This window comes from Scyliorhinus torazame, chromosome 23 (assembly GCF_047496885.1).
Source record: "Scyliorhinus torazame isolate Kashiwa2021f chromosome 23, sScyTor2.1, whole genome shotgun sequence".
In the NCBI taxonomy this organism is placed as follows: Eukaryota; Metazoa; Chordata; class Chondrichthyes; order Carcharhiniformes; family Scyliorhinidae; genus Scyliorhinus; species Scyliorhinus torazame.
The window spans coordinates 37,500,914-37,645,092 of NC_092729.1; positions in this window are offsets into that span (position 1 = coordinate 37,500,914).

Here is a 144,179-nt window from a genome sequence, read left to right on the forward strand (position 1 = left end):
CGATTACGGCAACAGGGGAAACAGATGGCCTTTGACAAACGTACGCGAAGGTGCAACGGCGGTGCTAGGGGGCGGGATGGGGGGACTTCCCCTCATGGAGAAACGGGCTGAGGAAGCGGCTGAAGTCACTGAGCCAATCTGACTCAGCTCCTTCTCATTGGGTCAGCCGGCTTTCCGCAGTAGTGGATGCCCCAAAAGTTGTTCCAGCAGACGGTCAGGATCGGCACCGCATTGTCACGGCGCAGCCCCCCTCCAAACGCCGCATCATCGCCACTTGGAGTGTGGAAACAAGTCTCGCATGCAGAGAGCCGCAACAGAAGGAGGTGTGCTTCTATGCTCTCGTTCACGGAAAAGAGGGCTTCCAGACAGAGTGAGAGAGAGAGAGAGAAAGAGAGAGAGAGAGCGCGAAAGCGACCGAGAAAGAGAGAGCGAGAGCGAGAGAACGAGAAATAGAGTGAGAGAAACAGTGGGACAGAGACAGAGAGACAGATAGTCAGAGAGACAGAGAGAAAGAGAGACAGAGAGGGGGGCAGACAGAGAGAGACAGAGGAAGAGAGGCAGAGGGAACATAGAACATAGAACAGTACAGCACAGAACAGGCTCTTCGGCCCTCGATGTTATGCCGAGCATTGTCCGAAACCAAGATCAATCTAAGCCACTCCCTGTCATTCTGGTGAACTCCATGTTCCTATCCAATAACCGCTTGAAAGTTCCTAAAGTATCCGACTCTACTATTACAGCAGGAAGTCCATTCCACGCCCTAACCACACTGAATAAAGAACATACCTCGGACATCCCCCTTATATCTCCCACCCTGAACCTTATAGCTATACCGCCTACATCCACCCGAGGAAATAGTCTCTGAACGTCCACTCTATCTATCCCCCTCATTATCTTATAAACCTCTATTAAGTCGCCTCTCATCCTCCTCCGCCGCAAAGAGAAAAGCCCTAGCTCCCTCAACCATGCCTCATAAGACATATCCTGAAAACCAGGCAGCATCCTGGTAAATCAAATTTGCACACATGCTTCCACATCCTTCCTATAATGAGGTGACCAGAACTGCACACAATACTCCAAATGTGGTCTCACCAGGGTCATGTATAGTTGCAGCATACCACCCCCCCCCCCCCCGGCTCTTAAACTCAAGCCCCCTGTTAATAAACGCTAGCACACTATAAGGTTTCTTCACGGCTCTATCCACTTGAGTGGCAACCTTCAGAGATCTGTGGACATGAACCCCAAGATCTCTCTGTTCCTCCACATTCCTCAGAACCCTGCCGTTGACCCAGTAATCCGCATTCACATTTTTTCTACCAAAATGAATCACCTCGCACTTATCAGTGTTAAACTCCATCTGCCATTTTTCTGCCAGCTCTGCATCCTATCAATGTCTCTTTGCAGCCTACAACAGCCCTCCATCTCATCCACTACTCCACAAATCTTGGTGTCATCAGCAAATTTACTGACCCACCCTTCAACCCTCTCCTCCAAGTCAATGATAAAAATCACAAATAGCAGAGGACCCAGCACTGATCCCTGTGGTACACCGCTGGTAACTGGTCTCCAGTCTGAAAATTTTCCATCCACCACCACCCTCTGTCTTTTGTGATAGCCAGTTACTTATCCAATTGGCCAAATTTCCCGCTGTCCCACACCTCCTTACTTTCTTCATGAGCCGACCATGGGGAACGTTATCAAACATCTTACTAAAATCCATGTATACGACATCAACTGCCCTACCTAAATTTCCTCACTTAGTTACCTCCTCAAAGAATTCAATCAAATTTGTGAGGGAAGACCTACCCTTCACTATCCGTGTTGACTGTCCAGGATTAATCTGCATCTTTCCAAATGGTCATAAATCCTCATCCTTCAGGACCTTTTCCATTATCTTCCCGACCACCGAAGTAGGACTACCTGGCCTATAATTACCAGGGTCATTCCTATTCCCTTTCTTGAACAGAGGAACAACATTCGCCACTCTCCAGTCCTCTGGCACTAACCCCGGGGACAGCGAGGACCCAAAGAAAGCCAAAGGCTCTGCAATCTCATCCCTTGCCTCCCAAAGGATCCTTGGGTATATCCCCTCTGGCCCAGAGGACTTGCCGACTCTCAGGTTTTTCAAAATTGCTGATACATTCTTCCTCAGAACATCTACTTCCTTCAGCCTACCCGCCTCAATCACACTCTCAACATCAAAAACATGGCCCCTCCCCTTTGTTAATACTGAAGAAAAGTATTCATTCAACGCCTCTCCTATTTCTTCTGACTCCATGCACAAGTTCCCACTACTGTCCTTGATCGGCCCTACCCTCAGCCTGGTCATTCTTTATTTCTCACATAAGAGTAAAAAGCCTTGGGGTTTTCTTTGATCCGACCCGCGAAGGACTTCTCATGCCCCCTCCTAGCTCTCCTACGCCCTTTTTCAGATCATTCCTTGCTACCTTGTAATCCTCAAGCGACCCTCCTGAATCTTGGTTTCTCATCCTTACAGACTCTTCCCTTTTCCTCTTGATATGACATTCAACCTCTTTTGTGAACCATGGTTCCCTCACACGGCCATTTCCTCCCTGCCTGACAGGGACATGCCTATCAAGGACATCCAGTATTTGTTCCTTGAACAAACTCCACTTTTCATTTATGCCTTTCCCTGACGGTTTCTGTTCCCATCTTATGCTCCTTAATTCTTGCCTAATCGCATCATCATTACCCCGCCCCTAATTATAAACTTTGCCCTGCTGTATGGCCCTCTCCCTCTCCATTGCAATAGTGAAAGACACCAAATTGTGGTCACTATCACCAAAGTGCTCTCCCACAAACAAGTCTAACACGTGGCCCGGTTCATTACCCAGTACCAAATCCAATGTGGCCCCCCTCTCTTGTCGGCCTATCCACATATTGTGTCAGGAAACCCTCCTGCACACACTTTACAAAAACTGCCGTTTCCGAACTGTTCGACCTATAGAGGTTCCAATCAATATTAGGAAAGTTAAAGTCACCCATGACAACTACCCTGAGACCTCCACACCTATCCATAATCTGTTTTGCAATTTCTTCCTCGACATCTCTATTATTATTTGGGGGCCTATAGAAAACTCCTAACAATGTGAATGCTCCTTTCCTATTTCTACCTTCGGCCCACATTACTTCAGGAGGCAGATCCCCTTCAAACTGCTTTCCTGCAGCCGTTAAACTATCCTTGATTAACAATGCTACTCCTCCACCTCTTTTACCACCTTCCCATCTCTTACTGAAACATCTATACCCCGGTAATTCCAACAACCATTCCTGTCCCTGTTCTAACCATGTCTCCGTAATGCTCACAACATCCAAGTTCACCTACCTCATTCCGGATGCTCCTTGCATTGAAGTAGACACACCTCAACCCACCTTTCTCTCTGCCGGTACACTCCTGCAATCTTGATACCCTCCTCAGTATCTCAGTACTCTCGAAACTGGCTTCTGGAACACAGCTCGTTTTCCCAGCCCCCTGTGAATTAGTTTAAACCCCCCCCCCCCTCCTCGAAGCGACGGAGCAAATTTCCCTCCCAGGATATTGGTGCCCCTCTTGTTCAGGTGTAAACCGTCCTGTCTGCCAAGGCCCCACCTTCCCCAGAAGGTGCTCCAAAGATCCACGTACCTGAAACCCTCCCTCCTACACCATCCCTGCAGCAACGTGTTTATCTGCACTCTCTCCCTGTTCCTCACCTCACGAGCACGTGGCACCGGCAACAAACCAGACATGACAACAAGGTTTGTCCTGGCTCTCAGCTTCCACAGTATCTCCCTAGATTCCTGTTTTAAATTCCTGCCCCTTCTCTTACCTATGTCGTTGGTACCGATGTGTACCACGACTTGTGACTGCTCCCCCTCCCCTTTAAGGATTCTGAAAACACGCTCCGAGACGTCACAGACCTGGCACCCGGGTGACAACATATCATCCGTGAATCTCTTTCGCTGCCACTGAACCGTCTATCTGTCCCTCTAACTATCGAGTCCCCAATAACTATTGTTCTCCTGCTCCCCCTCCTTCCCTTCTGAGCCACAGGGACAGACTCAGTGCTGGAGATCCGGTCACCGTGGCTTACCCCTGGTAGTTCGTCCCCTTCAACTGTATCCAATATGGCATACTTGTTACTGAGGGGAACGACCACAGAGAATCCCTGCACTGCTTCCTCCCAGCCCCTCTCACCGTCACGCATCTACCTTGATTCTTCGGAGTAACTACATCCCTGAAGCTACTATCTATGACCACCTCTGCCTCCCGGATGATCCGAAGTTCATCCAGCTCCAGCTCCAGTTCATAACGCGATTTCTGAGGAGCTGGAGATGGGTGCACTTCCCACAGGTGAAATCAGCAAGGACACTGACGACGTCCCTCACCTCAAACATTCTGCTGGAGGATCATTGCACTGCCTTCCCTGCCATCCCCTCTAGATAAGAAAGGAAAAAGATAGAAAGAGCTTACCTGTTATTCACTCTACCCCTTAGGTTAAAGCAGATGGAATGGTGGGGGACACTACAAGTGTAGTGTCCAGTGTTTAGAAACTGCCCAACTTAAATACAGGTAAAAAAATAAAACACATAACCATCAACCACTGCGCCCCACACGAGGACAGCAATCAGCTGTTATGGGCCAGCGCAAACAATTTCAATCTTTACTATTTACCCAGCAGTCACTCTGTACTCACTCCGACCATATTCAGCTGGAAACCCCCACAACATCCACCTACCCTCTCCATCCAAACTCTGCGACTGCATTCCACTATGGATGGGACTGTTTGTAAATTAGTTCGAGACCCATCTGGACAGCAGCAAGCTCCTGGGGTCGGGCCGCCCTCCGACCGCCCCCCCTCTCGGGTGCTCATACTTCCAACTGCTGTATGGGATCGGCTGTGTGGTGCACACCACATAGTGTCCCAGGAGGATGATTACTGAAGTGCCCAACCGAGGTGGGTGTCTCTGATACAGCGGATGTTGTTGGTGACAGCTGTGAAGGGAGATCTGTGTCATCCTTGAAATCGATCTCCATTATGTCTTGTGTCACAGGAATATGGCTCCCCTCCGTGCTGATATCCTCATGACTGCCCGGCACACTGGCGCGTCCGGCTGCTGCACTGCCGAGGGCTGGGAAACCAGATGGACTCACCTCATTACCAGTTGCTCCTGCAAGTTACAAGATAAGATGCATGATTAGAATGCAGGCCGGTGTGGGGTAGTGGGAGTGTTCGGCGTGAGGGTGAGGGTGGTGTAAGGGCGAGGGTGAGAGTGGTGTTGGGGTGTGGATGGGATGAATGTGAGTGTGGTGTGGCTATAAGGGTGGGGCTGAGGGTGAGTGTGGTGTTGGGATGATGTTCAGGGAAGGTGAACACACGTGACATGGAGAACGGCAACTCTGCAGGTTCTCACTTCTTCGTCCGCAGCCGATATCCAAGCCGGCGACCTGGGCCGCCGGCCACATCTTGGGCCATCTGCTCACTCACGGTGGGCGGTATGGGCGCTTGCATGCAGTGCAAGGACAGGGTCTGCCCATCCTCCGGGAATGTCGAGGAGGTTGGGTGACGGGTGTGTCGCACGGCGCTTGGTGCCAGGGACACTCTGCTGCACACTCACCCTGGTCACTGAGGAGGTTGTCCACTTTCTTCTGGCACTGCTGGCGTGTCCGGATAATTATAATTGGTGCCCTTACTGCTTCTGCGCCGACATCCAGGCACGGCGAACAGTGGCGACTGGCAACATCCTTTCTGGGCCGGGGTCCAGGGTGCCCCAACACTCCTCCACCGCTTCGAGCTGCTCGACGTCCATGAAACGGAGCGCCACTCTCCCCGCTGCCATCTTGTTGGCTGGGAAGGTGAGTGTGGTGAGTGTGGAGAATGAAGAATGTATCTGCGGCTGCAAGATGTCAGTCTCCCCAGTGTCGATCGAGAATCCGGCGAATCCGGCAGCGTTTCTCATTCGAATCGATTGTATTGGCCGGAGCTCGCCCCTGAACAGTCACTGAATCGGTCCGGGTGCAGCGCCAGTTTTGTTCTCGTGTAAGTCCATGAACCTTGCGCCAGCGTCAACACTTAGTCTCCCGAATGGAGAACTTGACCCATAGCCTTTGGTGTTATGGCAGTGCGCATAAACCGTGGGCTGGATTCTCCGATGCTGCGGCAATTTCCCAAGCATCCGCCTGATCTTACCACCAGAAAGTCGGAGCCACCCTCGCGCCGATACTCCACCCAGTGAGTGGGCGTGTGGGGGAGCGGGGGAGGGGGGGGGGCTAGCAGTGGCGCAGCGTAACCCACCGGCTTTTCCTGCTGATACGGGGTGAGAACGGGCGGGTCCGCAGCTGTGCATGCGGATGGCGATGGGCAGCGGCGTACAACACGGCACTGGCAGCGTGCAGACACGGCCTGCCAGATAGTGCCCCCCCCCCGCCCATTACCCGCGCCAGGGGCTGTTTAGCACAGGGCTAAATCGCTGGCTTTGAAAGCAGACCAACGCAGGCCAGCAGCACGGTTCAATTCTCGTCACAGCCTCCCCAAACAGGCGCCGGAATGTGGCGACTAGGAGCTTTTCACAGTAACGTCATTTGAAGCCTACTTGTGACAAGAAGCGATTTTCATTTTTTCATTTCAATCGCGGACCGCCCACCCGCCCACCATTCTCGCCAACCACCGCAGAAGCCTCCACTGCCCGTGGAGCGGCTCCCCCACCCCCACCGACTGTGCAGGCGGTGGACTTAGTCCGGCTCAGACCACACGTGAGTGACGCCATCCGGGACTCGGCCAATCGGGGGCAGAGAATCAGTAAAGGGCCTCAGGAGCAGTTTTTGATTGGGGAGAGCATCGCGAAATCTGCACCGCCCCGATCTCGGCGTCGGAACACATTCTCGGGCCCCGTATATCTTCAGCATACATGCAAATAGGAGTTGGACCTGCAGTATGCCTGGGGTAAACCACTGTTTACGTCGTTATGAAGTGAAGCAGCAAGCTTTCACCTGTGACCTCCGCTTTCTGTCAGTAAGCCAATTTCCAAGCGAGTGTAACATTCGTGCTTTAAACAGCTGTTCTTGTATTTTTGGGCCTTGACTGTAGCCCATTATTTATCGTCTGTTTAAATGTTAAGAATGCTGGATAAGTACAGAGAGCATCAAGGCATAGCATCCTGGAATTGACAGACGGTAGAAGACCGAATTGCGCCGCCAGCGACCTGTGCGCCGCCGAGGAACACGTGGCTGGCGGCTGGGGAACCTGAGAATCTAGAACCCGGTTGGCAAGCGGGGAAAGCAACTAAACCCGCCTCCGGGAAACCCGTAGCTTGTTTGTAGGTGTGTATGCGTAGTTTATTTGTGTCGGCAGAAAGTAGGAGCAGTGTTTAACTTTCCATCTCTCCTCTGTGACAATATAGACAGCACATGAGTGATACTTTCGATTTGTCTATCTGCTTAGAAGTGGGGTTCAGCTCGTGTCAAGCAGTCTCCTGGCACCAGCTTGTTACTCAAGGATCCTGCAATCATCACCCCCCCCCCCCCCACCACCCGTGGCACCGCGGATTGGCTCACATCAGACACATGTGGAACATGTTGGGAGGTCGGAGATGCACGCAGACATTCTGACCCCCCCTCCCCCTCCCGCCATGGCACCTCCTCTCCCCTCGCGCCCAACTCACCACCCGTGGCCTGGAATATTTATATGTGGAGAAGGGATATCTGACGCCTTTGTGTCAGGACAGTTTACGATACCGGATATATATTTTCTGGATATACAGTATACCGGACGTTTATTGAAACATTCCAGAACTGACAAATTATATAACCGTCGATGAAGATAATCGTGGTTTACACTTAGATAATATATTTTTATGTGTGTCAGTATGTATGGCGTATACGGATTTGTTGTTAGAATATTGACATAATTAGCTGTCTATCGTTTTTGTTGATTTATGAATGTGAAGAAAAGTCCAATTTCTCTCTGCTCTGCAGAGTTTTATCAGTGAAGGTTTTCCACTCTCCTTCCCAGAAATCCAGAGACTTGGATAGAGTAGAGAGGATGTGAAAAGACATCACCCGTCCATGAGAATATCATCTCCCCAAGAAACCGCTATTACCTTCGGATCCCCTGGTACACCTCCGTCCGCACATCAAATCGAACGTCCATCACTGACACTCCCTTACCAGCCCCGCTCCACCAGCAGGGCTGGATTCACCCATCCTATCCGCCAGAGCTCCCCCCCCCCCCCGCACTTTCTCACTGCGCCCCATCCACCACCTGTGGCCTTGCAGATCACTGTGCGTAAACCCACCCGCCTGTTCACATCCAGCCTTTTCTTGTTAATCATTCCTGCCGCTGCATTACAGATATTTCCGTCTGCTCTCTGACGTCCAAATATGTCAATGCATCAGTGGACGGACGAACCAATTTTGGAAACCTCAGTACGTATTCAATTAAACAGTTGACGCCCCCCCCCCCCCCCCCCCACCCCCAGCGAGATGTTTAACTGCATCATCTTATTTCCTTTCCTGACAGCTATTTTTCCCCGGCAAGGTGTTTAACTGCGTCACTTTATTTGCTTGCCCAACAGTTAACTTAGTGACGATTGTAGTACTGTCTCGAAAAAAAATGTGGTCTCTCCAAATGCGTCACTCGTTACCTGGTGGCCATGGCAGCGGCAGATTTACTCGTCATTATCTTGGATCTCATATGGAGACGCATTCCCATTGTTTGCGATGAACAGTTTGCTTCCCTGCTCTCCATCCCCGTGTGTAATATCCACGCCGTCCTGCTTTATGCAGCCACTGACTGTTCTGTCTGGTTCACCGTCACTTTCACCTTATTTAGATGTGTTGCTATTTGCTGCCAGAGGCTTAAAAGTAAATATTGCAGCGAGAAAACGGCGGCTGTGGTTCTGGGAACAGTGACTGTGCTGACCTATTTGAAGAACGTTTTCTGGTATTTTATGTTCCCGCGCTACTATTATCAGATGAAGGACCACTGGTTTTGTGATGTATCTCTCGATATTGTGTTCTCACCACCCTGGGTACAATCGGGTTCCTTCACAACATTCTAAATCCATCTGTTCCATTTGTCTTGAGTCTGATGTTTAACGTTTTCACCATTACGCACATTTTAGTGATGAGCAGAGCCCGCAGGAGACTCCGTGTTCAATGCAGTGGTGATAATTCGAGAGACCTGGAGATGGAGAGTAGAAGGAATTCAATTATTTTGTTATTTGTTATCTCTGCCAATTTTATCCTGCTTCGGTCATTGTCAATTGTTTATTCAATGTGGACCAAGATGTGGTATATGGGCGAGAGACATTTTTTCATCGCTTATTTTGTGGTAGAATTGGGCTTCATGCTGCAGGTACTGAGTTGCTGCACAAACACTGTTATTTTATGCCGTCACCCGGACGAGGTTCCGAGAACAGTTGAAGAATGTGCTGAAATATCCCATCACTCAAATTCTTCAATTAATTAAATTATTTGAGGAATTGAGGTTTTCCAGAGTTTTCTCACTTTACTTCATATTTCCAAAGGGTGGAGGAGACTGTCAATGCAGTATGATATCTGCGACGGGGTGTGTCGCTATAACAACGTCCTCTGTTGTCAGTATATCCCTTTTTATTTCCTTTATTTTCCTTATTTTGGCTTTTATAATATTTGTACGTGGATAAAAGATCGCCAATGCCTTTAGGATGGATCTCGCCGTTAAATTAACGGAATCCAGCCGAATGCGCTGACATCGGTGATGACTTATCTTGATGGGCTTGGCTGTCATTCAATCCGCTACCCACTTTGCCGCAACCCCAGCTTATTATCTATGCTGATTGTTTTGCTGATATGGAATGTTCCCTTTCTCTGTGAGACTGTTTCCAGATATGGGGCGAAATTCTCCGGAAATGGCGCGATGTCCACCGACTGGTGCCCAAAACGGCGCTAATCAGACGGGCATCGCGCCGCCCCAAAGGTGTGGAATGCTCCACATCTTTGGGGGCCGAGCCCCAACATTGAGGGGCTAGGGCGACGCCGGAGGAATTTCCGCACCGCCAGCTGGCGGAAATGGCCTTTGTTGCCCCGCCAGCTGGCGCGGAAATGACATCTCCGGACGGCGCATGTGCAGGAGCGTCAGCGGCCGCTGACAGTTTCCCACGCATGCGCAGTGGAGGGAGTCACATCCACCTCCGCCATGGTGGAGACCGTGGCGGAAGCGGATGGGAACGAGTGCCCCCAGGGCACAGGCCCGCCCACGGATCGGTGAGCCCCGATCACAGGCCAGGCCACCGTGAGGGCACCCCCGGGGCCAGATCGCTCCGCGCCCCCCCCTCCAGGACCCCGGAGCCCGCCCACGCCGCCTTGTCCCGCCGGTAAGGTAGGTGATTTAATTTACGCCGGCGGGACAGTCAGTTTATCGGTGGGATTTCGGCACATCCGGGCCGGAGAATAGAGCGGGGGGGGGGGGGGCGCCAACCTGCGCTGGACGATTCCCGCCCCCGCCGAATATCCGGTGCCGGAGACTTCGGCAACTGGTGGGGGTGGTATTCACAACAGCCCCCGGCGATTCTCCGATTCGCCGGGGGGTCGGAGAACGTCGCCCCAGTTGTGAAGATCTGATAATTAAGCAACAGGCGCCGGAATGTGGCGACTAGGGGCTTTTCACAGTAATTTCATTTGAAGCCTACTTGTGACAATAAGCGATTTTCATTTCAATAAAATGTACTTCACTTCTGAAACAATGCCAAACTTCTTTGCATACATTGCTCTTTTGAAAGATTGTCAACTGATGGCATTACATTACAGATGGCAGATGGAATTTAATCCGGACAAATGTGAGGTAATGCATTTTGGAAGTTCTAATGCAGGTAAGGAATATACAGTGAATGGTAGAACCCTCAAGAGTACTGACAGTCAGAACGATTCGCTGTACCGGCCCACAGGTCACTGAAAGGGGCAACACAGGTGGAGAAGGTAGTCAAGGAGGCAGACGGCATGCTTGCCTTCATTGGCCGGGGCATTGAGTATAAGAATTGGCAAGTCATGTTGCAGCTGTAGAGAACCTGAGTTCGGCCACATTTGGGGTATAGTGTTCAATTCTGGTCGCCACACTACCAGAAGGATGTGGAGGCTTTAGAGAGGGTGCAGAAGAGATTTACCAATATGTTGCCTGGTATGGAGGGCATTAGCTAAGAGGAGCGGTTGAATAAACTCGGGTTGTTCTCACTGGAACGACGGAGGTTGAGGGGCGACCTGATAGATGTCTACAAAATTATGAGGGGCATAGACAGAGTGGATAGTCAGAGGGTTTTTCCCCACAGAAAAAGGGTAGCCAGGCCAATTACTAGGCATGTTTAAGGTGCGAGGGGCAAGGTTTAGAGGAGGTGGACGAGGCAAGTTTTTTACACAGAGGGTAGTCGGTGCTGGAACTCGCTGCCGGAGGAGGTGCTGGAAGCAGGGACGATAGCGGCATTTAAGGGGTATCTTGACAAATACATGAATAGGGTGGGACTAGAGGGATATGGACCTAGGAAGTATAGAAGATTTTAGTTTAGACGGGCAGCATGGTCGGCACAGGCTTGGAGGGCCGAAGGGCCTGTTCCTGTGCTGTACTTTTCTTTGTTGTTTGTCCTTTATTATCGTCCATTATCTAATTGATACATCGCACCAGTTTAAGAGGAGGTATCGTCCAACAATACTCGTTCCCCTCACTCCTCTATACCCAGGGAAAGGCTCCCAATGCATATGGAATCAAAGCTTCAGTGCACTGCTCTCCTTATCATCTGCTGATATGCTCACACTCAGATTGTGATGACTGGAGCACGGTGTTTTTTAATTTAATTTGATATATAAATCGCATTATTCGGTAGTTGCTAATCACACAAACACATGGTGAGGATGGCTGTAACATGAAAATAATGAAGCAACAATTCATTAAATGAGACCATCAATGACTTGAATGAAAGACAGAATGTTTCGCCCAAGCTTATTTTGATTTTAATAACTAGCAGAGACAGAGCTGACTCTAAAATGGTCAAGAGTTAAATGAATTATTGTCTCTATGTATAGTGCGCATTATTGTGCAGAGAAAGGACCATCTGACCCTTTTTATATCTGCTGTCTCATTGAAAGATGTACCAATGCCTGCCTCCTCGGTCTGCTCTCTTTTCCCAATTCCTTGTTAAAATTCCTGGTTGAGTACGATTCCGCTGTCCTTTCAGGCAGTTTATTCAAGATCACACTAATTGTTGTATCTCCTGAATTATCCCGTCTTCCATTGATTTCATTTATTTTTAAAATCCTATTCAATTTGTTTCAAATGAGTTTCCAAACCCGCTCTTTCGAAGATATCCCACTGCCACGAGCTGAAGGAAAATGGGATGGGTGTACCTCGTGTTCCTGAACGATTATTCACTGAGACATGTACGAGCATGTTACAAGAGACTGTTAGAGCTTGTTGTGCACCAATTGGTATCCATTTTACCAAAATTGCAACAGTTTCAATAATTCGACTGTAATCGGTTGTCTGGACAAAATTCTGGGATGTTCTAGAACTTGTAACGCACTTTCGAAGCACCTTTCATTTGTTCAGGATACATTCCGTCATCTCCCGCTCTCTGTCTCACTGTCCCCGCTCTGTCTTTCTCTCTCTCTGCACATCTGTATCTCTCTTTCTAGCTCTCTCCCTCTCTCTTGCATTCTATGTCTCCTTGTACCTCATTTTCCCTCACTCGCAATCATGTTCTTTCCCCCCCCTCTCTATTTCTCTATCTCTGTATACCTATCCCCATTCAGCCACTTCTCCAATCGTGCCTCCATTTTCTTCTGATATGGAGCTGTTGGGTCACCAGTCGCCAATCTGTCTGCCATCTTTATAGGAATGGCGACCGATGAGTTTACCCTGAGTATAAACCTGAAGCTCGCTCGCTGTGAGTCTCCAGGGGCAATACTCAGAATCGTAACAATTGAGTACTTGAATAATCGGATTAATTACAAGCATATTTTTAAACAATGTGTGCATTTGTTTCTTGAGCAGAACATACAAATATCTGCAATATCTCTGTGATCATCCTAGATGTTTAATATTTTCTTTCTCATTGATCTTCAGAAGAATGTGGCGAGCCTTCATCTTGCATATCTACAGTCCGTGTTCTGGAGGCGTACCCACAACAACGCGACTGAGTGTATTCTAGGATTGTGACCAAGCAGTTCAGATTGACGATCGCTATGTATTAATTCCAATCAGGGTATTCTCTGATTTGTGGGCGAACAGTTAATGGCTATATCCCCATCGGCCTGCTGCTCTTTTTCCTCTATATGGTGGAGATCGTGGGATTCCAAAGTGCTGTTTAATGAGCGTTTGGTGGTTACTGCTCTGTAACATATCCATATAGCACCGTGCTGCTATCGTGCGACAATGGAGATTTTCTTTGTCTTCTGAGCTGACCCCATGTGGCATACCCTCGTTCACTATTGGTGCTGCTGAAGCCTGCATGAAGGTGGCATACAGCCCCACCAGAAAAATATATGCGCCTTTGCTGTGCTCAGAGATTGTTTCAGTGACGTTTCATATGGAGGTATGCACATTCATCAGTTTAATGACGGTGGTCGCTGCGACTTGTATGTGTACGTGTGTGCGTGTATCTGTTTGTGCAGATATATCAGTCATGGAGGGAGTAAATGGATTAAACAAACACAGCGGCAGCACGTGGCGCAGTGGTTAGCAATGGTGTCTCACGGCGCCAAAGTCGCAGGTTCGATCCCGGCTCTGAGTCACTGTCCATGTGGAGTTTCGCATTGTGCAGGTTAGGTGGATTGGCCACGCTAAATTGCCCCTTAATTGGAAAAAATGAAATGGGTAGACAAAATTTATATAAAAATAAACGCCAGGTTATGTTTCTAATCAACACAAGGTTAGTTTATTTTACACTATTGTTATTTTATTCGCCAATCGGCACATCCGGTTGCTGACAAAGCCCAGTTATGAATGAATATAAAATAACACTTCCAAAAATGGATTTATTTTCATACCCTCCAGTGCCTGATATTTTAGAAGTTTTCTTGTCTGAAGTAAAGGTTTTCAAGTTTTAGGATTATCTGTGCAGCTGCGATGGCTTTAACTGTTGAATTGTCTGAGAATGTTTTACCACCTGAGCTTAGTCAGCGAGTTCAGGGTCACAGGGAGGAGAGAAAGTTGCTTCGCTCTGACTCTGCAACAATGGCATTTTAAAACTCGCTGATTACTAACAGCAGCTGCCGTGGCTGTTTCTCGACGCAGTTCTCTCTATTCCTCTTTAAGTTAACACTTTGTCAACATCGGCCTTTGTGGATTTCGCCAGCTCCTGCCATCGCACTGATTATTGCTGACATGGCAAGGTGCTCAGCATCACCCCGTGTGATATGGGCAAGACTGTCTAGTCTCTTTAAATATAACGCAAGGGACAATCCCAGTATTATTATCGGAAGACTCTTTGTCCCTGCAGTGATGATTTGGGCCACGATTTTCACACCGTACATTGGCATATCAGTGAGGTGTTTTTGTTTGGTGGAAAATCCATGAAGAAAACGAGGTGTCTGCTTGTTTGGGAATGCGCATTAAACTTTCCTTCAGTTTCCCTCGGGGATATTCCGCGTGGTTTCATGGAGCTGTTTAGAGAATAGGCTTCAAACACAATCCAAACTTAGATTTTAAGTTCAGAAGAATTTCGTCCGTAAATAAACGGGGATATCATAACCGTGAAAGGAAGAACATTCTATCACTTATTTCTACTTTATTTCCCTGAGCCAGCACAAATATCGAGCTGTCGTTGCCCAGTCCATCATAGTTTCTGCTTCGATTACAAGTTTAGCACTTTCCGATGCGACAACAAGAACACGAGTAATTCGGGTCCCATTTCCACAACCAAAATGTATTTTTTCTCCCAAAGAAAACCTTCCCTGAGCCATTATATAATATAACATAATAAGAGTAATCTTTCCTGTCACAAGTAGGCTTACATTAAAACTGCAATGAAGTTACTGTAAAACTCCCCTTGTCGTCAGAATCCGGCGCCTGTTCGGGTACGCAGAGGGAGAATTCAGAGTGTCCAATTCACTCACAGCAAGTCTTTCGGCACTTGTGGGAGGAAACCGGAGCACCCGGAGGAAACGCACGCTGACACGGGGAGAACGTGCAGACTCCGCACAAGCAGAGACACAAGCCGGGAATCGAACCTGGGACCCTGGAGCTGTGAAGCAACAGCTTTCACTGCAGTCATGCCGTGCTGGCCCCAAATGCTCCCAAATGACAAGTGGCATGATAACTGACGTTAGGCTACATGCCTGACGTTCCTGCTGTGATCCCTCTTTCCCTTTTAAGCAGGATGTCCCATCCACCTTATGCTAGCTTTCAGGCAACCATCAACTCGAAGTATCAGCAAGGCCAGTTTCTTCACTATTTCCATTTTACTTCCATCATCAGCTTCCCTCAGATTCAATCCATTACGATGTAAAAAGTGATGACATGAATAGGGTTAATTTCAGGGAACAGTTAAAGTTCGGCAAGATTAGAGACTCTCTACGGAACCTAATTGTGTCTCTGGGGGTTTCCCTTTTCAATTAATATACAACCCCTCGCAATGCGTTATTGTATTGTGTCAGCGAGAGTGTCATCTGTGGTAATATCGCGGAGGAGAGAGTACAAGGAGAGATCAGAATCGCAGAAAAGTAGATTAGAATGTCACCCCAATGGATCAGGACCAAAGAACATTAGATTGGAATGTTACAACAAAGGATCAGAACCAAATAATTATAGATTGGAACAGTAAAATAATGGCTCAGAATCTCAGAACAGTAGATTGCAATGATACGACGTTGGTCCGAAGTTTCTCTTGGGCTTTGGACTATCTTAATGCAAATTATGATAGAATCTCATCAGAAACTCGGATCCGTTACGGAGTTTTGTTTGTTCACTCGATTTTCTTCCCGATCCTGGCGATTGTTGCGGTCCCTGGTAAGTTTCTATCTTCAGAATTTAGATCAGTCGGTCATCTCCCACTGTGTTTCTGTTCTTGGCATTTACAGGCATGCGGCAAATTAAAGTTTTGTCTTCAGTTCACATCACAAATTCCTTCCAGAATAAACAAGTCAATGCCCTGGCTGACAGACAACAAAGACCAGTGACCCCAATAACGCCATGAGAAACGTCTGAGTTTTCCCCTTCAAATCAGGTCTGTGGACAGTATATTCTGCCTCTTGTCTCTCAGTCAATATCAAACCAGGCTGCAAATGTCCCCTTCCAACCCGACGTTGTTGTTGTGCTAATTAGCATTTGTTTAATGTTTTTGAATGAATCTGGATATTGTTAAGTATGATAATGGTAGTGACAGGAATAATATCGAAATAAAACAAAAAAAACGTTTGTATAATGCTAAAAAGCTGGAAAAAAATCCAGGAGAATGTGATGAATATATTTTTTTAAGAGCGGGAGTAGGTAAGGGTTGGGAGAGATTGCAGCACAGATTTGCGTGTCACACGGCAGTTGAAGTGCTAATAGCAGTAAGCTGCATTCTGAGTAGTGATCAATGTATCTTCAAAGTTAGATAGCAGAATGTGATAACAGGTGGGCAAAGATCAGTGCTGAGTGAAATCAAATCTGAAGAACAACTGACAGATCTCACGATGACGGAAGGTCTGGGGGAGGGGTGTGGGGCTAAGTCGGGACAAAACTGTTTTGAATAGTTAAACGTCAACAAGGAAAGCAAAGGTTACAGTCTGAAGTAATTAATCTCACTGTACTTTTCCGAGGGCAGCAAAGTGACTAATGAGAACATGACCAGGTTGTGTTGCGATTTACTAGAGCATTTGTGAATTATCAAATGTTATTGCAGATAATAAGGTCAGTGTTCACATCGAGTCCGAGTTATATTTTTCTGAGAATAATCCACTTAATTCGTCATTTTGTAGCCATATTCCATTTGCTAACCATTCACATAGTTCTCCAATTCACTTATGCATACGGTTATTGTATCCGTACCATATCAGGGAGTGAATTCTAAATCCCAATCGTTTGCAGCTAAACAATATTCTTCCACACATCGCCACTTTATTCTTGGCAATCACATTAATTCTGCACTGGTCCAGGGCGCTCCGCTGTCACAGAGCATGGAGAATTTGCCCTGTTTTCAAGCATCGGGTGTCTCCGCGGCGGGATTCACTCTGGATGGCGGGATTCACTCTTCCCAATTATATTTCCCATTAAAGTACGTCCCGCCGCCGTAGCTCGCGGTGTGGATACGCTGCCGGCGAGAACAGTGAATCGGCCACTTTCTATTGTTTTACTCTAGATAAACCGTTCATGATATGACACAGTTACATTCAATTTCCCGTCATTACTCTCCCTCACTGCGAACAATCAAAGCTTTTCCATGCTAACTAAATAATTCTGAAACGCCGTTTATGCGGGATAAATCAGGTGAATCTCTTCTGTACCTTCTGCAAACGCGCTGTATTGGTGCACTGATGCCTGGTGCTCAGAATTGGACGGATTGATCGAGTTGGTGAAAAATTACTATTTTATGTAATAAAACCAAAATATTGTGCATGCCGGTGATTATACGTAAAAACAGAAAATACTGGGGAGCAAAAAAATACAGCAAGTGGCAAAGCATCTGTGGAGAGAGAAACAGAGGGTACCGGTGAATGGGAAAATAACGAAGTTTGTGAAGCGCTGCAAACTAGAATTAATCAGATGCTACATATTGTAGTTTTGAGCTGGATATTGTCCACAATATCTCTCACAATTGTTATTTCTGAACTGGCTGTGATCCTGGTTTCTCTGCATTTACGCAGTTAAGATTCCTGTACCCGTAATTGGCCTCTTGTATGTTAACATTGCATTTCACCTTGTCAGAGGATCACTAATTCAAACATCAAGATTCGCCCAAACGAAGCCACAGTCACTAAACTCAGTACGACTAATCCAACTGGAAGCTTAATGACTGAGGGATGTAATAAAGCAGGAAACACTCAGAATTTGGACTACAACATGACATTTACAATCTTCATATTCAACCAATTCATCTGATATTTCATGTAGGGTTTAACGTCAAGCGCTCTTTCCAGGTAATGATGGACTGTCCGTCTCGTGGACAAAATCACAATTATATATGCTTGAATATGTATTTGGGCAGAGCGATTTCTGATCAAATCTCTTTCCGCTATAAATTTGCAATATCACTTGTATAAATTCCCGATTTGTTTTCCTTCCTTGCAGTTAACGTCGTGACGATTGTGGTCCTGTTGCAGGGAAAGTGTGGTGTCACCAAATGTGTTAACCGCTACCTGATCGCAATGGCAGCTGCAGATCTACTGGTCGTTATTATCGACCTGATATTGAGGCACATTCCAATTGTTTACGCAAAATATTTCATTTTCCTGTGGTATATCCGCACATGTAATATCCACGCAGTATTCCTATTTGCTGCCACAGACTGTTCTGTCTGGTTCACCGTCGCTTTCAGCTTTGATCGATTTGTGGCCATTTGCTGTAAGGAGTTTAAAACCAGATATTGCACAGAGAAAACCGTGGCTGTAGTTTTGGGGACAGTGTCTCTGTTTAGCTGTGTAAAGAATATTTTCTGGTATTTTATGCTAACAGACAGGTACTGGCTGTCAAACGGACCTTGGTTTTGTGGTATAACATGGGATGTTTTAGCGTCACGGCTCTGGGTTGCAATGGAATTGCTTCATCACATTTTCACTCCTGGTGTCCCATTTGTTCTGATTCTGTTGTTCAATGCCTTAACTATCAGACATGTTTTAGTCGCCAGCAGAGTTCGCAAGGCACTCCAGGGTCACATCATTACAGAGAGTGCAAAGGACCCAGAGATGGAGAGTCGCCGGAAATCAATTATTTTTTTGTTTCTTATCTCTGGGAATTTCATACTCTTATGGTCAATGCTCATGGTATATTCCATATCAGAACGAATGAGGCTGTTGGGATATATGTCTGAGTCTATATCTCCAATTGTACAAGAAATTGGATTCATGCTCCAGCTCCTAAGTTGCTGCACAAACACATGCATTTACGCTGTGACACAAAGTAAGTTCAGGGAAGAGTTTAAAATTGTGGTGCAGTATCCCGTTAAACTAATTCTAAAAGGTAAGAGATGAGAAACAGAGATACATTTCCAGCATTAGGCATTTGTCGCAAATGATGTTCTGACCTTCTGCTCTCTGCTGGGATGTCTATAGAAGGGGAACATTGTGTTCTTTCCCAGGAGCACACTTGCTTTTTCGCATTGCGCGTGAGAGCTGTTCGAACCACAGGCTTCAAATTGTTTTGAAAATAAATGATCGCAAACTCACAGGAACATGTTTACCATTGGCAGAGCAAAACAGGATTGATGAAAGATGTTAAGTTCCTGTACTATGACCAGAGACAGGCAATCATAGACGGACTGACAGCAAACTCGCAGTTAAGGCCTCAGATGGGTTACAGCACGGAAGGCTGTGGTAAAATAAAATACGGTATCCCATGAGTTTCTCCGTCGTTCCTCCCTTTGCAATGAGGTGTTGCAGATCAAAGCTCCCTTATTTTGTAGAGGGAGAAATCGATGAAAGCAGACTTAAATATCATAAGGGACATTGCTGCAAGGAAATCTTATCGTGACAAGGAGTGTCTAACTCCATCACCCCAGTCGAAATAAAGGACGCTCTAAATCTGAGAGCCAGACGGCGCTGAGAATCGGGTTTGATCGTGGCCCTGGGTCAATGCCCATGTGGAGATTGAACATTTTCCTCGTGTTTGCGTGTGTTCCACCCGCTCTACCCGAAGATGTGCAGGGTAGGAGTATTGGCCACGCTAAATGCCCCTTAATTGGAAAAGTAAGAATTGGGTACGTTAAATATAATTTAAAGCTTCGGAAAACCAAATTCGTCAAATGTCAAATCGCATAAACACCGAGAGCACATAGGGCAAACACATTTCAACCTCATTTACCCCTACCCAGCAACACGTCCCAACTTCCTGACCAGCGACTAGGCTATTCTTTCGGTGTCAAGATACTCGACCTGTCCCCGCTAACAGCTCGAGGGATGTATGTGCATCACATGGACAGCAGCGGTTCAAGAGGTCGGCTCCCCCCACCTGTTCAGGCGCAGTTGTGCAGTTGTTAATGCATCGTCAGTGACGCCCGAATCCAGGATTAAAACCAAAATCATGTAGCGAACTTATAAAGCAGAGCAGAACACAAGGTAAAACGACAAATTTCAAAATTGAGTCAGGTTCCTCAGGAATTGTCAGCTGAATTGAAGTCTGCTACTGTTGCGAGATTAACGGTTGGATTGGTTATATTGAATCCGTTATAGACCTCAACCTGATCGCAGTCGGGAGCTGAGGACGTTGTTGTTGACACTCAGGATCCAGGCTCGAAGCAGAATTAATTATTTTCAAGATCCGTTTTCAATCAACTCGTCTCGGTGGTAGAATGAAAACGGTTGGGATTCTTATCTTTATTTTTGCAACAGAATTTCACTTTATGATTTAGAATTGTGCATGGATAAAAGACATCGACGATACGGTGGAATAAAGCATTGGAATTTGCACATTGAAAAATTGGGAATGTCGCCAATAAAACGCGGGCGACACCAATTTTGTATCGCTGCATTTGTGGACATCTAACTGAGATGCAGAATCTGAAACCTCTGTTGTGAAAACCCCCTCAGTCAAACAGGCCGTGCGTAGGTGATGTGGACTCAGGTGTAGGTAGGTAAAATAAATACAATTATTTTAGAAGCTTTTGTCTCTCAACAAACATAAACTCTTAACTCCTATCCTGTAAAATGAGAGTCGTGCAACCGCAAAATTATTTAACTAATGGAACATTCATCTTAATACATGTAAAAATGAAAATGTATTTGATGGTAATCTGTGATAGAAGTCTCAGAAAAGGTTTGTATCCTCGACCAACACACACCCTGTCGACTCTCCCTAGAAAAATGATCTAGCAGCATTAGGTAATCGCGGGCAGACTCTCTCAAGCCTGAATCTTCAGCACATCACTACTCTCACATGGAAACACGCAAGGAGTTCTCATGTAAAGACTTGGTCTGCCGGTTTCCACTGGAGCTCTAAACCGGCTAAGTGACCTGAATCACAATCTCAAACTCTTCCCCTAGCCACACACCCATGCCAGAAATGTACTTTCAAAGCACTTTCAAACTAGCGGCATTTATCTTTTCGAATTTCGGATCAAATATTTTCTAATGAATTGTAATTCTGACCTATGGCAGTCCAGCATAATAGCAGGTTATATTCTATGGAGTTTTGCATGTGTGGGCTGACTGTCAGCTCATTCCACTTTTAAAGGGACTATCTCAGGATATTCATTTGAGATTCATTTCGTACTTCCTAGCTATCACAGAAACCTTCATTACTGAACAGTCCTGCAGAAAACCGAGTCCATTTAAACAGTGTCTTACAGTAAACCGAGTCTATTATACAGTGGCCTACAGTAAAGAGCCAAATTAAACAGAACCTTACTGTAAACAGGGCCAATTTAAACAGTGCCCGACAGTAAAACGAGTCTACTTAAACAGTGTCGTAGAACAAAACGTGTCTATTTAAATATTGTCCTGGAGTAATCCGAGTTTATTTAAACTCTGTCTAGAGTACTGTCTAGCCTTGGAGAACGATTACCCGAAGATAAGAGGCTGAATACCCTCGACTGCTGAAGTGGTCCGCGACTGGAAGGGAACATTCCTGCCTGGTGATTGTTGCGCGATGTCCGTTCATTCGTTGTCGCAGCGTCTGCATGGTCTCGCCAATGTACCACGCTTCGGGACGTCCTTTCCTGCAGCGTATGTGGTAGACAACGTTGGCCGACTGTGGGGCTTTGTTTAAATAGACTCGGTTTACTGTACGACTGTTTAAATATACTGGGTTTACAGTAGGCTTTAGTTTAAATAGATGTTTTTCTGTTTGGACTGTTTAAATATTCTATTTAAATCGCCATGCATTTTTGACTTTATCTATATATATGTTTCTGGAACCTACCTCTCCATTCACCTGAGGAAGGAGCAGTGCTCCGAAAGGTAGTGATTCTAAACAAACCTGTTGGACTTTAACCTGGTGTTGGAAGACTTCTTACTGCCGTTTCGGGCAATCAGTCTCTTATCTTCGGGCAAGCGTTCTCCAAAGCGGCCTTCAGCACGCGGGACTACGCAGGATCACGGAGCAGAAACTTGTAGCTATGTTCCGCAGACAGCGAGATACAGAGAGAGTGAGGTATAGAGAGATATAGAGATACAGAGAGAGATACAGAGAACGATATAGAGACATGCACAGAGAGAGGCATGCAAAGAAAGAGATACAAAAATAGATAGAGATACACAGACAGAGACATACAGGGAGCGAGATACGGAGAGCGATAGAGAGCGAGGTACCGAGAGAGAGATGTCCCAAACAGAGAGATACAGAGAGAGAGAGGTACAGAGGTACACAGAGAATGAGAGAGGTACAGATGGAGTGATACAGACCGAGAACGTGATAGACAGTGAGAGATACAGAGATAGAGAAAGAGAAAGGCAGTGAAGAGAACGATACAGAGAGAGAGAGAGAGAGATACAGCGGTGACGAGAGATACATAGAGAGAGATACATTGAGAGAAATACAGAGATATAGATACAGAGAGAGAGATGCAGATATATATAGCGAGAGAGCGAGAAAGAGAGGGAGGGAAAGAGAGACGCAGACAGGGAGAGAGAGAGATACAGAGAGGCAAAGATTCAGATATATACAGAGAGAGAGAGACAGGGATGTACAGAGGGAGTGATACAGAGAGAGAGAGCTGCACAGAGAGATGGAAAGAGAGAGACAGTGGCGAGAGAGAAATACAGAGAGATACAGTCGGGGGGGGGGGGGGAGAGATGCAGAGAAAGATACATTGAGAGAAATACAGAGGTATAGATAGAGAGAGAGATACAGATATATGTAGAGAGAAAGAGAGAGACGCACTCAGGTAGAGACAGAGACAGAGAGAGAGATACAGAGAAAGACGGAGAGCTTAATCCAGAGAGAGAACCAGATCGAGAGAAGCAGCGAGAGAGATACGGAGAACGGTGCAGAGAGAGCGAGATACATTGAGTGAGGTATATAGATAGATATAGTGAGAGATACAGAGAATGATATAGAGCCATGCAGTGGGAGACATGCAAAGAGAGAGTTACAGAGAGAGGGAGAGATACACGGACAAAGATACAGACAGAGGGATACGGCGGGCGAGAACAGAGAGCGATACAGAGAGAGTTACAGAGAGGGAGATGCCAAGAAGAAAAATACAGAGAGATATATACAGAGAGAGACATATCTATACATGTATAGAAAGAGAGAGAGAGAGAGGCAGAGAGAGGGACAGAGAGGGGAAGAGACAGAGAGTGAAAAAATAGAGAGAGGGAGAGACAGATGCAGAGGCAGATGGAGAGAGTTATGTACAGAGAGAGAGAGACAGATGCAGAGAGAGATAGGGATACAGAAAAATTTATAGTGAGAGGGATCCAGTGTGAGAGATCAAGGGAGAGATAATGAGAGAAATAGAGATACAGAGAGATACAGCGAGAGAGAGAGAGCTGGAGAGAGACAGAGAGTGATATAGAGAGAGGTAGATGCACATAAAGAGATACAGAGAGATACAAGGGGTGAGATATAAAGGAAGGTGCCGAGAGAGAGAGATACCAAACAGAGAGAGAAATAGAGAGATATATGGAGATATATAGAGAGAGAGGTACAGTGGGCGTGATGGAGAGATAGATACAGAGAGAGGTACCGAGAGAGAGGCCAAGCAGAGAGATACGGAAAGGGAGAGGGAGATGTGCAGAGGGAGAGATACAGAGGGAGGGAGAGAGATACACAGAGAGAGACACAGCGTGGGGCTGGGGAAGTGATATATATATAGAGAGAGATACATTGAGAGATACAGAGATATAGATACAGAGTGAGAGAGAGATGAAGATTTATAGAGAGAGAGAGATAGTGATACACAGAGAGCGAACAAGAGAAAGAGGGAGATACTGAAAAAGAGAAAGAGTGAGTGAGTGAGATAGAGAGAGACACATGTAGAGAGATACATAGAGAGTGATATACATATAGAGTGAGAGACAGAGAGAGCGAGGTACAGAGAGAGCTATGGAGAGCGATATTGAGATGGAGATAGAGATACACAGAAAGGTGCAGAGACATCCTGAGACAGACATGCAAAGAGAATGATACAAAGAGGGAGATACAGGGAGCATGATTCAGAGAGCGATACAGAGAGGAATACCGAGAGATAGATTCCAAGCAGAGCGAGACAGATATATATATACAGAGAAATACAGAGAGAGTGGGGGAGGGTCAGAGGGAGATACATGTATATATAGAGAGTTATAGAGAGTCAGAAAGAGAGGCACAGTGGATAGAGAGAGATACAGAGACAGAGATATAGCGGGGGACAGATACAGAGAGATACATTGGGAGAAATGGAGAGATATAGATACACGCTGAGAGGGATGCAGATTATATATATCTATATAAATATATATATACATATTGTCATGTGAGAGTACTTTTAAGTTATGGATGTTTAAGCAATGTATCATTAAGAAAACAGTGATGTCAGCGAGTGGGTGGGTCTGAGGTCAGATCAGCCATTTTGCAGTTTAGATTTGCAGGTTTTTAGTTTCAGTTTTGAAAAGAGCTGGGTGTGTGTCTGTGTTTTGCAATGAGCTGGATCTCTGCCATCAAAGACTATCTCTGGATCATTCGGGTGATTTAAAGTAAAGCCGTTAACCTGATGTGATTTTGTTTAAAGGTGTTAAGCCTCTTGGAAGTTTGAAGGAACAATTTAAGGAATTATTTACTGTTGCAATATTTTCTGAGTTATCTTTGAAGTAATGGGTGTTAATAGATCCAATGTTAATTTCAGATGTTAAGTTGAGTTCATAGAATAAACAGTGTTTTGTGTTTAAAAACTCACGTGTGCATAATTGTAATCCCACTCGTCGGAAAAAAGCCGAGTGCCAGGAAAAGCAACAAAGCAATTAAAGGGAGAGGTTGGTTGAACTCCATGATACATTTTGGGTTCTGAAAAAGCCTCTCACATAACAATTGGGAGCTCGAGGGGGATACACGTCTATCTATTGGATTGGCTTTTGTGAACTTAAAGACAGTGAAGGATTGTTGCTTTTCCGGTGCGGTATTTTAGTTTAAGTGGGGAGAGTGTAGTGAACAATGGCTCTTTCAGAGGCTCAGAAGTTTTTTGGGGTGGAGAATGTTACACCTAGTACTTTATGGACAGAAACGAAAAGCAAACTGTTAGATTTGGCAAGAACATTGCAGTTAACATTACCTGACAAAATGCGAAAAGATGAGGTAATTATGGCGGTGGTTAAGCATTTAAAGTTGCCTGAGATTGAGTTTGACTCATTGGAAATGGCAAACATTCAGTTGCAAATTAAACAAATGGAACATGAGAAAGAATTAAAGCAGCTGGAATACGAGAGTGAGTGAGAGGTGGAAAAAAAGGGAAAGAGAGAGAGAGGAAAAAGAAAGAGAAAGAGAGAGAAAAAAAGAAAGAGAAAGAGAGAGAGAGAGAGAGGACAAAGAAAGAGAAAGAGAGTGAGGAAAAAGAAAAGGAGAGAGAAGAAAGGAGAAAAGAAAGAATAGCCCTCGCAGAACAAAAAGAAAATGAAAGTGAGATACAGATCAGGGAAAAAGATAGAGAGGGAGTTTGAACTTCAGAAAATGGCCATGAAATATGTCCATCAGTTAAAATTGGCAGACGTAAAGGGAAACGTACAGTTGGATGACAGATATGAGGATAGTGAGAAAGAGCGTCATGGTCGAAGGCTTGGTGGGAATCTATTTAAATATGTCCAAGCATTGCCAAGGTTTGACGAGAAGCAAGTGGAAGCCTTTTTCATTTCATTTGAGAAGATAGCTAAACAAATGAAATGGCCACAGGACATGTGGGTGTTACTGATTCAAACAAAACTGGTAGGTAGAGCGAGTGAAGTGATTGCACGGAGGGGGTATCTGGAACGTATGAGGAGGTGACGAAATCCACCTTAAGTGCATATGAGCTAGTGCCTGAACTTTACAGATAACGGTTTAGAAATTTAAGGAAATAATTTGGTCAAACATACATGGAGTTTGAAAGGCTCAAACAGAGTAATTTTGATAGGTGGATAAGGGCTTTGAAAATAGACCAAACGTAGGAGGTTTTCAGAGAAATTATACTTTTGCAGGAGTTTGAAAATTCAATTCCTGAGGTAGTGAGAACTCATGTGGAAGGGCAGAGGGTGAAATCTGCGAGATTAGCAGCGGAAATGGCAGATGATTATAAATTAGCTCATACATCAAAGATTGGTTTCCGACATCAGTTTCAGCCGGTAAGGGATAGAAACTGCGGACATGAGAAATACTCAAGTGGTAAAGGTAAAGGTGATCTGATGGGAGACAATAAAGAGAGTGCACCTCAGATGAAAAAAGAACTCCAGGAGGGTGGAAAAGAAATAAAACATTTCAAATGTTTTCACTGTAATAAACTAGTGTTGGTGGTTGAAGAAAAGCACGGGGAAAGCAGATGTCGTAAAACAGGATAAGACAGTGGGGTATGTTGGAGTGGTAAAGGAAGGCCCACGGGAAGCGAAGGAGGCGCAAACGATTGCACAGCCTGTTCAAGAAGTAATTGTTAAGAAGGTGTCAGATGTATTCAAAGAATTTACTTGTGTGGGCAAAGGTTACTCATATGTATCAGGAGGAGCAGGTAAACAAAGAACAAAGAACAAAGAAATGTTTAGCACAAGAACAGGCCCTTCGGCCCTCCAAGCCCGTGCCGACCATGCTGCCCGACTAAACTACAATCGTCTACACTTCCTGGGTCCGTATCCCTCTATTCCCATCCTATTCATGTATTTGTCAAGATGCCCCTTAAATGTCACTATCGTCTCTGCTTCCACCACCTCCTCCCGTAGCGAGTACCAGGCACCCCCTACCCTCTGCGTAAAAAACTTGCCTCGTACATCTACTCTAAACCTTGACCCTCTCACCTTAAACCTATGCCCCCTAGTAATTTCCCCCTCTACCCCGGGGAAAAGCTTCTGACTATCCACTCTGTCTATGCCCCTCATAATTTTGTAGACCTCTATCAGGTCGCCCCTCAACCTCCTTCATTCCAGTGAGAACAAACCGAGTTTATTCAACCGCTCCTCATAGCTAATGCCCTCCATACCAGGCAACATTCTGGTAAATCTCTTCTGTACCCTCTCTAAAGCCTCCACATCCTTCTGGTAGTGTGGCGACCAGAATTGAACACTATACTCCAAGTGTGGCCTAACTAAGGTTCTATACAGCTGCAACATGACTTGCCAATTCTTATACTCAATGCCCCGGCCAATGAAGGCAAGCATGCCGTATGCCTTCTTGATTACCTTCTCCACCTGTGTTGCCCCTTTCAGTGATCTGTGGACCTGTACTCCTCGATCTCTTTGGCTTTCAATACTCTTGAGGGTTCTACCATTCACTGTATATTCCCTACCTGCATTAGACCTTCCAAAATGCATTATCTCACATTTGTCCGGATTAAACTCCATCTGCCATCTCTCCGCCCAAGTCTCCAAACAATCTAAATCCTGCTGTATCCTCTGACAGTCTTCATCGCTATCCGCAATTCCACCAACCTTTGTGTCGTCTGCAAACTTACTAATCAGACCAGTTACATTTTCCTCCAAATCATTTATATATACTACACAGAGCAGAGGTCCCAGCACTGATCCCTGTGGAACACCACTGGTCACAGCCCTCCAATTAGAAAAGCATCCTTCCATTGCTACTCTCTGCCTTCTATGACCTAGCCAGTTCTATATCCACCTTGCCAGCTCACCCCTGATCCCGTGTGACTTCACCTTTTGTACTAGTCTACCATGAGGGACCTTGCCAAAGGCCTTACTGAAGCCCATATAGACAACATCCACTGCCCTACCTGCATCAATCATCTTAGTGACCTTCTCGAAAAACTCTATCATGTTAGTGAGACACGACCTCCCCTTCACAAAACCATGCTGCCTCTCACTAATACGTCCATTTGCTTCCAAATGGGCGTAGATCCTGTCTCGACGAATTCTCTCCAGTAATTTCCCTACCACTGAAGTAAGGTTCACCGGCCTATAGTTCACTGGATTATCCTTGCTACCCTTTTTAAACAGAGGAACAACATTGGCTATTCTCCAGTCCTCCGGGACATCCCCTGAAGACAGTGAGGATCCAAAGATTTCTGTCAAGGCCTCAGTAATTTCCTCTCCAGCCTCCTTCAGTATTCTGGGGTAAATCCCATCAGGCCCTGGGGACTTATCTACCTTAATATTTTTTAAGACACCCAACACCTCGTCTTTTTGGATCTCAATGTGCCCCAGGCTATCTACACACCATTCTCCAGACTCAACGTCTACCAATTTCTTCTCTTTGGTGAATATTGATGCAAAGTATTCATTTAGCACCTCGCCCATTTCCTCTGGCTCCACACATAGATTACCTTGCCTATCCTTTAGTGGGCCAACCCTTTCCCTGGATACCCTCTTGCTTTTTATGTACGTGTAAATAAAAGAAGTCACAATTTTAAGAGATACAGGGGCTAGTCAATCTTTCATGGTAAGAGATGAAGAATTATGTAGTTTGGGAAGAATGTTGCCAGAAAATGTGGTGCTATGTGGAATTCAGGGTGAGAGGAGTAGCGTTCCATTACATAAGGTAAGGTTGGAAGTCCAGTGAAGAGTGGTGAAGTGGTAATAGGAGTAATAGATAACATATATTGTCCAGGAATACAGTTTACCTTGGGTAATGGTATAGCTGGATCGCAGGTGGGAGTGATGCCTACTGTGGTTGATAAGCCAGTGGAAAATCAGTCAACTGAAGTGTTGAAGGGCGAATATTGTGGGATTTTTCCGGATTGTGTAGTAACAAGGTCGCAAAGTCACTGTTAAGACAAGAGGAGAAATCAAAGAGTGAAGGTGAAGTTGAAGTGTAATTATCAGAAACGATTATTGATCAGATGGTTGAAAAAGAACAAAAACAGGTGGAGGATGAGGCAGGTATTTTTAGTTCAGGAAAATTGGCGGAGTTACAACAGAAAGATGTAAAAATGAAACGGATATATCAGAAAGCATGTACGGAAGAGGAAGCTCAGAGTGTTGGTATATTGTTATTACCGTAAAAATGATGTCTTTGTGAGAAAATGGAGACCTGTACATATGCAGGCGGATGAAAAGTGGGCAGTTCATCAAGTAGCATTGCCGGTAGTGTATAGAAAGGAGGTGTTACGAGTTCCACATGAGGTACCAGTGGGAGGTCATTTTGGAATAAGGAAAACTCAAGCTAAAATCCAGAAACATTTTTATTCGCGTGGACTACATAAAGATGTAGTTAAATTTTGTCAATCATGTCAGACATGTCAAGTGATAGAGAAACCGCAAGCAGTGATAAAACCAGCGCCCTTAATACCCATTACAGCATTTGAGGAACCTTTTACACGGATCCTAATCGATTGTGTAGGACCGCTTCCTAAAACAAAAAGTGGAAATCAATACGTTTTGACTATAATGGATGTTATAGGTTTCCAGAGGCCAATCCAGTACGTAATATTACAGCGAAAGGGTTTGTGGAGGATTCGTTACGAGAATTCTTTCCGAGATATGGACTGCCCTCAGAAATTCAATCGGATCAAGGAACACATTTTACTTCAAAGTTATTCAAAGAAGTTATGGATAGCTTAGGAATAAGACAATTTAAATAAACTGCGTGCCATCCAGAATCGCAGGGAGCGTTAGAAACGTGGCATCAGACATTAAAGACAATGTTGAGGGCGTATTGTCAAGATTATCCAGAGGATTGGGATGAAGGAATTCCATTCGTACTGTTTGCAATTAGGGATGCACCGAATTAGTCTACCAAATTTAGACTTTTGAACTAATTTTTGGTCATGAGGTAAGAGGTCAACTTAAATTGATTGAGGAAAAATTGGTGGGTGAGAAATCGGAAATTACACTGTTGGATTACGTGTCAAATTTTAGGGAACGATTAAATAGGTGAATTGGCTAGACAACATTTGAAAGAAGCACTCAGGAATGGAATTGCCGGAAGGGCAGGAGATACATAATAATACTGATCTTTCGTGTCACAAATAGGCTTAAAATAACACTGCAATGGAGATACTGTGAAAGGCCCCTAGTCACCATACTCCGGCGCCTGTTCGGGTACACTCAGGCAGAATTCAGAAAGTCCAATTCACCTGACAAGCACGACTTTCGGGAATTGTGGGAGGAAACAGGAGCACCCAGAGGAAACCCACGCAGACAAAGGAACAACGCGAAGACTCTGCAGGGAATCGAACGTTGAATCTGGCACTGTGAAGCAACAGTGCTAACCACTTCTTGGGCGGTTGAAAGCTGTTTTCATTGCTGGTTTGAGAACTAATTTGTCCATTGCGCTAGAATTGTGTTTCCCGAATGGAACCGATTGTCAACAACATACACGCTATTAGTAGGTCAACGTGTTCAAATTGACTGTGATATGGATGCTAAGACTCGTACTTTCGACACAGAAACACAGTGCACCATTCCAGTCAACAACTACTGCTTTCCCTAATTCAAATGTATCACGGGAGTATAAATCCATGATGGGGAAATGCCAGTTTTGTGGAAAGAAGGACATTGGGTCAGGTCATGCCAAGGTCGTCAACAGGGGGGCCAGGTATATGACGTTACTTGCGGAGAGCCATTCTCCAGGGTTGTGAACCTCGCCCACCCCCTGCCTGTGGGGTTAAACAACATCCCCCCTTGTTGGGTTAACTGTAGTCGCCTTGTGGGGTCGGCACTGTAACATCGGACCTATTCTCACTCTCAGGCCGTTAAAATTGCCTGCCGACTAATTTTACATTTTTGCCATCTCCATATGCTGCCTGCTGCAACTAGAGTTCCAGCCTTCCCCTCGCCCCTTGTATCTCCCTCCTGTCTCCTCATACCCGTATGCTTCATCCTTACAGCACCCCCCGCGCCCTCCCCTCCGGATTTACGCCCTACATCTCTGCCACCTTCTTTTGCCCTCTGTTTTCCCTGAATTTATTTCTTTCCCCTCCCGTCAGCCAGACACGCCGCAGCCTCCTCCTTCACTGTACTCCCCATACAACAGCTTACTCGCTAGTGTAGTGACTCCCCTCATGGCCAGTCTCCCCCATTGAAGCCCATAAGCCTCTCCCCATCTCCCGCCATCCCCACATTTCTGCTCTCAGTCGTTCCTGCCGCTCCCGCCTCTCGCAACTCGGTTTCTAGCCCATGAGTGCTCTCAGTGCCTGCCTGGACTATTCTCATGGACCAATCTGTTGGCCTCCTCCGGGGCGTGGAAAAACTACTCTTTCCCTTTGTCAGTGATCCATATATTGCCAGGTGAAGTATGACATCTGTGTTAGCTTTTTTCAAGAGCGGAGGTGTTGCTGTTAAATTCGTCCCAGCGTTTGGCCAGATCTTCCCCAAAGTCTTGGTACAAGCGGGTGGAATGTCCCTCCCACTTTTCCTCTCTTTCGCCCAACTCAGGATCCGCGCTGTGTCCTGCACCTTGTGGAATTTGCCAATTATCGCCCGTGGCGGTTCACCGGCTCTTGGCTGGTGTCGAGGTGATGTGTCCACCGGGAGCTTGGCTAAGACCTGATCACTGACCAACTTACTGAGCATCAGCGATATACATGTTTAGCTGTTTAGCACAGGGCTAAATCGCTGGCTATAAAAGCAGACCAAGGCAGGCCAGCAGCACGGTTCGATTCCCGTAACAGCCTCCCCGAACAGGCGCGTAATGTGGCGACTAGGGGCGTTTCACAGTAACTTCATTTGAAGCCTATTTGTGACAATAAGCGATTTTCATTTCATTTCATTCCATATATTCCGTGGGGTTCCTCTCCCGGCAGCCCCATGATTCTTGGGTTTTGACGTCGAGACCTGTCCTTCTGGTCGTCGGGCTTTTCGTCTAAGCTACTCTGGGTCTTGATCAGTCTCGCCACCTCAGGTTTGAGTGTCGTCCGTGGCGGCCTTCGCGAGGTCTCTCGCCATCGAAACTTGGGTCACAAGCCGGCGCTCTCTTTTGGCCACAGCCTCGCTCAAAGTGGCCTCTCTCAGCTCCACTACTGTCTCGACGGCTGACCAGAAGATTTTCTTCAGCATATTCCTGCGGCTTTGGAGCTTGGAGGTGATGAAGCCCAAACGTCTGTCCATCAGCACATGGATCTGCGCTGAAAACCCTGTGGAGTCGGCCCTTCCTCGTCCCGTGGCACCTCGTGTGGCTGCAAACTCTGATGCTGAGATTTCCCTTTCCTCGTTCTTTCTGGCTCTTTCACCGAGCGGTTGGCTCTTTCCCATTCGTTTTTATTTATTTTTAGGGGGGTTTCTCGATCAGGTTTGAGGAGTGTGGCTGGGGTTGCGGGGGGGGGGGGGGGGGGTTGGAAAGGGGGGCTCGTGGATATGTTTGTTCTCGTTTGATGGGATTAACAGGTCGTAATCGAGGTATACATGCGAGGCCCACCTTAATTGCGACCACATAGCTCATCGCCGCACTGGAATTCCAGACCATTCTTCAACTGCTCTCTGAACTGAGTCTGTGAAACGGCATAAATCGCAGTGTCTGTGCAGCAACTCAGGAGCTGCAGCATGAACGAACATTCCAGAACATAAGCATCTAAATGTACAGACCGATACATCAGAAAATACATCCGCCACAAAATCGAATAAAACATTACCATTGACCATAACGAAATGAAATTGGCCGATATAACAAACAGTAAAATGATGGATTTCCTTCGGCTCTCCATCTCTGGGTCTCTGTGACTCTCCCCGCTGCTGTGAGCCCGGAGTCTCCTGCGGGCCCTGCTGCTCACGACAATGTGCCTGACGGTGAAAACATTGAACAGCAGAATCAGGGCAAATGGAACACCCGGGGTTAGAATGTGGTGGAGGAACTCGATTGCCGTCCATTCCGGAGAGACCATCACATCTTCGATGATATCACAAAACCAGGGGAAGTTCACCAGCAAATACAGACCTGTGAACATAAAGTACCAGAAAATATTCTTCAAACAGCTCAGCACAGTCACTGTTCCCAGAACCACAGCCGCCGTTTTCTCGCTGCAAAATTTACTTTTCAACTTCGGGCAACAAATAGCCACAAATCGATCAAAGGTGAAAGTGACGGTGAACCAGACAGAACAGTCAGTGGCTGCATTAAGCAGGGCGGCGTGGATATTGCACACGGGGATGGACCGCAGGAAATAAAACTGCTGATCAAAGACAATGGGAATGTGCCTCAATATCAGGTCGAGAATAATGACCAGTAGATCCCCCACTGCCATGGCCACCAGGTAACAAGTGACACATTTGGACAGTCCACAGTTTTTTCTCTTCAGGATCACAAAAAAGATGATGTTCACTGAAAGGAAGGAAAAAACAATGAAAATATACATCAGGCTTGGGGAGGTATTACCAGTTTGATTGAAGTGGTGCTGACGAAGACAAACACAAGATCACAAATACACAATCACAGGCACAGAGACACAGACACACACACACACAGACACATAGACACAAATACACAGACACACAGACACAGATGCAAATACACAAACACACACAGACACACGCGCACAAATAGACACAAATACACACCGACAGACATAGAGACACAGATAGACAGACACACAGAGTCAAAGTGATAGAGACTGAAATATACAAACTTACAGACACACAGAGATACAAATGCACAGACTCACATCCACAGAGACACATATACACAGATTTACACAGATAGAGACTCAAATACACACAATTAGAACATAGAACAGTACAGCACAGAACAGGCCCTTCGGCCCTCGATGTTCTGCCGAGCATTGTCCGAAACCAAGATCAAGCTATCACACTCCCTATCATTCTGGTGTGCTCCGTGTGCCTATCCAATAACCGCTTGAAAGTTCCTAAAGTGTCCGACTCCAGTATCACAGCAGGCAGTCCATTCCACACCGCAACCACTCTCTGAGTAAAGAACCTACCTAGGAAACCCCTCCTATATCTCCCATCCTGAGCCTCATAGTTATGCCCCCTTGTAACATCTACCTCCATCCGGGGAAATAGTCTCTGCATGTCCACTCTACCTATCCCCCTCATTATCTTATAAACCTCTATTAAGTCGCCTCTCATCCTTCTCCGCTCCAAAGAGAAAACCCGGAGCTCCCTCAACCTTTCCTCATAAGACCTAACTTACAAACCAGGCAGCATCCTGGTAAATCTCCTTTGCGCCGTTGCCAATGCTTCCACGACCTTCCAATAATGAGGTGACCAGAACTGCACACCATACTCCAAATGTGGTCTCACCAGGATCGTGTATAGTTGCAGCATAACGCCACGGCTCAAGGCGGATGTAGTTATGCTCCAGGAGACACCCCTGAAGGTGGCAGATCAGGTAGGATTGAGGAAAGGGTGGGTAGGTCAGGTGCTTCACTCGGGGCTAGATGCCAAAAATCGATGGGTGGCGATCTTGGTGGGGAAAAAGGCGTCATTCGAGGCGTCGAGCATTGTGGCAGATAATGGCGGTAGGTACATAATGGTAAGTGGTAAGTTGCAGGGAGAGAGGGTGGTGCAGGTCAATGTGTATTCTCCGAACTGGGACGATGCGGGTTTTATGCGGCGTATGTTGGGTCGGATCCCAGACTTGGAAGTGGTGGGGGCCTGGAAATGGGGGGAGACTTTAACACGGTGCTGGGTCCGGCAGTGGAGTGCTCCAGGTCTAGGACGGGTAGGAAGCCGGCGGCGGCAAGAGTGCTGTGGGGGGTTATGGTCCAAATGGGATGGGTGGACCCTTGGCGATTTGCCAGGCCGGGGGCTAGGGAATTTTCATTCTTCTCACATGTCCATAATGCTTATTCTCGAATCGACTTTTTCATTTTGAGGAGGGCGCTGATATCGAGAGCAGAGGATTCCGAGTATTCGGCAATAGCCATTTCGGACCACGCCCTGCATTGGGTGGACTTGGAGATGGGGGAGGAGAGGGAACAGCGCGCGCTGTGGCGCTTGGAGGTGGGGCTGTTGGCAGACGAGGAGGTGAGGGAGTGCGTCCAAGGAAGTATAGAGAGGTACTTGGAGACCAATGACAACGGGGAGGTCCGAGTGGGATGGTATGGGAGGCACTGAAGGCGGTGGTGAGGGGAGAGCTGATCTCCATTAGGGCCCACAAGGAGCGGAGGGAGCGGGGGGGGGGGGGGGTGAGGTAGAGGCTGGTGGGGGAGATGGTGAGGGTAGACAGGAGATATGCAGAAGAGCCCGAGGAAGGATTGTTGAGGAGGAGGCGCAGCCTTTAGGCCGAATTCGACCCGGTGACCACCAGGAAGGCGGAGGTGCAGTTGAGGAAGGCCCAGGGAGCGGTCTACGAGTATGGGGAAAAGGCAAGCCGGATGCTGGCGCATCAGCTTCGGAAGCGGAGCGCAGCTAGGAAGATCGGGTGAGTTAAGGACAGGGGAGGGAGCGTGGTGCGGTGGGGTTGGCATCAATGGGGTCTTCAGGGACTTCTACGAGGAATTGTACCGATCCGAGCCCCCACGGGAGGAGGGAGGGATGGGCCGTTTCCTGGACCAATTGAGGTTTCCAAAGGTGGAAGAGGGACTGGTGGAGGGACTGGGGGCCCCGATTGGGCTGGGGGAGTTGATCAAAAGGATAGGAAGCATCCAGGCGGGGAAGGCACCGGGGCCGGAGGGTTTCCCGGTCGAGTTCTATAAACAATATATGGACCTATTCGGCCCGCTGTTAGTTAGGACCTTTATGAGGTTCAGCCCCCCTCCCCCGACGATGTCCCGGTCACTGATCACCTTGATCCAGAAGCGGGACAAGGATCTCTGCAATGTGGGCCTTACAGATCGATTTCCTTGTTAAGTGTAGATGCCAAGGTGCTGGTGAAGGTCTTAGCCACGAGGATTGAGGATCTATGAAGACCAGACGGGGTTTGTGAAGGGGAGACAGTTGAACGGGAATGTGGGGAGGCTTTTGAAAGTTATCATGATGCCGGCGAGGGAGGGGGAGGCGGAGATAGTGGTGGCGATGAACACTGAGAAAGCCTTCGATAGGGTAGAGTGGGAGTAACTGTGGGAGGTGCTGAAGAGGTTCGGGTTTGGGAGGCGTTTGTCAGGTGGGTTAGGCTGTTGTATGAGGTCCGGATGGCGAATGTGGCCACAAATAGGAGGAGGTCCGAGTACTTTCGGTTGCACCGTGGGACGAGACAGGGGTGCCCCCTTTCCCCCCTACTCTTCGCACTGGCGATTGAACCCCTGGCTATGGCACTGAGAGAGTCGAGGAACTGGAGGGGGTGGTGCAGGGGGGGGAGGAGCATATGGTGTCGCTTTATGTGGACGACCTGCTGCTGTATGTGGCGGACCTGGTGGGAGGAATGCCGGAGGTAATGAGGATCCTTTGGGAATTCGGGGAATTTCCGGGGGTCAAGCTCAATATGGAGAAGAGCGAGCTGTTCATAGTTCAGCTATGGGACCAGGAGAGGGGGATGGGCGAGCTCCCACTAAAAAGAGAGGAGAGGAGCTTCAGATATTTGGAGGTCCAGGTGGCCAGGAGCTGGCGGGCCCTGCTTAGGCTTAACTTTACAAGGCTGGTGGAGCAAATGGAGGAGGAGTTCAAGAGGTGGGACGCGTTGTCGCTGTCCTTGGCGGGTAGGGTGAAATCAATTAAAATGACGGTGCTCCCAAGGTTTTTGTTCCTGTTCCAGTGCCTCCCAGTGTTCCTCCTGAAGGCTTTTTTCTGGCGGGTTAACAGGAATATAATGGGGATTGTGTGGGCGCTAGGGACTCCGAGGGTGAGAAGGGTGTTCCTGGAGCGGAGTAGATATAGTGGGGGGGGGGGGGCGCTGCCCAACCTCCGTGGGTATTACTGGGCCGCCAATGCGACGATGGTGCGCAAGTGGGTAATGGAGGGGGAGGGCTGCATGCAAGAGGCTGGAGACGGCGTCCTGTGTGGGTACGAGTCTGGGGGCGCTGGCAACAGCGCCGCTGCCGCTCCCTCCAAGGAGGTATACCCCGAGCCCGGTGGTGGTGGCTGCCCTCAAAATCTGGGGGCAGTGGAGGTGGCATTAGGGGGAAGTCGGGGCCTCGGCGTTGACCCCATTTCGGGGTGACCACCGGTTCGCCTCCGGAAGAACAGATGGAGGGTTTTCGGGATGGCACAGAGCAGGGATAGGAAAGTTGGGAGACGTGTTCGTGGATGGGAAGTTCCCGAGCCTGGGTGAGCTGGAGGAGAAGTACGGGTTCACCCCGGGGAACACCTTCAGGTACTTACAGTTAAGGGTGTTTGCCAGAAGGCAAGTGGTGGAATTCCCGCGGCTACTGCCACACACGGTACAGGGCTGGGTGCTCTCGATGGGGGGGGGGGGGTGGTGGGGAGGGGGGGGAGATCTCGGAAACTTACCAGGCGATGCAGGAGGAGGAGAAGGCCTCGGTGATGGAGGTGAAAGTAAGTGGGAGGAGGAGGATGGGAGAGGAGATTGAGGAAGGGACGTGGGCAGCTGCCTTAAGGAGGGTGAACTCTTCCTCTTCGTGCGCGAGGCTCAGCCTTATGCAGTTTAAGGTGCTGCATAGGGCACACATGACCGGGACAAGGATGAGCCGGTTTTTTGGAGGTGAGGACAGGTGTGTTAGGTGCTCAGGGAGCCCAGCAAATCACACCCATATGTTCTGGGGTGCCCAGCGCTGGAGGAATTTTGGAGGGGTGTAGCGAGGACAGTGTCGAGGGTGCTAGGATCCAGGGTCAAACCGGGCTGGGGGCTCACAATATTTGGGGTGGCAGAGGAGCTGGGAGTGCAGGAGGCGAAAGAGGCCGGCATTCTGTCATTTGCGTCCCTGGTAGCCCGGCGAAGGATCCTCCTTCAGTGGAAAGATGCGAGGTCCCCAAGCGTGGAATCCTGGATCAGTGATATGGCGGGGTTCATTAAATTGGAGAGGGTGAAATTCGCCTTGAGAGGGCCGGTATAAGGATCCTTTAGGCGGTGGGAACCGTTCTTAGACTTTCTCGCAGAACGATAGACATTGGTCAATGGCAGCAGCAGCTCGGGGGGCGGGGGGGGGGGGGTTACTTGTTTTTTGTTTATGTTGTTTACACTGGAGGGTCTGAGGGGGTATATATACCTGTTGTGTTAAGTCGGGGTGTTAATGTTGATTTATTATTTATGTACAGGGGGGAGAGGTTTGGGGGGGTTGCTTTGTTAGATTGTGTTTTGTACTGAACCCTGTTGGGTTCCTTTTTCCTTCTCATTTTGTTGTTGTCATTGTGTGAAAACCTTTAATAAAAATTGCTTTTTTTTTAAAAGGAGGAGGGAGTCACCAGGCACATGGTCCGGGGATGGAGGTCTATGTGTGCAGTCATAGCCCAGTTACAAGTTGTTTTAGAAAGTGCAATTTTACGCAAACGACGATCCCAAAGACAATCGTTTGACAATGTCTCCTGAGAAAATGAAACACTGAGAGGGTGAGAGAGATTTTTCTGAAGGGGTGTGGGAGAAATGTCCTGCCTCTTTCATCCCCACCAACACCGCCTCCTCCCTCACCGGCCACTCTCTCTCTCCGCGTCGCTCTCTATAGTTCTCTCTCTCTCACTCTGTCTCTAACTCTATCTCTGTCTCTATCTCTCTCTCTCTAAAGCTATTTATCCCTATATTTTCCGCATCTTTCTCCCTGAATAAGTGAAATGGTTGAAGAGAGAGAGAGAAAGGGGAGAGTGATGAAAACATGAATACACAGCATAGAGGGGGAGGTGTATCAACGACTGACAGTGGGAGGGGGAAACAGAGAAAGAGAGAGAGAGAGAGCCCGTGCTTCAGTATGCGTGTGAGGGAGAATGGTTGCTTGAGTGTGCGAATAAGTGTCTGTGTGTCTGCGAGTGAGTGTGATGAAGTGTGTATGTATATTTGAATGTGGGAGAGTGCGTGTTTATGTTTGTGGACAGCTGAGGAGGGGGCCACATTTCGCTGTCAGCATGTTGTTGTTTTGGGATCCTTCTGTGCACCAGATGACCATGTGCGTGGATTCCTACAAGACAGCAAGCTGCAGAAACAGCGAGTGAGAGAGAGAAACGGCTGGAGATGGCACATTAGACACAGAGGGACAGACAGAGCCTGTTAGTGCTGGTGGAGCTTCAATGAGAGGATGGGTCTCCATTTTAATTCAGTTTTGTGAGGATCCTGAGACAGGGGTAGGGGCCTTTACTATCACAGCCTCCCTCTCTCTGTCTATCTCTGCAACCACTTGTCATTTTCTTTAATGTTCCACACAGCTGAATGAGGCCTGTTCCATAGGCTTCGCCCATGGAACATTGTCTGTTTATTCGCCAAAAGATTAATTTTAAAGGAGCGAGAGTGACAGAGATCTGAATGCGATCATTTTAAAACTAATTGAATGTACTGACTTGTAAAGCAAGTGGGAGAAGTTACAGGAGGCTGAGTAAAGTTGTTTCACACGAGGCAGCATTCTGGATTAATGCTTGGAGGCTTTTTAGAACATTACAGCGCCGTCCAGGACCTTCGGCCTTCGATGTTGCGCCGACCTGTGAAACCAATCTGAAGCCCATCTACACTATTGCATTATCATCCATATGTTTATCCAATGAACTTTTAAATGCACTTAATGTTGGCAAGTCCACTACTGTTGCAGGCAGGGCATACCACGCCCTTGCTACTCTCTGAGGAAAGAACTTACTTCTGACATCTGTCCTATATCTATCTCCCCTCAATTTAAAGCTATGTCCTCTCGTGCTGGCCATCACCATCCGAGGAAAAAGGCTCTAACTGTCCACTATCTAATCCTCTGATCATCTTGTATGCCTCTATTAAGTCACCTCTTAACCTTCTTCTCTCTAACGAAAACAGCCTCACGTCGCTCAACATTTCCTCATAAGATCTTCCCTCCATACCAGGCAAGATCCTGGTAAATCTCCTCTGCATCCTTTCCAATGCTTCCACATCCTTCCTATAATGCGGCGACCAGAACGGCACGCAATACGCCAAATGCGGCCAGATGATACGCTGCGATGAATTTAGGACTTGGTGACATAATCAGGAATCATTTTAAATTGAGTTTCTTTGACGTGCTGACTTTGCATTTAACCCCGTGTCTCTCTCTGTCTCTCTCTCTCTTTTTACCTCTCTCTCTAGCTCTCTCTGCCAGGCTGTCTCCCGTTTTGTCTCTACCTGTCTCTGACCGCCTGATATTCTGTCTGTTGCTCTCTCTTTACCTCTTTCCTATCTCTTTCCCCCTCTGTCCTGCCTTACTGTCTCCAGTTATGTCTCTACCTCTGACTGCCTGACTCTCTTTCTTTAACTCTATGTCTCTCTCCCTCTGCCTCTGCCTTTGTCTATGGACAGACAGCGAGAGAGAGAGAGAAATGGGGAGAGAGAGTCAATTAACACTTTCTGGGACAACGTAGTATCATAAGTGCAGCGGGTAGGGAAGAAAGGTTTAATTATCCCTTTGTGGAACAACTGAGGAGAGGGCTGTAGTTAGCTGTTGCTGCTTTGAGATATTGTGTGACAGGTGGCCGTGTGTGTGGATTTATATAAGTAGCAAGCTTCAGAATGAGCTAGACAAAGAGAAATAGTCCTGGAGGTGACAGATTAGACACAGAGGAACAGTTACAGCCTGTTAATACTAGTGGGGCTTCACTCAGACCGAGCTCTCTAATTCAGTTCACCTCCCTCTATCTCTCTCTCTCTCTCTCTCTCTGTAAACGCTTGCAATTTTTTTTTAAGTGCTCAACACAGCTGACTGCTTACTGAGGCCTGCTCCACAGGCTTTCCCACAAACAGTTGTCTGGTTATTACCCCGATCAACGTTTAATTTGATGAGTTAGAGAGTGAGATTGGGAGGGACCAGATTTGAATTAAAACTTCAACACAATATATGGATTAACTTGAAAAGCAAGTGGAAGAAGTCGCCAGAGGTTCAACTTCAAGTTGTTTAACAAGCGGCCTGCATTCTGGATGAATGCTCTCAAGTGTATATGTTGCTATAAATTGAGGCTTCAGTGAAATGTACAGCAAACATTTTGAATTGACTCTCAGTGAAGTACTCACTTTGCATTTTTCTCTGTGTCTCCCTGTGTCTCTCTCTGTCCCCTCCTCAGCCTGTGTCTTGTTCTCTCTCGCGCTCTCTCTCTCTCGAACTGCCTGACTCGAGCTGTCTATCTCTCAGTTTACCTCACTTTATCTCCCTCTGTCGTTGGCATTCTGCCTCTGTCAGTCTTTCTCTCGCTCTGTCTCTTTCTCCCTCGCAACTATGTCTCCCTGTGTATCTCTCTGTCTCTCTCTCTCTCTCCCTGTCTTTTTCGCTCGCACCATCAACAGTGACGCACTCTTGATTTGATAGTTGTCAATTCCTAAACCTGTACGCAATGTTGGTATGGGAGAGAAGAAAGAGATGGTGGGGAGGAGAGGGTGGTAGAGAGAGAGTTGACAGAGAGAGAGAGAGAGAGAGGATCGTCAGTCAACCCTATCTTGGACACTCGCTCTCACTCTGCTCTGTTCCACAGGCTACACTCAGGGAAATTTATTTCTCCATATTGAACAAACGTTTAATTTTAATCGTTTGAGAAGGAGGTTGCAGACATGTGAATGAGCACATTTGAAAATAAATCAATTGACTTGTCAAGTGGAAGACTGGTGCCAGAGACTGAACGCAATGTTGTTTAACACGAGGCTGCATTCTGTATTATTGCAACTGGTTTTGACACTGCGATGAATTGAGGCTTGAGTGACAGCGAGTGCCTGGCTTTGCATTTGTTTCTTTGTCTCTCTCTGTCTTTCTCTTTTTATCCCTCTCTCTCCCTTTATCTCTGCCTCCCTATCTCTCGTTCTCTCTCGATATTTCTCTCTCTGAGGACCTGTCTCACCGTCTGTCTCTCGTTTTTCCTCTCTCTCCCTCTGTACCTTCCCCTCTTTCTCTCTTTCTGATTCTCTCTCTCTGACTGCCTCTCTCTCCCTCTGCTGTCTTTCTCTTTTTCCTCTCTCTTCCTCTTGTCTGTCTGCTGTCACTCTGTTTATCTCTCACTTCCTTTCTCTCTCCATAGTCAGTAAAGCAGGCTTGCAACTTTTGCATTAGCAGTTCCTGAGTGGTGGGCGGGAGGGGGGGGGGGGTGGAGATATTTAATTAACCTTTTCTGGGACAACTGACAAAGGGGAAAAATGTAGCAGTCGGCATGTGGTCGATTTGGGATCTTGCTGTGTTCCAGATGACCATGTGTGTGGATTCCTACCAGACAGCTATTCACAGTAACAGAGAGAGACACAGAGAGCAAGAGAGAGAGAGAGAGAGACTGCTGGAGGTGGAAGATTAGACACATTGGGACACACACAGCGTGTTAGTGTTGGTGGGGCCTCAGTGAGGGGAGCGTCTCCAATTTAATTCATTTTTCTGAGGTTCCTGAGGCGGGCGGTGAGAGCACGAGAAAATATTGCGGGGGATAAGAGAGATATAGAAAGACAGAGAGAGAGGGTGGAGGGAGATAAGTATATTTAAAAAGAGAGGGAGAGGTAACGGGAGGGACAAGGGAAACAGAGGGGAAGATAGCCAAACTGAACTGATGTGAGGTGGAGTGAGGGTGTCTAAAGCCATGTGATCTCGGGGTGCGGATCTAGTGTGCAGTCGCTGCCCAGTTACATCTTTTCAGAAAGTGTGATTTTAACAAAAGCTCTAAGCCTGAGACAGTCCATTTGATCACGTCTCCCGAGGGAATGAACAGCTTCTTCCCAGTTGGACCTCTCCCGCTCCCACTCCCTCGTGAGAAAGATGCCGTGTTGGTGGGTTTCCTCTCAGGATTTAATGAATTGATGAATCGGACGAAAGGGAAATTTCAGCACATTCTTCAACTGCTGCCTGAACTGAGTCTGTGTTACGGCGTAAATTGCAGTGTTTGTACAGCAGCTCAGGAGCTGCAGCATGTTGCTCAATTCCAGAACATAATAATCTAACCATGCAGACTGATACCCAAGAAACCACAACCGTGTACATATAGAATACACCATTAAAGTTGACCATAGCAGGATGAAATTGGCCGAGATAATAAACAGTAAAATAATGGATTTCCTTCGACTGTCCATCTCTGGGTCTCTGGGACTGTCCCCACTACTGTGAGCTCGGAGTCTCCTGCGGACCCTGCTGCTCAGGACAATGTGTCTGACGGTGAGAACATTGAGCAGCAGAATCAGGATAAATGGAACACACGGGGTTAGAATGTTGTGGAGGAACTCGATTGTTCCCCAGACCAGAGAATACTTAACATCCGCCGTGACATAACAAAACCAGGGGAAATTTCCCAGCTGATACCAACCGGTGAACATAAAATACCACAAAATGTTCTTCAAACTGCTCAGCACAGTCACTGTTCCCAGAACCATAGCCGCCGTTTTCTCGCTGCAATATTTACTTTTCAGCTTCGGGCAACAAATGGCTATAAATCGATCAAATGTGAAAGTGACGGTGAACCAGACAGAACAGTCAGTGGCTGCATAAAGCAGCACTGCGTGGATATTACACACGTGGATGAAGTGCAGGAAAGAAAATTGATCAGGGAAAACAATCGGAATGTGCCTCAATATCAGGTCAAGTATAACGACCAGTAGGTCTCCCACTGCCATGGCCACCAGGTAACAAGTTACACATTTGGAGAGTCCACAGTTTTGTCTCTTCAGGATCACAATTGTGATGAGGTTCACTGTGGGAAGGGAAATTTTAAAAACATACATTATGTTGGGGAGGACATTACTGGATCGATTGAGGTGGGGTTGACAAAGACAAACAAATGAACACAAATGCATACACTCGCAGACATGCAGAGAGATAATTACATTTTCACAGACACAGAGTTTCACTGACAGGCACACATATATATGAATGCACACACTCACATGCACAGAGGCACACTCTCGCACGCACACACGCATAAACAACCCCTACACACACGAATACAGAGACAGATACACACACTGACCATCCCACAATTACACTCAACGAAGCACAACCACACTCTCACATCCACGTACTCAGATACAGCCACATATACAAACACACAGACCTTCCCAGACAGACCCAGTCACCCACTCACGGACGCATTCTCACACGCAGAGAAAGACACACAAAATAAATCGCACACACATATGCACACACAGCAACACACAACCACACACACACACGAACTCACACACATTCACTCGCATACACCGCACCCAAACACCCCCCACACACAGACACACACTCAAAACTCGCATAGAAATCCACCCACACATCCTGACACATACACACCTCCACACATACAAAAACGCACACTCACAGCCTCACATAAACAGCCAAACACGCACCCGGACGGACACAAAAACACACCCACAAATCCACACAAAATAATAATATTGATAATTGTCACAAGTAGGCTTCCATCAAAACTGAAAAAATGTTACTGCGAAAATCCCCGAGTCACCACATTCCGGTTGGGGAGACTTCGGAATGTCCAATTTGCCTAACAGCACGCCCATCAGAACCTGTGAGAGAAAAGTGGAGCACCTGGAGTAAACCGACACAGACACCGGGAGATCGTGACCCAAGCGCGAATCGAACATGGGACACTGGCGCTGTGAAACAACAGTGCTAACTACTGTGCTACCGTGTCGCATCCTTCCTCTCACACACATAAAGACCCTCCCACACAGACCAATAAACCTCCACACACATACACTCGCACACACAGAAACACGCATGCACATATCCAAACGCGCACATACACAAATCCGCACATACAAACTCACAAACCTCCCCCCACGCACATATAAACACACACAGCGACCCACTGACACACACCCTCACACAAACACTTACACATACACAAAGACACAGACACCATACTCAAAATCTCATGCACACAGGCCCACGTGAACACACACACAAAGTGACACACAAGCACAATGACATCTCCCTCACACAAAGAAAATGATGAATACGCACACTTACACATGCCCATTCCACCCACAGACTCTCACATACACACCCCATACACAGAAAGACGCACATACAGGCCCTCACTTAAACATCCACACACCCACACAATGACGCACACACAAATCCTGACGCTTACACACAGACAATCCAACACACCGCTTTAACACACACAGACACACACATATACCCACACACATACACACAGGCGCACGCACACACTCAGACACAACACACTGACATCCCCACAGAGACCCACAAAACCCCACGCACATGGACTCACACACACGGCAAAACATACTCACTCAAATGCCCTCTGCTGCTTTTGCTCATCTATTTGCTTTGTTTGTTTTGGTTGGCCCCTTGTTCCGCACTGTGAGCTATCACTATTTTGTCAATGTACCATTTGTCAATGTTCCCATGTTGATTATTCTTATGTCTACTATGTATGTACTGTGTACGTTCCTCGACCGCAGAAAAATACTTCTCACTTTACTTCGGTACATGTGACAATAAATCAAATCAAATCAAACATTTACCCCACCTATGCACACAGGCAGATGCACGTACGCTCACACACAAAGACTCCAACACAACGACACACACACACAAACTCACGCGCTGGCACCCATGCACCCTCCAACCAAACAAAGACGCACACCAGCCCCCACGCACACACTCCCACTCACCCACAAATGCACCTCCACACGCACACACAAAACTCACACACAAACTTACATGCACAAGCAAACACACACACACTAACTCACAGGCACAAATCGACACACGAAAACCACACATGCAAAACCACACACCCACATAAAGATGCACACACACACATGCACACATAGACCCAACACACACACAACCACACACTCACATCCAAATCCACACACACAGGCGTACACACACCTTCACACACACTCAGACATCCCATCCCAACACACACACACAGAACGCCCAAAACCGACCTACAAACTCGCACATACATACACTCACACGCACAGCAACACCCATAACCACAAATGTCACATGCACACAATCACTGTAACAAACCACACAGGCACCCTCACTCACATGCACACAACCACACGCAAACATACCCACACACAAACTCCCACAGGCAAATCCACACATAGAAACGCGCACACACACCCTCACACATACATGGACACACAGACAAAGACGCACTCACACACACACAATTCCATACAGTCACATCCACTGACACAAGTCTGCACATACACACGCACACACGAACACATCAACACCACCACACCCTCACAAACACACCCACGCCCACGTACAAACTCGCACCCACACAGACATCCACACATAAAGACAAATACAAACTCACACACACGCACACATACACCCTCCCCCACACACAAAGACGCACATAGTCCCAAACAGACACACACAGCCCCACACTCACACTCACGCACTCACAGAAACACACCCACGCACAGGCACCAACCCGAACCCACGCACACACACCACACACAACGACACACGCACAAAATCACACGTATATACATGCACCCTCCCACACATAAAGATGCACATACACCCTCACACACACTCAGACACACCTACATACATACACCCTCCCCTCCACACAGACACTTACAGCCACCCACACTCAGCCACACACACACACACAAACGCATAACCACACACACACCCAACCATGCATCCACATACAGACACGCACATAGACACACACGCACGCTCCCACCAACAGGTGAACACCGAAAACCAAACACCCACCCTCACACAGCCAAACAGACACACTCTCTCACACACACAAACGCACACACCCACACATACACACTCTCACACTCACTATGACTCTCTCACACCCACACGTAGATGCGCGCACACTCAATAACACACATACTCCCACATATCTACCGAATCACCCCACATCCACACACGGACTCCAATACACATTCTCTCACACACTGACCTACTCGCTCGCATACGCACCGACATTCATACTGACACACACCCTCACAGACACACTCACAAATAGCCACACACACTCACACATAGGCACCCACACGGACACTTACATAACCACATAGATTCACTTGATCAATACACCCACACTGCAACGCACAACTAGAGAGACCATCACCGAAACACCCACAGGCAAACGTACTAACCCACACTCGCACCCAAAGCCACACGTATCACCAACATACACAACCAGTCGTACACACACAGACACACCCACACACAGGCACACTCGCATCAACACACACACATATTCACATACACTCCTACACACTCAGACACACATGCATACAACCACCCTCACATAAGCACACGGACATCCACACACATAAACACACCCAAACACCCACAGAGACAGACACACGTACATCCACACACAAACACAGAGACAAATACACACAGACATATACACACAAAAACACACACACACTGACACCCACACAGACACACACCCATACACACACCCACATACACAAACACGCAGGCATACACACGCATAAACACACCCAAACACCCACAGAGACAGACACACAGACAAATACACACAAAAACACACACACACACTTACACCCTCACAGACACACACCCATACACACACCCACATACACAAACACGCAGGCATACACACGCATAAACAGACACACAAAGACCCAGATAGATTCACACAAACATATCCAAGCACAATCAGCCACACGCACACACACAAAACCACACACATACAAGGAACTATGCACATGCGCCTCACCAGATACAAGTACCCATGTACGCAAACACACACGCACACAATTACACACACGCACTCAGATCCAGACCAAACACATCCACACACTCACACACACGCACACGCACCCACACTACACACTCACACGGACATACCCATACGCACCCCCCATAGACACACACTCAGAGACCCGCACACGCATCCACACTCACACCTAGACATACTCTAATCCAGGCACACGCACTCACACTCTCCCCGTCATACGTTCAGTGGCAGCCGTGTGTGTCATGTTCAATATGAAATGGTGGAACTCGCCTACGTTCCTTTCGCCATCACCTTCCAAACTCACAACCACTACCAAATTGACGGACAAGAGCAGCATATCCCTGGGAATATAGTCACCTGGAATTTCCCCTCCAGGTCACCATCCTGACTTGGAAATATAACGCTGATTGACACTGTCGCTGGGTCAAAACATGTAACTTCCTCGCTAACAGCACAATAGCTGCACCTACACCTCAGGGACAACCAGGCCATGACGTCAGCTCACCACCAGGACAACTGGGGGCGGGGGGGGGGGCAGGAAATGTTGGCCGAGCCGACGGCACCCACACCGTAAATGAATAAACCAATACTGAGGTGCAGCCAGACCGGGAAAGAATGTAGATCAGTTTGGCTCTAAGGAGAGTCTCCATCGTGTTGTGTGGCACCACCATCGCACTAAACAGGAGTGATTTCAAACAGATCGAGCATCTCAAAACTGGGTTTTAATGAGACGCTGTGGGCCATCAGCAGCAGCAGAACTGTAACAACCACAAACTGTAACCTCATTGCCGCTAACATTCCCCACTCTCCCAATAACATCAATCCAGGGAATGCACCGTGGTCCAATGAGGAGTGCAGAAGAACATGCCGGGAGCAGTGCCAGGCTGAGCTGAAAATGAGGGATCAACCTGGTGAAGCTACAACACAGGAGCTACACACTGAACAGGAGAAGCAGAGATATGAAACCCCTCAGATCAGATCTAAACTCAGCAGCCCTGCCACATCCAGCCGTGAATGGTGGTGGACAATTAAACAATCCTTTGCAGCAGGACGTTCCACAAGTATCCTCATCTTTAATAATCGGGGCTCTCAGCACATCAGTGCAAAAGACATGGATGTATTCGCAACTACCTTCAGCCAGAAGTGTCGAGTGGACGGTCCATCTCAATCACCTCCGGAGGTTCCGTGTATCACATAGCAGCTAATTTGAATCACTCCACATGACATCAAGAAACGGCTGACGACACTAGATACTGCACAGGCTCTGGGCCTTGACTATTCGAGCAATAGTACTGACGGCCTGTGCACCAGACCTTGGCCCCTAGCCAAGCTGTTCCATTACAGATACAACACTGGCATCTACCCGGCAATGGGGAAAATTGCCCAGCTATGTCCTGGATACAAAGAGCAAGACAAATAAAACCTGGGTCACCCCCCCCCCCCCCTGCCCCTCTTCATTCTCTTGTCGATCATTAGCGATGTGACGGAAGGGGTCAACAACAGGGCAATCAAGCGGCACTTACTGAGCAATAACCAGCTCACAGACGCTTAGTTTGTGTTGTGCCAGGATCACACAACCTCTGATATTATTACCGCCTTCGGTCAAACATGGACAACACACTGAAGTAACAGGTGAGGTGATATCAGGACAACATTTGATCGAGAGTGGAATCAATGTGCCTGAACAAAACTGGAGTCAATGGGAATGAGGGTGAAATCTCTGCGCTGATTGGACACATATCGATCACAAAGGAAGATGGTTCTGATTCTTGGAGGTTAATATTCTCAGCTCCAGGCCATAACTCCTTGTTTTCCGCAGGAGGTGTCCTCGGCCCAGCCATTTACAGCTGCTTCATCAATGACCTTCCATCCATCACCTTCCTGGCTGCTTGTCGCCAGGCACGTTGCTTGGGATTGCCGACTTCCCAAGTATCGTCTCCAATCAGGATCCATAAGAATAAAAGAAGGAATTTTCACTGATTATTAAACCATGTTCAGCACAGTCCATCACTCAGATACTGAAGAGGTCCGTGTCTGTATGCAACACGACATGGAGAATATCGGGGCTGTTGAGTGGCGATTTACATTCAGGTCTCACAAGTGTCAGCCAATGACATCCTCGATATGAAAAGGAGGGGACCATTCAGTCCCTTGAGGCTGTTAGGGTGAATCATTGGGATGTTGTTTGTCCAGTTGAGCTTCTTCCACAGTAATGTTAGCAGGACATTCTGCCCCTCGGGCCTGTTAATGTTCACCCACCCTCACAGGGATGGTGATTGCTTTTCGTTTTGAAAGTCACTGTGGATTGATCACCCTCTGTTGTGACGAGAGAGGTTGATGGATGAGTGGCAGTCCCTTCCCCAGCTGGTACAGATAAACATCTTGTCCCAGGTAGACTGCTCGTTACCCTTCCAGCGGGCTCTCAATTCTGTCATCTAGGTATTCTTTATTGTCCTGTGCTTTTTCCAGAACCTTCCTGGCTGCTTGTCGTCAGGCACGTTGCTTGGGATTGCCGACTTCCCAAGTATCGTCTCCAATCAGGATTAATGTGAAGTCTCACTGCCAGACTGTCTGATTGGCAATCCAAACTCCCTGCAGCCCCAGGTGAACCGATCAACACGCTGCTGTAAGTGAACTTCAGTATGCGATGTCTACACGGTATAATTAGCAAACATCAACTCTTTAACCAGGACATTACACACTTTGGTCTTTCTGTGCAGCCTTCCCAAGTTGAATATCTTGTTGTCAGCATCGTCATACAGGCAGATACCCTGACTTATCAAAAGTATAAATTCGCAAACTTTCGACCAATATGTCACAGACAGTGAGCAGCAGATCCCAGTCCTGCTTTGCCCCGTGACTGATGGGGGAAGACTCTGATGATGCTTCATGGTCACTGACTAAATGTGTAAGTTCCTGTGGAAAGAAGATTTGACGCCCAGGTGTCCAGGCGGCAGCCTGTGTTCCACAGCAGTTCAACGAGTCTGTCTCTGCTGAATTCCGGTGGTGGCCGTGGTTGAGTGGTCGCACAAAAGCCTAAATGAGCCGGTTAAAAGGTCGCGAGATAGTGAAGGTGGACAGGGAGAATTCGAGGGGTTAGAGAGGAGGAAAAGGTTGCAGGGCCAGTTTGAAAAGTTGGCAACGGGGATGACCGTAGTATAAATGAGTAGGGCAAGAGAGGTGCAATATGAGTATAGCAAGAAGGTGAGCCGCATGCTGGCTGGAGAGGTAGGCTGCGTCCATGGAAATATTGCAGACACGGACGAGAGCTGGAGATGTGGTTTTGGAGTCGTTAAGGGGATGCTACCATGGACATTACGAGGCGGACCCGAGGGGAGAGGAGGGGTACATGCGGCGGTTTCTGGATGAGCTGGAAATTACCCAAGTCGAGGAAGCAAAGATGCAGGCGTTGGAGGAGCACCTGGGTCTGAGGGAGGTGCTGGATAGTGTCAGGAGTATGAATTGTGGGCAGGCCCCTGGGCCTCTTTGGTACCCGCCGGAATTTTTAAAGGAATTTGTGACGGACCTGGCACCACATCTGTTGGGGGCGTTTAATGAATCCCTGGAGAATGGGGCAGGCAGTAATCACGCTAGTACCGAAAAAGGGGAAGGTCCCAGTCGAAAGTGGAGCTTAGAGGCCCATATGACTATCGAACACGGAAGTGAAAGCATTGGCTAAGTTGTTGGCGGGGAGGATGGAGGATTCAGTCCTGGGGGGGTGGTTGCAGAAGATCAAACAGTTTCGTGAGGGGGAGGCAGCCCTCGAGAGTAATATAAGACGGCTGTTTTATGTAGTGATGCACTGACACCAGAGGTGATGGTGTCCATGGACGCGGAGGAGGTATTTGATCGGGTGGTGTGGCGGTACATGTTCGAGGTTTTGGGAAGGTTTGGATTTGGCCGTGATTCGTGTCATGGCGGCGTTGCTGTCTGTGGCACCAAAGGCGAGTGTGGGGTTCAATATCGTGTGTCTGCGGAGCATCGACTTACAGAGGGATACGAGGCAGTGGTGCCTGCAGTCGCCGTTGCTGGTTCTGCTGGAGAGGAGGAGGAGACCATTCTGTCCCTCCACTCTGTTATACTGCAACAGGAGGCAGATGAGGGTGTTCAGTCCCTCAGCCCGTTCTACGACAACAGGAGGAGGCGGAGGCCATTCAATCCACCCTGTCTGTTAAACCAGAGGAGGAGGCGTAAGTGGTGATTCACTCCCTCAACTGTGTTACAGCAGAACAGGAATAGACTGCCATTCAGTCCCTTGTGTCTTTTACACAAGAACAGCATGTGAGGAGGAGCCCATTCCGCCCTCTAGTCTGTTACTGCACAACAGGAGGAGGAAGACCCTCAGTCCCTCGTGTCTGTTAGATGAAAAGTGGTGGTGATCTTTCAATCGTTCATCCCTGTCACACACGAATAGGACGGGTAGGATCATTCCCTTGGGTCAATTGTATTGGAAGAAGGGGGATTTATTCAGTCCTTTTTGAAGAGGATCAGGTTAGAACAGAACATAGAACGATACAGCGCAGTACAGGCCCTTCGGCCCACGATGTTGCACCGACATGGGAAGTCAAAAAACAAAAGACATCTAACCTACACTATGCCATTATCATCCATATGCTTATCCAAGAAACTTTTAAATGCCCTCAATGTTGGCGAGTTCACTACTGTTGCAGGTAGGGCATTCTACGGCCTCACCACGCTTTGCGTAAAGAACCTACCTCTGACCTCTGTCCTATATCTATTACCCCTCAGTTTAAGCCTATGTCCCCTCGTGCTAGCCATTTCCATCCGCGGGAGAAGGCTCTCACTGTCCACGCTATCTAACCCCCTGATCATTTTGTATGCCTCTATTAAGTCCCCTCTTAACCTTCTCTCCAACGAAAACAACTTCAAGTCCATCAGCCTTTCCTCATAAGATTTTCCCTCCATACCAGGCAACATCCTGTTAAATCTCCTCTGCACCCGCTCCAAAGCTTCCACGTCCTTCCTATAATGTTTGCATTCAGCCAATCGATCCTTTTACCGATGAATCACAGCCAACATCTGTACTCTCTTCACCACCACTGTCCCTTCTGTTTCATATCAGCCCAGAGTGATGCTGCCCATGTCAAGCATTCGGCCAGCCGAGAGGTCCCGCAAGACAGGAACTAACGGACAACATGGTGGTGGGTGTTGAGTTTGTTGGTGGATAAAAATGATAATGAAAAGTTCTGGTTGCTGAGTTTTATGACAGGATGGTGGTCAAGGAGAAGCTGGGATGGGATTGTCTCAGGCGGCTGTAACTGTGGGATGGGGATCAAAGCTGGGAAAGGGAAGTTGTCCAATGGGAAGATAGTCTGTCAGGGTTCATCAACGTCAAGGAATTACATCGCTGCTTTATCCTCGTCCTCGCGTTTCTCCCACCTCTATCCAGGCCCCTATATTCCTGGTGGCAATGACAACCCAGGGAAGTATTGAACATCAATGCCTGCCATGGAGTGAGTGGTCTCAAACAGGGCACCTCCAGCTCGAAGGCGTAGATTTGAAGTCTTTGTGTCAGAAAACGGGTGAATTGTGATGTGAATGTGCAGTTGAGGGAGTGGAGGAGAAGGTCCCCGCGGGAGTGGCATGTCTGCCGGCTATCAGCCCCGGCAGAAGAAGGTGAAAGACCTGGTCAAGAAATTGGAATCGACCTGTAGCACAGCAGCGTTTGGAAAGATGGCGGAAGGGGAAGGGGTGACGCAGCATGGAGAACAGCAGGTGGATCAGTTGGTGACGTACATCCGAGGTGAGTTCCGCCAGCAAAGAAAGGAGGTGCAGGAAGACCAATCGAAGGCCATTGAAGGTTCGGCCGCACCTCTGAAAGGCTCGATGAATGCGCTTGGAGGGGCAGGGGTCGCAGATCGGCGAGATGGAGAGGGTGCATTCTGACCACAATGATCGTGTGGTGGAGTTGGATGCAGAGGTGTGGATCCTGAAGAAAGAGAGCAAGGTCGAGCAGCAGGACAACAGATGTAGATGTCAGAACCTGCGTTTCTATCTTTGCTCTCTTCCTCCAGGATCCCCAGCTCCGCCTCCAACTCCACCAAACGATCATTGTGGTCAGATATCACCCTCTCCATCTCGCCGATCTGCGACACCTGCGTTTCGTTGGCCTGACTGAGCGCGTGGACGGCACGAGTACTACGAGATACACGTCGAGGACGCCGCCTGGGCTGGTAGTGGAGGGGCTTCAGAACAAGGCCCTGGAGGTGGATGGAGCGCACATGTTTATAAGGCAGAAGACAAGAGCTTGGGAGCCGCGACTGGCGGTGACTGTGAGGGTCCACGAGTTAGTGGGGAAAGGGAAGATCCTGCGTTGGTCAAGAAGAACCGGAGCTGCGAATGGGAGGGGTACATTTTCCGAATATACGCGGACATTGGAGCGGAACTGGCGAAACGGCGAGCCGGGTCCTTGTCGCCGGCAGATCAGGTCCGGGGTGCTGTACCCTGGGGGACTGGGGGTGACTTTTGAAGTTCGAGAAAATGATCCCAAACCCCCAGAGGAAGCCAATGACTTCACCACAGAACAGAACCTGGGTAAGAACTGAACTTTAATGAGAGGTGGGCGAGTTCGAACAATGGATTTCGGAAGATGACGACAGTGTGGGGGTCGCGTGATGGGGGTGGGGTTTTATCTCGTCTTGTGTGGGATGCCTTCATAGTGACGATTATTTGTTAAGGGTGCCACGCCCCTCCCTCCTTCCCCCAACTGCTTGTGACGATGCTTAATTTTGGAGGAGGTGACCTGTGGTTTTTTATGTGTCCTTTTCTTGAGTGTGGTTGGACCCGTGAAGGATCAGGTCTCCGGGTGTAGCAGAGCCATTCGGGTTGAGAAAAATGATGCGATTCAGAGGAGGGATGAATTCAGGAACCCAGGCCCAGTCGGTTATCCAGCGGAGTTTTACAAGGAGTATGTGGCAGACTTGGCACCGTATATAGTGGGCACTTTTAGTGAGTCTCTGGAGAATAGGGAGGTGCCAGAGACAATGACATAAGCAACGATCACGATATTTTCAAAGCAAGGGAAACGCCATTGGAGTGTGGGTCATACAGGCCCAGATCACTGGTAACGAGCATCTGAAAGTGGTGGCTCTGTTGGTGGCGGAGGATGGAAACATGTGTTCCGGGTTGGTTACCGAGAACCAAAAGGGCGTTGTGAAGTGGAGGCAACTTTCGAGAAATATTCGGCGGTTATTGAATGTGGGCATGACCCCACCGAGGGGACGGGTACCGGAGGTCGTGGTGTCTCTGGACGCGGTGCAGGCTCTTGGCGGGATGGAATTACAATATCTGTTCGAGCTTCTGAGAAGTTTCGTGTTTAAGCCAAAGTTTGTGGCATGTGCAGTTGCTGTCCGTGGATCCAGCGGCAAGCGGACGGAAAATGAGATGAGCTCATGGAGTTTCGGGTTGCAGAGGAGTGTCCTCTGTATAAAGGCAAATTACTGCAGATGCTGGAATCTGAAACCAAAAGACAAAATTCTGGAAAATCTCAGCAGGTCTGGCAGCGTCTGTCTGGTGAGAAAAGGACTAACGTTTCGAGTCCAGATGACACTTTGCAATGCTGAAAGGCATAGAAAGTGGGAGATAGTTATGCTGCAGGGTGAGGGAATGAAAGATGAGTCTTAGCCAGATAAACCAAGGGAAGAGGGTGATAATGGCAGTCCCCAGAGAGAATAAAAGATGTGGAAGGCCAAACGTCAGAGAAACTAAAATCAGGGTAAGCTGTGACAAATGTAGATGTGGGCTGAGGGGGGACATGGGTTGGAGAGAGAAAAAATGACAAAAAGGAAGGAAGGGGGAAGAAAATGTAAGGAATGTGGGGGATAAGATAGAGAGAAAGAGTGGGTGGAATATACATAAAGGCAATACATAAATAAAAGGTAAAGACCGTTAAAATGAAATGGAATGAAAACAAAGGGATCAAGGTCGCGAAAAGGTAATCATCTGAAGTTGTTGAATTCGACGTTGAGACCGGAAGGCTGTATCGTGCCTAACCGGACGATGAGGTGCTGTTCCTCCCGTTTTCGCCCAGCTTCACTGGAATATTGCAGCAGCCAAGGACAGATGTGTGGGCATGGGGGATGGACCTTGTGCTAAAATGTCAAGCAACGGGGAGATCAGGATCCTGAATCCACACAGACCGAAGATGTTCAGCAAAGCGATCACCCAGTCTACGTTTGGTGTCTCTGATATACAGCAGATCACTGTTTTGAACCTGGGATGTCAAGCATGGAAGAGGTAAAGGGGCAGATGCTACACCTGCTAAGATTTCAAGGGAAGGTGCCATTGGTGATGACAGAGGTGTTAGTACGATCTCCAAGTGGACTAGATTATCCGGGAGGGAACGGTCTCTGTGGAACTCTGCTAGGGGGAGTGAAGGGAAGATGTGTTCCACAAGGATGACGGATCACGGGGATTTGGTCAGAGATTGAGATACGGACAGCAGAGCTTGAGATGAGATTAAATTCGGCAGCTTTGTAACCGGGAGGCTGGTCAGCAGAGAATTGGAATAGTCACGTCTGGAATCAACATTAACAGCTGCGAAGAGCCAGAGGATGATATTCAGGAGGTGACAGCAGACGTGTTAATGATGCGGTGGATATGCGGTCAGAAAGATGCTCAGGGTTAGGAATGGAGTCAGTGGATAGGGAGCAGAGTTTGTGAGTGGAACAGAAGTCATTGTCCACGTCCCCGTGACATATAAGAAGGAGTTTAATACTTTGAAATGTGAATTACAAATACAATAGCTGCATGTAGAGACTTCACAGAAATTTCAGTCGGAGCAAGAGGAGTGAAGTATTAAAAATACTAAAATATTTAGCAGTGTTCTGTAGAGTTAATAACATGATTCGAGACTCAGCTGAAACAACGGCAGCAATCAGGGCGGAGTAACTGACAACATCAGTGATACAGTGAAACAGGGTTTATAGAATTAATATCTGGACAGGGGGACTTACCAGGAACACCAACAATAGCCAAGATCGGATAGTATCCCGCTTGAATAATCATAAGCACATATCTAATCATACTTTCTAAAGAAATCCAATTTTGAGAAATAAAATAGAGGCTCGTGGATAAAGACCTGTCCATTGTTGGAACGTTCCGATCGATTGTTCTCTTATTCTGATCGATTGCTGGACTATTCCACTCGATTTTTACCAGATTCTGATCCCTACTCTCCGTCTCCATGGAGCCGCTGATCTCTGTCAGTGTTGTTGATGCTCCCGCTGCCAGTTTAGGATAACACATTGAATGTATTCGCTTATTAATAGAAGAGGGAAACCCTCCAATGACACGGTTGGGATCCATGGAGACTGACATTAATTACAGTCACTGAACAAACAGGGTCAGTTAACCCTTTTCAATCCAATACTTTTTATATCACAACGAAGTAGAAGATCAACCACGTCGAGATTGGCAGTGTGCGAGTGACTGAGGGATGGCATTTTGCAAATAGTGAAAATATTGACCATAATCTTTAATCCCCTTTTGATATATGAGTGGTTCCAGGGGATTGGAGGATAATCAATGTTCCATTCAGAGAGAGAGATAAATCATGGAGCGACAGAGCCGTCAGTATAATGTTAATCTTGAGGACATTTCTAGAGGTGAGAATATCGGATGGGAAAAAAGGTTCTTCGCCATAAAATTATATTATTAGTGATCAGGAGCACGGCTAATAGAACATACAGTGCAGAAGGACGCCATTCGGTCCATCGAGTCTGCACTGACCCACTTAAGCCCTCACTTCTCCCTATTCCCGGAATACAATAAACCTTCCGAATCTTTTTGGTTACTAAGGGCAATTTAGCATGGTCAATCCACCTAACCTGCACACCTTTGAACTGTGGGAGAAACCCAGAGCACCTGGAGGAAGCACACGCAGACACGGGGAGAACGTGCAGACTCTGCACAGATAGTGACCCAGTGTAGAATCGAACCTGGGACTCTCTCGCTGTGAAGCCTCAGTGCTATCTAGTTGTGCTACCGTGATGCCCTCCAACGATGAGCATTTCAGAAGAAATATGTATGTGTGCATATATATATTTATATATTGGCAGCAAGTTAGCACAGTGGTTAGCACAGTTGCTTCACAGCTCCAGGCTCTCAGGTTCGATGGCCAGTTTGGACCACTGTCTCTGCGGAGTCTGCACGTTCTCCCCATGTCTGCGTGGGTTTCCGCCGGGTGCTCCGGTTTCCTCCCACAGTCCAAAGCTCTGCAGGTTAGGCCTTGAGAAATTGTCCTTAGTGCCCAGAACAAATGTTAGTTGGGGTGACGGGGTTACTGGGTTACGGGGATAAGGTGGAGTCGTGGGCCTGGATGGAGTTGTCTTTACTAGGGTCGGTGCAGACACGATGGACCGAATGGCCTCCTTCTGAAATGCAAATTCTATGAGAATTAATCAAACTCTCACATATAAAAATATATTATATTGCATGATAATAGTCAAATCTGGTTTAGCACACTGGGCTAAATCGCTGGCTTTTAAAGGCGACCAAGGCAGGCCAGCAGCACGATTCAATTCCCGTACCAGCCTGCCCGAACAGGCGCCGGAATGTGGCGACTAGGGGCTTTCCACAGTAACTTCATTGAAGCCTACTTGTGACAATAAGCGATTTTCAGTTTCCATTCATTTTTCAAATCTCTCCAAATTAACTTGCAAACATGATATGTCGCTGTGATATGGAGATGCCGGCGTTGGACTGGGTTGAGCACAGTAAGGAGTCTTCCAACACCAGGTTTGTTTGGAATCACTAGCTTTCAGAGCACTGGTACTTCCTCAGATAAATGAAGAGGCATGTTCCAGAAACATATATACAGACAAAGTCCAAGATGCAAGACAATGCTTGGAATGCGAGCATTTGCAGGTAATTAAGTCTTTACAGATCCAGAGATAGGGGTAACCCCAGGTTAGAAAGGTGTGAATTGTCTCAAGCCAGGACAGTTGGTAGGATTACGCAAACCAAGGCCAGATGGTGGGGATGAATGTAATGCGACATGAATCCAAGGTCCCAGGTGAGGTGGTACTCATGTGTGTGGGAATTGGTAATAAGTTTCTGCTCGGCGATTCTCCGTTTGACACGACGGACTTACTACAGAAACTCAGCACCCATGGACCAGTTGAACCAGGAACATTCCTCGTCACAATGGACGTCTCGGCACTCTACACCAGCACCTCCCATGACGACGGCATTGCTGCAACAGCCTCAGTACTCAACACCGACAACTGCCAATCTCCAGACGCAATTCTGCAACTCATCCGCTTCTTTCTGGATCACAACGTCTTCACCTTCGACAACAAGTTCTTCACCCAGACGCCCGGAACAGCCATGGGGACAACGTTCGTACCGCAATATGCCAACATCTTCATGCAAAATTTTGGACAAGACCTCCTCAACGCACAGGACCTTCAACCGACGTTATACACCAGATACATCAATGCCATTTTTTTCTTTGGCGAAGAATCACAGAAACGACGACATGATGACATCAATAAGGTCCATCTCACCCCAGAGCCACCATGGACTACTCTCCTCAATCGGTTACGTTCTTGGACACACTCACCTCCATCAAGGATGTTGACCTCAACACTTCGCTTTACCGCAAGCCCATGGATAACCTCCGGATGATCCACTTCTCCAGCTTCCACCCTAAACACATTAAAGAAGCCAGCCCCTATGGACCAGCCCTCCGTATACACAGGATCTGCTCAGACGATGAGGAGCGTATTAGACATCTACAGACGCTGAAAGATGCCCTCGTACGAAAGGGATATGTCGCTCGACTCATTGATCGACAGTTCCAACGCGCCACAGCAAAAAACCGCACCAACCGCCTCAGAAGACAAACAAGGGACACAACAGACAGAGTAGCCTTCGTAGTCCAGTACTTCCTCGGAGCGGAGAACCTACGACATCTTCTTCGTAGCCTTCAACACGTCAACGGTGAAGATCAACATTTTGTCAAAGTCAGCCTCACACCTCCACTACTTGCCGTCAAACAACCACGCAACCTTAAACAAACCATTGTTTGCAGCAAACCTTCAGAACAGCGACCACGATGCCACAATACCCCACCATGACAATCTCTGCAAGACGTGCCAGATCATCGACGTACCACCATTACACGTGAGAGCACCACCCACCAGGTACGCGGTACATACTCGTGCGACTCGGTTAACGTTGTCTACCTCATGTGCTGCAGGAAAGGATGCCCCGAAGTGTGGTACATTGGCGAGATCATGCAGACTGATAAACGGACGTCGCACGACAATCGACAGGCAGGAATATTCCCTTCCAGTCGGGGAACACTTCAGCTGTGAAGGGCATTCAGTCAAACCAGCAGGGCCACTGGCGGTGTCCCTCACCTCGAACATCCTGGAGGAAGAACAGTGCACTGCCCTCTCTGCCATCCCTTCCATTTATCCACGTAACAATTACAGAGAGAAAAAAAAAGCGTACCTGATTTTCACACCCCGCAATTTAGAGGTGGTGGAAGGATGGAGAGAGCAAAAGGGAAGAAAAGCTTACCTCACCAACTCACCACACAGTCTCTTTTTTTTGGTTTGAGGAGGAGGTTGGGTGGGAGACACTACCTGTGTAGTCTCTTCCCCGTTTAAATCTCCTGCTCCTCGCCCGCTTTTAAATCTCGGTCTCCACGCTTTCAAATCTCCTGCTCCTCACCCGCTTTTAAATCTCGGACTCTTCTCCCGGTTTTAAATCTGCGACTCCCTTCCCTCTTTTAAATCTCCTGCTCCTCTCCCGCTTTTAAATCTCCGACTCATATCCCGCTTTTAAATCTCCGGCTCGTCTCCCGATTTTAAATATCCGACTCTTCTCCCGCTTTTAAAACTCCGGCTCCTCTCCCGCGCTTTTAAATCTCCGGCTCCTCTCCCGATTTCAAATATCTGACTCTTCTCCCACTTTTAAATCTCCGGCTCCTCTCCCACTTTTAAGTCTCCGGCTCCTCTCCCGCTTTTAAATCTCCGGCTCCTCTACCGCTTTTAAATCTCCGGCTCCTCTCCCGCTTTTAAATCTCCGGCTCCTCTCCCGCTTTTATATCTCCGGCTCCTCTCCCGCTTTTAAATCTCCAACTCCTCTCCCGCGCATTTAAATCTCCGGCTCCTCTCCCGCTTTTATATCTCCGGCTCCTCTCCCGCTTTTAAATCTCCAACTCCTCTCCCGCGCATTTAAATCTCCGGCTCCTCACCCGCTTTTAAATCTCCAACTCCTCTCCCGCGCATTTAAATCTCCGGCTCCTCTCCCGCTTTTAAATCTCCGGCTCCTCTCCCCCGTTTAAAACTCCAACTCCTCTCACGCTTTTAAATCTCCGGCTCCTCTCCTGCTTTTAAACATCCGGATCCTCTTCCGCTTTTAAATCTCCGGCTCGTCTCCCGATTTTAAACCTCCCGCTTTTAAATCTCCGCATCCTCTCCCACTTTTAAACCTCGGGCTCCTCTCCTGCTTTTAAATCGCCGAATCTTCTCCCGCTTTTAAATCTCCGGCTCCTCTCCTGCTTTTAAATCTCCGGCTCCTCTCCCACTTTTAAATCTCCGGCTCCTCTCCCGCTTTTAAACCTCCGGCTCCTCTCCTGCTTTTAAATCTCCGGCTCCTCTCCTGCTTTTAAATCGCCGACTCTTCTCCCGCTTTTAAATCTCCGGCTCCTCTCCCACTTTTAAACCTCGGGCTCCCCTCCTGCTTTTAAATCGCCGAATCTTCTCCCGCTTTTAAATCTCCGGCTCCTCTCCTGCTTTTAAATCTCCGGCTCCTCTCCCGCTTTTAAACCTCCGGCTCCTCTCCTGCTTTTAAATCTCCGGCTCCTCTCCCGCTTTTAAATCGCCGACTCTTCTCCCGCTTTTAAATCTCCGGCTCATCTCCTGCTTTTAAATCTCCGGCTCCTCTCCTGCATTTAAATCTCCGGCTCCTCTCACACTTTTAAATCTCCGGCTCCTCTCCCGCTTTTAAACCATCGACTCCTCTCCGCGCTTTTAAATCTCCGGCTCCTCTCCCGCGCTTTTAAATCTCCGACTCCAAAGACCATAAGACCATAAGACATAGGAGCGGAAGTAAGGCCATTCGGCCCATCGAGTCCACTCCACCATTCAATCATGGCTGATTTCAACTCCATTCACCCGCTCTCTCCACAACCCTTAATTCCTCGAGAAATCAAGAATTTATCAACTTCTGTCTTAAAGACACTCAAAGCCCCGGCCTCCACTGCCCTCTGTGGCAATGAATTCCACAGACCCACCACTCTCTGGCTGAAGAAATTTCTCCTCATCTCTGTTCTAAAGTGACTCCCTTGTAATCTAAGGCTGTTTCCCCTAGTCTCCCCTGCTAATGGAAACAACTTCCCTACATCCACCCTATCTAAGCCATTCATTATTTTGTAAGTTTCTATTAGATCTCCCCTCAACCTCCTAAACACCAATGAATATAATCCCAGGATCCTCAGATGTTCAACGTATGTTAGGCCTACCATTCCTGGGATCATCCGTGTGAATCTCCGCTGGACCCGCTCCAATGCCAGTATGTCCTTCCTGAGGTGTGGGGCCCAAAATTGCTCACAGTATTCTAATTGGGGCCTAACTAATGCTTTATAAAGCTTTCAAAGTACATCCCAGCTATTATATTCCAAGCCTCTTGAGATGAATGACAACATTGCATTTGCTTTCTTAATTACGGACTCAACCTGCAAGTTTACCTTTAGAGAATCCTGGACTAGGACTCCCAAGTCCCTTTGCACTTCAGCATTGTGAATTTTGTCACCGTTTAGAAAATAGTCCACTCCTCTATTCTTTTTTCCAAAGTGCAAGACCTCGCACTTGCCCACGTTGAATTTCGTCAGCATTTCTTGGACAACTCTCCTAAACTGTCCAAATCTTTCTACAGCATCCCCACCTCCTCCATACTACCTGCCCCTCCATCTTTCTTTGTATCATCGGCAAACCTATCCAGAATGCCCTCAGTCCCGTCATCTAGATCGTTAATATATAAAGAGAACAGCTGTGGCCCCAACACTGAACCCTGCGGGACACCACTCGTCACCGGTTGCCATTCCGAAAAAGAACCTTTTATCCCAACTCTCTGCCTTCTGCCTGACAGCCAATCGTCAATCCATGTTAGTACATTTCCTCGAATACCATGGGCCCTTATTTTACTCAGCAGTCTCCCGTGAGGCACCTTATCAAAGGCCTTTTGGAAATCAAGATCGATAACATCCATTGGCTCTCCTTGGTCTAACCTATTTGTTATCTCTTCAAAGAACTCTTAACAAGTTTGTCAGGCACGACCTCCCCTCACTAAATCCATGCTGACTCGTTCTAATCCGACCCTGCACTTCCAAGAATTTAGAAATCTCCTCCTTAACAATGAATTCTAGAATCTTGCCAACAACCGAGGTTAGGCTAATTGGCCTATAATTTTCCATCTGTTTCCTTGTTCCCTTCATGAACAGGGGGGTTACAACAGTGATTTTCCAATCCTCTAGTACTTTCCCTGACTCCAGTGACTTTTGAAAGATCATACTAACGCCTGCACTATTTATTCAGCTATCTCCTTTAGAACTCTAGGATGTAGCCCATCTGGGCCCGGAGATTTATCAATTATTAGACCTCTTAGTTTCTCTAGCACTTTCTCCTTTGTGATGGCTACCATATTCAACTCTGCCCCCTGACTCTCCGGAATTGTTGGGATGTTACTCATGTCTTCTACTGTGAAGACTGACGCAAAGTACTTATTCAGTTCCTCAGCTATTTCCTTGTCTCCCATCACAAAATTAAGGGCCCAATGTACTTTTGCCTCCCGTTTGTTTTTAATGTATTTAAATAAACTTTTCGTATCATTCCTAATGTTACTGGCTAGCCTACCTTCAAATTTGATCCTCTCTTTCCTTATCTCTCTCTTTGTTATCCTCTGTTTGTTTTTGTAGCCTTCCCAATCTTCTGCCTTCCCACTACTCTTTGCCACATTGTAGGCTTTCTCTTTTGCTTTGATGCATTCCCTAACTTCCTTTGTCAGCCATGGCTGCCTAATCCCCCCCCCCCCCGCCCCCTGATAACCTTTCTTTTCTTTGGGATAAACCTCTGTACTGTGTCCTCAATTACTCCCAGAAACTCCTGCCATTGCTGTTTTACTGTCTTTCCCACTAGGCTCTGCTCCCAGTCAATTTTCGTCAGTTCCTCCCTCATGCCCCTGTAGTTACCTTTATTTAACTGTAACACCTTTACATCTGATTCTACCTTCTTTCTTTCAAATTGGAGAGTGAATTCGACCATATTGTGATCACTGCCTCCTAAGTTCTCCCTTACTTTAAGATCTTTAATCAAGTCTGGCTCATTACATAACACTAAGACCAGAATGGCCTGTTCCCTCGTGGGCTCCATCACAAGCTGTTCCAAAAAGCCCTCCTGTAAACATTCAATGAATTACCTTTCCTTGGGTCCACTGGCAGTATTATTTACCCAGTACACCTGCATATTAAAGTCCCCCATGATCACTGTGACCTTGCCTTTCTGACATGCACTTTCTATTTCGTGGTGCATTTTGTGCCCCTGGTCCTGACCACTGTTAGGAGGCCCGTACATAACTCCCATTATGGTTTTTTTGCCTTTGTGGTTCCTCAACTCGACCCACAAAGACTCCACATCATCTGACCCTATGTCGTTTAGTGCTATTGATTTAATTTCATTCCTAATTAACAAGGCAACCCCGCCCCCTCTACCCAACTCTCTGTCTTTTCGATAGGTTGTGAATCCCTGGATGTTTAAATGCCAGTCCTGAACCCCCTGCAACCATGTATCTGTGAAACCTACCACATCATACCTGCCAGTCACAATCTGGGCCACAAGCTCATCTACCTTGTTCCGTACACTGCGCGCATTTGAATATAGCACTTTTAATTCTCTATTGACCGTACCTTTTTGTTTTCTTGGTGTGGTGGACCTTGGTTTACTGGGCCATTCCATTCACTGTGTCATATTTTGTGGGATGGGGACAATCGTTAACACTCTTGAGTTTTGTCTGTTCTTGTTTTTTTGTGTTCCTAAGCTCCCTGCTGATTACTTCACCTCTTGGTTCCCTGACTTTCCCTGCCCCCACCACCCTAATCTTTAGTTTAAAGTCCTATTTACCACCCTATTCACTCTTTTCGCCAGAACACTGGTCCCAACTCGGTTCAGGTGGAGACCATCCCAACGGTATAGGTCCCCCCTGTCCCAAAACTGATGCCAATGTCCCATGAAAAGGAACCCCCCATTCCCACACCACGAAGGAGGTTGAGGGGAGACCTGATAGAGGTTTACAAAATTATGAGGGGCATAGACAGAGTGGATAGTCAGAGGCTTTTCCCCAGGGTAGAGGGGTCAATTACTAGGGGGCATAGGTTTAAGGTGAGAGGGGCAAGGTTTAGAGTAGATGTACGAGGAAAGTTTTTTACGCAGAGGGAAGTGGGTGCCTGGAACTCGCTACCGGAGGAGGTGGTGAAAGCAGGGACGATAGTGACATTTAAGGGGCATCTTGACAAATACATGATTAGGATGGGAATAGAGGGACACGGACCCAGGAAGTGTAGAAGATTGTAGTTTAGTCGGGCAGCATGGTCGCACGGGCTTGGAGGGCCGAAGGGCCTGTTCCTGTGCTGTACATTTCTTTGTTCTCTGTTCTTTGTTGTTCTTTTAGCCACGTGTTAACTTCCCTTATTCTTGCCTCCCTATGCCAATTTGCAGGTGGCTCGGGCAGTAATCCGGAGATTATGACGCTTGAGGACCTGTTTTTAAATTTGAATCATAGCTTTTTATAATCTCTAAACAGGTCCTCTTTCCTAGTCTTTCATATATTGTTGGCACCGACATGGACCACAACAACTGGATCCTCCCCCTGCCTCTCCAGTATCCTTTCAAGCCGGTCAGTGATGTCCCGCTCCCCAGCACCGGGCAGGCAACATACCATGCGGGACTCTTTATCCTGCTCACAAAGGTCCTCTCCCGGTTTTACATCTCCGACTCCTCTCCTGCTATTAAATCACCGACTCATCTCTCGCTTTTAAATCCCTGACTCTTCTCCCGCGCTTTTAAATCTCCGGCTCCTCTCCCGCTTTTAAATCTCCGGCTCCTCTCCCGCAATTTTAAATCTCCGGCTCCTCTCCCGCTTTTTAATCGCCGGCTCCTCTCCCGCTTTTAAATCTACGGCTCCTCTCCCGCTTTTAAATCTCCGGCTCCTCTCCCGCTTTTACACCTCCGACTCCTGTCCCGCTTTCAAATCACCTGCTCCTCTTCCGCTTTAAAATCTCCGGCAGCTCTCCCGCTTTTAAATCTCCGGCTCCTCTCCCGCTTTTAAATCTCCGGCTCATCTCCCGCTTTTAAACCTCCGACTCCTCTCCCAGTTTTAAATCAGCTACTCCTCTCCCGCTTTTAAATCACCTACTGCTCACCCGCTTTTAAAACTCTGACTCCTCTCCCGCTTTTAAATCTCCGGCTCCTCTCCCGCTTTTAAATCTCCGGCTCTTCTCCCGCTTTTAAATCTCCGGCTCCTCTGCCGCTTTTAAATCTCCGGCTCCTCTCCCGCATTTAAATCTCCGGCTCCTCTCCCGCTTTTAAATCTCCGGCTCCTCTCCCGCTTTTAAATCTCCGACTCCTCTCCCGCTTTTAAATCTCCGACTCCTCTCCCGCTTTTACATCTGCGGCTCCACTCCCGCTTTTAACTCTCCGGCTCCTCTCCCGCTTTTAAAACTCCAACTCCTCTCCCACTTTTAAATCTCTGGCTCCTCTCCCGCTTTTAAATCTCCGTCTCCTCTCCCGCTTTTAAATCTCCGGCTCCTCTCCCGCTTTTAAAACTCCGACTCCTCTCCCGCTTTTACATCTGCGGCTCCACTCCCGCTTTTAACTCTCCGGCTCCTCTCCCGCTTTTAAACCTCCGGCTCCTCTCCCGCTTTTAAACCTCCGGCTCCTCTCCCGCTTTTAAATCTCCGGCTCCTCTCCTGCTTTTAAATCTCCGGTGCCTCTCCCGCTTTGAAATCTCCGTTTCCTCTCCCGCTTTTAAATCTCCGGCTCGCAACCCGTTTTTAAATCTCCGGCTCCTCTCCCGCTTTTAAATCTCCGTTTCCTCTCCCGCATTTAAATCTCTGGCTCCTCTCCCGCTTTTAAATCTCCGGCTACCCTCCCGCTTTTAAATATCCGGCTTCTCTCCCGCTTTTAAATCTCCGGCTATTGCCCGCTTTTAAACCTCCGGCTCCTCTCCCGCTTTTAAATCTCCGGCTCCTCTCCTGCTTTTAAATCTCCGGTGCCTCTCCCGCTTTTAAATCTCCGGCTCGCAACCCACTTTTAAATCTCCGGCTCCTCTCCCGCTTTTTAATCGCCGGCTCCTCTCCCGCTTTTATATCTACGGCTCCTCTCCCGCTTTTAAATCTCCGGCTCCTCTTCCGCTTTAAAATCTCCGGCAGCTCTCCCGCTTTTCAATCTCCGGCTCCTCTCCCGCTTTTAAACCTCCGACTCCTCTCCCACTTTTAAATCACCTACTCTCACACGCTTTTAAATCTCCGGCTCATCTCCCGCTTTTAAACCTCCGACTCCTCTCCCGCTTTTAAATCACCTACTCCTCTCCCGCTTTTAAATCACCTACTGCTCACCCGCTTTTAAAACTCTGACTCCTCTCCCGCTTTTAAATCTCTGGCTCCTCTCCCGCTTTTAAATCCCCGGCTCCTCTCCCGCTTTTAAATCTCTGGCTCTTCTCCCGCTTTTAAATCTCCGGCTCCTCTCCCGCTTTTAAATCTCCGGCTCCTCTCCCGCTTTTAAATCTCCGACTCCTCTCCCGCTTTTAAATCTCCGACTCCTCTCTCGCTTTTGAATCTCCGACTCCTCTCCCACTTTTAAATCTCCAACTCCTCTCCCGCTTTTAAATCACCGGCTCCTCTCCCCCTTTTACATCTGCGGCTCCTCTCCCGCTTTTAAATCTCCGGCTCCTCTCCCGCTTTTAAACCTCCGACTCATCTCCCGCTTTTAAATCTCTGGCTCCTCTCCGCTTTTAAATCTCGGGCTCCTCTCCCGCTTTTAAAACTCCGGCTCCTCTCCCGCTTTTAAATCTACGGCTCCTCTCCCGCTTTTAAATCTCCGGCTCCTCTCCCGCTTTTACACCTCCGACTCCTCTCCCGCTTTCAAATCACCTGCTCCTCTTCCGCTTTAAAATCTCCGGCAGCTCTCCCGCTTTTCAATCTCCGGCTCCTCTCCCGCTTTTAAACCTCCGACTCCTCTCCCGCTTTTAAATCACCTACTCCTCTCCCGCTTTTAAATCACCTACTGCTTACCCGCTTTTAAAACTCTGACTCCTCTCCCGCTTTTAAATCTCTGGCTCCTCTCCCGCTTTTAAATCCCCGGCTCCTCTCCCGCTTTTAAATCACCTACTGCTTACCCGCTTTTAAAACTCTGACTCCTCTCCCGCTTTTAAATCTCTGGCTCCTCTCCCGCTTTTAAATCCCCGGCTCCTCTCCCGCTTTTAAATCTCCGGCTCTTCTCCCGCTTTTAAATCTCCGGCTCCTCTCCCGCTTTTAAATCTCCGACTCCTCTCCCGCTTTTAAATCTCCGACTCCTCTCTCGCTTTTAAATCTCCGACTCCTCTCCCACTTTTAAATCTCCAACTCCTCTCCCGCTTTTAAATCACCGGCTCCTCTCCCCCTTTTACATCTGCGGCTCCTCTCCCGCTTTTAAATCTTCGGCTCCTCTCCCGCTTTTAAACCTCCGACTCATCTCCCGCTTTTAAATCTCTGGCTCCGCTCCGCTTTTAAATCTCGGGCTCCTCTCCCGCTTTTAAAACTCTGGCTCCTCTCCCGCTTTTAAAACTCCGACTCCTCTCCCACTTTTAAATCTCTGGCTCCTCTCCCGCTTTTAAATCTCCGGCTCCTCTCCCGCTTTTAAATCTCCGGCTCCTCTCCCGCTTTTAAAACTCTGACTCCTCTCCCGCCTTTAAATCTCAGACTCCTCTCCCGCTTTTAAATCTCGGGCTCCACTCCCACTTTTAAATCTCCGGCTCCTCTCACGCTTTTAAATCTCCGACTCCTCTCCCGCTTTTAAATCTCCGACTCCTCTCGCGCTTTTAAATCTCCGACTCCTCTCCCGCCTTTAAATCTCCGACTCCTCTCCCGCTTTTAAAACTCCGACTCCTCTCCCGCTTTTAAATCTCCGACTCCTCTCCCGCTTTTAAATCTCCGACTCCTCTCCCGCTTTTGAATCTCCGACTCCTCTCCCGCTTTTAAATCTCTGACTCCTTCCCCGCTTTTAAATCTCCGACTCCTGTCCCGCTTTTAAATCAACGGCTCCTCTCCCCCTTTTACATCTGCGGCTCCTCTCCCGCTATTAAATCTCCGGCTCCTCTGCCGCATTTAAATCTCCGGCTCCTCTCCCGCTTTTAAATCTCTGGCTCCTCTCCCGCTTTTAAATCTCCGGCTCCTCTCCCGCTTTTAAATCTCCGGCTCCTCTCCCGCTTTTAAAACTCCGACTCCTCTCCCGCTTTTACATCTGCGGCTCCACTCCCGCTTTTAACTCTCCGGCTCCTCTCCCGCTTTTAAACCTCCGGCTCCTCTCCCGCTTTTAAATCTCCGGCTCCTCTCCTGCTTTTAAATCTCCGGTGCCTCTCCCGCTTTGAAATCTCCGTTTCATCTCCCGCTTTTAAATCTCCGGCTAGCAACCCGCTTTTAAATCTCTGGCTCCTCTCCCGCTTTTAAATCTCCGTTTCCTCTCCCGCTTTTAAATCTCCGGCTTCCCTCCTGCTTTTAAATATCCGGCTTCTCTCCCGCTTATAAATCTCCTACTCATCTCCGGCGCTTTTAAATCTCCGGCTCCTCTCCCGTTTTTAAATCTCCGGCTCCTCTAACGCTTTTAAATCTCCGACTCCTCTCCCGCTTTTAAATCTCCGACTCTTCTCCCGCTTTTCCATCTGCGACTCGTCTTCCACTTTTAAAGCTCCGACTCCTCTCCCGCCTTTAAATCTCCGACTCCTATCCCGCTTTTAAATCTCCGACTCCTCTCCCGCTTTTAAATCAACCGCTCCTCTCCCCCTTTTACATCTGCGGCTCCTCTCCCGCTTTTAAATCTCCGGCTCCTCTGCCGCTTTTAAATCTCCGGCTCCTCTCCCGCTTTTAAATCTCTGGCTCCTCTCCCGCTTTTAAAACTCCGACTCCTCTCCCGCTTTTAAATCTCCGGCTCCTCTCCCGCTTTTAAAACTCCGACTCCTCTCCCGCTTTTACATCTGCGGCTCCACTCCCGCTTTTAACTCCCCGGCTCCTCTTCCGCTTTTAAACCTCCGGCTCCTCTCCCGCTTTTAAATCTCCGGCTCCTCTCCTGCTTTTAAATCTCCGGTGCCTCTCCCTCTTTTAAATCTCCGTTTCCTCTCCCGCTTTTAAATCTCCGGCTCCCAACCCGCTTTTAAATCTCCGGCTCCTCTCCCGCTTTTAAATCTCCGTTTCCTCTCCCGCTTTTAAATCTCCGTCTCCTCTCCCGCTTTTAAATCTCCGGCTTCCTTCCCGCTTTTAAATCTCCGGCTCCTCTCCCGCTTTTAAATCTCCGGCTATCTCCGCTTATAAATCTCCTACTCATCTCCCGCGCTTTTAAATCTCTTGCTCCTCTCCCGCTTTTTAATCTCCGGCTGCTCTAACGCTTTTAAATCTCCGACTCCTCTCCTGCTTTTAAATCTCCGACTCTTCTCCCGCTTTTACATCTGCGACTCATCTCCCACTTTTAAATCCCCGGCTCCTCCCCTGCTTTTAAATCTCCGGTTCCTCTCCCGCTTTTAAATCTCCGGCTCCTCTCCTGCTTTTAAATCTCCGGCTCTTCTCGCGCTTTTAAATCTCCGACTCCTCTCCCGCTTTAAAATCTCCGGCTCCTCTCATGCTTTTAAATCTCCGGCTCCTCTCCCGCTTTTAAATCTCCGGCTCCTCTCCCGCACTTTTAAATCTGCGGCTCCTCCCCCGCGTTTAAATCTCCGGCTCCTCTCCCGCTTCTCAATCTCCGGCTCCTCTCCCACATTTTAATCTCCGATTCCTCTCCCACTTTTAAATCTCCGGCTCCTCTCCCGCTTTTAAATCTCCGGCTCCTCTCCCGCACTTTTAAATCTGCGGCTCCTCCCCCGCGTTTAAATCTCCGGCTCCTCTCCCGCTTCTCAATCTCCGGCTCCTCTCCCACATTTTAATCTCCGACTCCTCTCCCACTTTTAAATCTCCGACACCTCTCCTGCGCTTTTAAATCTCCTGCTCCTCTCACGCTTTTAAATCTCCGTCTCCTCTCCCGCTTTTAAATCTCCGGCTCATCTCCCGCTTTTAAATATCCTGCTCCTCTCCCGCTTTTAAATCACCATCTCCTCTCGCGCGTTAAATCTCTAGCTCCTCTACCGCTTTTAAATCTCCGGCTCCTCTCCCGCTTTTAAATCTCCGACTCCTCTCCCGCTTTTAAATCTCCAGCTCCTCTCCCGCTTTTAAATCTCCGGCTCCTCTCCCGCGCTTTTAAATCTCCGGCTACACTCCCGCTTTTAAATCTCCGGTTCCTCTCCTGCTTTTAAATCTCCAGCTCCTCTCCCGATTTTAAATCTCCGGCTCCTCTCCCGCTTTTAAATCTCCGGCTCTTCTCCCGCTTTAACATCTCCGGCTCCTCTCTCGCTTTGAAATCTCCGACTCCTCTCCCGCCTTTAAATTTCCGACTCCTCTCCCGCTTTTAAATCTCCGGCTCCACTCCCGCTTTCATGTCTCCGGCTCCTCTCACGCTTTTAAATATCCGACTCCTCTCCACCATTTTTATCTCCGGCTCCTTCCCCTGCTGTTAAATCTCCTGCTCCTCTCCCGCTTTTAAATCTCCGGCTACTCTCCCGCTTTTAAATCTCCGACTCATCTCCCGCGCTTTTAAATCTCCGGCTCCTCTCCCGCGCTTTTAAATCTCCGGCTCCTCTAACGCTTTTAAATCTCCGAATCCTCTCCCGCTTTTAAATCTTCGACTGCTCTCCCTCTTTTAAATCTCCGACTCTTCTCCCGCTTTTCAATCTCCTGCTCCTCTCCCTCTTTTAAATCTCCGGCTCCTCTCCCGCGCTTTTAAATCTCCGGCTACTCTCCCTCTTTTAAATCTCCAGCTCCTCTCCCGATTTTAAATCTCCGGCTCCTCTCCCGCTTTTAAATCTCCGGCTCTTCTCCCGCTTTAAAATCTCCGGCTCCTCTCTCGCTTTGAAATCTCCGACTCCTCTCCCGCTTTTGTATCTCCGTCTTCTCACCCACTTTTAAATCTCTGGCTCCTCTCCCGCTTTTAAATCTCCGGCTCCTCTCCCGCTTTTAAATCTCCGGCTCCTCTCCCGCCTTTAAATCTCCGACTCCTCTCCCGCTTTTAAATCTCCGGCTCCACTCCCGCTTTCAAGTCTCCGGCTCCTCTCACGCTTATAAATCTCCGACTCCTCTCCATCTTTTAAATCTCCGGCTCCTTCCCCTGCTGTTAAATCTCCTGCTCCTCTCCCGCTTTTAAATCTCCGTCTACTCTCCCGCTTTTAAATCTCCGATTTATCTCCCGCGCTTTTAAATCTCCGTCTCCTCTCCCGCGCTTTTAAATCTCCGGCTGCTCTAACGCTTTTAAATCTCCGACTCCTCTCCCGCTTTTAAATCTCCGACTCCTCTCCCGCTTTTAAATCTGCGACTCCTCTCCCGCTTTTAAATCTGCGACTCCTCTCCCGCTTTTAAATCACCGGCTCCTCTGCCGCTTTTACATCTGCGGCTCCTCTCCCGCTTTTAAATCTCTGACTCCTCTCCCGCGCTTTTAAATCTCCGGCTCCTCTCCCGTGATTTCAAATCTCCGGCTCCTCTCCCGCTTTTAAATCTATGACTCCTCTCTCCCGCTTTGAAATCTCCGGCTCCTCTCCCGCATTTAAATCTCCGGCTCTTCTCCCGCTTTAAAATCTCCGGCTCATCTCTTGCTTTGAAATCTTCGCCTCCTCTCCCGCTTTTAAATATCCGGCTCCTCTCCCCCATTTAAATCTCCAACTCCTCTCCCGCTTTTAAACCTTCGATTCCTCTCCTGCTTTTAATTCACCTGCTCCTCTCCCGCTTTTAATCCTTCGACTCCTCTCCCGCTTTTAAATCTCTGGCTCTTCCCCCGCATTTAAATCTCCGGCTCCTCTCCCGCTTTTAAATCTCCGACTCCTCTCCCGCTTTTAAATCTACAGCTCCTCACCCGCTTTTAAATCTCCGGGTCCTCTCCCGCACTTTTAAATCTCGGACTCATCTCCCGCTTTTAAATCTCCGGCTCCTCTCCCGAATTTAAATGTCCGGCTCCTCTCCCGATTTTAAAGCTCGCACTCCTCTCCCGCTTTTAAATCTCCGGCTCCTCTCCCGCGTTTAAATCTCCGGCTCCTCTCCCGCTTTTCAATCTCTGGCTCCTCTCCCACTTTTTAATCTCCTACTCCTCTCCCACTTTTAAATCTCCGACACCTCTCCCGCTATTAAGTCTCCGACTCAGCTCCCGCTTTTGTTGAATCCCAAATTTCTTTCTCTGTCAGTCTGGCCTCAATAAAAGTTGAGATGGATTCGCACGTAAAAAGAAGTTATTTATTTAGCTTGCAAGCTTAATTCATCTAACAGAAACATAAGAGACATCCAGTCTCTTACACTACAGAAAGCGACTGAACAAAGAGACAAAAGGATCTCTGCAAAATCAATTCAAATGGCATCAATTTTCACATACTCGACGCCCATAGGTCAGCCTATGTCCCTCCTGACCTGTTTGATCGATTCTGATTGGCTCACTTCCAATCCCTTTCTCTGGCCCCTATCAATGCAGCATCACTCTCATAGACACACCTCTTCCTGTTTTTTCCATGCGGTCTCAAATCCCTTTGTCCCTAACTGCCAGAATCAAAGTGGCTTATTTCTACATTACATTAACTAGTATCTCTAAAGTAACTATTTTATATCACATTCGTCATTCCCTCCTTTTATCATTCCATGATAACCGAACTATCCAATCCATAGCTACGGTTCCTCATCTAAAAAGATCCGTCGCTGCATTTCCAATTCCTGTCTTAGCCCCCCTTCATCTGCCTCACCCTCATGGATTTTAACAGTTAATGTTTTTTTTCGGTGAATGGGGCGGTGATCTGATCCAGTGCACCCCGCATTCTACCCATCACACATTTAAGGATGGCCAGGCCCACAAAGATGCAGCCGATAGCTACCACTAGATACATGGCCATATTTATCAACCAGTCCTTCCATCCTCCAAATCCCCAGTTACCCCAAGAGCCAGGATCCTGCATCCCGTCCAAGTGATCCCGTATGCGATCCATAAATTTAGTGATGTTAGCGGTCAAGTCCCGAACTCCCATGATACACTTGCCCTGTACTATGGCGCATACCCCACCCTCACGGGCCAGAAGATAGTCAAGAGCATACCGGTTCTGCATTGCAAACAACCGTAGCTGAGACAACTCCTTAGTTATTGCCCCGAGGGCTCCCAAGGTTTCATTTCCCAAGATGGTAAGGCCGCAAATAAAATAATTCCGATCACTGACAGCCAAGGAACCCCCCCACACCTCCCAGTGTCAATACACTCAGAATGCCCCACCCGGCTGAGTGGCCCCGGTTGGGTGCAAGAACCTGAGGTTTTTTCCAGTTCTCGCAAAATTCAGCAGAGACTGCCCGGCGTGCTAACTGATTATGCAGGTTCCACACCGAAGGGCAGGGGACTGTGGTAGGGACCAGAGTCCCTATAGCAATTCGGCGGGGAAATGGGGGTGACAAAACGTTGGTCGCTGTACCATTAAATAAAAAGTAGTATCCTTGTTCCGTATGGAGACTAGCATCACAATCAACATATCAGTTGCGTAAGGACCTCCCAGCAGCCCAGTTTATCCAACTTTGAAATGCCCATTCGGGCCGCCCAGCAATGCGGAAAGCCCTAGTCCCAACAGTGATATGAGAGACATTCGCCCAGCCACAGAGGAGCTGGAGGCCGGCGTTCAATGGAACGCAAGTGGTGTTGTAACAAACGCATTGGCCAGACGCCTGGGTGATATGGCACCTCCTGTCCGCACAGGTGGGAAACAGACATGTTATATTTGTGTCCACCTCTACCAGCAAACAGCCATATCCTTCACTGCTGAAGCAATTCTCGTACGACCGGGAATCCGTATTGGGAGTGAAGTGGCTAGGTATGTACGCCCTCCACCGTCGCAGACTATCGTACTGTGAGTGGGGATTACCCCGAGGAAGGGGAAGGCAAATAGCCGGTGGTGCTGAATCCGGATCGTAAGGAAGAGTGACGTGCTCGGGCAATGGCTCGGAACGCTGACAATGAACCACCGTTTGGGGAGTGCCCCAAAGCGGTGAAACAGAAAATAACCTAGACACCGCTGCGGGGTTTGGGTAGCAGACAACCCGTCCCTGGCCATACAGACGGCGGTAAATCTGGTAGAAGAGATTCATACTACCCGGGTTTTCCTCAGTTTGGCCTTTAATTAACTTAAGTGCATCTTCCGGTAACCTACGTTCTAGCTGTACTTCCCTTCTCACACGCCCCGTCCTCTCTCTAGTCCCTTTCTCTTTCTCATGGTCTCTTCCTACACTCTTCAGACAGCCTGATGTTACATTTATTGTACCACTTTTAACACATCCAAAATCAAATTTACATGTATTCCAAAAACAAGGCAATGTCCATATAATGTTCCCTTCCCATCGCCGGGACCGGTGCAGCTGCTTCATGACTCCCGCATTCTCCTTAACTTTGATGACCTTCCATGAGTCGATACCATGTCCTCGTATATGGGGGCAGTGAAGAACATCACCTTTGCATCGGTGATGTATCCTTGTAGATTGGTTGGGGCTACACAGATACATAATATTCCCCTTTTCCATGTCCATCGCCAATAACACGCCAAGCGAAGTGAGGCCAAATATCAGACAGACGATGCGTAGCCACTCCATCATGCTCCACACCTGTAAAATAGCACTGGAGAAGGGAGGCAGGTTAGTATCCGACCTTTTACAGTAGTGGAGATGGACTCAATTTACAGTGATGTAGGTGGACCCAAGCACTTCGCCCCTCCACTTGAACTGCTGTGGGGGTGGTAAGGAGAACTTGGAAGGGCCCGTCCCATCGCGGCTCCGACCCCTTCCTAGTCCAATTTTTGACCATGACATAACTACCGGGCTGGACTGAAAGTGAGCTAGGTACTGGGGCAATGGCTGGTGAGCCGCACGGACTGGGCCATGGAGTTCCTTGAGCACTTGCGTAAAGGCTAGAACATAGGTGGTCATTTCTTCAGTCATCTGATGAAACTGAACCCGTCTGGGAACCTGCAGGCTCCAAGGAATTCTAAGAGGCCTGCCATAAAGAATCTCGGCGGGAGAGAGCCGGGCTGGTCCCGCAGGTGTAACCCGCAGCTGGAAGAGGGCAACGGGGAACAACTTAAGCCATGTCAGTCCCGTGTCTGCTCTTAAGTTAGCCAATTTAGTTTTGAGGGTCTGATTGTGTCTCTCAACCACCCCGGCTGCCTGCGGTCTGTAAGCACAGTGTAACTGCTGGCGTATGCCCAACTGGGAGCAAAACTCCTTGTTAATTTGCCCAGTAAAATGAGGCCCATTATCAGAACTTAACTGAGCTGGTATACCGTACCGGGGAATGATTTCCCTCATCAAGACTTTAACCACAGGAGCAGCTTTACTATAGATAGTCGGATACGCCTCGACCCATCTGCTGAACACATCCACAATGACCAAAACATATTTGTAACATTGACACCTTTCCAACTCAATGTAATCCATTTGGAGCGTCTCAAAGGGACCACTGGGCAACGGGGTTTGCCCCTTCCCACAAGGGATACCTTTTCCGGTGTTATATTGCTGACAAATCAAACACCGATTACTGATACTTTGGGCCAACCCCTGCATTTTAGGGTGCCACCAAGTGTCCAGCAACAAATCACTAGTCCCTCGAGCCCCACAATGAGTTGCAAAGTGTACACATTCGATGACCCATAAAGCCAGTACATCAGACATACAAGTCTGATGTGCAGGCGTGGTCCATAAAGAGGAAACAGAATCATATGTACAACCTAACCGTTTCCACATTTGTTTATCACTCTCAGGAGCGTCCTCCTGTAACCTTATGACGTCTGGCATTGGCTTGTCAGAAGCAGACACATTCATAGTAGATCGTTTAGTCTGACTTAACATTTTAGGCACCATCACTTGCTGAATTTGTGCGGCTGTGCGCTGCACAATCTGCTCGTTCATTACCAACGTCAACTGGGGTTGTACCATTCGTGTGGGCAGCGCATTTAATAACGGAAATCTGCGCGGGCATAAGGAGGGCCTGCAGTAGGTCATTAACTAAACCCCGGTGGGATATTTGACCACACATAATCATGTCAGGTTGTTCTGACGAAATGTCACTCAAATCGCCCCTTATTGTGGTAGTTTCCTGAATCAAGGCTAAACAGTCGTGGCCAGGTGCGTCTTCATGGACAGGGGGACCACTAAGAAAACAGGCTGGATTGATAGTGGTGCAGTATTTAAATGTCAGACGTGGATTGTTCAAAAGGTATATCTCATACCTATTCTGACGAGCTGCGGTAAGATGCTGAGTCTGCAGTTGCCTCAGTAGTGCGATGACCGAGTGGGAGCTATACACCGTAATATCCTGTTGGAGGGTGAGAGCATGTAATGGCTATGCGATGGCATTGAATGAACGTAAATCCTGTAATAATCGGTACTGGTCTGGTTTGGCTGGTTTAGGCACAGCAAGTATGGGGGTGTTACATTCTGATTGGCAAGGGACCAAAATACCCTGTTTCAACAGCTCTTGAATTAATTTATCTATTGATGGAGCAGCTTGAGATTTCAGGGGGTATTGTCGAATGGAAGGTAGCTTTACATGATCCTTAATCATCACCTTAATAGGTGTAACATTTGTCTTTCCCACTTGTGATGGGTATTCCGCCCAGACCTGTGGATTGACATATTCCAACACATCATGTCCCCTGTGATGCTGCAGTCGAGTGTTAATCGTTTCAGGAACCTCATAATATTTTATGGTAGTGCCGTCCGGCATGACTTGAAGTGCGTAGTCTGTTCGATCCTAATGATCCACTGCCCTCCTGACCATTCGCCCCATATCCCTGGCATGGTACTGGTCATGGACCTGACGTGTAATATGAGGGCTTACCGAAGCTGACTGTGGCCATAAATGTGGTGATATTGTAACAAAATCGGCTGTACCTTCTTTTCCCGTGACTGTGGCTGTAACCTTGACTGGCCATTCGGTCTCAAGTAATGGCCGGTATTTGTCCTCCAACTCCCTGTTTCGTCCAGTTCTGTCATAGGCCAGGGTAACGTGATGCAGTGACTGTTCAACGTCTAACGTCCACCACTGGGGGGGTGATAGAAATATAGCACTGTTGTCTCATCCTCCATGATGTAACCGTTACCCCCTCATCTCCGCATTCTAGCTGTAGCTGGAAGATACACAGTAAATCTCGGGCCAACAAGTTACAGTCCAATCCAGTAGTCACTACAAACTGATGATCTGCAGACTTATTCTCGTAAGTGACTGTCACAGGTTCAGAAATAGGATACTCACACACCTGTCCTTGGAACCCCGACAATTGCTGCGTGTGGTCGGATAATGGTAATTTAAGTGCTGATTGCACAGAAGACATGGCTGCCCCGTCCTCTTCTTCCAGTAGACCAATGGCCCCTCAGAGGGGGCTGCGGTTGTAGAGCTATTGATTCGTTCGGTGGGCCATAAAAAGGGAGTGAGGGTCCCTTTGGGTGGGTTTGGTATCCTCCTTTTCGCTGATCCACCCACCCAAAGTCACTATATTGGGGCGCCTGCTGGTAAACTACCATTTCTGCCGCTTGTTGTGGTCGCAGATCATCCTTTTTCATTACATACTCAGTCTTAACCTTTGTAACTGAGCCTCCTTCTTGGCCTATACCCTCCTTCCAGGAAAATCTGACTGCCCTTGCCATCTGGGAAGGGTCGTTCTCTGTCCAATTCATGTTATTACATGTCACAGCAGTAACCACAGAAGGTGGTAGGCAATGCATTAACATAGCACAGTATTGAGGGGAATTCTGACCATTTTGATACAGCAAATCGCCTGACTGCCCCCGGTAGATTTCATTAAAACGCTCCAGAAATTCCTCTGGCTCGTCAGTCTTCTTAGGTTTTAGGTCTAAGATAACAGAAAGATTTATGGGCCTTTGAAATGTGCTATTCAACGCATTCAAGATCGGTGTCCTTCTATCGTCGTCTAACGCATAGGCCTGCTGGAGTGTGGCATGACTAGCATAATTCAGGTGGTTAAGATAATTGCGGTACTCTGCTGGGGTTAAAATCTGCTGGACTAGGTCCCAGAGGTCCCTTGAATCAGCTTGATAAATTGAGATGGTAGTTCTCAAGGAATCCATGAAGGCAGCAGGAGATTTTTTCTATCTGGGATTGTAGACATAATAGCCATCATCTCACTGGGTGTCCATGGGAAGTAAACGTCTATTGTGGGGTTCGCTACCGCAGTCACTGGGTCGGGGTTTCGCATCTTCCTAATCGGTAACTGTCTCCGAATGTCACCAGGGGGCACTCTAGCTATTTCCCCTGGTTGTTCCAAGACTTCAACGTCTCTCCCTGTCACTAGGGGCAGTTCTTTCTCTTCAAAAGAAGTTGTTTCAGCTTCCTTTGTTCCCGAATCTTGTGGTTTCTGCTTAGTTTGGAGAGACTTAGGTGATATGCTTACTTTTCCAAATTATTGAATTTTTCTTTTTCTGTCAATTCAAGGCCAGCCATTGAACTACGTAGCTCATCTCTTGTTTGACCCGCGCCTTTCCTCTACTTTCGCTTTTTTTTTTAAACTTTAAAATGTTTGAAAGTTCAAATTGAATTACTGCAACTTGCAAGCTTAGCTCTGATCTCAACTCAGAACTAAATTTACAATTTGCTTAACACAAACTTGTATAACATTTACAACTTATTTATTTCTTTATCTTAATAATTTTTCTTTTCACAAGTTTTTTTTCTTTTACATACACATAAGCATTAGCAAAATCAAATGTCATCTCCAGGTTGACACTTTTTAAAATGGTGTCCATGATCTTCTTTAAGTTTCTATTAATCTCCAGATAAAATGAGATAAACCTTATTTCAGGTACGTAAAACTTAAGATTCTGGCAATTTCAATCAATTGCTTTCGAAAATAATAACTTTTATCAAAGAGGTGGAGAAACCCACTGGTTTCCTTTAATTAATTCAAAACGTAACATTGCTGGTGTTCACTGACTCAAAGGAAAGATATCCGATTACACTAGCGACTGGTGCTGTTATCTCAAGGCCTGAGTGAGAAGCACTGTCTGTCTTTAACTTTGCCTGCTGCTGTTAACCCTTTGAGAGACTTCTGCTTCAACCAATATGCAGCATTCCCCACAATCTCAACTAGTCCTCGGAACTGCGTTTTTCGCCAATTCTGTCCAAGGAGACAATTTTAGCGTAATCAACTATATATTTAAAATACTCACACATAGAGTTGAACCATCTTCAGATTTAAAAACAGTTATACTGGACTGAACCTTCAGTACTGAAGTCCCATCAGCCCCTGAACCCATATAATAGACTGAACCTTCATTACTGAAGTCCCATCAGCCTCTGAACCCTTATACTTGGAATTGAATCATCATTTGAGATGTCACATCAAACCAAAACCCTAACCCAAGCCGAAACAACAATATGAAATCCCATCAATTAAATTGCTAATCCCCAGACTGACCTGTGATTTCGTCGAGGCGGTCTTTCTGTGCCAACCGCGAGTGACCAGACTAATCAGACGATATGAAGAGGGGAACAATCAATGCGCGGTCGTTTTCCAATTCTACATTGAGGGCCCTTTGTTCCCCATCCTCCTGTTCATAATCAGTCTAATTCTGATTTCGCAGTTGGACCAGGATCTCCCTGAGAAATCCCGGGTTTCGGCACCAAATGTTGATTCCCAAATTTCTTTCTCCGTCAGTCTGGCCTCAATAAAAGTCGAGATGGATTTGCAAGTAAAAATAAGTTATTTTATTCAGCTTGCAAGCTACCTAGTCCACAGTGATACAGACAACATGTCTGCAGTCCCGGGAGCTAAGTGAAGGTCCTAGACAAAGAGATCAGTACTCATACATTCAAATGGCATCAAGTTTCACATACTCTACACCCATAGGTCATCCCATGTCCCTCCTGACTTGTTTGATCTATTCTGATTGGCTCACTTCCAATCCCTTTCTCCGGCCCCTATCAATGCAGCATCACTCTCATTGACACCCATCTTCCTGCTTTTCCCATGCGGCCTCAAATCCCTTTGTCTCTACCTGTCAGAATCAAAGTGGCTTATTTCTACATTACATTAACTAATATCTCTAAAGTAACTATTTTATATCACATTCGTCAAGAGATAGTACTTGGTGACGTATTTTGTTAGGTTTGTATCGACAGAACACTGAGAGGTAGTTCTCTGGGAAACCTCTTGTTAATCTGTACTGCGCATTACATGAAGAGATTGTTCTCTGTGAAGCCGCTTGCTAATCTGTACTGTAAGCAACACTGAGAGATAGTTCTAGAGGAAGTTTATTCTTAAGGTCATAACATACAGCACACAGAGAGATAATTCTATGTGAGGCCTCTTGGTAAGTTTGTGCCGTACAGAAAACCGAGACCAGTTAATTTAGAAGCTTATTGCTAAGATTGTGCTGTAAATTACACTGGGAGAGAGTATTAATTGAAGCTTTTAACGAAGGTCGTGCTGTATATTACACTGAAACATAGTTCCATGTGAAACCTCTAACATGTTGCTGTACATAGCAGATAGAAATAGTTATATGTGAAAGCCCTTGCTAAAATGATGCTGTACATAACACTGAGAGATAGTTTTATGTGAAGACCCTTAAGAATTTTGTTTAAAACACAACGCTAAGAGTTGGTTTTATGTGAAGCCTCTTGCTGAGGTTGTACGGTACATAACAGTTAGAGATAGTTTTAAGTGAACAGCCTTGATATTATTGTGCTGGACATAAGACGAAGAGATAATTCTATGTGAAGCGGCTTGCTGAGGATCGACTGAACATAACACTGATAATTCTATGTGAAGGTCCTTCCAATTGTTAGATGACAGTAAAATAGATGGGCAGTAAGCTGCAATGATGAAATAAGAAATTTACAAGTGGATATCGATTGGTTAGGTGAATGGGCCAAAATCTGGCAGATCGATGTAAATGTGGAAAACTGTGAGGTCATACATTTGGTCGGAAAAATCGAAAGACAACTTGTTATCCAGATGAGGAGAGAGTGTGGAGTGTTCTGCTGCAGAGGAGGTGACTATCCTCGTGCATGAGTCGCTGAAAACTATCATGCATGTCCAGCAGGTAATAAAGAAAGTAAAGGAAACGTTGGCATTTATTGATGACGAGAGTATAAGGGTAAGTAAATGTTGTTGCAACTGAACAGGGTATTGGTGAGACAGTATTTGGAGTATTACGCAAAGTTTTGGTCACCGAATTTGAGGAACGATTAAGTGACTTGGGGGCAGTTCATGGAGTTTCACTTGATCGATTGCAGGGATCAGGAGTTTGTCAGACGAAGAGATTGAGCAGTTTCGGACAATTCTCTCTCGAAGTTAGAAGAATGAGGACAGATGAAAATGAGATATTTACGACGATAAAATATGTAGATGAAGTAGACCTGAGATGGATGTTTCCTCTTGTGGAGCATTCTAAAACCAGAGGTCATAGTTTCGGTGTAAGTGGTTGCAAATTTAAAACAGAGACAAGGAAAAACTCCTTCTCACAACGGGTTGAGAATCTGCGGAATTCGCGACACCAGTGTGCTGGTTGCTGGGACAGTGAGTAAATGTAGGGAGGAATGAGACAGATTTAACGCTGAAGCACGTTCAAGAGGCTAAATGTCCCACTCCTGCTACTAGTTCTAAAGTGCTAATGTTCCATGAAAGTAATATACTGTCTATTTCCACCTTCTAGCTCATGGTCAGCAGCCCTGTACGTAACTGCATCTCAAGAACAAACCTTGTGTTCTTCGTTAAAAAGAGTTCTTCTTAATTAATTATGGCATCATTGGTTTGGGGGAGAAGGCAATAGAATTTCGATGAGGAACATATCAGACACGACTGACTGGCGTAGTCGACGTTTTGGGCCTAATTTCCGAATTGAGCTCCTATATCTTATATTCTTATGGAAGACACTTGCTAACGTTGAATTGTATATAACCCTGATCGGATGATACTGTCCAATGTGTAGCTTCCTGCAAAGATGTGATGAACATAACCCTGATAATTCTACGTGAAACGTCGATAAAGTTTGTACTGTAAATCATAGTGAGAGATTGTTCAATGTGAAGCCCCTTGCTAAGTTTTTGCTGTACATAACAGTTATTTAAAAAATGTAAAGTTTCACATAATCCGACATTTAAGCAGTATCTATCATTCTGAAATAACTATAACCTGCTCTAACACCATGTTAACAAAAGGAGCACTCAGATTTCCAAGGACATTTGAAAGATTATTCAGTCCCTCAACCATTATCATTTTTCCATCCCTCACTGACGTATAACGCCAATCCATTTGGATGAATATTCTCCTCTATTATGAGATAAAACATGTTGGATTAAAAGGGGTTAACATAACCTGTTTGTTCAGTAACCGTCATTAATGTCAGTCTCCATGGATCTTAATCGTATCACTAGAGGGTTTCCATCTTCTATTAATAAAGGATTATTTTCAATGTGTTATCCCAAACTGTCAGCGTGAGTGTGAACTCCAACACTAACAGAGATCAGCGGCTCCAGATAGACGGAGAGGGAGGGTCAGAATCTGAGAGCAATCGAGTGGAATGTTACAACAATGTCTCAGAATCTAAGAACTACCAATCAGAACGTTACAGAAGGAGAACAGAATCTTGGAGCAATCAATTGGAACGTTTCAACAACGGGCAGGAATATATTCTGGAGTACGTCGACTATTTCCCAACTATTGTTGCCAATCACATTCACGATTCGAGATGTACTTCTGATTATTCAAAAGGGATATTATCCGATCCTGGCTATTATTGGTGTCCCTGGTAAGTCTCTCCATCCAGACTATAATTCTACAAATCCTGTTTAACTGCATTACTGTTCTTCCTGTTCACTCTGCCCTAATTTTCTATTGTTTTAGTTGAACCTCTGAATCAATTTATTAAATCTACGAAACATGCTAAACGTTTAGTGATTTTTTTTTAAGTTCACTCTGACTCCTAGTGGAATTGCTGCTGAGTAGAAAATTCAGCATTTATCTTCACAATCCACTTTTCATTGAATTTCGGACCTTTTGAATATAAGTAATGGAAACGTGGACAATGACTTGTATTCATCTCACAAACTTTGTTCCGTATCCACTGAGTGCCTTCCTGTACCTGAGGATGGACCAGGCTCATTACCCCCTCTCGTACCCTTTATCCTGGAGCTGGTTTTGGAGCCCACAGGCACTCCATCATTATTAATACCCACTGTCACCTTCAGAATATCGTCCTCTGGCTCACCCAGCTGTCAATGTGGTTTTCAGACTCGACTATTCCAGTATCAAATCTCATCGCAGAATCTGCTCTCCATATGCAATCATCTCAGCAAATCCACTTGATCCATCTTCCTTGTGCTCACTGGATTCTATCACCAGCTGCTCTGACAAAGCGATAATTTGCTCACTAATCTGATCAAATCCCTCCATGGCTTCCGCCGTCTTATTCTCCCAAGCTCTGTCCATTTACCAAACTGGATCTGCCTTTTCATGTTTAAACAGCGCCTGAAAACACGCTGGGAACCCCCACCCCACCTCGCCACCCCAATCTTCCCGTTGCAATCCCCACGCCATATCTCGCCCTAATAGCAGTTTTCACTGATACTTGTCCCTGTGCTTTGAAATGTCGATTCATAAAGGGTGCAGCCACACGGCTTGTCACTTCCAGAGTGGCCTGTCCATCTCCCGAAGCTGCTCGGCCAACGTGTCGAGGTGTATGCAGCTTGGGCAGGTAATATGAGGTAGCTTCTGAATGTAACATCAGTTAGTTGTTTCAATCAACCCAGTAGTTTCTGAATTTTAATATTCCCTTTCTTGTCTTTCAACCCCCCCCCCCCCAATTTTTAACAGTCCATTTTCCCATACCTCCACAGCCTATCCCCGCTAATTAAGTGTACAAATTCCAGTTGAAAGTGAATTAATGTCCCTCCGTATCTCTCCCTGGTTTTGAATTTGTCTCCATCGAGCCACTGGTGCTGGTGTGACAGGGTTCATAAAACATGAAATCCTTTGGGTTCAGTTTCTGGCGTCTCACGTGTCGGGCTCCACGTTCAACCGAGGATTTCAGAAGCTCTGACACATGATTTGGAAATTTAGGCTGTGCCTGTTCACTGAACGTCTGTGTTCGACACTCTCAGCTGAACATGTGTTCAGCAACACGAGGAGCATCCTCTCGTGTCCATGATCCAGGGATATAATTTGTACCTGAGTCGCTTGTAACTTCCTTCTGTTACTTAAATGTTAATGGAGATGTTGTGGGTGGGTTTCTGGAGGTTGTGCTGAGATGCTGCATACATTCAGGAAGGACAGAGCATTTGGTGACCCAACTCTTGGACGAGGAATGGGGACCGTAGTTACTGTGAATCTGGATCTGTCACAAATGGAGCAGAGGCTGCAGGGAGGGGAAGCTCTGTAAAGAGAGAGATGGAGGACGAATCTTCCCTACCGACCCCAATTCTGCAAGAATGCAGCGGTATTGTCGCTGAACTCGGTATTCAGAGATAAAGGGGCAATACTCGGATGGGAACAGGTTCCAATTCGACCAGGGAAATTGTTGGAATTTAAATTTAATATGAAACAAAGTCCGGTGTTAAAAGTCTAATGATAACTTTTTACCTATTGTCGATTTTTGTGAAAGCATATCAGGTTCACTAATGCCCTTTACGAAAGGAAATTTGCAGTCCTTACCTGGACTGGCCACATGTAACTCCTGAATCGCTGCAATGACGTTGAATCTTAACTTCGCTATGAAATAGCCGAGAAAGTTACTGAGTTGTATCAAAGTGTTCTAAGTATTTACATAAATAACACTGGATGGAGAACCTGACATCGATATTGAAACGAGAGATAACAATGGCAAATTCAGCAGTGTCGATCCTGCTAAGTCCTAATTATTAAAATATTGGGCTTGTTCTCGCAGATAAGTCAAGCATCAGCCTGACGCCATCATAGACATTATTTTAGAGGGAGTGTAATTGATGAAGCTACTGAAGATGGATGGGTCAGGACAACACCTGAGCTGATATTTCCACTAGAAATACAGAGGCCAGGGCAGAAGTGGAAGAAACGTGAGGAAGAGGAAGAGACAGAAATGTAATTGCCGGAATGTATTCGACCCTGAGCGACTCTGATCCCATTGGATAACTTCCCTTTTCCACCATGGATACCCCAATCTCCACTGTTACATCCGCACGAGACCACCCCGTCACAGCTCTCTCTTGCCCACCATTCTGTAATAAAAAAACAGCAACCAAATATTTTCATTCTCTTTTTACGAGCCAACGGAACCAGGTGGTTGAAGGATGGGCAGGATTGGCAACTGAACGTTGGTGGATATAAATGTTTCAGGACCTATAGAGGAGGATTTAAAAGGGGCGGGCACGGACCATTACTTGTTAAAGAGAATAATATCGCCGTACCTGGGGAAGACACCTTGGAAGATTTATACAATGAGGTAATCTGGGTAGAAGTTAGGAAGAGTAAGGGGGTCATCACATTGTTGGGAGTTTATTGCAGGCCCGTAAACTGCCAGCGAGAGCTAGAGGTCGATATGGGTAGAGAGATTTTGCATAGATGCTAAAATAACAGTGTTGTTGTCGTGGTGGAATTGAACTTTCCCTACATTGACTGGGACTCGATTAGTGCTGGAGGTTTGGATGGGGCAGAGTCTGTAATGTGTACCCAGGACGGCTTCTTTATGCAGATAGTCCAACTAAGGAAGAGACAATACTGGGCCTGGTATTGGGGAATGAGCCTGGACAGGTGGTTTAGCATTCAGTAGGGGAACATTTTAGGAGTCTTCCCCACAATTCCGTACGTTTTAGGGTAATTTTGGACAGGGATGCGGGTAACCCTCGGGTTAAGGTGCTAAACTGGGGAAAGGCAAATTGCGATAACATCACACAGGAATTGAAGAATTTGAATTGGGTGCGGCTGTTGGAGGGCAATTCTACATGGGATATGGAGGAGTATTTCAAGGGACAGTTGATTGGATTCGGGGAAGTCACTTTCCTGAGAGAACGAGGGATAAGCTTGGGAATTTTAGGGAGCCTTGGATACGAGTGGAATTGTGATTAACGTCATTAAGGAAAAAAATAGACTACTGTACGATCTAGAAGGGTGGTGACAGACGAAAGCCGTGAGGAGCATAACGAAAGCAGGAAGGTACATAGACGGGAAATTAGGAGGGCTCGGGGGGGGTCATGAAAACTCTTTGGCAAATAGAACTAACTTGAATCCCCAACGTTTTAAAACATATGTAAAAAGAAAATGGGCGGTCAGGGACACGATTGGGCCAAGTAAGGAGAGTGGGGGGAATTTCTGTGTTCAGCCAGAGGCAATGGTCGAGATACTAAATGAGTACTTTGCTTCTGGGTTCACCACAGAAATGGACTTTGTGGATGATGATTCTTGGGTAGGGTGTGTCGTCAGTCGCGGTCACATTAACATCGAAAAGGAGGAGATATTGGGTCTTTTAAAAGACATTAAGTTAGAAACGTCTACTAGGCCGGATGAGATTCTCACCGGATTATTGAGGGAAGCAAGGGAGGGAATTGTTGGGGCCCTGACTGATATCTTTGTATCCTCATTGAGATCCCAGAGGACTGGAGAATAGCTAATGTCGTATCGCTGTTTAAGAAAGGTAGCAGGGATAATTCATGAAACTATAGGCTGGTGAGCCGCAGATCGGTAGCAGGTAAATTATTGGAGGTAATACTCAGGGGCATAATTTATACACATTTGGAAACAAATGGACGCATCAGCGACAGACAGCATGGTTTTGAGAATGGGAGGTCGAGTCTCACTAACTTGATCGAGTATTTTGATGAGGTGACAAAGGTGATTGATGAGTGGAGGGCAGTGGATGTTTTATACATGGACTTCAGTAAAGCCTTTGATAAGGTGTCTCATGGCAGACTGGAACAAACGGTGAAGTCAAGTGGGATTACAGGTGTCGTGCTAAAATGGATACAGAACTGGCTCGGCCACAGAAGGCAGAGTTGCGGTGGAAGGGTTTTCTTTTATGAATAGAGGGTTGTGACTCCTGGTGTTCCATAGAGATCTGTGCTCGGGCCTCTGTTGTTTGTAGTATACAAAACCGATTTGGAGGAAGGTGTAGCTGGTCAAATTAGTAAATTCGCGGATGACACCCAGGCATAGAGTGTGAGGATGGTCAAAGGATACCTCAGGACATAGACAGGTTGGGCACAGAAACAGCAAATGGAGTTTAAGCCGGACAAATATTCTGGAATGCATTTTCGTAGATCGAGGTGAAATATTGAGTAAATGGCAAAACTATTAGGTATATAGAAAATCAGAGCTATCTAGGCACCCAGGTCCACAGATCTTTGAAAGTGACAACACAAATGGACAATGTATTCAAGAAAGCATATGGAATGCTTGGCTTGATTGGACGGCGCATCGAGGCTAAAAACTGGCAAGTCATGTTACAGTTTTCTCGAAAGTTAGTGAGGCGGCACTTAGAATATTGCGCACAATTCTGGTCGCCACACTAGCAATGGATGTGGAGCCTTTGGTGATGGTGTAGGGCAGGGTTGCCACGACGTTGCCTGGTCTGGTGGATGTGGCTATGTGGTGAGGCTGAATAGACTCTGACTAGTTTCATTAGTACGACGGAGGTTGAGTGGTGACTTGATAGGGGTCTGCAAGATACTGAGGAACATGGATAGAGTGGATGGGCAGGCATTCTTTTGCAGGGTGAAGTGATCAGTCATCAGGGGGCATAGATTTCAGACCCGTGGGGCAAAGTTTAGAGGAGATGACAGAGGAAGGAGTTTTTACACAGAGGGTGGTGCCTGAACGCGCTGCCAGAGGATGTTGAGGAAGCAGATACATTAACGGCGTACAAAAGGCATCTCGACGAATATATAGATAGTTTGGGTACAGAGGGATACGCCTCAAGGAAGTGCTAAGGTTTTTGGCCAAAGTTGGTATCATGATCGGTACAGGCTTGGTGAGTCAAATGGGCTGCTCAGCTGGGCGAGGTGTGCTGGCTTTCACTTGGGGGGGGGGGGGGCGGGGGGGGGGGCAGACCACCTTTCCGTTCATTCTCGAGCAGCACTGGGGCTGGTGGACTCAATTTCAGACTGTGCCATCACGACATGGGCAGCAGCAGTCTGGCCTGATGTGTAACAGTAAGAACACTGGTGGTGAACGGAGATGAGATGTTGTTTGTAATTAATCTGTAAATATGTCGAGAGGCTGAATGAAAATATTCTGTTTCGCTTCAAAAATGACTGAATAAATTACTCTTGTTCCTGACCCAAAGGAATTATGGCCGCCGCCTCGTCCTATTCGTGTGTGACAGACACAAGGGCCAGAACGATATCTTCTGGTTTGCATCTTCAAACTCAAAGGACTGAGGGACGTTCTTTTCTTCCTGTTGCGGAGAAACTGACTCGAGAGACTGCATTTCCTCCTCCTGCTCGTGTTCTGATGTAAAACACTCGAGGGACTGAATGACCTTCTCCTCCTTCTCGTGCTCTGGTGTAACAGACAAGAGAACTGAATGGTATCCTACTTTTGTTCTGGTGCCATAGACTCGAGGTGCCGAATAGTATTATCCTCGTACTGTTCTGGTGTAACAGAAACGAGGGGCAGAATGGTATCCTCCCCGTCCTCTTCTGGTGTATCAGAAACGAAGAACTGAATGGTATCCTCCGCTTGTTCTGCTGTAACAGGCTCACGGGGCTGAATGGCATACACTACTTCTGGTGTAAGAGGCTTGGGAGTCAGAATGGCCTCGTCCTCCTAGTTCCAGGAAAACAGGCTGTACAGGTGTAGCTGATGCGAGGGACAGAATGAACGCCTCGCCCTCCTCATCAGGCGTAGCACGATAGAGGACTGAGTCGCCTGTTCCTTCTCCCGTTCCAGTATAACAGACAGAAGGTACTGAATGTTCTGCTCCTCTATAGCTTCGGTGTAAGAGGATTCATGGACCGAATTACCTTCCCCTCCTGTTCAGCTGCAAAATCTTCGAAGGACTCAAGGGGCTGTTCAGCACAGGGCTAAATCGCTGGTTTTGAAAGCAGACCAAGGCAGGTCAACAGCGCGGTTCAATTCCCCTATCAGCCGCCCCGAACAGGCGCCGGAATGTGGCGACTAGGGGCTTTTCACAGTAACTTCATTTGAAGCCTACTTGTGACAATAAGCGATTTTCATTTTTCAATGACCTCCTCCTGCTCCGGAGGGGCTGAGTCGAAGGGATGAATGACCACTGATCCACCTGTCCCAGTGTGACAGACCAGAGGGACTGAATGGCGTCCTATTGCTATACTTGTGCAACAGACACCAGAGACCTAATGGAATCCTCCTCCTGCTGTTCGAGTGTAGCTGGATCGAGGGGCTGAATGGCTTCATCCTCCTATTCCTGTTCAGGTGTAACAGACTAGATGGACTGAATGACCTACTGTTTCTCCTGTTCCGGTGTCACAGGCACGGGGATTGGTCCGTTCCCGCCGTACTCTGCTGGTGTAACAGAGTCGAGGGATTGAATGACATCCACATTTTCCCTCCTGTTCAGGTGTAAAAGATTGCGTGGCCTCGAATACTGATCTTGTACAGCTAAACTGCCAAACTGAATGGCCTCCTCCACCTCCTCCCCCTGTATAACAGACTCGAGTGTCTAAATGGTCTCCTTCTCCATCTTTTCAGGTGTCAGGACACGTGGGACTAAATGGCCTCCTCTTCCTGTTCCGGTGTCGCAGAGTCGAGGGATTAATGGCCTCCTCTTCCTGTTCTGGTGGAACAGACTTCAGGAACTGAATGGCCTCCTCTTCCTGTTCCAGTGTAACAAACTCGAAGGACTAAATTGCCTCCTCCCCCTGTTCCGTTGGAGCAGAGTTGAGAGACTAAATGGCCTCCTCCTTCTGTTCCGGTGTAAAAGAGTCGATAGACTGAATGGCCTCCTTCTGTTCCGGTGTACCAGACTCGAGGGACTAAATGGTCTCCTTCTGTTCCGGTGTAACAGAGTCGAGGGAATAAATGGCGTCCTCCTGTTCCGGTGTAACAGGGACGATGGACTGAACGGCCTCCTCCTGTTCCGGTGTAAAAGAGTCGATAGACTGAACGGCCTCCTCCTGTTCCGGTGTAACAGACTCGAGGAACCAAATGGCCTCCTCCTCCTCCTGTTCTGATGCAATATGCTCAAGTGGAAGAAATGCCGCCCTCAATATTCTTCTGGCATAACGGACGATGGACAGAATGACCTCATCCTCCTCCTCTGCGTTAACAGACACGAGAGTCTAAATGAGATTCTCCTCTTCCAGATCCAGTGTAAAAGACGCGCGGGACCAATGGCCGGCTCCCCCTCTGTTCCTGTGGAACAGACTCGAGGCTCTGAATGGCCTCCTTCTACTGATTATCTTAATATAGCTAGGGACAGCGGCAACACGGTGGCGCGGTGGGTTAGCACTGCGGCCTCACGGCGCCCATCTCCCAGGTTCGATCCCGGCTCTGGGTCACTGTCGTGTGGAGTTTGCACATTCTCCCCATGTTTGCGTGAGTTTCGCCCCCACAACCCAAAGATGTGCAGGCTAGTTGGATTGGCCACGCTAAATTGCCCCTTAATTGGAAAAAAAATGAATTGGGTTCTCGAAATTAATGTATATACATAGCTAGTGACAGAATGGACTCCTCCTCCTCCTCCTCTGGTAGAGGAAGCGGGAGGAATTGAATGGCCGCTTCTCCAGGTCCAGTATCCTTCTTCGAGTGACTGAATGGCCGCCACGATTTACTGCTATGTAGTAACAGATTAAAAGGCTCAATGCCCTCGTCCTACTTATGACCCGGTCTACCTGCCACCAAGGACTGAATGGTCTCACTCTCCCCCTGTTCTGGTGTATCAGCCTCGAGCGACTGAATGACCTCCTCCTCCAGTTATGTTGTTAAGGATTTGCGGGATTCAATGGCCTCCTCCTCCCCACAGTAACTTTATTACAGTGTTCATGCAAGGCTACTCGTGACACTAATAAGGATTATAATTATAACAGACTCGAGGGACTGAATGACCACCTGTTCTGACGTAAACGACGCTAGGGATCGAATGGTAATCTCCTCACGAAGTGTTGTGACGTACATGCCCCTTTCTGTATTATGGTGCCGTGGTGTAGGTCATAGATTAATATAATTTACAGTGCGTAAGGAGGACATTTGGCCCACCGAATTTGCATTGACCCATGGAAAGAACACCCTACTGAAGTCCACAGCTCCACCCTATCGCCTATCTTTTGGACACGAAGGGGCAGTGCAGCAATACCAATCCACCTATACTGCCCATCTTTCGACGGTGGGAGGATACCGGAGCACGAGAAGCAATCCACGCAGACAAGGGGAGAAAGTGCAAATTACACAGAAAGAGTTTCCCGAGGCCGGAATTGAACTTCGGACACTGGAGATGTGAGGCAGCAGGGCTAACCACTGTGCCGCCCAAGCATTAATGTTTGTCAGTTTAAAATTCCATCGTTTGATCATCACCAACAATGTGTCCTATATCACACATGCTGACGCTACGACGAAGAATGCACAACAGCACCTAAATATCCTCAGAAAACAAAGGGATTTCGGCATGCCCGTTTTGACTCTTACCAATTTTTATAGACCAACATAGAAAACATCCTATCTGGCTGCATTACAGTCTGGAATGGCAGCTGTTAGGCCCAAGACCATAAGAAACGAAAGAGCCGTGAGCACAGCCCAGTCCAGGATGCGAAGCCGCCTCCCATCCATTGACTCAGCCTATGCCTCCTGTTGATTTGGGAAAGCGGGCCACATATTCAAAGACCCTCCCACACGGGTCATTCTCTCTTCTAACCAATTCAATCTGCCAGAAGATACAAAAGTCTGAGAACGCGCACTAACAGATTCAAAAACAGCTTCTTCCCGGCTGTTACCAGACTCCTGAAAGGTCTAATATAGACTGAACTGATGATTCTACACATCTCTCTACAGTTGCTGCACTCGAGTCTGCACGCGATGTGTATGTCTATGCATTTATTTTGTGTATTTATCCTACGTTCTATATTTTTCACTTCTGGTGCGATCTGCCTGAACGATATGCAGGAAAATACTTTTCACTACACCTCGATACACAGACAAGCTATCAACATCTAAATCCCCCGGTGCTTGTGTAATCGTCTCGAGGATCCGAATGACCTCCTCCGTCTCCTGTTCTGCTGGAACACACTCGGAGGATTGAATGGCCTCTTCCTCCTGTACGTGTGTTAGAGACTCGGGGGACTGAATGGCCTCCTTTCATAAAGTTCTGGTTTAATAGGCTGACGTTCAGAATGGCTCCCTCCTCCTGCTATTCTGATGAAACAGACATGAGGGACTGAATGGCCTCCTCTCATACAGCTCTGGTTTAACAGGTTGAGGTTAACATTAGCCTCCTCCTTCTGCTGTTGTGGTGTAACAGACTCAAGTGACAGAATGGTCTCCCCCACCTCATTTTCCGATGTCAAAGACGCGAGAGACTAAATGGCCCGCCCGTGTTCCGGTGTAACAGACTCGAGGGACTTAATCACCTCCTCTCATACTTTTCTGGTTTAACAGGTGAACAGTTGAGTGCTATTTAGGGACTCAAAGACCTGCCCCTGTTCCGGTGCAACAGACTCGAGGGACTGAATCACCTCCTCCCATACTTTTCTGGTTTAACAGGTTAACAGTTGAGTGCTGTTTAGGGACTCAAAGACCTGCCCCTGTTCCGGTGCAACAGACGCGAGGGACTGAATCACCTCCTCCCATACTTTTCTGGTTTAACAGACTGAAGGTCCGAATGGCCTCCTCATCCTGCAGTTCTGGTGTAACAGATGTGAGCGACTAAATTCCTCCTCTCCTGTTTTTGGACAACAGACTGGAGGGACCAAATGGCCTCCCCCTCGTCCTCTTTCGGTGCAACAGACTCCAGGGACTGAATGGCCTCCCTCTCCTCCTGTTCCGGTGAAACAGACGCGAGTGACTGAATGGCGTCCTCCTCGTGTTCCGGTGGAATAGATTTGAGGGACTGAATGGCATCCTCCTCCTCCTGTCCTGGTGTAACAGACTTGCGGGACTGAATGGCCTCCTCATACTCTTACGTAACAGATATGTGGGACTCATCGGGCTCCTCCCCGGGCTGTTATGGTGGAGCCCAGTCGAGAGATTGAATGGCCTCCTCCTCGTCCTGTCCAGGTGTAGTATATAAGAGGGACTGAATGGTCTCCTATCCTGAAGTAACAGATATATGGAACTGAAAGCCCTTCACACTACTATTCTGTGTACAGACAGGAGGGTCTGTTATGACTTCTCTTCCTGTTATGCCGTAACCGGCTAAATGGATTGAATGGGCTCCTCCTCTTGGTCTGGTGTGATAGATCCGACGGACTGAATGGCCGCATCCTCCTCTTGTTCTGGTGTAACAGACGGGAGGGATTGAATGTCATCCTCCTCCTCCTCCTGTTGCGATGTAACTGACTCCAGGGATCAACAGCTTCATAATCCTCTTGTTCTGGTGGATCAGACTGGAGAGACGGAATGACCTCCTCCTCCTCCTGTTCTGATGTAACAGATTCGAGGAGCTGGATGGATTTCACTTACTCCGCTTCTGGGGTTATAGATTCAAGGGATGAATTGCCTCATCCTCCCATTTGGCTGTAACAGATTCTTGTTATTGAATGGCGTCCTCCAACTTCTCTTCTGGTGTAACAGTGGCTTGGGTCTGAATGGACTCCTCTCACTTTATGTTGTGAACGACCGGTGGAACTGAATAGTCTCCTCCTCCTGTTCTGGTCTAACAGACTCAACGGACAGAATAGACTCCTCCTCCTCCTGCTGTTCTGGTGTAACAGACTCGAGGGTTTGAATTGTCTTCTCCTGCTGCTGTTCTAGTGCAATAGACTCGAGGGTTTGAAATGTCTTTTCCACCTGTTGTTCTGGTGCAATAGACTCCGGGGTTTGAATGGCCTCAACCTCCTGCTGTTCTGGTGCCTAAGACACGAGGGACTGAATGGTCTCCACTTCCTCATCCTCCGGAGAAGCAGATGCAACAGAGAGAATGGGCTCCTCCTTCTCGTGTCCCAGACTCGGGGGACTGGTTAAACTCCTCCTCAGGATGGGGAGTGTTGTACATGTCAATTCTATAATTTGACAGCCGTGTTAAAGAACGGAGGAAGGCAGAAGACACAAAATTATTAACCGTTAGTCTATCTGCGATCATTGGTGAAATTTGGGAATCCATTTTTAAAGAAGTGATTGTGGAGGTTAGTTATTAATTTGTTTATAATTAACAGCACAACAGGAGGCCATTTGTCCCAGCGTGTCTGCCCCAGTTTCCCCAGCCCTATCTCCGTCCCTTCTAAAATTCATCACTTTCAAATATATATCTAGCACTACGATGCACCCATCTCCGCCAATTTCCCCCGCAGTTCATTCCAAACCCCAGCAGCTCTCCTCATGTCACTCCGAGCTCCCTTGCTGACCATCTTGCTCCGTATTCACTGACACACCAACTACTGGAAATAGAATATCCTTCTTTATCCTGTCAAAACTTTTCGGAATGTTGAGCACCTCAACCAAGTCGCCTTTTTATCTTCTCTGCTCCAAGGACACCAAGCCCATTTGCTGCTAGATTTTATGAAATGAATCTATGTGTCAAGCTTCATCTGGACGTGGAATGTCAAAACGGCACCGACTTGAATCGCTTTTTAAAATACATTCGCCATTGTATGTGTATGTGTAGCAATTTATATGTGTGAGTGTGTGTATGAGTCTGTGTGTGCGTGTGTTTGTGGCTATTTGTGATTTATTTTGTGTGTGTGCAGTTAACTGTGTGTGGGAGTAGGTCTGTGTTTGTATTGTCTGGTGTGTGTGTTTGTTGCTATCTGTGTTTTGGACTGTTTCAGGATGTATGTAAGCGGGTGTGTGTTGCTGGGTATGTTTCTGACCGGGTATGTGTTTACTGATGTGGGTTAGTGAGTGCTTATGTGTGAGTGTGTGGGTAGAGATTGGATGTGCGTGTGGGTGCATCAGAGCGTTTCTTTGTGCGTTTCCGTCAATTTGTATGCGCGTGTAGATGTTCAAGTGAACGTGTAGCTCTGCATGTTTAGTTGTGGGTGTGTGTGCGAATGCGTTGGTGTGTATGTGTGCGTGTGTTTGTGGCAATGTGTGTTTGGGTGTGTATGGAAGCTGGTGTATGGGTGGGTATGCGTGTGTACCTGGGTGTGTATGTTTGCGCCGGTGAGAGTGCATGTGTTTGAGTCTGTGTTGGTGTATGAATGCATGGGTGTGGTTGTATGCCTGTGCGTATGTATGTGTATTTACGTGTGAATAAATGTAGGTTTCCATCAGTGTATGTTTGTGTTGGTGTTTAAGTGAACGTCAAGTTGTGTAGCTGTGGGTGTGTGTGCGAGTGTGCATGTGGGTGTATGAGAATGCATGTGAGTGTGCACTTCAGTGTGTGAGTGGGTGTCTGTGTATGCGTGCATGTGAATGTGTGGGTGTGTGATATGTGTGCGTGGGTCTCCGATTGTAGGCGAGAGTGCAATGTGACTGTGTTGATTTGTGTGGGTGTGTGTGCATTTGAGTGCCTGAGCAATTGTACGTGTATGAGATTATCTGCGTGCTCGTGTATGTGTAAATATGAGGGTATGTTGTATGAGGTTGTGAGTGTAAATGTGCGTTCGTGAATGTGTGGGTGTGTATCTGGGTTTCTATTTGGCTATGTGTGTTTGGCTCAGTTACTGTGCTTGTATGGGAGAGTGGCTGTGTGTGTGAGAATCTGTGCGTGGGTGGGTGTGCTTGTTGTCAGTGTCAGGGTGTTTGTGCGTCTCCGTAGCTAGGACTGTGCATATGTGGTTGTATTTGAGTGTGCGTATGGTAGGTTATGTGAGAGTTTGTCTGTGTGTGGGTGTGTGATTATGTCTTGGAGAATTTAGATGCATGTGCCTGTAGGCGTTTGTGTTTGTGAGTCTGTGTTTTTATGAGGAGATGAATGTGTGTGCGTGTGTGGAATGCTATGTGTGTGGGCGTGTGTGTTTGAGTGGATGTCTGTGTGAGTGTGTGTGTTTGTGAAGGTATGTGCGTGCGCCCGTGTTTGGGTGTGTAGTTGTGGGTGAGCGGTGGTCTATTTGTGTTTGTGGCCGTGTTTGGGCGTGTATTCGGGAGTGTGCGCATTTATGTGCGTTAGTCTGTATGGGACTGGTGGTCCACGGGCGTGTGTATGTATGAGTAGCTGAGTGTGTGTGTATGTGTCTGTATGTATGGGTGTGTCTGGGTGTGTGTTTTTGTGGTTCTGTGTGTCAGTGGATGTGTATGCGGCAGCGGGTGTGTCGTTGTGCATGTGTGTGGGTCTGTCTGAGTGTTTGCTTGCGTGGACGAGTGAGTGCTTGTGTGTGAGTCTGTGGAGGTGTGAGTCTGTGGAGGTGTGAGTCTGTATGGGTGTGTGGATGCGTGAGTTTAGGTGTGGGTAGGTGCGCGATTCTGTTGGTGTGCGTAAGTGTGCATATGAATGTGCATTTATGTGGATGCGTGTGTCTGGGGTACTGTGATTATGGGTCAGTGTGTGTGGTTGATAGTTTGCGTGGGTGTCTGTCGATGCGTGCATGTGGGCGTGCCGGTGAGTGAATTGCGTTTGTGGGTCTGTGCTTGTGGATGTGAGTGTATATGGGTGCGTTTATGAATATATCTGCGTGCGCATTTGAGTGTGTGATTGTGTATGTACATGATTCTCTGGGTGAGTGTGAGTGTTTGTTTTGTAAGGCGAAGTGTGCGTGCAGCAATGTGTGGGCGTGTATCTGGGTTTGTATGTAGCTATTTGTGTTTAGCTGAGTTCGTGTGTGTGTTGGAGAGTGGCTGGGCGTATCAGTATCTGTGCGTGGGTGTGTTTGCGCGTTGCCTATCGGTGTGTTTGTGTTTGTCTGTGTAGCTAGGAGTGTGTATATGTGGGTGTCTTTGAGCGTATGTGTGGTAGAGTGTGAGTATGTGGGAGGTTTTGTTTGCATGTGATTCATAGAACATACAGTGCAGAAGGAGGCCATTCGGCCCATCGCTTCTGCACCGACCCACTTAAACCCTATCCCCGTAACACAATAACCCCTCCTAAACTTTTTGGACACTACGGGCAATTTAGCATGGCCAAAGCACCTAACCTGCACATCTTTGGAGTATGGAAGGAAACCGGAACACCCGGAGGAAACCCACTAAGACATGGGGAAAACGTGCAGACTCAGCAGAGGCAATGACCCAGCGGGTAATCGAACCTGGGACTCTGGCGCTGTGAAGCCACAGTGATATCCACTTGTGATATCGTGCTTCCCTTCTGTCTGTGTGTTAGCGTGTGAAGTTATGGTGGTGAATGTGTGGGTATGCGTGTGTACCTGTAGGTACATTGTGGGTGCGTGTTTTAATGGGTATGTGTTTCTGGGTCTGTGATGGTGTCAGCGACTGGGCGTTTTTATGGATATGTGAATGTGTGGATGCGTGTGCGTGTGTGGGGAGCATTGTGTGTGGGTGAGTGTGTGTCTGCGTGTATGTGGGAGTGTGTGTTTGTGAATGCGTGTGTGCGCGCGTGTTTGGATGTGCTGGCGTGGGTTCATGGAAGTCTCGGTGTGTTTTCGGGCGAGCTTGGGCGTGTGTGTGAATGTATGCATGGTTTTGTGTGTGCATGTGTGTCTGTTAGTATGCATGGGCGTGTTTGTACATGAGCGTGCGTATGTATGAGTAGGTGAGTGTGTGTGTGTGTGCATGTCTGTGTGGGTGCGTGAGTGACTTTGTCATCATCATATTGTGTGTACTTTGGGGTGTTTATGTGGGAGCTGGTGTGCGTTGTTGGCCATGTGTGTGGGTTGGGTTTGTGGCGGTTTGTGTGGGCGAGTGAGTTCCTGTGTGGAAGTTGTGGAAGTGTGCATCTGTGTAAGTGTGTGCATGCCTGTGCGTGGTTTCTCGTCCGTTTGTGTGCGAGAGAGCGCGTGGGTGTGTGTGTCTGTGTTTCTACTTGTGTATGCATGTGGGTTTGCATATGTTTGTGGGTGAGTGATTGTCTACACATTTGGCTGTTCATGCGGTTGTGTCCGTGTGTGTAAGTGTGTGAGTGGTTGTACCTTTGTAGGTGTGCAGGTGTGATGTGCATGCGTGTGAGTGTGTATGTGGATGTGCGTGCCTGTGGGTGCGTGTGTTTCTGCTACCTATGTGTGGGTGTGTGTGTTGCTATCTGTGGGTGTGTGTAATTATGGCTATGTGTCTTTTTGGCTGTTTGGGGGGAGCAGGAGGGTGTCGGTTGGCATATATGGGTGGCTGGGCGTGTGTTTGCTTATATTTGGGAAGTGAGTGCTAGTGCGTGAGTGAGTAGCTGTGTGTGGGAGGGTGTGGTTGTGTGTGTGTAGGTGTGGGTATGCACGTAAGTGTGTATGTGGGTGTGCGTGTATGTGCGTTCGTGTGTGTGTCGTTAACTATGCGTGGGCTGAGTGTGTGTGTCTGTGTTTGTATGTGTGGGTGTTTGTGGATTTGTGTGGTTTGGAGTGTTTGCCGATGTGTTTGTGGAAGCGGGGTTGTGCTTATGGGGATGTGTCTCTGGCTGGGTGTGTATTTACGTCTGTGAGTAAGTGAGTGCTTGTGTGTGAGTGTGTGCTGGTGTGGGTTGTTGTGCGTGTGCGTGTGGGTGCATCTGTGTATCTAGGCCGATATTTGTGGGTTTGCTTCTGTCTGTGTGCGCATGTAGGTGTTTGAGTGAATGTGTAGTTGTGCACGTTTAGGTGTGGGTATATGTGCTAGTATGTTGTTGTGTGTGTATTGGTGAATGCGGGTATGCGTGTATGTGGCTGTGTGTGTGTGTGTGTGTGTAGGGGAGACTGTGACTACGGGTATGTGTGTGGTTGAGTGCGTGCGAGGGGGGTCTGTGTCTGTGTGCATGTGGGTGTGAGTGTGTGTGCGTGTAGACGTGGGTCTTTGTGAGTAGGTGTTTTAATGGTTATGTAAATGTGTGGATGTGTGCGCGTGTGTGTGGGGCTATGTATGTGCTTGAGTGAGTGTGTGTGAGTGAGTGTGCGTGTGTGTATATAAGTGTTTGCGAATGTGCGTGTTTGGGTGTGCAGGTGTGGGTGAGTGGGAGTTTGTGTTTGTTTGTGGGCGAGTGTGTTGTTTTATGTGCGTGCGTGTGTGTTAATCTGTCTGGGTGTGTTGGTGCATGGGTGTGAGTGTGTGTGTGTGTGCATGCATGTGTGTGTGAGTGTGCGGGTGGGTGCCTCTGTGTGTATGTATGTTTGTTTCTGTGTGTTTGTAGTGTGTATGTGGGCGTGCATATGTGTGGCTGGGTTGTACGCGTGGGGCTGGGTTTATGTTTGCTTGTGTGGGCGACTGTGTGCTTGTGTGTGAGTCTGTGGAAATTTGCATCTGTGTAGGTGTGTTTCTGACTGTGGGCGTGTGGGTGGATGTGTGGGTGTTGGTCTGTGTGTGTGGAACTTAGTGTGTCAGATAGCGTGTGTGGGGATGCTGAGTGTGTAGGTGTGTGTGCGTCTGTGCATGTGCGTAAGTGTATGTTTGAGTGGATGTGTTAGTGGGTGTGTGTGACAGCGTGTTTGTGTTTCTCGAAGCGTGTGTGAGTGCCTCTGGGAGCATATGTGTGCCCACGAGTGTATGTGTGTGTGGCTGAGTATGTGGGTTTGTTGGGGGTCTGTGTGTGTGAGTCTGTGTGTGGAGCGTGTTTGGGCGTGTCTGTGGGTGTTGGGCTGTGCATACGGGTGTTTGGTTGTGAGAGTTTGTGTGTGCGTGAGTGGTTAAGTGTGAGTGTTCATGTGGGTGTATGCATGGATGTGGGTGTGTTTGGGGTGTATGCCTGAGTGTGTATATTTGTGTCCCTGTACCGGTGAGTGTGTGTATTTATGTTTCTGTGTTTCGTTGCGTGTATTTTGTCTCTGTGTCTGTGCGTGCATGTAGTTGCATCTCTGTGTCAGAATTTGTATACTGTTTTTGATGTGTCTGTGTGTGTGTTTATGTGTGTCTCTGTGTGCCTCTGAGTGCGTGTATGTGTGTCTCTCTGTGTCTTTGGGTGGGTGTTTGTTTTCTATCTGTGTGTGTCTGGGTAAATTTGTTTGTCTATGTCATCATCACCTCAATCTAACCTGCAAGGCCTTCCCCGTCCTGATGCATAATTTAAATGTTAATTTCCCTTCCTTACAGTCAATCTCATCACTATTGTGATCCTGAAGAGAAAAAACTGTGGACTGTCCAAATGTGTCACTTGTTACCTGGTGGCCATGGCAGTGGGGGATCTACTGGTCGTTATTCTCGACCTGATATTTAGGCACATCCCCATTATTTATATGGAACAGTTTTATTTCCTGCGGTCAATCTCCGTGTGTAATATCCACGCCGTCCTGCTTTATGCAGCCACTGACTGTTCTGTCTGGTTCACCGTCACTTTCACCTTTGATCGATGTGTGGCCATTTGTTGCTCAAAGCTGAAAAGTAATTATTGCAGCGAGAAAACGGCGGCTGTGGTTCTGGGAACAGTGACTGTGCTGAGCTGTTTGAAGAACATTTTCTGGTATTTTATGTACACAGGTCGGTATTTGCTGTCGAACCAACCCTGGTTTTGTGAAGTCCCAGGAAATGTTCAGTTCTCGCTGGTGTGGTCATCAATCGAGCTTCTCCACAATATTCTAACCCCGTGTGTACCCTTTGCCCTGATTCTGCTGCTCAATTGTTTCACCGTCAGACACATTGTCCTGAGCAGCAGGGCCCGCAGGAGACTACGGGCTCACAGCAGTGGGGAGAGTCCCAGAGACCCAGAAATGGACAGTCGGAGGAAATCCATCATTTTACTGTTCATTATCTCGACCAATTTTGTCCTGTTATGGTTAATGTTAATGGTTTATTCTATGTGGAACCGGATGTTATTTCTGCAGTCTACCTTTGTCTCATTAGATCTATATGTTTCAGAATTGGGTTTCATGTTGCAGCTCTTGAGCTGTTGCACAAACACTGCGATTTATGCCGTGACACAGACTCAGTTCAGACAGCAGTTGACGAATGTGCTGAAATTTCCCTTCACGCCAATTATGCAATTGATTAACTGCTGAGAGAGAAACCCCCAGACACGGCATCTGTTACCTTCCATTGGCCACTCAAACTTCTGTTACCAGCCAGCCTCACTGAATGGCCACCTTTCATTGCAAGTTGACGGCCCTCTTACGTTTCCAGGAGAGATGGTTAACGCCCATGTAGTCTTCCCAGCGTAGGGGGTTAGTAAGCATCTTTCATTTCCAGGTGAGACATTAGGTAGCCACCTTGGGGTATCGGGTAGAAGCTGTCGATGATTCGATGGTCTGCGGTCTTCCGTCCAGAAGGGAGACCTTTCGCACATGCGCACAGGCAGCTGTGATTGTATGTTTAGTTTTTAAATGATTATTAGATTTACTCACATCCTCTCCCGTCACTGTCAGTTCCCTGTCGGTTCTGAAGCGTCAGCTCACCTTCAGTTTCGTGACTCCTTATTTTAATAACCAGCGCCCACGCGCTGCTGTCTTGGGGAAGCGGCGGCGTCTTCACGGCACTGCCACATTTTTATAAATTGAGCATTAATTATTGTTTTTCTCTCATTCATCTCCATACGGGAGATTCCACATTTCAGACATTCAGTCATTTTTATGCCTTTTTGAGCAGTCGCTCCCGCTTCTTTATTGAGAATTAACGGTTGGCGGGAAGCGGAGGGACTGGAGGTCACGTCAGTCCAATATTGCGTCCTTGCCTCGCCTCAATCTTTTATTCTGGGACGCGGCTGTTTACCCCTCAGGGCAGTGGCTGGGCAGAGGAGCGGGTTCAAGTGCTAACACGTGGAGGGGGGGGGGGGGGCGGAGAGCAGAAGCCGCCGCAGGGAGAACTGAAGCAGCTTGTCATGGCCGGGAGGACGTGGAGGAACAGCAGCATCCTCAATATGAATAGGAAAAGATGTAAAAATAAATAAGTCCACTTTCATAAATTATATTTTAATGTTTTCAAATTGCTCAAGAGCCAAGTTTATTCCATGGCGATATGTTCCTTTTCAGACATACAAAACACAATTTCAGGAGGTGGAAGGGGGAATCAGAGACAGAGGTCACCCACACTGTCCGCCAAAAAAGGAGGAAGGGTTGATGAGGGAACGAGTGCACCGAGAGTGCCCCTAATAAACAGATGGAGGGGGGGGGCGGAAATATGGGACCACATCACTGACTGTGCCCCGGAAAAATGGCTGGGTGGGGAATGCGGAATGGAGTTTGCCGAGAGTGACTGCAGGTAAACAGGGCTTGGGCGCGGGAATGAGGGACAGAGACCACCAACCGTGTCCGGCGCTGATAATCTGGAGGTGGAAGAGGATCAGTGATAGAATACATTGACAGTGTTCCCAAGAAACAAGGGGTGAGGATGGTAAGGAGCAGCGATCAGCGACAGTGTCCCTGAAAAAATAGGGGTGGGCTGCAGGTGCGCTGAGGAGGGGTGTGGGGGTGGGGAGAGCTAGCCGACATAAACGGTCTCCTGATAATCGGTGTGGGGAGGGTTGGGGAAATGATGAGCTGGGTTCACCAACAGTGTCCTGTGATAAACGGAAGCGGGATAAATGAGGGTCGACCGAAAGTTTCCCCAAATAAACAGTGATGTGTGTGTGTGGGGGGGGGGGGGGGAGCGGAATGTGCAATTGGGTTCACCATCTCTGTCCACTGATAAACCTATGTCGAAATATACATATAAACTAGAAGTCGGAGTAGGCCATCCAGCAGTATGAGCATGCTCGGCCGCTCTTTATGATCATAAATTCATAGAATTAGAAGTTACAGCACAGAAGGTGGCCATTCGGCCCATCGAGTCTTCACCGGCCCTTGGAATTGGCACCTTACTTAAGCCCACACCCATAACCCAGTAAACCCACCTAACTGTTTTGGATACTAACGGCAATTTATCATGGCCAATCCTCCTAACCTGCACATCTTTGGACTGTGGGAGGCAACCGGAGCACCCGGCGGAAACCCACGCACACACGGGGAGAACGTGTAGACTCCGCGTGGAGAGTGACCTAAGCCGGGAATCGAACCTTGGACCCTGGAGCTGGGAAGCAACTGCGTTAAACATTGTGCTACCGTGGCTGATCATGAAGTTCAATACCCTGACCCCACCATCCACGAATGTCCCTTGGTCCTCTTCGTCCCAAGAGGTTCATCGAACACGTTCTCGAAATTGCACAACATTTTGGCTCGGACTACTTTCCGTGGTGGTGACGTCAATAGACTCACTGCTCTCTACCTAAGAGATTTCTCTTTACCATAGTGCTAACAAGTTTATCCCTGATCATTCAACAATGACTCCTGGTTCTGAAGTCCCCGAACATTGAGGAAATTATTTCTGATTCTCTCAAGTTACACTCATTCCTATAATAATCTGCTCTATGTTTTGTCTCCCAAAGTGGATGACTTCAATTGCATCCACATCATACTGGATATTTAATGCATATGCCCACGCACACAGTGTGTCCAAATGCCACTGAAGCACATTTGCATCATCCTCACAGCTCACTCCCACCATCCACATTTTGATAAGACACGTTTAATGTCCTCCTCCAAATCGTTAATATAAAACGTGAACATTGGGGTTCTAGGACAGATCCCTGTGGTACCCCAGTAGTCATTGCCTGCCAATTCGAAAATTACCCATGTGTTCCAATTCTTTGCTTCCTGTCTGCTCACCAGCTTTCTAACCATCCCAAGACACAACCTGGAATCGCAAACCTGTTACAGTTACATAGTAATTAGCCATGTGGGACCTTGTTGAAAACTTTCTCAAAGTCTAAACAAACCACATGCATCACTTCTTCCCAGGTCAACTCTACTAGTTAAATCTTCAAAGTATCCCAGCTGTTCATGTATGTGTGTGCTTGTGGGTGTATACATGTGTGTGCGCATCCACACGTGTTGCCAGTTTGACTATTTAGTACCGATTGGAGATAAAGAGATAGAAAGTTCGCCAAGTGCACGCACATCTGCAGCAGTAGACTTTAATGACAGAGATATTATAATGCCTGAAGATCAAGGGCCAAATAGCCAAATATGGATTTTCGGCAAATGTGTGTCTCCCATTTTAAAAAGAAGAGAACAGATGCCTTTATAAATAGTAAACATCTGAATACAATGGGGGGGGGGGCAAATAAATTTGTCGGACTCGGGGGTGGAGGGAGGGAGGTAATGTATATTTATGTGCAGTGTAGATTTACCAGAATGTTACCAGTTCGTAAATTGGTAAATTCTGGTGAAAAATCACAAGCAACTGCTGTTTTCCCTGGAATTCCGAAGGATCAAGAGGAGATTGGAGGAAAGCTCTCAGGAGAACAATGGAAGCTGGATCGGGCGTGATTGAGCCCTCCCAATGTCCTCCAGTCTGACCATCCTCCAATATCAGTTTTCATTAATTTCTGGCTTCCTGAGCATCCCCAATTTTAATTGTTTCAAAATCACTGGTTCTGCCGTCAACTGCATGGACTGTATCTCTGGTATTCCTTCGCTGAACATTTCTGTGTTAATACCGCACTTTGCTCCATTAAGCCCTACCTGACTGTCTGTCTGGACTTTGCACGTTCTGCCCGCGTCTGCGTGGATTTCCTCCGGGTGACCCCGTTTCCTCCCACATTTCAAAGGTTAGGTGGATTTGCCATGCTAAATACAATTGCCCAGTAGTATCCAAATCCGCGCAGGTTAGGTGGTTTGACCACACTAAAAATTATTGCGCCTCCATGTCCAAAGGTTTACAGGTTAGGTGGGTTTGTGGAGAGAGTGCAGCGGAGTGGACTGAGGTATGATGTTCTCTCACAGGGTCAGTGTCGTACAATGGGCCAAAACACCTTCTTCTGCATTGGAGGCATTCTATATTTCTTTGCTTGGAAAATATCCCGAAACTAACGACGAAACCTTTGGTGAATTTGCCTCATATTTCCCCAGTTTTTTGGCTCTAAGTCAACACCATACACCAACGTTCTCTGATAACCTCTGACACCTTTCCAGTCCCGACATCCACCATTCCTTCTTAACTGTATTCAGTATCTTCAGCTTCACAGTATCTTCACCTTCACAGCTTGCTGTTGCAGAAATCTTTGATTTTGTCAAACCTTTGACAAAGGGACATCTGGACTCGAAACGTCCGCTGTTTTCTCGCCCTACAGATGCTGCCAGGCCTGCTGAGATTTTCCAACATTTTCTCTTTGGCTTGGGCAGTTTGCGGATTTATTCAGGGTTATGTGGAGAGAGTGGAACAGTGTGAATTGTTCGGTGAGATTATTTATCATTTGTACAGGGTGATGTGGAGATGGCCGTGCAATGTGATTCACTTTGGATTGGCGCAGGGCTACGGGAGGGAACTGGGCATTGAGGTTAGTCTTGGGGACCGATACAGGGCTATGGGGAGAGGGACATGCAGTGGGAGTGGTTTAGGGATTGATATTGGATGTTGGGGAGAAAGCTGTACAGTGGGGTAAGTTTGGGGATTGACACTGGCATACAGGATACTGCAGGGCAGTGTGATTACTTTGGCGATTGGTATAGGGCTATGAGGGAAGAGCGGGATAGTGGGATCAGTTTGGGTACAGATGCAGCTAAATGGGGAGAGCGTCGGGCAGTGAGATAAATTTCGTGATTGATATATGACAACGTGGAGAGAGCGGGACAGTGTGAATTGCTTGGTGATGTTATTTTGGAGATTTTCACAGTATTATGCAGAGGGGGTGGTGTTGTGAAACAGATTGTGGACTGGAAATGGTCTAAGGGGCGGCAGAGGGATATTGAGATTCATTTCCGGATTGATACAGAGCTATGGTTCGAGTGTGGGGCGGGTAGATTAGCTTGGGAATTCTACAGTTTTTGGTGGAGAGAGTGAGAGATTAGCTTGGCGATTAATACACGGCCATGGGTAGAGAGCGGGCCAGTATTATTAATGTGTAATTGATACATGGTCATGGGGAGTGAGTGAGGCAATGGGGTTATTTTGGGGATCAATAGATGGTCATGGGGAGACAGCGGGGCAGCGGAATTGGTTTGAAATTTATACATGGTTCTAGGGAGTGAGTGAGGCAGTGGGATTATTTTGGGGATTAATAGATGGTCATGGGGAGAGAGCGGGGCAGTGGAATTGTTTTGAAACGTATACATGGTTATGGGGAGAATGTGAGGCATTGGTATTTGTTTCGAATAAATACAGGGCGATGGGGAGAGAGTGAGGCAGTGAGATTGATATTCGGATTTATACATGGCAATGGGGGAGAGTGAGGCAGTGCGATTAGTTTTCGGATTGATACAGGACGACGGGAGGAGAGTGCAGCAGTGGGATTAGCTTTGGGATACATGGCCATGGGGAGGGAGTGTGATGTATTTGACATTGATACATGGTTATGGGGATAGAGCCAGGCAGTGGGAATTTTTTGGGGATTGATATATGGTTATGCGGAGAGACTGGGGAAGATTTATACACGACTGTGGCGAGAGAGTGACCAGTAGGATACGTTTAGGGAGTGCTACAGGGCAACGGGTACCAGGCCGTACGATGAAACAGTCGTTTGCACTGCTGCCTCACAGCCTGAGGGCCTCGAGTTTGATTCTGACCTCGGGTGACTGTCTGAGTGGAGTTTGCACAATCTCCCATTATCTGAGTGGGTTGTTTCCGGTTGCTCCCCTTCTCTCAGTGCAAAGACGTGCAGTTTAGGTGGTTTGGCCCATAGTGGGTGTGCCGAATTGGGTTAATGTAGGGTGGTCTTTTGAAAGGTCAACGTGGAATCGATGAGCTGAACGTGCTCCTTCTGCACTGGAGGGATGATATGAAATTTGTGAATTATATGAGGGGCAGTGGAATTATCCCTCTCTCCTGTAAAGACTTAATTAGCCCAACACTGATCCTTGAGGGACCCCACTAGTTACAGGTTGCCAACCAGAGAAACACCCATTTATCCCCACTCTCTGCTTTCTGTTAGTTAACCAATCCTCTACCCATGCTACCAATTTACCCTCAATGCCATGCATCTTTAGTTTATGCAGCAACCTTTTTGTGGCACCTTGTCAAAAGCTTTCTGGAAATCCAGATATACCACATCCATTGGCTCCCCGTTATCTACGGCACTGGTAACGTCCTCAAAAAATTCTACCAAATTAGTCAGACACGACCTACCCTTTATGAACCTATGCTGCGCCTGCCCAATGGGACAATTTCCTTCCAGGTGCCCCGCTATTTCCTCCTTAATGATAGATTCCAGCATTTTCCCTACAACCGAAGTTAAGCTTACCGGCCTATAATTACCCGCTTTCTGCCGACCTCCTTTTTTAAACAGTGGTGTCACGTTTGCTACTTTCCAATCCTCTGGGACCACCCCAGAGTCCAATGAATTTTGATAAATTATCACGAGTGCGTTTACAATTTCCCTTGCCATCTCTTTTGACACTCTGGGATGCATCCCATCAGGGCCAGGAGATTTGTCTACCTTTAGCCCCATTAGCTTGCCCAATACTGCCTCCTTAGTGATTACAATCATCTAAAGGTCCTCACCTATCATATCTTTATTTCCATCAGTCACTGGCATGTTATTTGTGTCTTCCACTGTGAAGACTGACTCAAAAAACCTGTTCAGCTCCTCAGCCATTTCCCCGTCTCCTATTATGAAATCTCCCTTCTCATCTTCCAAATGACCAATATTTACCTTAGCCACTCTTTTTTGTCTTATATATTTGTAGACGCTTTTAATATCTGTTTTTATGTTCTGAGCAAGTTTACTTTCACAGTCTACCTTACTCTTCTTTATAGCTTTTGTAGTAGCTTTCTGTTGTCCCCTAAAGACTTCCCAGTCCTCTAGTCGCCCACTAATTTTTGCCACTTTGTATGTTTTTTCCTTCAATTTGATACTCTCCCTCACCTCCTTAGATATCCACGGTCGATTTTTCCCCTTTCTACCGTCTTTTCTTTTTGTCGGTATGAACCTTTCCTGAACAGTGTGAAAGAGCGCTCGGAGGGTTCTCCACTGTTCCTCAACTGCTTCACCATGAAGTATTTGCTCCCAGTCTACCTTAGCTCGTTCTTCTCTCATCCCATTGTAATCGCCTTTGTTTAAGCACAAAACACTAGTGTTTGATTTTACCTTGTCATCCTCCAACTGTATTTTAAATTCCACCATATTGTGATCGCTCCTTCCAAGAGGATCGCGAACTATGAGATCATTAATCAATCCTGCCTCATTACACAGGACCAGATCTAGGACCGCTTGTTCCCTTGAAGGTTCCACTACATACTGTTCCAGGAAATTATCCCGGGCACATTCTATAAACTCCTCCTCAAGGCTGCCTTTACAAACCTGGTTAAACCAATCGATATGCAGATTAAAATCTCCCATGATAACCGCTGAATCATTTCTACATGCATCCGTTATCCCTTTTGGATTTCGGCGGCAGCGGTGCGCAGGGGCCTTCTTGGAGGTGAGTAGTGTATTTAAAAAGCCTTACCTTTACAGGAGCAGCCCTTTGGATTTCGGCGGCAGCGGTGCGCAGGGGCCTTCTGGGAGGTGAGTAGTGTATTTAAAAAGCCTTGCCTGGTCCCGTGTCTGTTCTTCTTTTCTGTTTTATTTGTTTTTATATAAGGCGGGAACCGGAAGTTCGATCCGCGGACCTCTGGCAAGTCCCGCCCCCCACCCCCCCCCCCCCACCCCTCCCCAACCAATAAATTCTGGTGGAGAGGAAACCCGAGACACTACACGTGTAGTGTCTCCCACCCGCCCTCCTCCTCTAACCTAATAATAAGACCCATTGGTGTTAGGTAAGTGCCATATTATATTATTATTATATTATTAGCATTGTGCAGGTCAAGGTTCGGAGGTGGAGGAGCAGTCTCTGTCAGCGAGAGAACCTGAGAACATCTAAGACACTCAGAAGGTAAGTAAGTGATTTTTACTTATTTTACTTTTATACCTTTTTTCAAATTGTGTGTGTCGGAGGGAAACTGAAGTGACATCACAGAAAAGCTGTGGCCATAGTGGCTGGTTGGGATTCTAACCTAAATTTTAAAAACATTTGAGTATTTGGGAACTAATTAAACATTATAACTTAATTATAATTTAGAGGATATCTAAGCCAGAGATCGGAGAGTATTATAGTTAGCTATCGCATTTCTATTAGAAATCTAGTGCTAGGAAACAGATAGTTGACAGTAACTTTGAAATATTAAAAAAAAAGTATTAAAAAAAAAAAAGACAAATTTTAATTTTAATTAATTGACGCAGTGTCAGTTAGAGGGGTGCTGTGCTCTGACTGTGAGATGTGGCAGGTCCGGGAGGCTTCCAGCGTCCCGGATGTCTTCATCTGCAGAAAGTGCACACAACTGGAGCTCCTCACAGACCGCATGGTTCGGTTGGAGCAGCAATTGGATGCACTTAGGAGCATGCAGGTGGCGGAAAGCGTCATAGATCGCAGTTATGTAATTGTGCTCACACCCAAGGTGCAGGCAGAGAAATGGGTGACCACCAGAAAGGGCAGGCAGTCAGTGCAGGAATCCCCTGTGGTTGTCCCCCTCTCGAACAGATATACCCCTTTGGATACTGTCGGGGGGGGGGGGGTAGCCTATCAGGGGAAAACAGCAGCAGCCAGAGCAGTGGCACCACGGCTGGCTCTGATGTTCAGAAGGGAGGGTCAAAGCGCAGAAGAGTAATAGTAATAGGGGACTCTATAGTCAGGGGCACAGATAGGCGCTTCTGTGGACGTGAAAGAGACTCCAGGATGGTATGTTGCCTCCCTGGTGCCAGGGTCCAGGATGTCTCTGAACGGGTAGAGGGAATCCTGAAGGGGGAGGGCAAACAGGCAGAGGTCGTTGTACATATTGGTACTAACGACATAGGCAGGAAGGGGCATGAGGTCCTGCAGCAGGAGTTCAGGGAGCTAGGCAGAAAGTTAAAAGACAGGACGTCGAGGGTTGTAATCTCGGGATTACTCCCTGTGCCACGTGCCAGTGAGGCTAGAAATAGGAAGGTAGAGCAGATAAACACGTGGCTAAACAGCTGGTGTAGGAGGGAGGGTTTCCGTTTTCTGGACCACTGGGAGCTCTTCCGGGGCAGGTGTGACCTGTATAAGATGGACAGGTTGCATCTAAACCGGAGAGGCATAAATATCCTGGCCGCGAGGTTTGCTAGTGTCACACGGGAGGGTTTCAACTAGTATGGCAGGGGGGTGGGCACGGGAGCAATAGGTCAGAAGGTGAGAGCATTGAGGGAGAACTAGGGTATAGGGACAGTGTGGCTCTGAGGCAGAGCAGACAATGAGAAGTTGCTGAACACAGCGGGTCTGGTGGCCTGAAGTGCATATGTTTTAATGCAAGGAGCATTACGGGTAAGGCAGATGAACTTAGAGCTTGGATTACTACTTGGAACTATGATGTTGTTGCCATTACAGAGACCTGGTTGAGGGAACGGCAGGATTGGCAGCTAAACGTTCCAGGATTTAGATGTTTCAGGCGGGATAGAGGGGGATGTAAAAGGGGAGGCGGAGTTGCGCTACTTGTTCGGTAGAATATCACAGCTATACTGCGAGAGGACACCTCAGAGGGCAGTGAGGCTATATGGGTAGAGATCAGGAATAAGAAGGGTGCAGTCACAATGTTGGGGGTATACTACAGGCCTCCCAACAGCCAGCGGGAGATAGAGGAGCAGATAGGTAGACAGATTTTGGAAAAGAGTAAAAACAACAGGGTTGTGGTGATGGGAGACTTCAACTTCCCCAATATTGACTGGGACTCACTTAGTGCCAGGGGCTTAGATGGGGCGGAGTTTGTAAGGAGCATCCAGGAGGGCTTCTTAAAACAATATGTAAACAGTCCAACTAGGGAAGGGGCAGTACTGGACCTGGTATTGGGGAATGAGCCCGGCCAGGTATTAGATGTTTCAGTAGGGGAGCATTTCGGTAACAGTGACCACAATTCAGTAAGTTTTAAAGTACTGGTGGACAAGGATAAGAGTGGTCCTAGAATGAATTTGCTAAATTGGGGGAAGGCTAATTATAACAATATTAGGCGGAAACTGAAGAACATAGATTGGGGCGGATGTTTGAGGGCAAATCAACATCTGACATGTGGGAGGCTTTCAAGTGGCAGTTGAAAGGAATACAGGACCGGCATGTTCCTGTGAGGAAGAAAGATAAATACGGCAATTTTCGGGAACCTTGGATGACGAGTGATATTGTAGGCCTCGTCAAAAATAAAAAGGAGGCATTTGTCAGGGCTAAAAGGCTGGGAACAGCCGAAGCCTGTGTGGCATATAAGGAAAGTAGGAAGGAACTTAAGCAAGGAGTCAGGAGGGCTAGAAGGGGTCACGAAAAGTCATTGGCAAATAGGGTTAAGGAAAATCCCAAGTCTTTTTACACGTACATAAAAAGCAAGAGGGTAGCCAGGGAAAGGGTTGGCCCACTGAAGGATAGGCAAGGGAATCTATGAGTGGAGCCAGAGGAAATGGGCGAGGTACTAAATGAATACTTTGCATCAGTATTCACCAAAGAGAAGGAATTGGTAGATGTTGAGTCTGGAGAAGGGGGTGTAGATAGCCTGGGTCACATTGTGATCCAAAAAAACGAGGTGTTGGGTGTCTTAAAAAATATTAAGGTAGATAAGTCCCCAGGGCCTGATGGGATCTACCCCCGAATACTGAAGGAGGCTGGAGAGGAAATTGCTGAGGCCTTGACAGAAATCTTTGGATCCTCGCTGTCTTCAGGGGATGTCCCGGAGGACTGGAGAATAGCCAATGTTGTTCCTCTGTTTAAGAAGGGCAGCAAGGATAATCCCGGGAACTACAGGCCGGTGAGCCTTACTTCAGTGGTAGGGAAATTACTGGAGAGAATTCTTCGAGACAGGATCTATCCCATTTGGAAGCAAATGGACGTATTAGTGAGAGGCAGCACGGCTTTGTGAAGGGGAGGTCGTGTCTCACTAACTTGATAGAGTTTTTCGAGGAGGTCACTAAGATGATTGATGCAGGTAGGGCAGTAGATGTTGTCTATATGGACTTCAGTAAGGCCTTTGACAAGGTCCCTCATGGTAGACTAGTACAAAAGGTGAAGTCACACGGGATCAGGGGTGAGCTGGCAAGGTGGATACAAAACTGGCTAGGTCATAGAAGGCAGAGAGTAGCAATGGAGGGATGCTTTTCTAATTGGAGGGCTGTGACCAGTCGTGTTCCACAGGGATCAGTGCTGGGACCTTTGCTCTTTGTAGTATATATAAATGATTTGGAGGAAAATGTAACTGGTCTGATTGGTAAGTTTGCAGACGACACAAAGGTTGGTGGAATTGTGGATAGCGATGAGGACTGTCTGAGGATACAGCAGGATTTAGATTGTCTGGAGACTTGGGCGGAGAGATGGCAGATGGAGTTTAATCCGGACAAATGTGAGGTAATGCATTTTGGAAGGTCTAATGCAGGTAGGGAATATACAGCAAATGATAGAACCCTCAAGAGTATTGAAAGTCAAAGAGATCTAGGAGTACAGGTCCACAGGTCATTGAAAGGGGCAACACAGGTGGGGAAGGTAGTCATGAAGGCATACGGCATGCTTGCCTTCATTGGCCGGGGCATTGAGTATAAGAATTGGCAAGTCATGTTGCAGTTGTATAGAACCTTAGTTAGGCCACACTTGGAGTATAGTGTTCAATTCTGGTCGCCACACTACCAGAAGGATGTGGAGGCTTTAGAGAGGGTGCAGAAGAGATTTACCAGAATGTTGCCTGGTATGGAGGGCATAAGCGATGAGGAGCGATTGAATAAACTCGGTTTGTTCTCACTGGAACGAAGGAGGTTGAGGGGCGACCTGATAGAGGTATACAAAATTATGAGGGGCATAGACCGAGTGGATAGTCAGAGGCTTTTCCCCAGGGTAGAGGGGTCAATTACTAGGGGGCATAGGTTTAAGGTGAGAGGGGCAAGGTTTAGAGTAGATGTACGAGGCAAGTTTTTTACGCAGAGGGTAGTGGGTGCCTGGAACTCACTACCGGAGGAGGTAGTGGAAGCAGGGACGATAGGGACATTTAAGGGGCATCTTGACAAATATATGAATAGGATGGGAATAGAAGGATACGGACCCAGGAAGTGTAGAAGATTGTAGTTTAGTCGGGCAGTATGGTCGGCACGGGCTTGGAGGGCCGAAGGGCCTGTTCCTGTGCTGTACATTTCTTTGTTCTTTGTTTGTTATTTCTTTGCTTATTGCCTGCCCTACCATCCTGTTACTATTTGGTGGCCTATAGACTACTTCTATCAGTGACCTTTTCGCCTTACTATTCCTGATTTGCACCCAAATTGATTCAACCTTGTCCTCCATAGCACCAATATCATCCCTTACTATTGCCCGGATGCCATCCTTAATCAACAAAGCTACACCATCGCCCTTACCGTCCATTCTATCCTTTCGTATAGTCTGATACCCTTGGATATTTAACTCCCAGTCGGGACCATCTTTTAACCATGTTTCAGTAATGGCCATTAAATCATAGTCATTCATGATGATTTGCGCCATCAACTCATTTACCTTATTTTGTATATTCCGACCATTCAGATAAAGTACACTTATGCTGTTTTTATGTCTTTGTTATGAATCCTAACACCTTGATCAGTAATTTTTCGCAATTTATTTTTCCTCTTACCCTTTCTCCTAATTTTCCTTGTCCTTGAAGCAATATCTCTACATAATAACCTGTCACGTAACCTGCTGCCTTGATCTCCATTAACCATTATACTGTCCATAGCTTTACACTTCCCTTCCTCCCCAACTTGCTAGTTTAAAGTCCTTGTGACCAACCTATTTATCCTATTCGCTAGAACACTGGTCGCAGAATGGTTCAGATGAAGACCGTCCCAACGGTACAGGTCCTTCCTGCCCCAGTACTGACGCCAATGCCCCATGAAATGGAATCCCTCTTTCCCGCACCACTCCTTTAGCCACGTGTAAACTTCACTAATTTTCTCAACCCTATGCCAATTGGCACGTGGCTCGGGTAGCAATCCAGAGATTATGAACCTGGAGGACCTGTTCTATAATTTAGTCCCTAGTGTTTGATAATCCCCAAACAGGTCCTCTTTCCTAGTCTCACCTATGTTGTTAGTCCCAACGTGGACCACAACAACTGGATCCTCCCCCTCCCTCTCCAAAATCCTTTCGCCGATCAGAGATGTCCCTCACCCTGGCACCGGGCAGGCAACATACCATCCGGGACTCACGATCTGGCTTACAAAGGATACCATCAATCCCCCTAATTATAGAATCCCCTACAACTACCACTTGTCTTTATGCTCCCCCCCTCTTGAATGGCTTCCTGTACCACGGTGCAGTGGTCAGTCAACGCCTTCTCCCTACAGCCCTCTTCCTCATCCACACAGGGAGCAAGTACCTCATACCTGTTGGACAAGTTCAAGGGCTGAGGCTCCTCAACTCCTAAACTCAAGATCCCCCTACTTGCCTCCCTTTCAGCCACACCACTCAGTCCCTGACCACTGTCCGAATTAACAGTACTTATTCTACCGGTGTGACTGCCTCCTGAAACAAAGCGTCCAGGTAATTTTCCCCCTCCCTGATGTGCCGCAGTGTGTGCAGCTCGGTCTCCAGCTCATTAATTCTGAGCCGAAGGTCCTCGAACAGCCAACACTTGCTGCAGATGTGGTCATTGACGGTCTCAAAGGCTTTGGGGCTAAAGCATAATTAGGCTATTGAGTTGGATGATCAGCCATGATCCTGATGAATGGCGCAGCAGGCTCGAAGGGCCAAAAGACCTCCCCCTGCTCCTATCATCTCTGTATTTATGTATCTATGTAATGTTGTGGGGCTTACCTTTCCTTGACTGAATCCTTCCGCGATCCGCTGTTCAGTCAAAGAACAAAGAACAATGCAGCGTCGGAACAGACCCTTCGGCGCTCTTAGCATGGACCGGTTATGATATCAACCTTGCCTAAACAATTGCAGAACTTCCTTTTGCCGTATCCCTCTAAACCCCTTCTATCCATCCATTTGACAAGATGCCTTTTGAACGCTGCTAATATATCTGCTTCCACAACCTCCCCTGGCAACGCGTTCGAGGCACCCACCACCCTCTGTGTATAAACCCTGCCTCGTACACCTCCTCACAACTTTGCACCATCGAGCTTATACTTATGCCACCCGGGGACAGACCCCTCAACCCAGGTACAGAGTGCCTGCCCATCCAATCTACGCATGCCCCTCTTAATCTTGTAGACCTCCACCAGATTAATACTCAACAACCGTTTTTCTAACGAAACCAGTCCGAGTCTATTGGGCCTCTCCACATAGCTAACACCCTCCAAACCAGGCAACATCCTGGTAAACCTCCTCTACCCCCTCTCCTGAGCCTCCACATCCTTATGGTGGTGTGGTGAAAGTTGTGCGCAATATCCTTGGCGTCGCGTCAACTACTCCTATTATGTACCTCAGTGACATCTCTGTGCCGCTCTAATGTAGGGCACTATTGAAATGGTTTCTGTTGAGGTGAGTAGACTGTTAACTAGTTTATTTTTAACGTAGGAAAAGGTTTATATACCTCCTGCTAATGCAAGGCAATGTTGAAACTATACCATTTAATTAAGGACAGTTTAAATGTTGCCTGTTGACTGGAGGGTACTATTTAAATGGTCTCTGTTTAAAGCCGGACACTGCTTAAATGATCTGCATTGAGGAGAGATCGCTGTTTGAAGAGACCGCCTTATATAGGACGCTGTTTCAATGGCCTCTGTTGAGAGAACGGCGCTGTTTAAATAGTATTTGCTTAATGTAGGACTCTGTTTGAATAAACTCTGTTTAATGTAGGATACTGCTACATAGTCTGGGTTGAAATTTGGAAACATAAAAAGAAGAAGTAGGAGGAGTCCTATCGTGCCTCATCGCCTGCTCCGCCATTCATTGTGATCATGGGTAATCATCAAGTGCTCTACCCTGATCCCGCCTTCCCCCCATATCCCGTGATATCTTTAGCCCCAAGAGCTATATCTAATTCCTTCTTGAAATTACACAACGCTTTGGCGTGAACTACTTTCTGTGGTAGGAAATTCCATATATTAACCACTCTCTGGGTGAAGAAATTTCTCCTCACCTCAGTCCCAAAGGTTTATCCCGGTTCCTCAAGCTATGACCCCTAGTTCTTGCCTCGCAAACCAATGGGAACATTTTTTCTGAATCTGCCCTGTCTAATCCTTTTAGAATTTTGTTAGCTTCAATAAGATCCCGCCTCACTCTCCGAAACTCCAATGAATATAATCCTAACCGATTTATTCACTGCTCATAGGACAGTCCCGCTATCCCTGGAATCACCCTGGGAAATCGTTGTTGCACTATCTTCATAGAAAGAACAACCTTCCTCCAATAAGGACAACAAAACATCATATAGTACTCCAGATATGGCCTCATCAATGCCCTATACAATTGCAGTAAAAGATCACTATTCCTATACTCAAATACTCTCGCTATGAAGGACAACATACCATTTCACATCTCTACTCCCTGCTGTACCTGCGCGCTTACTTTCAGCGAATGACGTACGAGGACAGCAAGCACTCGCTGAGTATGCACTTTACTCAATGTACACCCATACAAATAATAATCTGCTTTGCTACCCACTACCAAAGTGGTTAACCTCACATTCATCCAGATTATACTGTATCTGCCATTCATGTGGCACTCACTAAGCCTGTTCAAATCCCACTGAAGCATCTCTGCATCCTCCTCACAGCTCACCCTCCCACCCCATTTTGTATCGTCTCAAATCTGGAAATAATACATGTAGTTCTCTCGTCCAAACCATGAATATATAATGTGAAGAGTTAGGTTCTTAGCACAGATTCCTCTGGTACTGCCTGACAAACTGGAAAAGACCCATTTGTTCCAACGTTTTGCTTCCTGTCTGCTAACCAGCTATGCATCCAACTCAAGACACGGCCCATAATCCCAGGATTTCACTGTACATATTAATGTGCTACATGAGCCCTTGTCGAATGGCTTCTGAATATTTAAATAAACGACATCCACCGGTTCTCCCAGATCAACTCTACGAATTATATTTTCAAATAATTCTAGTAGATTTGGGAAGCATGATTTTTCTTTCGTAAATCAATGCTGATTTTGTCTGATTACACCACTGATTTCCAAATCGTTGATAATGGGCTCCAGCGACTTCCCACCTACTGACGTTGCGCTCACTGTTCATCCTTCATTGTTTTCTCTCTACCTCCATTTTCGAATAGCGGGGTTACATTTGCTAGCCTCCAATGAGTAGCAACCATTCCAGAGTTCAAAGTATTTGGAAAATGACCACGATTGGATCTACTATTTCTGGGCTCTGCTAAGAATAGGACACTGCAAAGAGTCCCTGTTTCATGTGGGGCACTTTTAAAATAGTCTCCGTTTAATGCAAGACACTGTTTACATGGTCTATGTTTCAGGAGAGGGTACAGTTTAAATATTCTCTATTTAAGAGGCAGCACTATTTAAATGGTTTCAATTCAATTTAGGAACTGTTTAAATGGTATTTTTTCAATGCAGGACACTATTTAAGTGCTCTTATTGTAATGTAAGACGCTATTTGAATGTCCTCAGTTTAATGTAGGGCACTGTTTCAATGGTCTCTATTTAATGTTGGAAACTGTTGGAATAGTCTCTGTTTAATGTACAACACTGTTTAAATAGTCTCTGTTTAATGTAGGACACTGTTTAAATAGTCTCTGTTTAATGTAATACACTGTTTAAATAGTCTCCATTGAATGTACTACACTGTTTAAATGGATTCTGTTTGATGTAGGACACTGCTTAAATCGGAAGAAGTCTTACAACACCAGGTGAAAGTCCAACAGGTGTGTTCCGAATCACTAGCCATCGGAGCGCAGCTCCTTCCTCAGGTGAATGAAGAGGTGGGTTCCAGAAACATTTATACAGACAAAGTGAAATATGGAAGACGATACTTTGCCTGCGAGTCTTTGCAGGTAATTAAGTCTACAGGTCCAGACGGAGCAACTGGAGAGAGGGTTAATCACAGATTAAAGAGGTGTGAATTGTCTCAAACCAGGACAGTTGGTAGGATTTCGCAAGCCCAGGCCAGGGCAGGCGGGCCGGGGGCGGGGGAGGGGGTGGTGTGAATGCGACATGAATCTAAGGTCCCGGTTGAGGCCGTACTCATGTGTGCGAAACTTGACTATACGTTTCTGCTCGGCGATTCTGCATTTTCGCGCGTCTTGAAGGCTGCTTTGGAGAACGCTTACCCGGAGATCTGAGGCTGAATGCCCTTGACTGCTGAAGTGTGCCCGACTGGAAGGGAGCATTCCTGCCTGGCGATTGTCGCGCGATGGCCCTTCATCCACTGTTGCAGCGTCTGCATAGGATTGTGAAATCCAACCAATTGCCCTGGCTTGAGACAATTCATACCTCTTTAACATATGATTATCCGTCTCTCCTTTAAAGACTTAATTAGCTGCAATGACTCGCAATGAAAGTATCGTTTTGCATCTTTGACTTTGTCTATATAAAATGTCTTTCTCTATCGCACATCTGTAGAAGTTTCTGAGAGTCCCTGCTGGATTCCCTGCTGAATTCCTGTGCTGGTTGTCCTGGTGTCCTCTGGGTAAATATATAGACCCTGATGAACATCAGTGTTGGAGGTAGTACATCATCAGTCATTGACTGATTCGTTTGATGGGAGCTTGCTGTGCACATCACAAAGTGGGTGATTGTCTTCCAATCCTACTTCATCAGCTGAAAATTATATTTTTGAGGTTGTGCGGAATTTCCGAAAGTTACACTTAAGTGCAACGTTGTATTTCTTCATTCGCAAGCAAATACCAAATGTTGCCGAACTGGAATCTCGAATCTAGATCAAATCACTTTCCTTTGGCACCGAACGGTGGTTATTTGGTGATCAACTTTCGAATCTGCTGCTGTCCTTCAGATCTCTTTCTTACATTCCCAATAATTGTTCCCATTTGCTATTCACTGCAGTACGTTTCACTGTACTTCGGTACATGTTACAATAAATCAATCAATCAATCTTTTCCCCAGATCCGCTAACTACGCCAGTGGCGCCTGTTGATCAGCAGAGTGGGGTGTACATTGTCGGGGCGAAGGTTACATCACCTGCACCTTGACTGGAGATTATCCCTATCGGACCTTCTACCATTCTAAAGATAATTCTCCTTTAAACTCGGGCCAAATACAAACTAACGACAAGAATGTTATGCACACAGTGACCGGCGCAAAGATCCGAGGGGAATATAAATGCATATATACAACTTTAATCAAAGGAAGATTGTTCGAATCTAAGTTCAATAATATGGAAACTGTCACAATCGTAGGTAAGTGCCAAGCACAAAGATTGCCCGATTATTGATTCGCCTTTTTTCACTAAAACCTTTGCTGCCGTGATAGTGATAGAATATATTTTGGCAGAGTAATCAAACTGAACTGACTTTCAGCTGAAGTTTGGGGCAGAATCTCTCCCACATTGGTTTCGGAATCAACACTCTGTGAATTTTTACCTGATAGGAGTGTTATTAAACCGGACATGGCCACATGGAAATACTTGTCACAATATGAATCTGATTGTAAATGCGGGAGTTTAATAAAAATAAGTAAAGTCAGGTCACTTTTCGTTTAAGACGTAAACAGAATCAAATTGTCTCGCTCCGGATAAAAGCAATAGACATGACAACATAGGCAGAGTAATACAAATACAGACATTGTTTGTAGTTGACCTTGTGACCTTGTGAAGGGCAGCACGGTAGCCTTGTGGATAGCACAATTGCTTCACAGCTCCAGGGTCCCAGGTTCGATTCCGGCTTGGGTCACTGTCTGTGCGGAGTCTGCATGTCCTCCCCGTGTGTGCGTGGGTTTCCTCCGGGTGCTCCGGTTTCCTCCCACAGTCCAAAGATGTGCAGGTTAGGTGGATTGGCCATGATAAATTGCCCTTAGTGTCCAAAATTGCCCTTAGTGTTGGGTGGGGTTACTAGGTTATGGGGATAGGGTGGCGATGTTGACCTTGGGTAGGGTGCTCTTTCGAAGAGCCGGTGCAGACTCGATGGGCCAAATGGCCTCCTTCTGCACTGTAATTTCTATGATGACCTGTGTATCTTGATATCATCATGTTAAAGGCAGGTTTTTTCTACTGGGCCCAGTTTTATTCGGTTAATACGTAATTTCATCCCCTGACCTTTACCCGTAATATTGTCAGAATATCTCACCAATGCAAATGACATCCTAACGATCAGTCTTGCTCCATTGCTCAAGATAAAGACAAGTAGTTTTTTTTTGAAGAATGAAGGAATAAAGCGTTATGTGTTCGGGCAGGAAAGTGCAACTGATCCAACAAAACATCACCCGTCATATCATTGAATGGCGGAGCAGGCTCGAAGGGCCAGATGGCCTACCCTTGCTCCAAGTTCTTATGTTCCTCGTTCTTATGTTCTTATGAAAAGGTATTTTTTATTTTTGGAATTCACAATTGGTAGAAACATTACAACTGTAACCCCCATGAGTTTAAATTCCACTGGGAACAACACACTGGGGTGCACAGGTTACAGCCCATTGTCATGTTTTTGTTCATTAAGTCAATGAATGCTGATGTATCGTTTTTTATTCAATCAACTTCGGGCGATGAATATTGTGCTACAGCGTCCGATATACATGAATCCAGAGTTCTAAGTAAGTACTTTCCCCATTCATTTTATCAAAGATCCACCATCAGCTCCAGAGATATCTCTTGATCAATGGACTGAGGTGTATGTGCCTGGATAGAATATCGAAATTACCTGGACAGAGACTGTTGATCATCGGAGTACAACATTCTTCTTTTACAATGAGAAACGCCAAGTCTATTATCCGATTGTTGTCACAGTCGGGAGTATTGCAATATTCAGGGTGACCGGTAAAGAGCAAGGAGGGCGGTATCAATGCAAATATAGAACTGCAGTGAACCAAAGGGAGATATGCTCCCAATTAAGCGAGGCTGTCTCTGTTAGCATAATAGATTAGTGATAGCGATAACATATAGTTCATATGCAATTCTACGTTCCCCATATTTGCGAAAGGGTTCACATTATTTCCGGTGTAAAAAACAACTCGAGTGTAAATCTACCGCCAGTTCCACACACTGCTTGATTTTGTTATGCGCGACTGTGAACAGGAAACATTCCCAATAGTACTTTGCGCCTGTCGATCAGCTGGCGCCGGTTCCAACCAACAGTCGAAGACGAATTCTAGAACAACACCAATCCCTTATTCCACTGATATCTTAGATTCGAAGATAAGCGCGAAATATTGAATTTTGGAAACAAATTAGATCTCTGTCACACTGGGAATTAGTTCAATAATAGACGAATAAATATACCGTGTCTCCAAACTGAATGGTCACTCCAAACATTCCACATTGACACCGCGCAAATCTTATTGAGTCTCAATGAAAAGATAAATCGTCAGATCATTGGGCTTTGCCACTGTGAGAACCTACACGCCGTCAGGAACTCCGCGCGGGTGTATGCGCTGCCGGCCAAGTGGAGGGTCCCATCGAGCCCAAGGTATCTAAAGACTTACGTTCGGACGGTGACGTACCAGAGCACGTTATGTTTAATAATGTTGCGATATGGGATATTTTTGTGGGAGAAAGGTGCAGAAATTAAAGAACAAACGACAAAGAAAAGTACTGCACAGGAACAGGCCCTTTGGACCTCTAAGCCTGCGCCGACCATGCTGCCCGTCTAATCTAAAATCGTCCACACTTCCGGGGTCCGTATGCCTCTATTCCCATCCTATTCATCTATTTGTTAAGATGCCTCTTAAACGTCACTATCGTCCCTGCTTCCACCGCCTCCTCCGGCAGCGAGTTCCAGGCACCCACGACCATCTGTGCAAAAAAACTCGCCTCCAACATCTCCTCTAAACCTTGCCCAACGCACCTGAAACCTATGCCCCCAGTAATTGACCCCTCTACCCTGGGAAAAAGTCTCTGACTGTCCACCCTGTCTACGCCCCTCATAATTTTGGAGACCTCCATCAGGTCGCCCCTCAACCTCCATCGTTCCAAAGAGAACAAATCGAGTTTAGTCACCCTCTCCTCAAGGCTAATGTCCTCTGGACCAGCCTACAGCCTCCCATATATCGACCAATTAATAACGAGTTACAGTATTATGTGTATAATCCGACAGCAAGAACGGTACACTGCAGAGATCAGGAAGGATGGAACAGAAAAGTTATGTCAAGGGGACTTACCACAGAAGACCTTTTAGGAGGGAGTCAGCAAATTGATTCTGCAAAACTACTGGCATTACCGAATATTACCCCCCAAAGCTAAAAGCTGGCAAATTGGTCTGGACTTTCAGAAGGCTTTTGGCAAGAGATTATTGAGTTAAATTCAAGGTAATGGGGTTATGCGTAATGTATTGACGTGATAGAGAATTGGTTGGCAGACAGGAAGCAGATCATTGGAATAAACGGGTTCTTTTCTGAGTCGCGTGCAGTGACGTGGTGCAATGGTCCAGTGCTGTGGCCCCAGCTGTTAACAATATACATCAATGATTTGGATGACGGGATTGTAGCTAATATCTTCAAATTTCCATTCGACATTAAGGTGCAAGTATGCTGCAAAGAGGCTGCAGTGTGATTTCGACAGGCTGGCTGAGTGGGTACATACTTATCAAATGCGATATAATGTGGGTAAGTGTGACGTTATCCACTTTGGTGGGAAAAACAGGAAGGCAGACTATTATCTGTATGGTGGCAGTTTCGGAAAAGGGGCATTGCAACGAGACTTGGGTGTCATGGTGGAATAGCCGCTGTTGGTTGGCAGGCAGTTACAGTCGGAGGCAAGGAAAGCTAATGGCATGCTGCCTTCATAGAGAGAGGATTTTAGCCTAAGAGTAAGGATGTGTTGCTGCAGTTATACAGGGCCTTGGTGAAGTCACACCATGGGTATCGTGTGCAGTTTTGGTTTCCTTGATTGAGGAAGGACATTCTTGTTATTGAGGATGTCCAGCGAAGTTTCACCAGACTAATTCCCTGGATGGCTGGACTGACATATGAAGAAAGACTGGATCGACTGGGCTTACACTGAACAGAGTTTAGAATAATGAACGGACATCTCATAGACACATATCAAATCCTGATGGGGCTGGACAGGCTCGATGCGGGAAGAAAGTTTCCGATGTTGAAGACGTCCTAAACTCGTGGTCACGGCCGAAGAATACGGGGTAAGGCATTCAGGACTGAGATGAGGAATAACTGCTTGCCTCAGAGTTGTGAACTTGTGGAATTATCTATCACAGAAAGTTGTTGGGACAAGTTCGTCGCATATATTCCAAAGGGAGCTGGACAAGGCCATTGGAGCTAAAGGATTAAGGGGTATGGAGAGAAAGCGGGAGCGGGATACTAAAGTTGTATGATCAGTCATGCTCATATTAAATCATGGTGCAGTCTCGAGAGGCCGAATGACCTACTCATGCATCTATTTTCTGCGTCTAAAAGATTTGGATTCTTTTTTTTCATAAGTTTATTTTTTGCTTCTAAACGATTTGTGTTCTTTTTAAAAATAAATTTAGTGTACCCAATTCATTGTTGTTTCCAATTAAGGGGCAATTTAGCGTGTTCAATTCACTTACTTGCACATCTTTGGGTTGTGGGGGCGAACCCAAGCAAACACGGGGACAATGTGCAAACTCACGCCGACAGTGACCCAGAGCCGCGATCGAACCTGGCACCTCGGCGTCGTGATGCAGCAGGGCTAACCCACTGCGCACCGTGCTAAGATTTAGTCTGCTTCGCAAGTCTAAATTCGGCTGTCCGTTTTCACCTCAAGACACTTACCTCATGCTCAAAGAAGCAGGATTGTGCATTACAATCAACAACCCTAAAGCAGAAATATGACACCCTCCACGGCATGGTTCCCCATTCCGATTATAGCGTATCGAGCCAATCGCCAAATTCAAGCTCTTATGTGATTATCTAAACGCCATCAATTGAACTCTGACAAAGGTTGCAACAGATAAGAGGACAGGTGGTTCTCGGAAACAGACCTTTCCGCCGATCAGAATCCAGCTACCTGAAATTGACAAATCTGTAAATTGAATTTCCTTCAGGGTGAGACGTCCCCATTAGGAACAGGCACACTCACCAGTATCGGACGAAGTTTAATAGAATCAGTGAATCTCAACAGTGCAGGAGGAGGCCATTCGGCCCTTCCTGTCTGCACCGGCCTTCCGAAAGAACACACTAGCTAGACCCACTCTCCCACCCTGTCCCCGTTACTCCAGTCAACCTACACATCATTGAGGGGCAGATTAGCATCGCCAATTGAACTAACCTGCGCTTCATTGGACTGTGGGAGGAAACAGACCAGCCCAGAGGAAACCCACGGAGACACGGGGAGAAAGTGAAACATCCTCACAGACAGTCATAGAATCATAGCATTTTTACAGTGCAGAAGGAGGCCATCCCGCCCATCGAGTCTGCACCGGGTCTTGGAAAGAGCACCCCACCCAAGGTCAACACCCCACCCTATCCCCATAACCCAGTAACCCCAACCCAGTAACCCCACCGAACACTAAGGGCAATTTTGGACTAAGGGCAATTTATCATGGCCAATCCACCTAACCTGCACATCTTTGGAGTGTGGGAGGAAATCGGAGCACCCGGAGGAAACACACGCACACACGGGGAGGATGTGCAGACTCCGCACAGACAGTGATCCAAGCCGGAATCGAACCTGGGACCCTGGAGCTGTGAAGCAATTGTGCTATCCACAATGCTACCGTGCTGCCCTCACCAGAGGTCGGAATTTAACTCGGGTCCCTGTTGCTGTGTGGCATCATTGCAAAACACTGCAGATTTAACCGCAATGCTGTGAATCTGGAGGCACGTGGAAGCCAGATCAGGGAAGGATGACAGAATTCCCTCCGGAAAGGCTATGAGAGATCCGGATGGGTTTTTACGGCAATCAATAATGCTTCATGGTCATCATTACACTTTTAATTCCTGATTTTTACTGCATACAAATTCCAAAATCTGCCTCAGGTTTTTCGAACCCAGACTCCCAGAGCCTTACGCTAGGACTCTGGATTATTAGCCTAGTGGCAATACCGCTACAACAGTAGCTCCCCAAAGCTAAGAAATCCGCCCATTCCTGCGATGAGTCTCCCATATTGATAGAATGCCTACATTGGTATTCAAACTCCATCAGGTGTAGTTTTCCTCCCTGTGATTAAAAGTCTTTCATGGTCTGACACTCCTAACTTACACTCCGCTCCACATCATCAGAGCACAGTAACAATCAGTACCCCCGGACGAAAGAATGCTCCTTTATTTGCTTTGTTTGGTCCTTAAAGCGCACTGTAACCATCCACTGTTTGTTGATGTACCATTGTCTATTTTCTCATTTGATTGATCTTTTGTCTACTGTGAATGTACTGCGTACGATCCCTTGGCCGCAGAAAAAATACTTTTTACTGTACTTCGGTACATGTGACATTAAACCAATCAATTAATCGATCAAATCCTCAGCGTTTGCACCACCTCCGCGCTTACACAGAGAATCCTTTGGTTTGAAACCCATTCGGGAATCAAGCATTTTCCTGGCGCCTGTGACAAGATACCTGAGCATGACGGGACGTCAAGATATGACCATCCACGTGACTATCTCACTGGCTTTAACAGACGTTCTTAAGGACCAGTGCACGGATGTGCACACATGCAGGAAGAGATCGCGCTCAAGGACGTATCACCCTAAATGATCTGGAAACATCTAATTTTCGCCTCATACAATGAATTCCCGCTCAGAATCGTAACAACATCGGGAGAAGACCACCACCCCGCAGAATTATTACGTTAAGTAGACTTCAGGGAGAGTATCCTTGCTGAGTTCACCCACAGCACTGCTCTGACCTCCCCAGGATCAGTACCCCCTCAGAATCCTTCCAGGGACATGATCACAACTTCGTTGGGAATAGTATGCCTTACCACCCATTATCAGACCTCTTGCAATATCTGACCCCTCTCAACATAAATTCATCTCACCACGGTTATTCTTCACTCCCGCAGCCCATGCACTCCACAGGATCAGACCCCACCTGAACATTAGATGCTTTAACCTGGATCCGAAACACCATGAACATCATACGTTTCTTAGAAATTAAAAACGGCAGGATTAGACTCCACTCGCTATCGGTAACCCACTCCAGGTATAGCTCATACTATGATAGAGGCCATCACATGGATTTTGCGATCTTTCGGCTTTAGTGCACATTTACTGGATCAGGTACAATCTTATGATCCAAATGTATCAGGACTGGACTGCCCATCAGGATCCCTTAGATATGTGTTCCTCTTCATTGCATCAGAGCTGCTTCCCCGGGATCTAACGACACTTATTGTCAGAATGCCATGCAGCCATTTGACCTCCCTCATTGATCTGATCCGTCTGAGGGTCAGACGTCAGCTCAGGGTCCGACTCCACCGTCCATATGAGAATACATCCCAGGAACCCACCACACTCAGTGAGTATCACCAATTTCCCTGAGCACGGTCGAAAGGAGTCATCGCGCGGGGGAAAGGAGGGGGTGTGGGGGGGGGGGGGGGTGGAGGGTTGGACCACACTGCCAACTAATAGAGAATAACTTCCATCCAAAAACGTAAGCATATTTTGCCCAGGTGTTTGTAAATTGCTCAGAAAGGGAAATAACTGCGATTTTGATTTACTCAATCCAAAGTATCATTACTATATAATGAGGTATTCTCATCTTATGAATAATCATACACACGTTATTAAACGATTGACTGACGATATAACATTCCCAAAGAACTGTACACGAGTCAATGCTCTATGGCGTCGTCAGCACATATGCGAAAAACAGGGTCTTCATCAAGCAACTTTACCTGTATTGTTGCATGACTGTTATATATTGGAAAATGTCTGAGCACGACAGGCGCTCATCGGTTTAACTGTGTAAAAGTCATTTTGTAATTCAAGCGTAACAGACTCATGACTAATCACAGAACAAGTGTAATTAGGGACAGCAAGTTGGTTGGACACCGCCCCCCCGCCCCACCCCCGCGCGCAAGAAAAAAGGGAGTAGGTGTAAATGAGGTTCATTCAAATAGGTGTTCCTTTAGCCTCAACACTGCGATCACCGCGTTTCAGATTTGCATAAAAGGTAAAGGGAGTGGACGAATAAAGGAAATTTTACATAAATGCAGACAAAGTGAGAATACAGTGACGGGAGTAAAGATGCCACAGCGGAGATGAACACAAATAATGATGATGAATATCCGTACACACTGGGCTTTGAAATCCTAAATTAATTTCACGGTAAGTGAGTGACAGGTGTAATATTTTGTTGGGACCAATACTTAAACAGAATAAGTTTTGGAATGAATGTGTCTGCACAATGTCACGAGGTTTTCATGCTCAGGGGAGAGACTCAGAAAACATTGAAAGCAAATATAGAGAACCATAAAAGTCCAAGTAAAGGGAAATAGTTAATTTCTAGTGGATTTCGAGAAACACAAAACTATCAAAAAAGGTACGATAACTTAAAGAATGCTGTCGGTTTGCATCAATGTCGGGAAGGAGCCATAACTGATGCAGTAGTTTCATAGAAGGCACAGATATATCGAGACATTTCACGTTCTATGCTGGGGGTTACCATTGATCTGGGGGTTACCATTGATCAGAAACTGAGCTGGACTAGCCACATTAATACTGTGGCTACCATGGCAGGTCAAAGGCTAGGACTCCTACCGGGTGTACCTCGCCTCGTGACCACCCCCCCCCTACCCCCACCCCCCCCCCCCACCCACACCCCCAACGCCTGTCCTCCAGCTACAACGCACAAGTTACAAGTGTAATGGAATACTCTCAACAGGCCTGGATTATTCCAGCTCTAGAAACACTCAAGAAGCTCGACACCATCAAGGGAAAAGCAATCCGCGAGATTGCTTCTCCTACCGCAAACATTCGAACCCTTCACCTCCGCGGAACAGTGGCAGCCGTCCAATTCACTCACCAATCTTGGAGGTTCCCCTTCATGCCTCTCACCACCCTGACTTGGAAATATATTGCCGCTCCTTCACTGTCGCTGAGGTAACATCCTGGATCTCCCACCATAATAGCACAGTGCGTGTGCCTAAACCTCAAGGATTGCAGAGATTCAAGAAGGCAACTCACCACCACCTTCTGAAGGGTAACGAAGAGTGGGCTATGAAATCTAGTCTACCCACCGATACACTCATCCCGTAAATACATTTTAAAAAGTAATATACTCATTAACCAACTTCGTCATCTGACATCATATATTTCCCCGTTTTACTCGGTTATATTGGTACAACATTGAAGCAACTCCATGTAATAGAGAGATTAAGCAACAATAAAACATAACGGATTTATGTCAGTCAGTGACCTGCTCAGTAAATGTCCGCAAACAGATAGACCCATAACTTGGTGAAAATGCGCTAAGTCATTGTCGTCTGACCAGTGACCTGCCTTCAGCACAATTCTACACTGGCATGTGCGAGCAGTAACACGTGGTATCCGGTGTCAGGGATTTCATCTTGATAAGTGGCCCGCCCTCAGCACAATTCTACACTGGCATGTGCGAACAGTAACACGTGGTATCCGGTGTCAGAGATTTCATCTTGATAAGTGACCCGCCCTCAGCACAATTCTAAACTGGCATGTGTTCACAGTAACACGTGGTGTCTGGTGTCAGGGATTTCACTTTGATAAATGACCCGCCCTATGCACAATTCTACACTGGCATGTGCGCCCAGTAATACGTGGTCTCTGGTGTCAGAGATTTCACTCCCGACACTCACTGGGATTTTAGCCTGATTCCCAGTAATACCGTGCTTTAGAGAGTAGGATTTTCCTGCCAATCTCCCAGTAAATACAGTAACATAATGATTCAGGGAGCCTTTGAGTAAGATACGGGGTTCTTTAATGCTGAAGACACAGCTTCAAAGCACACGGATACGTCAAGAATTTTCACTGAAGCAAAAATATTTTACCGACCGGGTGTCTAGAAACAGTGCCGGAAAGATGTAACTGAATCTGACACAAAGTAAAAACACATGAAAATTCATGCATAGATTTACATAAAATCAATGGTTCTGGTCACTCCTCAGGTACACCAATTATGGCCAGAATTAGGTAGAATATTTTGGCGATCATTTCAAATATTTCCTGCATTTCCCAGAGTGATGCAATTGATCCGGAATAAGGTAGATGAACTTGGAGCGTGGATTGGTATCTCGGACAACGATGCTGTGGGCATTACGGAGACATGGTAGGAAGAGGGACAGGAATGGTTGTTGGAGGTTCCGGGGTATAGATGTTTCAGTAAGAACAGGGAAGGTGGTAAAAGAGGTGGAGGAGTATCATTGTTAATTAAGGATAACTTACACTGATGCAGATAGGCAGTTCGAGGGGGATCTACCTACTGAGGTAATATGTGCTGAAGTTTGAAATAGGAAAGGAGCGGTCACGTTGTTAGGAGTTTACTAATGGCCCCCAAATAGTAATAGAGATGTGGAGGAAGAAATTGCAAAACAGATTATGGATAGGTGTGGAGGTCACAGAGTAGTTGTCATGGGTGACTTTAAATTTACAAATATTGACTGGAACCTCTATACGTCGAACAGTTCGGATGGGGCAGTTTTTCTACAGTGTGTGCAGGAGAGATTCCTGACACAATATGTTGATAGGCCGACAAGAGATGGGGCCACATTGGATTTGGAACTGGGTAATGAACCGGGCCAAGTGTTAGATTTGTTTGTGGGAGAGCACTTTGGACATAGTGACCACAATTCGGTGTCTTTCACTATTGCAGTGGAGAGGGATAGGGCCATACGGCAGGGCAAGGTTTATAATTGGGGGAGGGGTAATTATGATGCGATTAGGCAAGAATTAGGGAGCATAAGATGGGAACAGAAACTGTTAGGGAAAGGCACAAATGAAAAGTGGAGGTTGTTCAAGGATCAAATACTGCGTGTTCTTGATAGTTATGTCCCTGTCAGGCAGGGAGGAAATGGTCGTGTGAGGGGACCATAGTTCACAATAGAAGTTGAATGTCTTGTCAAGAGAAAAAAGGAAGCGTATGTAAGGATGAGAAAACAAGTTTCAGTTAGGTAGCTTGAGGGTTACAAGGTAGCAATTAATGAGCTTAAAAAAGTGCGTAGGAGAGCTAGGAGGGGGCATGGGAAGTTCTTGGTGGGTCGGATCAAGGAAAACCCCAAGACTTCTTACTCTTACGTGAGAAATAAAAGAATGACCAGGGTGAGGTTATGGCCGGTCAAGGACAGTAATGGGAACTTGTGCGTGGAGTCAGAAGAGATAGGAGAGGCGTGGAATTAATACTTTTCTTCAGTGTTCTCTAAGGAAGGAGCTATGTTTTTGAGGATGAGTGTGATACAGACGGGTAGGCTTGTGGAGGTAGATGTCATGAGGAAGGATGTATTAGCAATGTTGAAAAACCTTCGGGCCGGCAAGTCCCCTGGGACAGATGGAATATATCTTAGGATTCTTTGGGAGGCAAGGGCTGATATTGCAGAGCCTTGGCTTTTTTCTTTGGGGCTTCATTGTCCAGGGGGATAGTGCCAGAGGACTGGAGAGTGGCGAATGTTGTTCCTATGTTCAAGAAAGTGAATAGGAATGACCCTCGTAATTATAGACCGGTTAGTCTTACTTCGGTGGTCGGTAAGTTAATGGAAAAAGTCCTGAAGGATAGGATTTATGTCCAATTGGAAAAATGATTCTTAATCAGGGATAGCCAACACGGATTCGTGAAGGGTAAGTCCTGCCTCACAAATTTGATTGAATTCTTTGAGGAGGTAACTAAGTGTGTAGATGAAGGTAGAGCAGTTGATGTCATATACAAGAATTTTAGTAAGGCGTTTGATAAGGTTCCCCATGGTCGGCTCATGAAGAAAGTAAGGAGGTGTGGGATAGAAGGAAATTTGGCCACTTGGATAAGTAACCGGCTATCACATAGAAGACACAGAGTGGTGGTGGATGGAACATTTTCAGGCTGGAGACCAGTTACCAGCGGTGAACCACAGGGATCAGTGCTGGGTCCTCTGCTATTTGTGATTTTAATCAATGACTTGGAGGAGGGGGCTGAAGGGTGGGTCAGTACATTTGCTGGTGACGCGAAGATTGGTGGAGTAATGGATGAGGTGGAGGGCTGTTTTAGGCTGCAAAGAGACATTGATAGGATGCAGAGCTGGGCCGGAAAATGGCAGATGGGGTTTAACCCTACTAAGTGCGAGTTGATTCATTTTGGTAGGAAAAATTTGAATGCGGATTACAGGGTCAACGGCAGGGTTCTGAGGAATGTAGAGGAACAGAGTGATCTTGGGGTTCATGTCCATAGATCTCTGAAGGTTGCCACTCACGTACACAGAGCCGTGAGGAAAGCCTATTGTGTGCTAGCGTTTATTAATAGGGGGGCTTGAGTTTAAGAGCCGTGGGGTTATGCTGCAACTGTACATGACCCTGGTGAGACAACATTTGGAATATTGCGTACAGTTCTGGTCACCTCACTATAGAAAGAATGTGGTTTGAAGGATAGGTCTCATGAGGAAAGGTTGAGGGAGCGAGGGCTTTTCTCTTTGGAGCGGAGGAGGATGAAGGTGACTTAATAGAGGTATATAAGATGATGAGGGGAATAGATAGAGTAGACGTGCAAAGCCTATTTCCTCGGGTGGATGTAGCTGTTACAAACTGCCATAAGTTTCAGGGTGGGAGAAATAGGAGGGATGTTCGAGTTAGGTTTTTTACTCAGAGAGTGGTTAGCATGTGGAATGGACTGCCTGCTGTGATAGCTATGATAGCTGTGTGTCGGACACTTTAGGAACTTTCAAGCGGTTATTGGATAGGCACATGGAGCACACCAGAATGACAGAGTGGGATAGCTTGATCTTGGTTTCGAACAAGGCTCGGCACAACATCGAGGGACGAAGGGCCTGTTCTGTGCTGTACTGCTCTATGTTCTATGTTCTATACCTTCGTGACACTTCCCGTTGTACTGTGTTAAACTCTGAGGTACCGTTTGCCCAAAGATTTTAACTTGTACCTGGTGGGATCGCCTTGGGATAGTGACGTCGTACCATTGTTCAGCTGCGTTTTATTTTCATTGAACAAACATATGACGTTTTGTGAGACAGTAGATTGATGTCCCAAGAATGTTAATTCTGAAAACTTTAATTAACTATTTAATAGTGTGAAAATAGATAGGTCACCTGGGCCGGATGGGATTTATCCTAGTATTCTCTGGGAAGCTAGGGAGGAGATTGCTGAGCCGTTGGCCTTGATCTTTAAGTCATCTTTGTCTACAGGAATAGTGCCAGAAGACTGGAGAATAACAAATGTTGTCCCCGTGTTCAAGCAGTGGAGTAGAGATAGCCCCAGTAACTATAGACCAGTGAGCCTTACTTCTGTTGTGGGAAAAATGTTGGAAAGGTTTACAAGAGATAGGATGTATAATTATCTGGAAAGGAATAATTTGATTAGAGATAGTCAACACGATTTGTGAAGGGTAGGTCGTGCCTCACAAACCTTATAGAGTTCTTTGAGAAGGCGACCAAACAGCTGGATGAGGGTAAAGCAGTTGATGTGGTGTATATGGATATCAGTAAAGCGTTTGGTAAGGTTCCCCACGGTAGGCTACTGCAGAAAATAGCATGAGATTCAGGGTGAATTAGCAGTTTAGATCAGAAATTGGCCAGCTGGAAGAAGACAAAGGGTGGTGATTGATGGGAAATGTTCAGACTGGAGTCCAGTTACTAGTGGTGTACCACAAGGATCTGTTTTGGGGGCCACTGCTGTTAGTCATTTTTATAAATGACCTGGAGGAGGGCGTAGAAGGATGGGTGAGTAAATTTGCAGATGATAACTAAAGTCGGTGGAGTTGTGGACAGTGCGGAAGGGTGTTACACGTTACAGAGGGACTTAGATGAGCTGCAGCGCTGGGCTGAGAGGTGACAAATGGAGTTTAATGCAGAAAAATGTGAGGTGATTCATTTTGGAAGGAATAAGAGGAAGACTGACTACTGGGCTAATGGTAAGATTCTTGGCAGTGTGGTTGAGCAGGGAGATCTCGGTGTCCTTGTACATAGATCCCTGAATGTTGCCACCCAGGTTGAGAGGGTTGTGAAGACGGCGTACGGTGTGTTACCTTTTATTGGTAGAGGGATTGAGTTTAGGAGCCATGAGGTCATGTTGCAGCTATACAAAGCTATTGTGCGGCCGCATTTGGAGTATTGCGTGAAATTCTGGTCGCCGCATTATAGGAAGGATGTGGAAGCATTGGAAAGGGTGCAGAGGAGATTTACCAGAATGTTGCCTGGTATGGAGGGAAGACCTTATGAGGAAAGGATGAGGGGCGTGAGGCTGCTTTGTTAGAGAGAAGAAGGTTAAGAGGTGACTTAATTGAGGCATACAAGATGATCAGAGGATTGGATAGGGTGGACAGTGAGAGCCTTTTTCCTCGGATGGCGATGTCTAGCACAAGGGAACATACCTTTAAATTGAGGGGAGATAGATATAAGACAGATGTCAGAGGTAGGTTCTTTACTCAGAGAGTAGTAAGGGCGTGGAATGCCCTGCCTGCAACAGTAGTGGACTCGCCAACACTAAGGACATGCAAATGGTCATTGGATGGACATATGGACAATAAAGGAATAGTGTAGATAGGCTTTTGAGTGGTTTCACAGGTCGGCGCAGCATCTAGGGCCGAAGGGCCTGTACTGTGCTGTAATGTTCTATGTTCTATAACCACTGTATTCAAAAAGCAGATGTGATGTCCTGTAAACACAGCTTTTACTATCTCGATGTCTCATTCTTTTTCAGTCATGTCCTACCATACACTGTGAATATTCTGCAAATATGTGTAAAATTTCTCAAGTATCTCTTTCAAGGATGTTCTAAGTGATCCTATATTTAGTGTCCACATACGTTTGAGTGACGCACAGGAATATCTCTGGCTATTTAGTGGATGAATGTTTCTGGAAATGTATTCGTCCAGGTAAGGGCCATATTAATTCACAATTGGAACTGGTACCTCATAATGTGTGTGCAGGATTTGTTGGAGACAGAAGGTGACACACCCGCCGCAGTAATTCAGTCTCCTCAGCTGCTCTTGCACCTAAAGTAATTATATTGTTGTGTAGTTGAGCTTCTGGTCAATTGTTGCTTCCTAGATATTGGCAGGTTGAATCTGTGACAGTGATGTCATTGAATGTCAAGTGGCAATGCTTATCGTGCCGTTTGTTAGAGACGGTCATCGCCTGACATCTTCGAGGTGTGAATTATACTTGCCAATTCACAGCCTCAGACTGGATAATAATGGATAGTCTTCTGATCGAAAACGGGCTGCTTCAGAACGTCAGCAGTCGTAAATAGGGCTACGGGACCCGCCCCACCATCAATCCGCACCAACATGCTACAGCGAACCTTGGCGAGGTCCGGAAAGTTAGGCCTGCAAACGCACCCAAGGACGGCGTGGCCATGCCTGGAGCTTCTGATGCTACTGGCAGATGGTACATTGCTGGGTCAATCGTTCGATCTCGACATCCAGGCCTGGTCGCCACAAAGCAGTTTAGGCCAACATATTTATTTTCGAAGCCCCTCGGTGTCTGTTGTGCAGATTCTGAAGAATAGTCCATCTACCCTGGTTTGGGACCACGATACGAGACCTAACATGTGGATGCCATCTTCTACGCTGCACCCCTGCATATTGGCGTCAAAAGCACGTAGTTCTTCGGGCAGCTTCCCTTGCTGGCTCACGGACAACAATGCATCGGACATTCGCCAATACTGAGTCATTTTGCTTCCAGTCACGGATCTGGTTGGCGGTGACCAGGAAAGTGTTAATGATGTTCTGCATCGATATAATATTGCCTATCCGTGGCGGCAATGGTGCGGTGGGGGTGGGGGTGGCAGTCACCTCAAAGCTTCGGCGTTCATGATCTGAGTGCCTGTGCAAAACTCAAAGGCATGATCGTATTCTGCGAGCAGGAGGTTCTATCACGGCATCTGTGTGTGTGTGTGTGGGGGGGGGGGAGGGGTGGAGGAGAGAGGGGGGGGAGGGGGGAGAGAGTGTTTGTGTGGTTGTAAGTGTGGATGAGTGTGTTACAGATCATGTCATGTGTGTGGATGTATTCGGGTGCAAATGTGTGTGTGTTTTTGTTTCTGGGTCTCTGTGTGTCTGTGAATGCACTAGTGTCGCTGTGTCTGTGGGAGTGTGTGCATTTGTGTCTCTGTGTGTCTGTGAGTGTGTATTTGCGCCTCTGTGTCTGTGAGTTTGTATTTGTTTCGCTGTCTCTGTGAGTGTGATTGTGTGGCTGTATATTTGTGGGCCTGCGTGTGCAAGTGTGTATGTTTGTGTGTGAGGGTGTGAGTGCATGTGTCTGTGGTCTGTGTGTGTGAGGTTGTGTGTGCGGTCTTGTCTGTCTGTGGGTGTGCATGGGTACATATGTCTGAGGGTGTGTGTGTGGTGGCGGTAGGTGTGTTTGTCTGTGGGTGGGTGAGATATGTATTTCGGTTTATGTGTAGAAGTTAATGTGTGCGTGAGTTTGTGGGTATGTGTGTGTGAAGGCATGCCTGTGTGGGGGCGAGTGTGTGTTTGTGTGAGGGTGTGTGCGAGTGTTTGTGTGTGGGTGTCTGTGAGGTCGGGTGTGTGTGGGAGTGTGTACCTGTGCGTGCGGTTGTATGCGTTAATGTGTGTGTAGGTCTGTGTAATAGGGTGTTTATGGGTAAATATGTGAGCATGTGTGAATGTGTTTGTGCGTGTTTATCAGTATGTGGGGTGAATACTGAGTGTGTGTGCATGTGCTGGAGTGTGTGTGTGTAGGGGGTGTTTGTTGGTGTGTCTGTGAGTTTGTATGTGGTTGAGTGCGGGTGTGTGAGTGATTGTGCCTAAGAGTAAGTGTGTGCATCTGTGTGATATTTTGTGTATGTGGGTGTGTATGCGAGCGTGTGAGTATGTGGGTCTTTCTGCAAGAGTGCGGGTATGTATGTTTGTGAGTCTGTGTATGTGTATGTGCGGATGTGTGCGCGACGGTCTGTGTGTGGATGTGAGTGATTGTGTGCTGGTGTGTGTTTGTGTGTGGTTCTCTGTGTGTATGTGAGTATGTGGGTCTGAATGGCAGTATGCGTATAGATTTGTGTGTGAGTATGTGCGTGAGTGTATGGGTATGTGTGTGTGAGGGCTGCTGTGTGGTTGCCATGTGTGATTGTGTGTGTGTGTCTGTGTGTGGTGGGGTGGGTCTGCCTGTGCGTGTGTGTTTGTGTGTATAAGTGTGTGATCATTTGTGTGAGTGCGTGTATGTCGGATGTTGTCTGTGGATTTACGTGTGTGAATGTGTGAGTATGTGTTTGTGTGAGTGTGGGTGTGTTTCTTTGTGTAGGTGTGTGGGAGAAGGTGTTGGGGTGTGTGTGGATCTGTGAGTTGGTGCTTGTGTTGGGGGTGAGTGTTTTTTTGCCTTAGTCTGCATGTGCGCGTGTGTACGGTAGCGCAGTGGGTAGCACTGTTGCCTCATAGCTCCAGGGTCGCAGGATCGATTCTCAGCTTGGGTCACTGTCTATGTGGTGTCTGCATTTCTCCCTGTGTCTGCGGTTTCCTCCGGGTGCTCCGGTTTCCTCCCACAAGTCCCGAAAGACGTGTTGTTAGGCCATTTGGACATCCTGAATTCTCCCTCTGTGTGCCCGAACAGGCGCCGGACTGTGGCGACCAGGGGAATTTGACAGTAACTTCAACGCAGTGCTAATGTAAGCCTACTTGTGAAAGTAAAGATTATATATATGCATTTGCGACTCTGTGTGTGAGTATGAGGGTGTCTGCAGTGTGTGTGGGCGTGGATGGGTGCGGGACAACTCTGGGCTTTGCCCTTGGGAAGGCCGTGTGCAGCCCTACCGGTGAGTGAGTGCCGGTTGGAGGGAGGGGAATGATGACAGCGTGGTGGTGGAGTGGTGGGACGCATGGTGGATGCTGGGGTTGTGGGCTGCGGGGGTGGAAGGCGAGACGCTGAGCTGCAGGATTGGAGGGTGCTAGCCCAGGGTGTGGCGAGGAAGGTGCATTTTGGGCTGCAGGTTTGGGCTATGCGATGCTGAAGTGCCTTGCCAGTGTCGCCCACTCCCCAGCCCGCACTGCCGCGGCCTACAGCCCCCACAGCCTGCCCTGCCAGTGTGGCCCACTCCCCAGCCCGCACTGCCGCGGCCTACACCCCCCCACAACCTGCCCTGCCAGTGTCGCCCACACCCCAGCCCGCACTGCCGCGGCCTACAGCCCCCACAGCCTGCCCTGCCATTGTCGCCCGCTCCCCAGCCCGCACTGCCGCGGTCTTAACCCCCCGTACCCTGCCCTGCCAGTGCCGCCCCCTCCCCAGCCCGCACTGCCGCTGCCTTAACCCCCCCCCCACAACCTGTCCTGCAGTGCCGTCCCCTCCCCAGCCCGCACTGCCGCTGCCTTAACCCCCCCCCACACACAACCTGTCCTGCAGTGCCGTCCCCTCCCCAGCCCGCACTGCCGCTGCCTTAACCCCCCCACAACCTGCCCTGCCAGTGTCGCGCCCCTCCCCAGCCCCCACTGCCGCGGCCTACACCCCCCCCCCCACAGCCTGCCCTGCCAGTGTCGCGCCACTCCCCAGCCCGCACTGCCGCGGCCTACATCCCCCACAGCCTGCCCTGCCAGTGTCTCCCCCTCCCCAGCCCACACTGCCGCTGCCTTAACCCCCCCCCACCACCTGCCCTGCCAGTGTCGCGCCCCTCCCCAGCCCGCACTGCCGCGGCCTACATCCCCCACAGCCTGCCCTGCCAGTGTCTCCCCCTCCCCAGACCGCACTGCCGCTGCCTTAACCCCCCGCCTCCCCACAGCCTGCCCTGCCAGTGCCGTCCCCTCCCCAGCCCGCACTGCCGCGGCCTACACCCCCCACAACCTGCCCTGCCAGTGCCGTCCCCTCCCCAGCCCGCACTGCCGCGGCCTACACCCCCCACAGCCTGCCCAGCCAGTGTCGCCCCCTCCCCAGCCCGCACTGCCGCTGTCTATCCCCCTCTCCCGAAGCCTGCCGTGCCAGTGTCGACCCCTCCCCAGCCCGGTGTTCCGCTGCCTACACCCCCTCCCCGCCTGCCCTGCCAGTGCCGAGCACCTCCACAGCCCGTACCCGCTGCTACCCCCGCAGACTGCCCTGCCATTGACGTCCCCCTGCCCAGCCCGGCCTGCTGCTGGATACCTCATCCCACCCCACAGCCTGCCCCGCCAGTGTCGCCCCCCTCCCCAGCCCGTACTGCCGTAGCCTATCCCCGTCACCCGCAGCCTGCCCTGCCAGTGCCGAGCCCCTCCCCAGCCCGTAACCGCTGCTATCCCCGCAGACTGCCCTGCCATTGACGTCCCCCTGCCCAGCCCGCCGCTGCCTACCCCCCCACCCCGCAGTCTGCCCTGCCAGAGTCGCCCCCTCGTCACCGCGCCCTGCCGCTGCATACGACCCCCGCACCCTGACCTGCCAGTGTCGCCACCCTCACCAGCCCGCACTGCCGCTGCCTTAACACCCCAACAGCCTGCCCTGCCAGTGTCGCGCCCCTCCCCAGCCCGCACTGCCGCGGTCTTAACCCCCGTACCCTGCCCTGCCAGTGCCGCCCCCTCCCCAGCCCGCACTGCCGCTGCCTTAACCCCCACAGCCTGCCCTGCCAGTGTCTCCCCCTCCCCAGCCCGCACTGCCGCTGCCTTAACCCCCACAGCCTGCCCGGCCAGTGCCGCCCCCTCCCCAGCCCGCACTGCCGCAGCCTACAGCCCCCACAGCTTGCCCTACCAGGGTCGCCCCCTCCCCAACCCGTACTGCCGTAGTCTATCCCCCTCATCCGCAGCCTGCACTGCCAGTGCCGAGCCCCTCGTCTCCCCGCCCTGCCGCTGCATACGCCCCCGCACCCTGACCTGTCAGTGTCGCCACCCTCCCCAGCAACACCTGCCGTAGCCTACCCCCATCCCCCCAGGCGCAGCCTGACCTGCCAGTGTCGCTCACCTCCCAGCCCACCCTGTCGCTGCCTACCCCCTCCCAGCTTTCCCTGCCAGTGATGCCCCCGCCACCCCGCATTGCCGCTACCTACCCCCGAAACCTGCCCTGGCACTAACCCCCTCCCTAGCCCCCATTGCCACTGCCTTCCCCGCAGCCTCCGCTCAGCACACCCGCAGCACCACTCACAAGCAAGCCCTGCCATTGCGCTCACTCCAGCCTTTCCTGTCTGGGCCCCATCAGCCAACTGTGCCCGTGTCCCACACACCCAACACTCCTTGTGCCCCCTCCAGTTAGACCAGCCAGTGCCCTCCAGTTCTCAGTCCGAGTTCCCCCCCCCCCCACCCCACCCCCCCAGCCAACCCTGCCAGTGAGCCCGCCAGCCAGTCTAGCCAGTGCTTAGGGTCGGTGCTACCACCCCAGCCAACCCTGCCTCCGCCTCACCAACCAACCCTTCCGGTAACCCGTACCCAGCCCGGGAAGTGACCTCGCCAGCCAGCCGTGCCAGGACCGATGCCCCCAACCCCAACCAGCCGTGACAGTGCCTCCTGGCACTCACCACCGTCAGCCGTGCCATTGCCCCCTACAGCCACTGTCTCCACCACCACCAAATATGCCAGTGCCCCCTACCAGTGTCCGACATGCAGCGCTGGTAGTGCCCCTTCCCAGCGAGCCCTACCAGTGCCCCCCTCAGCCAGCCCTGGCATGTATTCCCACCAGGCAGCCATGCTAGTGTACCACCCCCAGCAGCTCTGCCTCTGCCTCCCTCCCGCCCCCACACCTCCCCCACTCCAAGCACCAACCCTATGGTCGTGCTTCTGCACGCCACAAGTCCTGCCTGTCTGAATTAGGAGTCTATGATTGGCTGAGGGGCTGTCATTCTGAAACCAAAGTCTCTGATTGGCTGAACGTTCTTGCAGTCAGTGTTCCGAGTTCCCTGACTGGCTGTGAATCAGCTATGTGCTCCGTATTGACTGCATGGGAGTCAGGCAGTAGGAACGACCTCTGATTGGCTGAGGCGATTTGCAACCTTCAGCTGGAGCTCCTAGTTTGCTGAGTGACTGTCAGTTTTGTTCATTGTTTAATTTATGATTGTTTTAAAAAATAAATTTAGAGCACCTAATACATTTTTTCCAGTTAAGGGGCAACTTAGCTTGGCCAATCCCCCTAACCTGCACATCTTTTGGGTTGTGGGGACGAAACACCCGCAGCACGGGGTGAATGTGCAAACTCCACATGAACAGTGACCCTGAGCCGGGAACGAACCTGGGACCTCGGCGCCGTAAGGCATTAGGGCTGCCCGATTAATTTTATAATTGATGTAACCGGATATTTTACGGCGATCTTGATTTGTTCCCTGAACCTGGACTGAGTCACCACATAAATAAATGTGTTTGTGCAGCAATTTAAATCCAGCAGCATAAATCCGACTTGTTGGAAAGTATATTGAGGAAGGGTGAGGGAATATAATCCTCTCACTTCAATATAGAAAAATTTAATCACAGCCACGGTCCAGAGGAGAATGAAAGCTCCGGAGATGCTGAAGAGTAAAATCATTGACTTCCTTCTGCTCTCCATCTCTGGGTCTTTGCGATTGTCTCCCTGACTCTGAGCCCTCAGTGCCTTCCGGACTCGACTGGTGAGTAAAATGTGTCTGACTGTCAGAGCGTTGATCAACAGGATTGAGAAGAATGGGAAAAATGGAGTTAAAACCCGATTAAACCAGTTATATACAAACCACCCGGGGTCAGTGAGGACGCTCTTCTTCACCTGACACTCCCACTGGACATTGTCTATTATCTCCCTTTGTTCATATACATAGTACCAGGGAATATTTTTCATACAGAGCAGGAAGCCGGTTGTTGACAGAATCGCAGCCGCGGTTTTCCCGGTGCAATATTTCGTTTTCAGTTTCTGGCAGCTAATGGCCACAAATCGATCAAAGGAGAAAGTGAGGGTGAACCAGACAGAACAGTCCGCGGCTGCATACAGAAGGGCAATGTTGATACGACACACAGGGGTGAGGTCCAGGAAGTTCTGGGGGAAGTAATAATAATTCATCTTCTCCAGTATGGGGCGAGTGATAATATACATCAGATCCGCCGTTGCCATGGCCACCAGGTAGCGAGTTGTGCAGGTAGAGAGGCCACACTTCCCCCGACACAGAATCGCAATTCCCAGTAAATTAACTATCAGAGAGAAAAGGGAGAAAAGCCGGGAAATTACTCATTAAATATTCTCAATGTCTAAACCAGGACCGGATTCCAGCAGAAAAGTATTGGGCAGTGGGTGGGTGGCAGTGTGTTGGAGCAGTGGGTCCAGGGATTGACATTGCAGTCAGGCAAATAGCAAATGTAACCCAAGTATTTAAGACGTGGGATGGGGGAAAGGGTGAATTGCAGCCCTGTCAGTTTGATGGCAGTGGGAGGAAATGTTCAGAATTTAGTTACCTTTGGGAAAGATTATATTTCTTGTTGAGTCTGATTGATAGGATTCGCTCAGACCTGCCTGGTTTTCCAAATCGGAGACCAACATGTCCGAGATTATCATCCACACTCTCAGTCAGTGGTTACGCTCCGGTTTGGACTCTTCCCTAGACAGGATTTCTGATGCCGTTCGACACCCTGCGAGGATTATTGGAATCCTCCATGTTCAGAGGACATAAATGACAAAAACAGGGCCTCCCCAGTTCATAATCATGGGACGAATAGAGCTTGATTAGGCTCAGAACATATCCAGGTCAGACCCTTCCCAGGTTCAATCATTCGTAAGGCACCCTCTCACTAGAATTCGCCAATGCCACGTCCCGAACATCCCAACATCCCACTATTCCCAGGAATTCGATCTCTCCCGGATTGGAAAATAATTCCTGGCAAGCGTTTCTCAGTAATATCCCGTCTCGGCCTTGGATATTCCCCAAGGTCCATTGCCAGGATTAGACTCTCACCAGATTCGGACCTTTTGCAATTGATTAAAAAGATGGGATATTCCAAAAATAAAGGCGTCAAGATGGAGGAGAAAGTTCCCTGTCTAAAGTTGTTGAATTTGTAGTTGCGCCATGAGGACTGTAACATACTAATCGGTAGATGCGATGCTGTTCCTCCAGTTTACGTAGGGCTTCAGCGGATCCTTGCAAAAGGCCAAAGACAGTAATGTGGCATGAGAGCAAGGTGCCGAGTTAAAATAGTAAGCACGAGGAAGGTTGGAATCATGCTTGTGGGCTCAGTGAAAGTGCTCCCCAAAGAGATCATCTAGTCTTGCGCTTGGGCGCCATTATGTAGAGGAGACTGAATTGGGAACAGCGAATACAGTAGACCAAAGTGAAGGACACTGCTTTACTATAAAGGAGAGTTTGCTGCCTAGAATCATGAGGCGGTCAAGGGGACGCTGTTGCTCCGTGATTGCAAAGGAAGGTGCTGTGGGAAGGGGAAGGGGTGTTGGTGTGATGGAGAAGTGGACAAGGGTGTCACGGATGAGGCGGTACCTGAGGAATGCAAAACATACGAGCATTGTCGGAGCTGCTGCTGTGTTTCCTGATGACATCATGCTGGAGTTGCCAGAAATTGTGGAGGACGATTCTTTGAATGCGGAGGCCGGTGGTGTAGAAAGTGAGAATAGGGGACACTATCATCTTACCGGGAGGGGAGGTGGTGAGGGCAAAGGTACTAGAAATGAATTGCACATGAATAAGAGCCCCGTCTCCAAAGGGTCCGAATCTGGAGAGAGTCCCATGTCCACCAAACATGATGGGGCAACACCGGTTAAGGAAAAGGCAAACATGCCAGAAGGGCCATTTTCGAAGATGGAATCATCAGAACATAGGCGACGGAGACAGAAAAATGGCAGATTGGGGTTCGGCCATCAGGGGAAGCACGGTGTGAAAATCTTTACACTAGGTAGCTGTGATTTGGTGGACTTCTAATGAATATAGGTGGTCAGTCTATCGCTGGAAATGGAGATTGACGGGTAAAGGA